At 50.5% G+C, this 144,179-nt stretch overlaps 2 protein-coding genes across 3 annotated transcripts in view; both read right to left on the bottom strand.

Moving 5' to 3' along the window:
- The window catches only part of LOC119963246 (caspase-6-like), a 40,948-nt gene extending 29,827 nt beyond the window's left edge, over positions 1-11,121 (bottom strand). The window contains exon 1 of the mRNA XM_038792054.1: positions 10,993-11,121. Within this exon, the coding sequence (XP_038647982.1) occupies positions 10,993-11,014 (22 nt within the window). The 5' untranslated portion in view covers positions 11,015-11,121. The remainder of the gene's footprint in view (positions 1-10,992) is intronic.
- Positions 11,122-51,668: 40,547 nt separating this feature from the next.
- Positions 51,669-143,977, bottom strand: cfi (complement factor I). 2 transcript variants are annotated; one of them, XM_038792049.1, is made up of 15 exons: positions 143,823-143,977; positions 136,675-136,722; positions 121,058-121,111; positions 117,614-117,667; positions 95,031-95,301; positions 89,056-89,212; positions 88,736-88,932; positions 86,408-86,524; positions 84,816-84,923; positions 82,699-82,722; positions 77,414-77,532; positions 69,880-69,983; positions 59,240-59,523; positions 55,464-55,562; positions 51,669-52,133 (listed from the first exon to the last, which is right to left on the bottom strand). In XM_038792049.1, the coding sequence occupies exons 1-15, from the start codon at positions 143,895-143,897 to the stop codon at positions 51,916-51,918; spliced, it is 1,929 nt and encodes a 642-aa protein (XP_038647977.1). In that variant the 5' UTR covers positions 143,898-143,977; the 3' UTR covers positions 51,669-51,915. The 2 variants fall into 2 exon arrangements, with proteins under 2 accessions (XP_038647977.1, XP_038647978.1); XM_038792050.1 differs by lacking the exon at positions 136,675-136,722 and having other exon boundaries at positions 143,823-143,954.
- Positions 143,978-144,179: the final 202 nt, after the last annotated feature.

The raw sequence follows: 144,179 nt of genomic DNA, 5'->3' as shown, positions 1-144,179 counted from the left end.
TCGAGGGAGACAAAACTAGAGGCCATCAATACTAGATACTCACCAAGTCTCCTGAGACAGCGCCTTCCAAACCCAACACTACTTATCATCTAGAAGGACAAAAGCAGCAGACCTATGGGAACATCACCATCTGGGAGTTTCCCTCCAGGTCACATACCATCCTGTCTTGGAAATATACCTACACCACAGGGACTGCAGCAGTTCATGAAGATAGCTCACCACCAACCTTTCAAGGGCAATTAGGGTTGGGCAATAAACGTTGGCCAAACCAGTGACACACACATCCCATGAATTAATTTTTTTTTTAAAACAGGGAATTGGGCAAAATCCTCTACTCCTGGTGAGAACGTGGAAGTCAATGCTAAAGGGAGTAGTTGAAGTGAATAATATAGAGATATTTAAGGGAAGGCTAGAGGAGCAAATGGGGGACATGGAATAAGGGGTTAGATGAGGAAAGATGGGAGGAGGCTTCAGTAAAGCACGAACATCAGCACAGGCTGATGAAAAGGAATGACCTGTTTCTGTGACATACGTGCTAGGTAAAGACTTCTCAAAGACGAGGACGAAGAACAATGTTAGCTTAGATGATATGCTAACAGCATTGACTTTTCCCTCAGAGATGGATATAGAGTCCAATAAGAATAACAGAGAAATAAAAGTTTGCCAATTTTTTTTATCTGCAACTCCCAAGTTGAACTAAATCATCTAAAATGAATGAACAGAATTAAAATGATTCAACCACAATGTAGTCACGTTGTGCTTAAGGAAGTAAATGCAACACTAGTTAAACCTGTTTAGTCCAGTCCAAGGTTATTAAATACTGTGCAGTATAAATTTAATGTATTCTTCACTAGTTTTTTTACATTACTCCTACACAGTCAAAGAACGTACAACTGGTATCTTTACGTTAAAACTGAACAGATTAGCTTCAGAATTTCAATTTAAAAGGTCTGTAGCCTTCTAAATTACATGCCTCTACCAGCGATTTCCAGATCCCTACAACCCTCTGGGTGAAAAGATCCAGCCTCAACTCCCCTCTAAATTCTTCCAAATCTATGCAGTATTTATTGATCTCTGCCAAGGAAAATAGATCCATAATTTTATACATCTTAATTAAATCTCCCCTCAACCTCCTCTGTTCCAAAGAAAACTCCCAGCCGATCCAATCTTTCCACATAGATACAATTCCCATTTTCTCAGAAACAATCTCATAAAATCCTTTGCACAGTGTTGCAATCGCATTCCTTCCTGTAATGCGGTGACTCTTAGCCGTGGTCCAATTTGGGGTTTATACAGATCCAGTTCAACTCCCTGCTCTTACAATTTTATGGCTCTGCTGATAAAGGAAAATATATTGTATGCCATCTCATCTACCTTATTGACCTGTCCTACAACCTTCAGCATTTGTGGACAAAAACTCTTATTGGACTTGTGATCCGCTACATGGGCCTATAATTTACTGTTCATTCTCTGCCTTGAAGCACTCAATATGTTACCTGGCATAGAAGGATCATAGAATATAGCATATAAAGAGGCCATCTAGATGAGGTTTTTCTCAAGTTATCATTGCTTCTTGAAGCTGCACCCTTTGGTTTGATCCTTCCATCAATAGGAACAGTTTCTTCCTATCCTGTCCAAACCCCTCATGATTTTGAATACCTCCATAAGTTCTCCTCTCAACCTCCTTTCCTCAAAAGAAAATTAGTCCTAACTTCTCCAATCTATCTACGTAACTGAAGTTTCTCATCCCTAGGACCATTCTTGTGAATCTTTTCTGCTCTTTCTCTATGTCTTCATATTTTTCCTAAAAAAATGTGTCGAGAGCTCGACTCCAGTTGAGGCCAAACCAGTGTTTTATACATATTCAACGCAACGTCCTTGCTTTTGTGCTCTATGGCACTCTCGACAAAACCTAGGCTGCAGTCTGCTTTATTAACCACTCTCTCAACCTGTCCTGCCACCTTCAGTGATTTATGCACATATATGCCCAGGTCCTCTACTCTTGTACCTCCTTTGGAATAGGACCCTTTTGTTTACTTTGTCTCTGTTTTTTCTAATAAAAATGAAATCACTTCACTGCATTAAATTTAATTTGCAACTTGTCTGCCCTTCTTCATTAACCCGTGTCGTTTTGATGTTCTACACCAGGGGTGGGCAAACTACGGCCCGCATGCGGCCCGACAAAGGTTTTTATGCGGCCCGCCAATGAGGTGCCCGGAATCATAACCGGCATTTTTGAAAAGCCGCCGGGGAAAAGCCGCTGAAGTAAATGCGCTTATTGAATAAGCGCATTTACTTCAGCGGCTTTTCCCCAGCGGCTTTCAAAAATGCCGGTTATGATTCCGGGCACCTCATTGGCGGGCCGCATAAAAACGCGCGTAGTGGGGTGGATGAGTGGGGCTGTCTCATTGGTCGGTTTAGTTGGGTGTGCGACCAATAGGAGTCCAGGTTACAAACAATAAGCCTTATTATTGTTTGTAACCTGGACTCCTATTGGTCGCACACCCAACTAAACCGACCAATAAGGCAGCCCCACTCATCCACCCCACTACACGTGTTTTTATCGTTGACTCGGCTAGGCTGTGCTTCTGACAGTGTTAAGGATCAGCACAAGCAACTTGACACCTGATTTCAACAAACTGGTAAATGACTGCAGTCAGATGCATCATTCTCGTTGACATTGTTCTGTTACTTACTGAGTTACTTTGTTTTTCAAATAAATGTGCTTTTTTTTCTTTAAAGACCTTTTATTTTGGCTATTTAAAATATTAATTATTTTACTTAATATACTATGCGGCCCTTTAAAATTGTGAATTTCTGAATGTGGCCCTTGCACGGAAAGGTTTGCCCACCCCTGTTCTACACCGTCCACCTCCTCACAGTTCACAATGCTTACAAGATTTGTATTTTCCACAGATTCTTAAAATTGTACCTCGCGCTTCTCTGGGTTGAATTGCAATTTCCACTTCTCTGCCCACGAGAGAAGACCATTGAAAACCTCGTGCACTGGTCAGGAATTATACTGACGGTGGTAGAACCCTGGCTATCTAAAAGCTCTCGGCATAGTAATACTCCTCATTTCGGTACTGGAGTGGGGAGGGTAACAAAATGAAGGAGGGAACAAGATTTATGTTCTGGGACCTGTTGAGGATATTTCTCCAAACCCTGAAAGACAATGCTGATATTCTATAGTTTATTTGGTGTAAACTCATATTTTGGAGTCCATGCAGACGGGCATCACAGTCGGCTTTTCAATCTAAAAATGAAGAGGTTTTGCCCAATCCTCATTTAAAAGCTATTTATATTTGGTGATGTTTTCTTACAGTTGTAACAATGACAAAACCATCAGCATTCACTATCATTAACCTGTGAAACCGATTAAGTTTGCGCATGTGCAGTAAAAAAGGTAAGATAGCAGAAATTCAGAAGTTGCTGCCTGTGATTCCCTGCCTCCTCCAGAGTGTACTATGGAGGTCCCTGCAGATAGTAATCGGCAACTTTAAAGTTATTGCACGAGTAAGAACTTCCCCATTTACGCTGCATCACCGTTGGAAACCCTGAAAAATTTAATGCTGGAAATACCAAGCAGGTCTGACCGCATTTGTGGAGAAACAGAGTTAATATTTCAGGCCTGTGATTTTACATCAGAACCTGAAAGAGTCTTGCCTTGTTAATGAGGTGTATCCGGGTTTTTAAAACCGCGTAGCAGTTCATATTAACTTCTGTACAGTCGGGCAGCACGGTGGCGCAGTGGGTTAGCCCTGCTGTCTCACGGCGCCGAGGTCCCAGGTTCGATCCCGGCTCTGGGTCACTGTCCATGTGGAGTTTGCACATTCTCCCCGTGTTTGCGTGGGTTTCGCCCCCACAACCCAAAGATGTGCAGGATAGGTGAATTGGCCACACTAAATTGCCCCTTAATTGGAAAAAATGAATTGGGTATTCTAAATTTTTTTTTTTTTTTAATTTCTGTACAGTCTCTGGCTTTTGAAAATTAATATCCGTAATGTTGAACGCTTCAATTATGATTATGCTATTATAGCTGTTTAATAATTTTTTCCACAATTTATGATAGTCTAATATCCAGGTCCCAACCTTGAATCCACTATCAAATTTGGAATAAGTGGTTGTGAGAATTCTTCAATGGGATTGGCTGCATGCCCTGTTTGATGACAACACTGAAGATCCCCTCAACTTGGTGCCAGATTCAAATGATCAGGAAGGAGGACAACCACACTAGAGACTGCCAGATCTTTGCAGGCAAATGTTGTCACCAACTACACAATTTGGTTTATTGAAATGGGTTTTGCCAGTTGCAGCAATTTTAGTTCATTTTCTTTTTGGGGAAAAAAAAAGTACACGGTAAATAGAAGATACAAATCACAATTTATTGGCCATGTGATCATTCGAGTTAGTAAATTTAGAATGGTGTACAGTTTCTAAAGTGGTCTCTTCTTCCACCCCCCCCCCCCCCCCCAATCCCATTTAATTTCAGTGGGGCTTAGGTATAAGTATAAGCTCTCTTAGAAGAACTGAGAAAATGTTACTCTTTTAATACATAATAAGAATAATATTTTATTAGAACATAGAACATAGAACAGTACAGCACAGAACAGGCCCTTCGGCCCTCGATGTTGTGCCGAGCAATGATCACCCTACTCAAACCCACGTATCCACCCTATACCCGTAATCCAACCCCCCCCCCCCCCCCTTTCCTTACTTTTTAGGACACTACGGGCAATTTAGCATGGCCAATCCACCTAACCCGCACATCTTTGGACTGTGGGAGGAAACCGGAGCACCCGGAGGAACCCACGCACACACGGGGAGGACGTGCAGACTCCACACAGACAGTGACCCAGCCGGGAATCGAACCTGGGACCCTGGAGCTGTGAAGCATTTATGCTAACCACCATGCTGCCGTGCTGCCCAATTGTCACTGTGAAAAGTCCCTAGTCGCCACATTCCAGCGCCTATTCGGGTAAACTGGTACGGGAATTGAAACTGCACTGCTGGCCTGGTTCTGCATCACAAACCAGCTATCTAGCCCACTGAGCTAAACCAGCTCCTTTACGCAACATTCTAGTTAATTTTAAATACTTTTGTAGTCAACAGATATTAGTCAACAGATCTTTACTCCAAAAAACAAGATAGGAAAACAACATGATGTTTGGGTTTACAACAGACCACCACTGCCCAAACAGCCCTGCTGTCACAGAGCTACCTTCAACTCTCGTGTCCCAGTTCACATTAACAAATGTGTAGCCTGCCCAAAGATATACTGCAATTGTAATTTCTTGAATGCATTCCAACAGCTTCTCTCCATCCCATCTTACTTTCCCACTCTTTATTTACTTTCTGATATAACCTGGAATTAAATATCCTTACACTTCCTGCTTCAGACTGCACTGCTCTTTAAAAATTCTTCACTTTGGTTAAGGAGATACAGTTGCTTGTCGTGCATAATGGGCAAGCACAAGTCGGCCGTCTGTTCACGACTCACAGCAAAATCTGCATAATGGGCAAGCACAAGTCAGCCGTCTGTTCACGACTCGCAGCAAAATCTGGCCCAACCAATTCTTGCTTCAACAGATAAACGCTTAATGTGTGCACATTTATATATCACAAAGCAGTAACAAATGCAGGGATTCAGACAGCACACCATCTTTCCGTGTTATCTAAAGGCAGTGATGCATCATCTCTCGGAAACACACCCTATCTCCTATTTCAAATGGTGGCTGGATTTGTGGTTCCAATTCAGTTTACAGCAACCCTTGTTTTGCCTGTAGTGATTCCCAAGGCAGACAGTAACAGATGAGGGGCTTACGTAATTCAATCACGTGCTTTGTTCAGACAGCATTGCACTAGGTTGCAAACTGATTTGAGGTAGGGTTTTATTTCATGACATTACGTAAGATGCAATCGCATGGCCTATCCCAGCCAGTGGGGATTCGCAGCACCATCCTACCAAATATTAATTTTTAGATTTTAACCTCTGCTATTGCAGCAATGGGATTATTCAAGGTTTTACTGATGAATGAAATATGGGGACATGCAATTAAGTAATAAAACGCAAACCTCAGCTAACATGAATAAATATTTCAATAGTAAGATTACAATGGACCTTTTGTTTAATAGACTATTTTTTTTGCACTTTGTGCCTAATTGTGCTGCTTTATCACAAGTCAAATTACACTTGTGTCTTATCTTGGCTATACTATAAAATGCATTAATAAATACCATGGGGTCGATAGTCTAAAAATTGCATCTTCCTGACAAACAATTCTTTACAATCTAGACTTTTAAATTTAGTTAATTTGAACGGAAATTCTGAAAAATCTCACGTGGTGTTTAAAATTGTTTAATACAAACAAAATAATTGTTGGTTTCATATGAGCAAAATTGACTGAATTACCAAGAGTGAACTTTCAACTACTGCAGAAATCACTATAAATAGCAAGACTCCTTGCCCAACTTAAAAGAGCTTTCACTGCAGTAAACTTACAGTAAACTAGAATTTAAACACTTTTGGCTTGGTCTTCCCAGAAATAAGCTCTACTAGAATAAGCCATAATTTTGTGAGCTACAGTATATATAGCATGGTAGCCAAGTCCAAAAATATATCCTTAACTAAAAGTCTCAAAAGTGATTGGTAGAGTTAAAGGCAGCAATTCTGTGAGTAATCCCAATTATGTGAGTTCTTACTATTTTGGGGAAGATTACATTATAAAATGTTACATGCTCAAGTTTAAGGTAGACCAAGAGCTAACCTGCATGTCAACCTGCAACTCGCACTCTTTCTTTTCATCAATAGAGTACTGATTGCATTAATAGGTCTTGAGATAAACGGACACAGAGCAACGGACACAGAACAGAGAGAAGTGTAAAATAAAAGCAAATTACTGCTTAAGTGCAAGTTGCTTTTAAATGTCCTTAAAAGCGATTGCTGATTTTATTCTGTTACAATTATCATAAGGCTTACTCGTTGCTTCAATCTCATTTTTGCAAGGAACATATTAATACAGCTGGCAGTAAATATATTTAACAAAAAGTGACCACTTATACTGCAAAACTACAGTGTAGTAAAACTCCATACTAGCATGTAATATGTTAAGTATAGTGATTTAGAAGGTCATGAAAATTGCGGTAAACCGTTCTTCCACATCAAGATCTGTCTCAGTGATTCAGCAAACCCAGTTAAGATCAAAAATAGCTTTATTTCTGCGATAAATAGGTTAGAGATCTGGGGCGGGATTCTCCCCTACCCAGCGGGGCGGGAGGTCCCGGCGTAGCGGAGTGGCGCCAACCACTCCGGCGTCAGGCCTCTCCAAAGGTACGGAATTCTCCGCACCTTTAGGGGCCAAGCCCTCACAATGCTAACCACTGTGCTACCGTGCTGCTTAGAAGCAAGTCATAAGAATAAATTCTGTCTTCAGACATTACTTCAACCACTGTGCCTCAGTTCACATAGGTTGTCACCTCAAAATCTTCACCCAGCTCACACCTATACTGTAATTGTAATTCCATGAATGCATTCCAGCAACTTATCCGTCTTTCCCTTAAAAGCATCTATGCTGGTCATCACATAGCGACTTCTACAACCTTATTACTCACAAGTCATACCTCAGCTCATCTATATTTAAATACAGCGCATCTGGCATTATAAATTGAACAAGATCATCGATCAAAAATGCTCCTTTGGGGCTTTTAAGTGGTTCATGAGATCATAAATTTGGGCAGTGGAAAGATGTGATTGGTTGATTATTGCAAATGCCAAAGCACCTGCATTGTGGAAAAATTGTTCCATAGGCTTTATAGTAACTTCATTTCAGAGAGAAAGTTCGAAGATAAACCAGGTAACATCTGGACCAAACTGATCTTCTAAAGAATGGGCCATCTGCTCTTTGAGACGATAAGCAAGGATTCAAAATTATTTAGTGAATTTTGTTTTGTTGCTTGTATTTAGCCTATAAAGAATCACTTGTATTTTGCATAATGACAATAGATCTGAGAACCTTGCTGATGCTTATATATTCTGGTGTTGCAGATTGCATCCCACCCTAAGGAGGTGAAAATTCAGCACCAAGGGAACAGAGTAATGTAACCAAACATCTTCAATTACAAATTAGATATAAATAAAATGGAGCATTTTGCTTAATTTGAAACACTTCAACAGATTCCTAATCCAAAAAAAGATAGGAAAACAAAATAACATTTAGATTTACAACAGACCATCACTGTCCAAACATTAACCCTGCTCTCATCATCTTGCCTTCAACCACTGTGCCCCAGTTCACATAGATTGTCACCTCATGTCTTCACCCAGCTCACACCTATACTGTAATTGTAATTCCATGAATGTATTCCAGCAATTTATCCATCTTCCCCTTAAAAGCATCTATACTGGTCATCATATAGCGAATTCTGCATCCTTATTACTCATAGGTCTATGCTGTTCATCATAGTGAGTTCTACAACCTCAATATTCAGTCGTACCTCAGCCTATCTCATATTTAATTCACTTTTTTTTGGTCTCTTAGCTCTTCTCTAATCCTTCTTTGCCCACTCAGAGAGAGTCCTTTGTCTTCAGTACGTGGGGTTTAATCTTCAGCTCCTGCAGTAGCACGTAATCAGTAATGAAGTCATTTCAGTGAAACGGTAGTCATTATTTCAAAATAATTATCCAGAACACTGAACATTGAAATTCTGCTAAGTTCCATAACATTTTCATCCAAGCTCTTTCCCGTTCTAAGCCCACATTTCAGAAGCAAACACTTTTCCTTTTCTACCTACTCGAATCTAATTTTTGCACCGTATCTTTTGTATTCAGTTCTGAAAAATGATGATTAAAATTATTCGCTTCATTTTTTGTCCAGAAAGAGTGCACAATCACATGTCTGATTCTTTACCTGTCCTGTGTCAACACCCAATTATTACATGTTTCATAAATGGTGGGAAAAACAACAAAGCAGCCTCAGTTCTTACTTGACAAAGCATCTGACGTAAAAATGTTCATTTTCAAAAAGGTGCAACTAGCAGTTAGGACCTTACTGTGCAAGCTTCAAGCATCCACACTGTTCCTCCATTTCTGATGTGTACACACACTAATCATTCTTTCCTGTTGCATCTCTCACACTTCCCACACCCCAACGTTTTGCTTGTGCTGCAAGTTTCCACTCACTCTGCCCCGAAACTTCCTCTTTGCTTCGACTGCACACTCACCTTCACTCTTTCCCTTTGCTTCTTTCTAACCTGCACTCTTCCCCACTCTGATTTCATTGTACGTGCTCACTTCCCTTTTGTTGCACACAACATTGTCAAACCTCTAAGATCATCCTGGAGTCTTGGACACTTCTACAAACAAACGAGTAGAAAAATCATAGGGGATATTTCTTTTTAAAGTGGGTTTGGCATTATTTTCTATAACACTTTCACCAATATTCACTATATTAATACTGGAGCTGCGAGAAAAGGCTGTTTGTCTAGGCGTGGCAGTTTGCTTTCTTTCACTTCATGTACATCTCGCCTCCAACTCACACAAACCTCAGCTTCCTCAGTCTACTTTTACAACCCGTCTCTGTCCAATTAGCTCTGCTATTCATAGTTTATTTTGTGGTACACACTTGCTCTTACTGCAACTATTTATTCTCCTTTGCTTATGCTGCCGGCTCTCTCTGTTTTGAGAAACAAACACATTACAGCTGGCTAGATTGGATAGCACAACATAGCAAGGATTATTATGCAGCTTGCTGTGGGCATCTCGTAACTGAATGTTTCACTTACATTTTTACACAATAAATCCACAATAAGCCAAATGAAAAATGAAAAATGAAAATCGCTTATTGTCACGAGTAGGCTTCAATGAAGTTACTGTGAAAAGCCCCTAGTCGCCACATTCCGGCGCCTGTCCGGGGAGGCTGGTACGGGAATGCAGAAAATGCAGACTCATCTGCCCCAAAATAATTCTGCTTTTGACAAGAATTCTGTTTTTTAAATGCTCAGTTCTAAATCAATCCAACTCAAAACAGAGATCCTCAATCTGCTGCTGGGGACAAAAGGGAAAGGTCGCCTTTCAGATCTGGACACCCATGTGAAAAGGTCAACTGCAATAGGTTGTCCATTCACTCCAAAGAAGCTGACTGATTGCTGCTGAGTGTTTTCAGAATTTTCTATCCTTTGGTTTCAGATTTCCAGTCGCTGTAGTTTTGTTTTAAGTCAAGATGTGACAAGGCTAGCATTTATTGCCCATTCCCAGTTACACATAGAAATGGTAGTTAGCCAACATCCTGAAATTCTGCAGTCAATAAGGAGAACTGTCAATACTATTAGATAGGGAGGTCCAGGATTGTGACCCAGTGAGGATGAACAAACAACAATATAGGTTCTAATCCAGATAGTGAGTCTTGCACTATCTGGAGGGGCATTTGAAGGGTGATGATTTCCCCATACACTTGCTGTCCTTGACCTTCCAGATGGCGAAGGTCACCTGTATGAGGTGACTGAGAAGTTATATTGAGTTAATGCAGTGCATCCTATGGATAGTTCACACTGCAGAAACACATGCCGAATTTAGTGACTGAATTAGTTGCTTTGCCCTGAATGGTGTCAGTCACCCTTTGTTGTTCTATTGTCAAAGGGACTCCCTCCTCCTCAGGTGTGTTTACCTGGGGAGAGGCACTGAAGCACCGCGATGTGATGCTGACTTACAAACAGTGGCCGCCCTGACACTGCGAGGGGAGCTGGCGACACCGAGCAAATCCATCCGGCCTCCGAACCCCCCTGCCCGACTGAACCCCCCTCCCCGACTGAACCCCCCTCCCCGACTAAACCCCCCTCCCCGACTAAACCCCCCTCCCCGACTAAACCCCCCTCCCCGACTAAACCCCCCTCCCCGACTAAACCCTCCTCCCCGCCCGAACCCCCCGCCCCAAGCCGACCCAGCGGATTACCCCCACACCGGCCGCTTTGCCGGTGTCCCGGGCCCGCTCCCAGTACCTGGCTCGGGATTCGCTGCCATGGTGTCGATGGCGGGCTGCGCTATGCTGGGCTCTCCTCCGCTCGCTCTTTGTTTCTCCTCCAGCAGCCGCTTCCTGGAAACCTGCGATCACCCGCCCCATCCCCTCCTGCTCCGATTGGTCTACCGAGCTGTCACTCAGCCCGGGGGCAGCCAACTGGCTGACAAGTGCATCCAGCAGCTGGCACGCATTGCCCCACCCACGCTGCAAAACCCCCCGCCCACACCCCCAAACTCACACCACCCACACCCCCAAACCCCCCCCACCCATACCCCCAAACGCCCACACCCCCACCCCAAACTCCCCCACCCACACCCCAAACTCCCATACCCCAACCCCCCCCACCCACACCCCAAAACCCCCTATCCAAACCCCCCCCCCACCCAAACCCCACACCCCAAACCCCCCTGACCCCAACCCCCAACCCCCCCCACAGCCCAAACCCCCCCACACCCCAAACCCCTCCACACCCCAAACCCCCCCCACAACCAAACCCCCCACACCACAACCCCCCCACACCCCAAACCCCCCCACACCCCAACCCCCCCCACACACATCTCCACTCCCCCACCAACACCCCAAACTCCCCCACCCACACCCAAACTCCCACCCACACCCCAACTCCCCCACCCACACCCCCAAACCCCCCCACCCACACCCCCAAACTCCCTCACCCACACCCCAAAACCCCCTACCCACCCCCAACCCCCCCCCCCCACCCAAACCCCCCACCCACAACTCCCCCACCCACACCCCCAAACTCCCCCACCCGAAACTCCACCACCCACACCCGAAACTCCCCCACCCACACCCCAAAACCCCCCACCCACACCCCCAAACCCCCCATCCACACCCCAAACCCCCCCACCCACACCCCAAACCCCCCCACCCACACCCCAAACCCCCCCCACCCACACCCCCAAACTCCCACCACCCACACCCCCAAACTCCCACCACCCACACCCCCAAACACCCTCCACCCACACCCCCAAACCCCCTCCACCCACACCCCCAAACTCCCACACCCACAAACTCCCCACCCACAAATCCCCCACCCCCAAACTCCCCCCACCCCCAAACTCCCCCCCATCCCCAAACTCCCCCCCACCCCCAAACTCCCCCCCACCCCCAAACTCCCCCCCACCCCCAAACTCCCCCCCAACACCCCAAAACCCCCCACCCACACCCCAAACTCCCACACCCCCAAACCCCCCACCCCAAACTCCCCCGCTCACACCCATCCACACCCAACCTCCAAACACCCCGCCCCCAAACTCCCCCACCCACACCCCAAAATCCCCACCCACACCCCCAAACCCCCCACCCCAAACACCCCCACCCCAAACTCCCCCACCCAAACACGCACCACAACCCCACCCCCACCCCCCCCCCCCACACCCCAAACCCCCCACACCCCAAACCCCCACACCACAAACCCCCCCCACACCCCAGCTCTCCCCCACACCCCAAACCTCCCCACACTCCATACCCCCTCCACACCACAAATCGCCCCACACCCCAAACTCTCCCACCCACACCCCAAAACCCCCCACCCAAATCCCACCACCCACACCCCCAAACCCCGCCACCCACACCCCCAAACCCCCCCACCCAAACCCCCCCCACCCACACCCCAAACCCCCCCCCACCCATACCCCAAACACCCACACCCCAAACTCCCCCGCTCACACCCCATCCACACCCAACCTCCAAACACCCCCCCCCCAAACTCCCCCACCCACACCCCAAAATCCCCCACCCACACCCCCAAACCCCCCACCCCAAACTCCCCCGCTCACACCCCATCCACACCCAACCTCCAAACACCCCACCCCAAACTCCCCCACCCACACCCCAAAATCCCCACCCACACCCCAAACTCCCCCACCCACACCCCCAAACCCCCCACCCCAAACTCCCCCACCCAAAACACCCCCACACCCCAAACCCCCCCACACCCCAAACCCCACACCACAAACCCCCCCACATCCCGAACCCCCCCAAACCCCAGCCCCCCCCCACACCCCAAACCTCCCCACACTCCATACCCCCTCCACACCACAAATCCCCCCACACCCCAAACCCCCCTCACCCCAAACCCCCCCAAACCCCCCCCACAGCCCAAACCCCCCCCACCCCAAACCCACACCCCAAACCCCCCCCACCACACCCCAACCCCCCACCACACACACCCCCACAACCCCCACCCAGACACCCAAAACCCCCACCCAAACTCCCCCACCCACGTCCCAAACTCCCCCACCCACACCCCAAACTCCCACACCCACACCCCAAACTCCCCCACCCCGAACTCCCACACCCCAAACTCCCCCACCCACATCCCAAACTCCCACACCCTCACCCCAAACTCCCCCACCCACATCTCAAACTTCCACACCTCAAACTCTCACACCCACACCCCAAACTCCCACACCCACACCCCAAACTCCCACACCCACACCCCAAACTCCCACACCCACACCCCAAAACACCCCCAAACTCCCCCACCCATACCCCAAACACCCACACCCCCAAACTCCCCCCTCACACCCCATCCACACCCAACCTCCAAACTCCCCACCCCCAAACTCCCCCACCCACACCCCAAACTCCCCCACCCACACCTCAAACACCCCCCACACCCCCAAACTCCCACACCGCAAACTCCCCCACCCACACCCCCAAACTCCCCCACCCACACCCCAAACCCCCCACCCACACCCCAAACTCCCCCACCCACACCCCAAACTCCCCCACCCACACCAACAAACCCCCCACACCAACAAACTCCCCCACCCACACCCCCAAACTCCCCCACCCACACCCCCAAACTACCCCACCCACACCCCAAACTCCCCCACCCAAACTCTCCACTCACCCCCAAAATCCCCACCCACACCCCAAACTCCCCCACCCACACACACCCCCACCCACACCCCCAAACTCTCCCACCCAAAGTCTCCACTCACCCCCAAAATCCCCCCAAGTTCACCACCCACACCCCAAACTGTCCCACCCACAACCCAAACTCCCCTACTCATCTCCAAACTCCCCCACCCACACCCTATCCTCAAACTTCCCCACCCCCAAACTCCCCCACCCATCCCCAAACTCTCTACCCCAAAACACCCCACCCCCAAACTCCCCGGGCAGGATTTTCCGACCCCCGCCGGGTGGGAGAATCGCCAGGGGTCGGCGTGAATCCCACCCCAGCCGTCCTTCTAATTCTCCCGCCCCCCAAAAAATTGCCCCGGCTTGAGTCGCACCGCCCGCCTCGGAGAATGGTGGGGTCCGGCGCGACTCAATGGGCCCGGGGCTGGCCGAATTCTCCTGCCCGCAATGGGCCGAAGTCCCGCCCGTTCTTTGCCAGTCCCGCTGGCTTAAATTGGAGTAGGTCCCTGACCAGCGGGACCTGGCGGCGCGAGCGGCCTGCAGTGTTCCTGGGGAGTCACGGGGGGATCTGGCCCTGGGAGATGCCCCCACGGTGGCCTGGCCCACGGTCGGGTCCTATCGATCCGCGGGCGGGCATGTGCCGTGGGGGCACTCTATTGTTCCGCACAGGAAGCCGTGGTCCTCCGCCATTCCCGGTGCGGATCCCTCTGCGCATGCACGGGGATGACACTAGCATGCGCTGGCACTCCCACGCCTGCCGGCGGAGGCCCTTCGGTACCGGTTGGCGTGGTGCCAAGCCCCTTTCCTGCTGGCCGGCGGGAAGCCAACCTCTCCCGGGCAGGATTCCGCACCTTTGGGGCAGCCCGACGCCGGAGTGGTTCACGCCACTCCGTGCCGCCGGGACCCCCCGCCCCGCAAGGTAGGGGGGAATCCCGCCCCCCCATCTCCAAACACCCCCTCCCACAGCACACCTCCAACCTCCCCCACCCATCTCCAAAGCCCCCACCCCCAAACACCCTTCAGCCTATCCCCAAACTCCCCCAACCATACCCCATCCCCAAACTCCGCCACCCACACCCCATCCCCAAACTTCCCCACCCACACCCAATCCCCAAACTCCCCCACCCACACCTCATCCCCAAACTCCTCCACCCACATCCCATCCACAAACTTCCTCCATCCACACCCCATCCCCCCCCAACCACACCCCATCCCCAAACTTCCCCACCCACACCCTTATCTCAACCCCAACCTCCCACACCCCTATCTCAACCCCAACCTCCCACACCCCTATCTCAACCCCAACCTCCCCCACCCCAATCAGAGCACCACCCTCCCCCACCCCAATCGCATCCCCAACCACCCCTATCGCAGCCCCAACCTCCCCCACCCCAACCACAACCCCAACCTCCCCCACCCAAATCGCATTCCCAACCTCTCCCACCTCATCTCCAACCTCCCCACCCCCATCATCTCCAACTTCTCCCACCTCATCTCCAACCTCCCCACCCCCATCATCTCCAATCGCCCCACCCCCATCATCTCCAACCTCTCCCACCTCATCGCCAACCCCCCCACCTCATCTCCAACCCCCCCACCTCATCTCCAACCCCCCCACCTCATCTCCAACCCCCCCACCTCATCTCCAAACCCCCCCACCTCATCTCCAAACCCCCCCACCTCATCTCCAAACCCCCCACCTCATCTCCAAACCCCCCACCTCATCTCCAACCCCCCACCTCATCTCCAACCCCCCCACCTCATCGCCAACTTCTCCCACCTCATCTCCAACTTCTCCCACCTCATCTCCAACTTCTCCCACCTCATTTCCAACCCCCCCACCTCATCTCCAACCCCCCCACCTCATCTCCCACCTCATCTCCAAGCCCCCCCACCTCATCTCCCACCTCATCTCCAACCCCCCCATCTCATCTCCAACTTCTTCTATCTCATCTCCAACCTCTCCCACCTCATCGCCAACCCCCCCACCTCATCTCCAACTTCTCCCACCTCATCGCCAACCCCCCCACCTCATCCCCAACCTCCCCCACCTCATCCCCAACCTCCCCCACCTCATCCCCAACCTCCCCCACCTCATCCCCAACCTCCCCCACCTCATCCCCAACCTCCCCCACCCATATCACATCTCCAACTTTCCCTAGCTGTGTCAAATCTCCAGCCTCCCCCACCTATATCACATCCCTATCTTCCCCTGGCTCACAAGTAGGCTTACATTTACACTTATATGTCCAAATTCTCTGTGGAGAGAGACCAGGGCTAATGCTTTGAGTTCTGGATGATCAAGATTGACAAACAGTCATCCAGACTCAAAACCTTAGTCCATTCTCTCTCTCCATAGATGCTATCAGATCTGTTGAGATTGTCCAGTATTTTCCATTTTTGGTTTGACCCTAAAACAAACATTACTTAATAGGTAACTGATACCACAGAAAAAATATCCCATTTTAACTTGTTAACAGAAAGGAGAACCCCAAGCTGCATTTAAATATTACATTGAATACTCCATAGACATGTCGTCATAAGTTCAAAGTCCAAATCCTCCTAATATTAGGGGATCCCTTCCTCTTGCTTTCCCATGGTGAATCTGCCAATGTCCCTTTAACAAAGTCCTTGTTCACTCCACTCGTTGCGCATAATTGAATGGACTCCTCATTGTACGGGGTTAGTCTAGTTTTCCCAAGGTTTTTACCTTTTGCCGGTCATTGTTTCCTCGAACATGGATTTTGTCCTCACCAGCCCTTCTCTTGACAATGAACCCAAAACAGACCTTTCCCTCTGCTTGACTGCCAATGATGCCTCGGGAGGGGTTCTCAGCTCTCAGTGGTCCGGTTGATGACTGTTTGACAGGCCGCCTGAGCTCACTCCAGCTATCGCTGGTGGTGGGTCTACTTTGTCCGAATCCTTCAGTCTGACTGGCTGTGTTGAGTGTGCAGCAGCAGAGAGGCTGTCTCCAGGTGTTAAAGCTCACACCTGACTCTGAATATGTAAATTGCAAATTGGTCACATGATCTCATCACAAGGCAGAGCTCGCACCATCCCCCATTTCAGAGTATTCTGTTTTACCTTTGTTGTATCTGTCCAGATACTTTCAACCAGTTTACTTACTCAAAAGTTTTACCTAGGTGTCTTTTAATAGCGAGGAGAACAAAGGACAAACATAAGTTCAGTAATCTTTATTAAACACATAATTAACCCTTAAATTAGTCCAAAATATATAAAACTAGAAACACCCAAGATTCAGTTATACTATCCCCAAGATGACTTGATTGAACTACGAGTCCGATTCTTGAGTCCCTCTGGTCCGTCATCGTGAAGATTAATCTTGCATGATGTTTCTTCCTTCCTCCCTTCTCTGGTCTGATCTGGTTGGTCAAGGTCATTGTGTCTTCCCTCATTGTGTCTTTGCTTCTCTTGTGTCTCGGGTGCGTTTTTATCTCCCTCCCTTCGCGCCCTTTTGCCATTTCCTCTGGCTTTCTGCCAATGATGCCTCGGGAGGGGTTCTCAGCTCTCAGTGGTCCGTTTGATGACTGTTTGACAGGCCGCCTGAGCTCACTCCAGCTATCGCTGGTGGTGTGGGCTGCACATAACAGCAGAAACTCTGGGTGACAGAAAGTCCGGCTCGATCTTGGTTATTGACAATAGACCTTTGCGTATCAACTTGGTCTGTTCGAATACCCATGGTGCTGTATGCTGGAGGGTCTTTGGCTTGATTCAAAGTGCCCAATTCTGTCATTTAAAAACCCAATTTTAATCGGGCCTAAATCTAGGCCTTGCTAGGTTACCACAGTCCCTCCTCTTGATCCAGTGAGTGTCAGCGAACCAGGTCACGAACCCCAACCAAACCATCCTAAGCGAGCACATACACCAATCTTGGGTATTACAATAATTTTCCTCCCCCCTCCCCCCAGTGTACATTACACCAATGATACACTCATTCAAGTAATAAACCAAAGTACATCAGAGAGAATTACACAATCATTAAAATTGAAAGGAATAAAGCATAACTATAATACAAGTAAAGGAACATAAATACGTAACTAGAATACAAGTCCATAGTAGATCCTTTCGCGTCGTCGGGTCCCCGTTTCTGCATCCAGTCATTTTATTAATTCTTTCTTCCATTTGAAGAACTTGACTGTAAAGATGGTTAGGTACACAGCCAGAAAAAGGATGCTTATTATGGTGAGGTATGACAGGAGGCGGACCCATGGGCGAATTCTGAGCCTCAATCCCAAAGGTCTTCCCACCCGACCTTAATCTCACCAATCTTCTCTTTTATTTCCCTCATTTGTTGCACTACTTTGACAAAGGTCTTGTGTGCAGTGCTCAATTGTGTCTGAATTTCTTGGTGTTTCTGGCGTTATCCCGGTGTCAAATGTTTCAAAATACTCTCCCAAACTTTGTAGTAGATTATCAGGGCACCTCTATCCTAATTCCAGCCCTTTCTCCGGACCATGGGCGAGGCAGGCTAGCTCCATACATCCATGGTTAGCATATGCCCAGCAATGGTGAGGGGTGTCCTGAGGGAACAATAATCAGAGCTCCCATTATCCTTCCTGTACACCATTCTTTGGTTGTTGCACCCATAGGTGACACTCTTATTGAGATGTACCCATACGATGCCATCCTCACGCTGGCCTGGATCTGGCGGGGTGAACCACATATATCCGGGGTATCGTAGTTTGACCTGCTGGTCTTCGGTTTGTCTGTGGTTTAGATTTTCTGTGTCCATTTTCAGCAGCACTGAAATATGTAGTGCATTCTGGGGAGGAAATCAAGGCTACATCTGTTATTTTCATCAATATCCAATTCCTTTTGTCCCCAAAGTGTCTTATGACCTCCCCTCCTTTTGTTGAAAGAAAGTGTGATGAATGATTACTGCACCTTTAATGTAATGATACCTTTAAGACCGGGTTTGGAACCCTGGGGGACTCCGCCTCCGGCTCCACTTCCCCAGGGAGCCATATATAAGGTAATGTTCAGTGGGCAGTGAGTGCACTCCTCGGTAGCTGTCTGATTCTCTGCTAATTAAAGCCTTTGTATTACCAATCATCTCTCTCGAGTTGTAATTGAGGGCACCTCAGAAAGAAAACACAACAATCACACCGAAAAGAAAAATAAGAGTTTAAAAATTTGAATATTGTCATCTGGAGGATTGTTTGTCAAACCGTGTTTAAGGGAATAGATTTTCCTGGCGTGGTGTCAATGCCACAAGCAGGATTGTTTTAGAATCCGTGTTACGGGGGTTGAGGGTGAAGGAGTTCCTGGGGCAGGGGTCAGTGCCACCCACAGGAGAATGGGGTGGGGTAGGGTAAAGAGTTGTTGGCAGCTGGAGTTGTGTGGGTTCAGGTGAAGAGGCACCCTTGGAGAGTGCTCCTGATGTGAGTGGGCGCAGAGTTCCACAGCTGGGAGCTGTGCCATGAAGGAAAAGTCACAAATAAATATGTAAATATGTGAAGACACAATTTCAGTAGGAATGGATAACTACGTTCCTTATCCCAAAATCAGACTGCTGTTTATTGGAGGGTTATGACACAGTATAGCGTGGAGTGGGTGGAAACATTTTTGCAATTAGATGAATACGTGGAGTGAGCTCAGAGGAGGGAACCTATGCGGGCAGACTTTGCCTACCAGGTACCCACTGTGCTACCACCTTTGGTGGTGCATGCTGGGTCAAACGGTTTTGGGAGTCCTGATACCAGAGGGTAAGGTTTGCTGGCACCGTATTTTTGGTTGGAGTTTCCTCGGGCAGGATTTTACTCCTGAGGCCCTGTGAATTGGAGCTGGAACTGGGCTTGCATGGATTGGTCCTGGAGGCACAGGGTGGGGGTCTGGAGCCTGGGGTATAGGGTGTGGACCGTGGTTTGGGTCTGGTGGTCAGCCACTTAACATTATTGTTTTCCTAGTAGGCCAGGTACTCTCGAGGTTATGGGATGTGTTGAGAGTGTTGCGGGATCCTCCTGTATCCCATAGGAACTCGATGGGGCGGCCTCCTAGCTTGCCTTGTACCAGGGGCCTACCTACATTGTCCTATTTAGCGTTATACACGCATGTCGGTAAGGCTGGACACCGTCATATGCCCAGTTCAGAGTCTAATTGGGGGAATAAGTTGTAGGGTGTGTCCAGGTCATCTACCGAGGTGATTGTAGCCTGTCTGGCAGGTCCTCCCAGTGACCTCGGTTGTCGGGAAACCGTTGGTAAGGGTGGGGATGTTGCTGAGGTGCCATACATTCCCTGGAACAATGGCCGATCTGGTCGCTGTTGTAACACTGGGCTTGTGGGAGTGGGGGTGTCATGTTTCGGCTTGGTATTGTTCCACTGGTGGGGGGGGGGGTGCCTGGGGTTGGTTCTGTGTTCCCGTTGTCTGATATTGGGGGCGGGGAGGTAACGGGGGTCTGCTCGGGGCTGGGGTCCTGGATCCGGCACCTCATTGCACCATACTGGGCTGGGATTTGAGCTGATGGGTTCATTTTGCCTGGTTTGGTGGGCTTGGGCGTTCACCCGTTTAACATCGCGTTCCTAAACATGGGTCATTTTCCGGATGGCCCAGGCTTCATTATGAGTATCATCTTTGGGATCGGAATTATCATACGCTTTCCGGCTGTCATCGGTGGTGTGGGTTATTAGGGTGCGGATCCATGTGGATCGGTGATGTGGGCCTAATTGCTCTCTGTTTAACCACCTGAATACTCCAATGAATTGGTTCCAGAGCCGGCCAGCGTATACCGTCGGATGTCCCCCTCGTTTCTGCTGGTAGTTATTTAACCGGGTCGTCCCTGTTATACCCTATAGCGGTCAGAACGGCTGCCTTTAATTCGGGCGGGGTTCCCCAGATACATTTTGGGGCTCAGGTAGAGCAGAATGGATTGCGGGGGCTTAAACATAATAAAATAAACATTACTTCCTCCGCTTGATCCAGGCCATTTAAGATGTGGTACTAGGTGATGCTTTCAATGAGAGCGTTTGGGTCCCCGGACGGTTCGAACACCACGATTGCTTTTGTGATGTCGATGAGTTGGGTCATGGTGTAGAGTGTCACGTAGATAACATTGGGATTCAGTCCGTCCTGTCTGTGATGGTGACCGGATTGATGGAGAGGGGGATGGGGTGGTGTTATCGGTTCCGGTGTTTCGAATGGGAGTGGGGTTCCCAGTCTGTAACGGGGCTGGCCATTGTATAGGCACAGACATCCTCCTCAAATTCATTCCACCCCACCTCTGGATCACTGCCCCGGGCTGTGCATTAAAAGCACACATTACTCCTCTTTTAATACAGTCAGAAGTCTTACAACACCAGGTTAAAGTCCAACATGTTCGTTTCAAACACTAGCTCTTTTAATAGTTAATTGGGATTTTAATTTTTCTATCTCATGCAGGTATTTGGTGTGGCTTGTTGGGTCGGCACTATGCCTGATGTAGGACTCTCACTGCCGCTTGCAGGTCACTACATTCTCCCGTAACTTCTTCTAATTGTTCCAGCACAGTGTCCCTCTCAGGGATTGCTCATTGAGCTTTTTGATAAGCCCTGTGATTGAAACTGGCTCATATAGATTACATTCCTACTGTTCCTTCCCTCTATGTCCTGGATGCGTGCATTAGCACCCTCCAGATCATGTTTCGCTAATGTCATCTGAGCTTTGACCTGCATTAGCTCCTTCTCTCTTACTTGGAGCTGCTCTAAACAACTGACTGTCACAATTGCTTTACTTAGTTTGGGGACCCGTTTACTCAATTCTTTATGGGCATGCCTCCAACAATCCACTCCTTCGGATCCCTGACCCCATTTTGAGGTGTCGCCCCACTGTACCCATCTGGGTTTTTAAAAATTAAAATAAGTGGCGGCAGGGCCGGTTTTAAGCCTATTTGACCAATTTCATCAAATTGGGCCCCGCACCTTAAGGGGGCCCCGCGCCAGCGGCGACAGAGTTACCGTTTGAAGCCTTTTCTGTATTCTAAGAGGAACTATAGGGTAGTTTTTACTTTTGGGGAACGCACCGCATTACCGTCGACAAATCCTTCAGCCCTGCGCCGCCAAACCCTTCCGCCCGGGTAAGTAAGTTTCAAAATTTTAGTATATCAAGCATTTAATGTTTTTTTTTGGTTAAAGACGAGCATACTACACGAAATATAAACATACATAAATTTTTACTTTTGTAGAGTAGGGGCCCCGCCATCACTTTTCTAATTGGGCCCGCAATTCCTAGCACCGGCCCTGAGTGGCGGGGACTTCCTCCCAATTGGCGTGACTGGCCATAACAATTCGTTTAATGTTCCGGGCTTGCAACGAAGGTATGCTTTTCACAGTAACTTCATTGCAGTGTTAATGTAAGCCGATGTGACAATAATAAAGATTATTACTATGGGAATCAATCGAGATAGGGGTCCGGTTCACACTAAATTCCCTCCCGCAGAGTATTCTCAATTATCTCGGCTATCCTGGCTGAAGACAGTTTGTAAACCTCACGTACTAGGCACGTAGTTTCTGGCCCAATTCCCTGGTTGAAATTTGTACTATTCCATCACTCACTTAAGACCATTATGTGGGGCATTTGCCCTCTTATTCAGACTCAGGCGGAGCATTGGAGAATACGGGGTTCGACTTTGGAGTAACATGGTCGCTTCTTATCGAATCCCATCCTGGGTGCCAAAATGTTGTATCTGTCCAAGTCAGATACCTTCGACCAGTTCATTTACTCAAAGATTTTAACTAGGTGTATTTTAATAGCGAGGAGAACAAAGGACAACAAAGGACAGCAAGTTCAACAATCTTTATTAAACACACAATTAATCTATAAAATAACCCAAGTATATAATACCAATGGGGTGGCATGGCGGCACAGCGGTTAGCACTTCTGCATCACAGCTCCAGGGTCCCAGCTTCAATTCCAGCCTTGGGTGACTGTCTGTGTGGAGTTTGCACTTTCTCCCTGTCTTTGCGTGGGTTTCCTCCGGGTGCTTCAGTTTCCTCCCACAGTCGAAAGGTGGGCAGGCTAAGTGGACTGGCCCTGCTAAATTGCCCCTTAAGTGTTAAAAAGGTTAGGTGGGGTTACGGGGATAGGGTGGAGGTGTGGGCTTAAGTAGGGTGCTCTTTCCAAGGGCCGGTGCAGATTTGATGGGCTGGATGGCCGTTTTCTGCACTGTAAAGTCTAGGATACTATGATTCGGTTATGTTACCTTCCAAGATGGCTTGATTGAACTATGAGTCAGATTCTTGAGTCCCTCTGGTCCGTTGTCTCGAAGGTGAGTATCACACACTGTTTCTTCCTTCCTTCCTTCTTTGGACAAGGCTGTGCTGCTTCCTCGTGAGCCTGACAAATTTTAACTATTTGTTCCAAAGAGAGCCCCAATTCCCTCAACAACTGTTCCCTCAGTTTATTTTCACTCACACCAAATACAATTTGGTCCCGAATCATGGAAGATTCCACCACAGAAAAATTACTCGTTTTAGCTTTTAACTTTAAATCAGTGATGAAATGATCTATGGACCCTTCTGTTTTCTGTAAACGTGATCGAAAAACATAGCGTTCATAAATTTCATTCTTTCTGGGGGTGCAATATTCATCAAATCTTCAAATTACTCCGTTAAAATTTTTACTATCTTCACCGTTTGCAAAGTTAAATATATTAAACACAATAATTGCTTCAGACCCTGGCGCTGTTAGGAGCATCGCTACCTTACGCAAATCTGATTGATCTCCTAAATTTACTGCAGTAAGAAACAGATTATATTGTTGTTTAAACCCACACCAGTTGCTTTCCACGTGACCAAGAAATCTGAGACTAATTGCTGGCTTCAACGACCCAATGTTGTTAATTCTTGCAGTCTGCAAAATCTTTTAATCTCTGTGGACCTCGTGGCAGAATTCACTGATGATGTGATAGCTTTTTATCAGTGTTTAATTCTGTGATGTACTATTTTATGTTCTAATTCCATCCAACCCTAGTACCATGTAATGTTCTTGTCAGGTGGCTTGATTTATATTACAAATACACTTGTAGCTAAAGTTATAAATAATTTATTAACATTAATTGAGGGTCAAATATATACAAAACAACAGATGAATAACAGTATGAACATGCACAAGCAAACTCTCTCCCAGCTCCCTCGTCAGTCTCAGGTCACCTGACTCTAACATTCCCTCATGTTCTAATGAGACTCCTAGTGGTCAGTTAGTGAATTACAACACAACCATGCTATCACTGCACTGTGCATGTGAGAGAAAGAGAGTGTGGAGAGTATGTGCATGTGTGTGTGTGTGTATGTGAGAGCAAGAGAGAGAGAGTATCTGCATGTGTGTGTGAGAGAGTAGAGAGCTTGTGCTTGTGCGTGAGAGAGAATGGATAATGCGTGCATGTGTGTGGGAGAGTGTATGCCTGTGTGTGGGAGAGAGAATGGATAATGTGTGCATGTGTGTGGGAGAGTGGAGAGTGTATGCCTGTGTGTGGGAGAGAGAATGGATAATGTGTGTATGTGTGTGGGAGAGTGAAGAGTGTGTGCCTGTGTGTGGGAGAGACTGGAGCATCTTTGCATGTATGCGAGAGACAGTGGAGAATGTGTGCATGAATGTGAGAGAGAGAGCAAGAGAGTGGAGAATGTGTGCCTGTGCGTGGGGGAGAAAGTGGAGAGTGTGTGTGTGAGAGACTGAGAGAGAGTGTGTGGAGAGTGTGTGCATGGGTGTGAGACAGAGAGAGAGTGGAGAGTGTGTGTGTGAGTGAGAGCGAGAGTGGAAGTATGTGTACGTGTGAGGGAGTGAGTGGAGATGTGTGCCTGTATTTGGAAGACAGAGTAGAGAGCATATGCATGTGTGTGTATGAGAGAGAGAGAGAAAGAGAGAGAGAGTGGAGAGTGTGTGTGCATGTGTGTGTGAGAGAGAGAGAGAGTGGAGAGTTTGTGTGTGTGAGAGAGCAGAGAAAGAGAGTGGAGAGCCTGTGCATGTACGAGAGAGAAAGAGGGAGAGAGTGGAGAGTGTGTGCATATGTGAGAGAGAGAGTGGGAGTGTGTAGGGGAGAGAGTGGAGATGTGTGCATTGTCATAATATACACATCAGTATATAATGGTGCAGACACACACTGATTGACACCCTGTAAGACCAATCAACACACACAACACAGCAGCCAATCACCAGTTAGAGCACACTCACTCTAAAGACAGAGGGCACTAATTTTCCCGCTCATTCGGGGTGCAGCCTCTAAGAAGGACAGACCTCACAGCTTGTAGCACAGATCTTTACATGTGCTGATAGTATAGACTGGTTAGGATAGGCACAGGTCTTCAGTTTAATCTAACATAGTGTCGACCCACAGTGAAAGTATGTTCAACAGTTTCTAGCTTAATAAAATAGTGTTGCACTATTTCAAGTGTTGGTGGAGAGTGTGTGCATGGGTGTGAGATCCGCGGAGAGAGAGAGTGGAGAGTGTGTGTGTGAGAGAGAGCGAGAGTGGGAGTATGTGTACGTGTGAGGGAGTGAGTGGAGATGTGTCCCTGTATTTTGAAGACAGAGTAGAGAGCATATGCGTGTGTGTATGAAAGAGAGAGAAAGAGAGAGAGAGTGGTACTGCTGAGGTAAACGCAGTCAGTGCATGTGTAGGAGAGAGAGTGAAGAGTCAGTGCATGTGTGTGGGAGAGAGAGTGAAGAGTCAGTGCATGTGTGTGGGAGAGAGAGTGAAGAGTCAGTGCATGTGTGTGGGAGTGAGAGTGAAGAGGCAGTGCATGTGTGTGGGAGAGAGAGTGAGAGTCAGTGCATGTGTGTGGGAGAGAGAGTGAAGAGTCAGTGCATGTGTGTGGGAGAGAGTGTGAAGAGTCAGTGCATGTGTGTGGGAGTGACAGTGAAGAGTCAGTGCATGTGTGTGGGAGAGTGGAGTGTGTGCATGTAATAACAATAATAGCTTATTGTCACAAGTAGGCTTCAATGAAGTTACTGTGAAAAGCCCTTAGTTGTCAAATTCTGGTACCTGTTCGGGGCTGCCGGTATGGGCATTGAACCCCCCGCTCCTGGCCTTGTTCTGCATTACAAGCCAGCTGTTTAGCCCACTGTGCTAAATCTGCCCCTTATGTGTGTGAAATACAGTGGAGAGTGTGTACATTAGCATGACTCAGTTCCAGTTTCAGCATGCTCATCCACTGTCACGCCGACACACCAACACACACTCTCACAGTGGCTGAAGGTTAGTGAATGACCACCCTGAGACTGAGTAAGCCAGACAAATATAGTCTAACCCTCTCTCACTCTAATGGTCATCTTGATTTATTATTCACCTTTTTAAACAATCAATTTATTGCCTTATTTTTTCAGCAAGATGTTCCTTTTCATACATCAATTTTGTTTTGAAATTCATGATTGAAATGTTTGCCTCCACACGAAAAGGTTTAACAAGCCTGCTTTTAGACATAACCATCTTTTGAAGTCTAGCAGCCATAACAAAATGCCAATAAGGGGATATGGTCAGCAAGCCAATGTAAATGACAAAAGTCTGAGTGAACTAGTTAACCCTCAGGCTCTCCTACTATACCTAATCCGATTGAAATCTGGCACCAGGCAAAGCCCCGATGCCCAGTCATTGTGGCCCGTATTGTGATCTCTTAAGGAGGACCTGCCTACAATAACCAGAACTGGCATTCCCTGACATCAGCGCTGGAATAGTGAGAGTCTTGGTTTAAAGCATTAGTACCTACGCTGAATTAGGAACCAAAGTAAGTGGATGTGGTAGTCACCACTGTTGTATATATATCGCATATGAGGTGTATTACGGTAAGGCCCCTGTACTACAGGTACGGGGGTAGGATCTACGGCAGGGATCCTGCCTGCTGGCTCCACCCAGTAGGCGGAGTATAAATGTGTGTGCTCACCGAGCTGCAGCTATTTCGGCAGCAGCTGCAGGAGGCTACACATCTCTGCGTAATAAAGCCTCGATTACTCTCTACTCTCGTCTCGTCGTAATTGATAGTCCATCAGTGGGTAATGCTGGATGGATGACAATGAAAGGGAGAAAATGTACTTTACTTGAAGGAGGGAATGCATGACAATGAAAGGGAATGAAAAACGGGAGAATTGACTATGGCAGAGAGGAAGCTGTGCAACAGAGGCCGGGGAAAATTGATGGTTGTGGAGGGCAGTGGGAATGATCCGAGGCTGGGAGAGGAAAGAAGTTGGAAGTGGCACTTTTTGCGGGAGCTAGGACAGAAAGGAGAATGTCAGCATCAGCCAGGGTGGAATAGAGCACCAGCATTTCTAAAGCACCTTTAACATAAAACATCCTAAGGGACTTCACAGAAGGATTGTAAAGAAACGTTGGCACAGAGCCACGTAAGAAGATATTAGCTTGGTCAAAGATATAGGTTTTCAGGTGCATCGTAAATAAGGAAAAGATGGAGGCGGGATTCTTTGTTGGCGGGATCTGGGGATTACCCAAGGGTGTGGGGGTGCCCACAATGGGAAATCTCATTGGCCGGTTGCCTGGACGAAGGATCCCGCTGCTGGCGGGGGGCACGCCATACCTGAAAACGGGTACGGCGGGACGGAGAATTCCGTCCAGGTTGAGAGGTTTAGGAAGGAGATTCTAGAGGTTACGGCTGTAGCAAAGGAAGGCATAATCATCAATGGTGGAGAAATTCAAATTGGGTTGCTGAAGAGGTCACAATTGGAGAAGGGTAGCTATCTCCCAGGGATGTGAGGTGTGGATAGATTACAGAGGTAAGATGGAGCAAGGCCATAGAAGAATTTGAAAACAAGGATAAGAATATTAAAATTGAGGCATCAATCAGGAGTCAATGAAGGTGAATAAACACTGGGGTGATAGGTCAACAGGACTTGGTCCGAGTAAGGACACAGGCAGTAAATTGTGGAGGACCTGCTGTGGGCTCCTCTGCCTCGCCGGCAGCGCACACACATCCGCCCGTTTACCAGCGGCATGGGCTGGCCCACAATGGGAAACCCCGTTGGACGGCTGCAGGAATTCCGCATACGGAGACGATGCGCGCACAGGAAAAGGGGGCTGGTGGGACGGAGAATCCTGCCTCTCAAGTTTCTGAAGGATATAATGTGGGAGGCTGGCCGAGTGTCAAGTCTGGAGGTAATAAAAGCTTGGATTAGGCTTTCGGCAGGAGTTGAGCTGAGTTAAGCGGTGCGGGACTTGGGTGATGTTATGGAATTGTTAGTAGCTAGTCTTACTGATGATGAAGATATGTGCTCAGAAATTTATCTCAGGATAAAATATGACATTTGGTTTGTGAACAGCCCGGTGGAGCCTCAGTTGCCATGGACAGCGATGGATTGGTAACTACGGAACGGAGATCAGAGTGGGGACCAAAGACAATGGGTGGGATTCTGCGGGAATTGGCGGGGTGGACAATCCCGGCGCTGAGGAGTGGCGCGAACCACTCCGGTGTCGGGACGCCCCAAAGGTGCGGAATCCTCCACACCTGCAGGGGCTAGGCCGGCGCCAGAGTGGTTTGCATCGTGCCGGCCGGTGGGGAAGGGGCTTGGCGCCACGCCAACCGCCGCCAAAGGGCCTCCGCTGGCCGGCGCGAGTTGGCGCATCCCAGTGTCATCCCAGTGCACGCGCAGGGGGGTTCATCTCCGCGTCAGCCATGGCGGAGGACCACCGCAGCCGACGCGGATGAATAGAGTGCCCCTACGGCACAGGCCTCCCGCGGATCGGTGGGACCTAATCGCGCTGGCGCTCCTGCGCATGCGCCAACTCGCGGCAGCCGGCGGAGGCCCATTGGTGGTGGTTGGCATAGCGCCAAGCCCCTTCCCCGCCGGCCAGCATGGTGCAAACCACTCCGGCGCCTCCTGGGGTCAGATCCCCCCGCGCCCCCCCGGAGGACCCCGGAGGCCGCCCGCGCAGCCAGGTCCCGCCGGTAAGTACCTACTTTAATTTAGGCTGGCCGGATGGGCCTAAAACTGGCGGCCACTCGGCCCATCGCGGGCCGGAGAATCACCGGGGGAGGCCTCTGTCAGCGGCTGCTGACCAGCGCGGTGCGATTCCCGCACCCGGCGGGGGGTCAGAGAATTCAGCCCAATGGGTTTGGTCTCCCCGCTATATAATTGGGGGAAATTTCTGTTCATCCAGTACTGGATATTGAACAGTCTGATACTTCTACAACAATGGAGGAATTGAGAGATGTGGTAGTGAGGTAGAAATGAGTATCATATCTGTGCAATCATCAGCGAATATCCCTACTTCTGAACCTATGATGAAGATGGTTGAGCCGAGGACACTAACCTGAGGTAGTCCCTGGATTGAGATACTTGTCCTCTAACTTTGCTGGAATGAATTGGATTTGCTCTGCTTTTTGAGCTCAAGACAAACCTGTGCAATTTTCCACACTGTCGTAGATGCTAGTGTTGCAGCTGGAACAGCTTGGCTAGGGGCTGGACTAGTTCTGGAACACAAACTTTCAATATCACTGCCAGAAGTTGTCAGGGCCCATTGCCTTCAGTTGTTTCTTCATAACAAGTGGCTGAAGACTGACATTTCACATGGTGGGGACCTCAGGAGGAGGTCAAGAGCGATCATCCACTTGGAACCTTTGGCTGAAGATGGTTACAAATGTTCCAGCCTTGCCTTTTGTTATAATAATCTTTATTAGTGTCACAAGTAGGCGTACATTAACACTGCAATGAAGTTACTGTGAAAAGCCCTTAGTTGCCACATTCCGGCGCCTGTTCGGGTATACAGAGGGAGAATTCAGAATGTCCAACTCACCTGACAGCACGTCTTTCGGGACTTGTGGGAAGAAACCGGAGGCACCCGGAGTAAATCCACGCAGACACAGGGAAGTACATGCAGACTCCACACAGGCAGTGACATAAGCCGGGAATTGAACCCGGGACCCTGGCGCGGTGAAGCAACAGTACTAACCATTGTGTTACCATGCCGCCCTACCCTAATGTGCTGGGACCCCCATCATCGAGGATGGGTATATTTGGAAGCATTGCCCCCCTATTAGTTGTTTAATTGTCCAACACCATTGATGGCTGGATGTTGCAGGAGTGCAGTTTAGCTGGGATCCCTTAGTTGCGATATTACTTAGCTGCCTGTTGCTTCCAATGTTTGGCTCACAAATGTTGTTGCTTCATCAACTCAATTTTAGAGGGCGCCATGGTGGCGCAGTGGTGAGCACTGCAGCCTCATGGCGCCGAGGACCCGGGTTTGATCCCAGCCCTGGGTCACTGTCCATGTGGAGTTTGCACATACTCCCCGTGCCTGCTAGGTGAATTGGCCACGCTAAATTGCCCCTTAAAAAAATAATCAACTCAACTTTAGGTATACGTGCTGGGGCTGCTGGCATGCTCTTCTCACACTCTTTGTTGAACCAGAGTTGATCCCATGTCTTGACGGTGATTGTGGAGTGACGAATATGCTGGGGACAAAGTCACAGATTGCAGTTGAATATAATGCTGCAGCTAATGATCAATGCTCAGTTTGGAGCTGCTAGATCTGTTCTGAAACTATCCTATTTAGCATGGTGCTTACGCCAGACAACACAATGGAGGATCTCCTCAGTTGTAGATGGGACTACAATAGTTCACCATGTTTTCTCGTTGACCACAAAGCAAGAAGAAGTCCATCCATTCCATGTAAGAATTATTTCAAAGGGCCGCCTAGTCTTTAACCAAATCAGAAAATGACAGCAGCAAACAGAAGAGAAATATAATTGCACAATCACACAAAATACAACTGGATTTCTGGGAGATGTTACATTTCAGATCATTCATTCAAAATCATGGATGGTGATGGTGTGAATAAAGAGATTCTGTCGTGAAAGTGTGTCTGGGTTGTAGATTCAGGTACATTACACATCGTTTCAAGGTGATTAGTGTTTTAAATTGGAGAAAATGCAGCAGAGGCCAGGGAGTGAAGAGCCTATAATACCTAATTTGAAAGAATGGCGATTGGTTGACGTCAGTGAGAGATTACATATATAAAGGTGTTAAAATAAGTGGCAGCGGATAGCACAATTGCTTCACAGTTCCAGGGTCCCAAGTTCGATTCTGGCTTGGGTCACTGTCTGTGCGGAGTCTGCACATCCTCCCCCACGTGTGTGCGTGGGTTTCCTCCGGGTGCTCCGGTTTCCTCCCACAGTCCAAAGATGTGCAGGTTAGGTGGATTGGCCATGATAAATTGCCCATAGTGTCCAAAATTGCCCTTAGTGTTGGGTGGGGTTACTGGATTATGGGGATAGGGTGGAGGTGTTGACCTTGGGTAGGGTGCTCTTTCGAAGAGTCGGTGCAGACTCGATGGGCCGAATGGCCTCCTTCTGCACTGTAAATTCTATGATAGTGGATCCATTGGTTATAATATTCCAAAATTCCCTGGACATGGGATAGGTTCCAGTGGATCGGATAAATGCTAATGTAATGTCCTTATTAGAGTTATAGCGTCATAGATGTTTACAGCATGGAAACAGGCCCTTCGGCCCAACTTGTCCATGGTGGCCAGTTTTTACCACTAAGCTAGTCCCAATTACCCGCATTTGGTCCATATCCTTCTATACCCAGATTTCCCGTATAACTGTCTAAATGCTTTTAAAAAGTGAAAGTTGTACCTGCCTCTACTACTGCCTCTGGCAGCTTGTTCCAGACACTCACCACTCTCTGTCTGAAAGATTTGCCCCTCTGGACCCTTTTGTATCTCTCCCTTCTCATCTTAAACCTATGCCTTCTAGTTTTAGACTCCCCTACCTTTGGGAAAATATGTTGACTATCTAACTTATCTATGCCCCTCATTATTTATAGACCTCTATAAGTTCACTTCTAAGCCTCCTATGCTCCAGGAAAAAAGTCCCAGTCTTTCCAGCCTCTCCTTATAACTCAAACCATCAAGTCCTGGTAGCATCCTAGTAAATCTTTTCTGCACTCTTTCTAGTTTAATAATATCCTTTCTATAATAGGGTGACAAGAACTGTACACAGTATTCCAAGTGTGGCCTTATGAACGTCTTGTACAACTTCAACAAGACGTCCCAACTCCTGTATTCAATGTTCTGACCAATGAAACCAAGCATTCCAAATGCCGCCTTCACCACCCTGTCCACCTGTGACTCCACTTTCAAGGAGCTATGAGCCTGCACCCATAGATCTCTTTGTTCTATAACTCTCCCCAACTCCCTTCCATTAACTGAGTAGGTCCTGCCCTGATTCGATCTGCAAAATGCATCACCTCACATTTATCCAAATTAAACTTCATCTGCCATTCATCAGCCCACTGGCCCAATTGATCAAGATCCCTTTGCAATCCTAGATCACCTTCTTCACTCTCCACTATGCCACCAATCTTGGTGTAATCTGCAAACGTACTAACCATGCCTCCTAAATTCTCATCCAAATCATTAACATAAATAACAGTGGACCCAGCACTGATCCCTGAGGCACACCGCTGGTCATAGGCCTCCAGTTTGAAAAACAACCCTCTAACCACCCTGGATCCCGTGAGATTTAACCTTATGCAACAACTACCATGAGGTACCTTGTCAAAGGCCTTGCTAAAGTCCATGTAGACAACATCGACTGTACTGACCTCATGTACCTTCTTGGTTACCCCTTCAAAAAACCCAATCAAATTCGTGGGACATGATTTTCCACTCACAAAGCCATGCTGACTGACCCCAATCACTCTTTGACTCTCTAAATGCCTGTAGATCCTGGGCGGGATTCTCCATAGCCCAACACCGAAATCAGGATTGGTGATCGGGCAGAAAATGGCTTCCAACGCTGGAATCGAGGCAGGTGGTGGTTAGACAGCGGTTCGCGATGCTCCGCACCCTCTAAATCAGCGTCACCTCGACGTGCGCCACGCGCGTCGGCCTACCCACGATGCTCCGCCCCCGATGGGCTGAGTTTCCGATGGCGGGGGCCATGTGTGGTCCCAACAGTCGGGAACCTGGAATTCAGCTGCGGAGAGTGTCCAGCGCCGCCACACTCGGCCGGGATCCATGCCGCTGGCTGGGGGACTTGTGCGAGGGCTGCGGTGAATGGCCAGGGGCTGGGCTGTGGGGCCGGGGTGGGCGGGTATGCAGTCCAGCACGGCCGACGGGGATATTTCCTGGCATGACTAGTGGGGGCATAGGCGTGCGCGGCTGCAGCTTGTCAGTCCCGCGCATGCGCGGCCCGGGACCCGCCGATTCTCCAGCCGTTCTCCACGCAATCCGTGGGTGCTCCATGTGGCGCCGGAGCTCGTCCCTCACTGGTACCGGAATTGGTGAGGGGTTCGCGCCAATTTCCCCATCGTGTAGCACCACAGACTCTCTGTTGGCGCCAGCACTTAGCCGCAGAAGCAGAGAATCCAGCCCCCTGCCTTTGAGAATACACAGAACATTCAAAAAGGGAAGAGGCAGAATGTAGGAAATGACAGACAAGTTAGTTTAACATACGTTGTTGAAAAATTGTTAGAATTAATTATCAAGGAAGTAATATCAGGCTATTTGGGAAGTCAAATATAATCCATCAGAGTCAGCAAGGTTTTAGGATGGGTAAATCATAGAACATAGAACATAGAACAGTACAGCACAGAACAGGCCCTTCGGCCCTCAATGTTGTGCCGAGCCATGACCACCCCACTCAAACCCACGTATCCACCCTATACCCGTAACCCAACAACCCCCCCCTTAACCTTACTTTTATTAGGACACTACGGGCAATTTATCATGGCCAATCCACCTAACCCGCACATCTTTGGACTGTGGGAGGAAACCGGAGCACCCGGAGGAAACCCACGCACACAGGGGGAGGACGTGCAGACTCCACACAGACAGTGACCCAGCCGGGAATCGAACCTGGGACCCTGGAGCTGTGAAGCATTTATGCTAACCACCATGCTACCCTGCTGCCCCCCAACCCTAACCCTAACCCTAAATCATGTTTGATTAATTTGCTAGAGTTTTTCAAAGATGTAACAAACAAAGTGGATAATAGGGATCCTGTAGATGTAGTAAATCTGGACTTCTGGAAGGTGTTTGATAAGGTGCCGTACAGAAGGTTAATTCACAAGGTTAGATTATATGGGATCTAGTCCCGAAAGTAGTGCTGTTAGATAATTGGACATTCTGAATTCTCCCTCAGTGTACCCGAACAGGCGCCGTAGTGTGATGACTAGGGGGATTATCACAATAACTTCATTGCAGTGTTAATGTAAGTCTACTTGTGACAATATTAAAGATTATTATTAGGGGTAATGTATTAGCTTAGATAGAAGACTGGCTGACGGACAGGAGACAGAGGGCGCGATTCTCCGCTCCCCACACCAGGTGGGAGAATCGCGGGAGGGCCGGGCGACTCAAGACACGCCCCCCTGCCCCCCCGCGATTCTCCCACCTCCCGCTCGTAAGAATCGCCGCACGCCGTTTTTCACGGCAACCGGCGATTCTCCGGCCCGAATGGGCCGAGCGGCCTGCCGTTCCCAACTGGTTCACGATGGCGGCAACCAGACCTGGTCGCTGCCGTCGTGAACCTGGGCGCCAAAGGCCCGTTTGAAGCATGTGGGGGGCGGAGAGGGGAGTGAGCACCACGGCCGTGCTCGGGAGGACTGGCCCGCGATCGGTGCCCACCGATCATCGGGCTACGTCTCAAAGCGACACACTCTTTCCCCTCCGCCGCCCCGCAAGATCAAGCCGTCAAGTCTTGCAGGGCAGCGGAGGGGAAGACGGCAACCGCGCATGCGCATGTTGGAGCCGTCAGCCGTCGTGACCTCACTTAGGCGCCGCTGTTGCGTCATTCTCGCCGCGCCACTTTGACGCAAGCGTCAAGGCCCGGCGGCCGAGAATAACGGAGTGCCGCTCCTAGCCCCCCGGGTGGGGGTGAATAAGGTGAGAGGAGCGGCCTATGAGGCCGTCATGAAACTCGGCCGAGTTCACGACGGCCTTCCCAATTCATCGCGGGAGCGGAGAATTTCGCCCAGAGAGTCAGGATAAATCGGTCTTTTTCTGGATGGCAAGATGTGACTAGTGGGGTGCCACAGGGTTCGGTCCTTGGCCCCCAGCTATTAACAATCTATATAAATGACTTGGACACAGGGTTGGAAGGATCTACAGCCAAATTCGAAGAAGACACAAAAAATAGGTGGGACAGTAAATTGCAAGGAGGAAATAAGAACCTTCCAAATAGATATAGATGGGTTGGGAGAGTGGGCCAAAATGTGGCAGATGGAGTTTACCGTGGATAAGTGTGGGGGTCGTGCATTTTGGTCGGAAAAATGGGAATGCAACTTATTATCTAAATGAGGAGAGACTTTGGGATGCTCCGATACAGAGGGATGTGGGGATCCTCATGGAATGTTGGCATTTATAGCTAAAGGAATAGAATATAAAGGTAAGGAAGTGTTGCAATTATACAGGCATTGGTGAGACTGCATCTGGAGTATTGTGCACAGTTTTGGTCCCCTTATTTGAGGAAAGATGTAGTGGCATTAGAGACAGTTTAAAGGAGGTTCACTGGATTGATTCCAGAGCTGAGGGGTTTGTCGTATGAGGAGAGATTGAACAGTTTAAGCCTATACTCTCTGGAGTTTAGAAGAATGAGGGGAGATCAAGTTGAGGTATACAAGATGATAAAAGGGATGGATAAAGTAGACGTGGAGCAGATGCGTCCTCTTGTGGGGCATTGTAGAACAAGAGGTCATATCTTAGGATAAGGGGTAGCAAATTTAAAATGTTGAGGAGAAACTACTTCTCCCAAAGGGAGTCTGTGGAATTTGCTACCCCAGAGTGCGGTGGATGCTGGGACAGTGATTAAATTTAAGGAGGAGTTAGACAGATTTTTAATTGGTCATGGATTGAAGGGTTACGAAGAACAGGCAGGATGGTGGAGTTAAGGCCAGGATGAGATCAGCTAGGATCGAATGGCGGAACAGACTCGATGGGCCAAATGGCCTAATTCTGCTCCTATATCTTATGAACTTAAATAATGAATTCAATTTGTCTATTTTCACACAAGGCGCAAGTTGGCTCCTTAACCCTTTATCAGTTAGTTTCCTAAATAAAAACAAAGTCCACAATGTTACTAATGTGGTTTCATTTCTGCCTTCTAGCTTTTTAAAAAAGTTTTGAACTGTTAGGGTTTTTCCTTTGGTTTTGCTTTCTGGGTCAAATGTTTCCTCTTTCTGGTTTTTTGGGGCCTTTTACTTTCTGTTTTATGATGTAAGTGGTCAATATGTTGTGTCATTGACAGATTTCTTCACATGATATTCAGTTAATTATTTAAAGGAAAGAGCATGCTCCGCACCGTTCATATCCTTGGAATCTTCACAACCAAGGAAGAGTAGTCACTATTGCAATGTAAAATAGTAACTAATTTGCCATATGCTGCATTCGGCAAAGAAATAAATCGTCTGTTCTTGGGTGCCGCTGTATGAGGGATAGATATTGGCCAGGGCAGCAGCAGAACTCACCTGCTCATCTTTGAATAACGTTAGTTTCATCTTACGCCAGTCAATGCAATCTCTGCCCCGTTCAAGAACTGATCCAGCTCTCTCTCCCTCGGAGTCAAGCAGAGATTCAGCAACTACAACAGTTAGTAATGGGACTTGAGCTGACCCATGTAGAGGGGGGGGGGGGGGGGGTAACGCGCACGTGGAAGCTCTCCGTTAAAAATCACTTTTTGTTAGCGCAATGGACAGTCGAATCAACTTAAAAGTCGAACAACTCTGTAAAGGTTCCCAGAAAGGAGAAAAGCAGCAAGGATTCGGAATGCACTGCCTGGATGTGTGGTGGAGGCAGGTTCAATTGAGGCATTCGAGAGGGGATTAGAAAATTACTAGATTAGAAACAATGTGAAGGTGTAGGGGGAAAAGGCAAGGGAATGGCACTAAGCCACAATGCACATCTGAAGACATGATGGGCCAAATGGCCTCCTTCTGTCTGAGATTCCCACCACCCCTCTCTCAGGTGTCTGATCCCTCTCTCCTAGCCAAAAATTCCAGACTCACCCGAGTCCAACATCCATGCTGCCTTACTCATGAGATTGTTTATAGTTGTATATTGTGAAAGAAAGCAACTGCTTCTTTTAAAACGCTACAAGCTACAAGACTAAACTAGTTCTTAGGACGTAGAACTGAAGGTTTGAAACATCACAGCTGTTTTTCCTCAGGCAATAGGCTTTTGTTTCTTAGAATAGAGTAGAATAGAATACAATAGAATAGAATCGCTAGAGTGCAGAAGGAGGCCATTCGGCCCATTGACTCTCTCAAAGAGTACCCTACCTAGGCCCAGAACCCACACTAGCCCCGTAACCAACATCCCCACCTAATCTTTTTGAGCACTAAGGGGCAATTTAACCTGCACATCTTTGGACTGTGGGAGTAACCCGGAGCACCAGAGGAAACCAACACAGACATGGGGAGAATGTGCAAACTCCACACAGTCACCCAAGGTGGGAATTGAACCTGAGTCCCTGCTGCTGTGAGGCAGCAGTGCTAACCACTGTGCCACCGTGCCGTCCACAATTTGTTAAGTGATAATTACTTGGGGGTTCAAATCCCAGAACTGAGCTCATTCAACCTTGGTGGGCTTCGCTGAATTTGCTCTGCAAATTAAACCACAAAAGTACAACTTTATATGGCTTAAGGGTATCTGGGCTGGGATTCTCCGAGCTTCCGCACTGAAATGGGGCTGGGCGCAGGGGCTGAGAATGGGGCCTCAGACCCGCAATCGGATCCGACGCCAGGACGCGATTCTCCGACGACCGGAGAATTGACGGCAGTCGCGCGCATGGTCGGGGGCCGTTGAAAGAGGCCCCCGCGGCGATTAGTTCCCACCAGCGTATGGTTCCACCTGGCGGGAGCTCAGCGTCGCAGCTGCGGTGGACATCCTGGTGGGGGGGGGGGGGGGCGGAGGGGATCAGTTTCCATGGGTGGCCTCCACGACGGCGATCGGAGGCCACCGATCGGCTCGCAGGCGCAATCTGGGGGGGACTACCTTCTTCCGCGCCGGCCTGCTGTTTGGCTCCGCCATGTTGTGCGCCACCGGCACGGAGGTGGCCCCGCGCGCATGCGCGAACCCACACCCAGCAGTGCAGGGCCGTGAACGGCAGGTGCAGCAGCGTGGAGCACTCTGGCGCCATGCTGGCCCTCTGAGGGCTATGGAATTACTGGGCTAAGAGGCCCATTGATGCCGGCTTGTAAAATGTCAACACTTTAGCCACTTGGCACGGGGGCGGAGAATGGGGCCTCAGACTCGCGATCGGGTCCGGCGCTGGGATGCGATTCTCCTGCGACCGGAGAATCCAGTCACGCGCAGTCGACGTGGCGCCGGTCGGGGGAAGTTGAAAGAGGCCCCCGCAGCAATTCTCCACGGTTGACTGGCCGAGTTCCGGTTCATGTATGATTCCGCTCAGCGGGAGCTCGGCATCACGGCTGCGGTGGCCGCCCTGGTGGGGGGCAGGGGGAAACAGTCTCTGGGGGTTGGGGGGGCCTCAACGACGGCCAGGCCCGCGATCGGGGCCACCAATCGGCAGGCACGCGCGATCTAGGGGGGGCCTAACGTCTTCCGCGCCAGCCCGCTGTGTGGCTCCGTCATGTTGCGAGGCGCCAGCACGGAAGCGGCTACCGCGCACATGCATGGACCTGCTGCCCGCGTAAGGCAGCTGGAGCAGCGCGGAGCACTCCGGCGCCATGGTGGCCCCCTGTGGGCCACGCAATCCGGTGTTTCCACCAGTGTCAACACTTAGACGCAATTTTGGAGAATCCCGTCCATGAACTTTCCTACATCTTTGCTGGATTCTAAAATTCTCCCCCTCTTCTGACCAACCATTAATTTTTGCAGCATTTAAAAAAAAAATTTAGAGGGCCCAATTCTTTTTTTTTCACTTAAGGGGCAATTTAGCGTGGCCAATCAGCCTACCCTGCACATCTTTTGGGTTGTGGGGATGAGACCCACGCAGACACTGGGAGAATGTGCAAACTCCACACGGACAGTGATCCAGGGCCAGGATTGAACCATAACAAGAGTTATGGAAATATCCCCTTAAATGTCTGCCAGTATTTCTCTTCCCTCTTCCTCACAATGTACAAATGATGAATATGGGAACAGAAATTTCAGCAGGAAGATCTAGAGTTGTACTCTGTAAAAGGGAAAGAAAAATAGTACATACAAGATGAGCGTAATAAGGCTGAAGATATATAGATAGAATTTACAGTGCAGAAGGAGGCCATTCGGCCCATCGAGTCTGCACCGGCTCTTGGGAAGAGCACCCTACCCCCTACCCAAGGTCAACACCTCCACCCTATCCCCATAACTCAGTAACCCCACTAAGGGCAATTTAGCATGGCCAATCCACCTAACCTGCACATCTTTGGACTTCTGGGAGGAAACCGTAGCACCCGGAGGAAACCCACGCACACATGGGGAGGATGTGCAGACTCCGCACAGACAGTGACCCAAGCCGGAATCGAACCTGGGACCCTGGAGCTGTGAAGCGATTGTGCTATCCACAATGCTACCGTGTTGTCCCTATATAGGCCTGAATTTTGCCCACCCACCCTGTGGCCTTAATTTGGGGGCGGGGGTGAGCATAAAACCGCATGGATGCCATTCCATCTGGGATTCACCCACCCCGGCTGGAAGCAATTCATGGTGGGGCCGGCAGGACCTTTGGGGAGCGGGGGCTGGAGAAGCCCCCGTTTGGCCCTGGGGGTGGGATGATAAATCATTGGGGAAAATAGGTAAATTTAAAAACCTACATCTTAGGTGAAAAAGGGGCGGCAGGATGAGCCTCCATCAGAAGCAGCCATCCGAGAAGGCTTGGATACCTCTGGACCTGCCTCGCCCGCCTATTCCCAGGGACTCTAAATGCCACCCCTTGTGCCCCCCCCCCCCCCCCCCCACCAAGTGTCCCCTGCCCTCCCCTCGTTGGGACCCCTACCACTTATCTGGTCTCCATGTCCCCACACTTAGTCCCAGGCATGTCATTGCAATGCTTCTACGGCCACTGCAGCGCTGAGCCCCCTTCGCTGAGACCCCTACGCTTATCTAGTCTCCATGTTGTCATAATATCCACTCATGTATATGATGAGACGCAGACAGGCAGTGATTGACACACAGGATGACCAATGAACACACACGACACAGAACAACCAATCACCAGACAGGACACCACCACTATAAAGCCCACAGGGCATGAAAACTCCCTCTCTCTCTCAGGACCCAGATACTGAGTCAGTCAGAATGCACAAGTCAGTGGACATTATTGCCATGTGGTAGCTAGTAGGTCTGGTCGAACCAGTAAGAGGTCGTCAGTAGGATTAGTAGAGTGTCAACCCACAGCTGAACATGTACAGCCGTTCATAGTTTAAATAAAACCGTGTTGGATCATCTCCGGTGTTAGACGTTTGTTTCTAGCTTCCCTGCATCCAGTTGCAGTCAACGTCAAACCAACCCGCCTAACACATCATGGTACCAGAGAGCTATTAATCCTGTCGAACCTACCTCGAGTGAATCTGCAACGACCAGAAAGCGGCCATCCAGCGACATGGAAAACATCCAGCCTCATCCGCAGCTCCGTATCTCCGGCAACCTCGGCGCCAACTGGAAGATCTTCAAGCAAAAGTTCCTCCTGTATATCGAGGCCTCCGACCTCGAGGCAGCATCAGATGCAAGGAAGATTGCGCTATTTCTCTCGCCATCCATATCTACAACTCGCTCACGTTTGCCGATGGCGAAGACAAGACAAAGTTTAAAACAGTCCTGCTGAAATTCGACAGCCACTGCGACATTGAAGTGAATGAGAGCTTTGAACGGTACATCTTACAACAGAGACTTCAGGGTAAAGATGAACCTTTTCAGTCCTTCTTGACCCATCTCCACATCCTGGCGCAGTCATGTAATTATGGCTCAACAGCTGATTCCATGATCCGGGATCAGATAGTTTTCGGGGTCCAGTCCGATTCCCGTCGACAGCAGCTCCTTAAAATAAAACAGCTAACTCTCTCTGTCGCTATTGAGACATGCGTGGTCCATGAGCATGCCAACAATTGTTACTCCCACATCAGGGCGGCGGAAAATGCAAAACTGGCCTCCCACGAGGCAGAATGGGTGCATGCCACTGAAAAAATGCAAGGCCTGAGCATCGAGGAGAGTGGCCGGTTCGAGCACTTTTCCCAGGTCCCAACGCATGCGCGCCACAGCTGGGTGGACGATGAGGCCGTCAACCTGAATGCGCAGGTGCGTAGGTTGGCCGGCTGCACTGCACATGCGTGGTGGTGCATGAAACGCGCTGACGTCAGCGTTATGACGTGTCCAAATTGTGGCTCCGCCCATTTAAAGCGGCAATGTCCAGCCAAAGGACGGCGATGCCGACAGCGTGGGAAGCCTGGCCATTACGCGGCCTGCTGCAGGTCAGCTCCACCGATTATCAGTCAGCGGTCTCAGATACGGCGCAGAAGTATCCGTTTGATACAACAAGACATGCAGGATACTGATCCCGACAGCCCAACGGATCCCGATGCTAATTGCTTCGAATCTCCATATCGGGTGGGCATCATAACCACACGCGAGCTGGTCCCCACTGCACCGGCAACCCGCCTTTCGATCCTCAGTGTGGATCCCGACGATGAGTGGTGTGCTAGCCTCACAGTCAACCAGGCTCGCATCCGATTTAAACTGGACACCGGCGCGTCTGCGAACTTCATATCGCAGTCAGATTGCGACAGCATCCGTGACTAACCAAGCATTCTTCCACCAGCATGCCAACTCCTCGACTACAATGGCAATGCCATAGCTGCCAGTGGATCGTGTCGGCTAGGGGTATCTCACAAGGAATTCAAGGCAACCTTACGATTCGAGATCGTTCGGCCTGACAGGGAGTCCCTGCTCGGTGCTTGCGCCTGCAAGCACCTGAATCTGGTCCAGCGAGTCCACACCATGTCCTCGACACCGGCGACTACCTCAACCGATGAGAATCTCCAGGCCGAGATAGACGACACGCAATACCACAATGTATTTGATGGAATGGGCACGCTCCCACATCGCTACAAAATTCTGCTAAAGCCAAACGCCACCCCAGTGATCCATGCACCACGCCGGGAGCTGGATCCTCTCAAGGATTGCCTAAAAAAGCAGCTGCAAGACCTCCAAGACCAAGGCATCATCTCAAGGGTCACGGAATCAACAGACTGGGCTAGCCCCATGGTATGCGTCAAAAAACCCTCTGGTGAACTCGGCATTTGCATTAATCCCAAAGACCTGAACCGCAATATCATGCGGGAGCACTACCCGATCCCAAATCGTGAAGAGCTGACCAGTGATTTGGCTCATGCCAGATTCTTCACCAAGCTGGACGCCTCCCTGAGATTCTGGCAAATACAGCTGGAAGCGTCCAGTCGGACGCTGTGCACGCTCAACACCCCGTTTGGCCGCCATTGCTACAACCGCATGCCCTTCGGTATCATATCAGCTTCCAAAGTATTTCATCGCATCATGGAGCAAATGATGGAGGGCATTGAGGGGGTGCGAGTATATGTGGACGACGTGATCGTCTGGTCCATAACGCCCGAGGATCACATTGCCCGCCTCCGACAGGTCTTTCAGCGGATTCACGAAAATGGCCTCCAGCTCAACAGGGCCAAATGCTCCTTTGGTCAATCCGCTATCAAGTTCCTGGGTGACCACATTTCACAACACGGGGTGCAACCTGACGCCGACGAGGTGCTGGCGATCAACTCCATGAAGACCCCGGAGGACAAGAAGGCGGTCCTCCACTTCCTCGGGATGGTGAATTTACTTGGGAATTTTCTTGGGAAATTAATTCCCAATTTGGCAGCCCACACCACGGCCCTCCGGCATCTCGTAAAGAAGTCAACAGTGTTCCAGTGGCTGCCCGCACATGAAAAGGATTGGCTCGAGCTAAAGGCGAAGCTCACCACAGCCCCAGTACTGGCGTTCTTTGACCCAACCAGGGACACCAAGATATCTACTGACGCCAGACAGGGTGGCATTGGGGCGGTGCTCCTCCAGCGAGACGACTCTTCGTCCTGGGCTCCAGGGCCATGACGCCGACCGAGCAACGGTATGCCCAGATCGAGAAGGAGTGCTTTGGTCTCCTGACAGGAATAGTCAAGTTTCATGACTACGTATACGGCCTGCCGAAGTTCACGGTGGATACAGGCCTTTAGTCCACATAATCTAGAAGGATCTAAATGGCGTGACGCCTCGGCTACAGCGCATTCTTCTTCATCTCCGCCGTTATGACTTTGAACTCGTCTGCACACTGGGTAAGGAGCTGATCCTCGCAGATGCCGTATCCAGGTCCATCACCACGCCGTGTGAACAGGGTGACTTCATCTGCCACATAGAGGCACAGGTGCAGTTGTGTGCCAGCAACCTACCAGCCACTGATGAACGTGTAGTCCAAATACATGAAGAAACTGCCAAGGATCCTCTACTGCAGCGCGTAATGCAACACCTCGCCCATGGCTGGCAAAAGGGGCAATGTCCCCAGTTCTTTAACGTAAAGGACCAGTTAACGGTCATTGAGGGAGTCCTCCTTAAACTGGATAGGATCGTCATTCCTCAAAGCATGCGAGCTATGGTGCTCGGACAGATCCATGAGGGTCACCTTGGGGTCGAAAAATGTCGACGCAGAGCTCGGGAGGCGGTTTATTGGCCGGGTATCAACCAGGACATTGCTAACATGGTCCTCAACTGCCCGACCTGTCTGAAGTTTCAACCGGCTCAGCCCAAAGAAACACTGCAACAGCAGGAGCTTGTAAGCTCCCCGTGGTCTAAAGTGGGGGTAGACCTCTTTCACGCCAATGGGCGTGATTACATGCTCCTGGTCGACTACTTCTCCAGCTACCCGGAGGTGGTGACATTGTCAGACCTCACGTCTAGGTCCGTCATCAAAGCCTGCAAAGAGGCGCTTGCCAAACACGGGATACCACTCACAGTAATGAGTGACAATGGTCCGTGTTTTTACAGCCAGGGGTGGTCTGATTTTGCACAATCCTACAACTTCAGACACATCACTTCCAGTCCCCATTACCCGTAATCAAACGGGAAGGCCGAAAAAGGGATCCATATCGTCAAGCGGTTGTTGTGCAAGGCTGCAGACTCAGCATCCGATTTCAACTTGGCGCTGCTGGCCTACAGGGCAGCCCCTCTGTCGACTGGTTTGTCTCTGGCGCAGATGCTCATGAACAGCAACCTGAGGATGACTGTTCCAGCCATTCACATTCCAGACCGCGACCACCTCACGGTGCTGCAAAAGGTGCATCGGTCCAGGGACCAGCAGTAGATCGCGTATGATGCTCATGCCATGGATCAGCCTGCGCTGGCTCCCGCAGACGTTGTTCGCGTCCAGTTGCCTGAAGGAGGTTGGTCGGCCCCAGCTGTTGTTATCAGGAAGGCCGCCCCAAGGTCTTTCATTGTCCAATTGGCTGATGGCTCCATTCTCCGGCGCAACAGTAGGGCGCTGTGGGGAGTTCCCTGCCCACCGCCTAACCGCCTTACTCCGCCGGCTAACGTGCCTCCTCCGGATGTTTCCTGCCATGAGGACACCGATCTGCCATCAATCCCACCTGTCCATGACACCGCCGCAATGCCAGCAATCCCACCTGTCCATGACCCCGCCGCAATGCCAGCAATCCCGCCTGTCCATGACCCCGCCGCAATGCCAGCAATCCCGCCGCAATGCCAGCAATCCCGCCGCAATGCCAGCAATCCCGCCTGTCCATGACACCGCCGCAATGCCAGCAATCCCACCTGTCCATGACACCGCCGCAATGCCAGCGATCCCGCCTGTCCATGACACCGCCGCAATGCCAGCGATCCCGCCTGTCCATGACACCGCCGCAATGCCAGCAATCCCGCCTGTCCATGACACCGCCGCAATGCCAGCAATCCCGCCTGTCCATGACCCCGCCGCAATGCCAGCAATCCCACCTGTCCATGACACCGCCGCAATGCCAGCGATCCCGCCTGTCCATGACACCGCCGCAATGCCAGCAATCCCACCTGTCCATGACACCGCCGCAATGCCAGCGATCCCGCCTGTCCATGACACCGCCGCAATGCCAGCAATCCCGCCTGTCCACAACACCGCCGCAATGCCATCAATACCGTCTGTCCATGACACCGCCGCAATGCCAGCAATCCCACCTGTCCATGACACCGCCGCAATGCCAGCAATCCCACCTGTCCATGACACCGCCGCAATGCCAGCAATCCCGCCGCAATGCCAGCAATCCCACCTGTCCATGACCCCGCCGCAATGCCAGCAATCCCGTCTGTCCATGACACCGCCGCAATGCCAGCAATCCCGCCTGTCCATGACCCCGCCGCAATGCCAGCAATCCCGCCTGTCCATGACACCGCCGCAATGCCAGCGATCCCGCCTGTCCACGACACCGCCGCAATGCCAGCAATCCCGCCTGTCCATGACACCGCCGCAATGCCAGCAATCCCGCCTGTCCACGACACCGCCGCAATGCCAGCAATCCCACCTGTCCACGACACCGCCGCAATGCCAGCAATCCCGCCTGTCCATGACACCGCCGCAATGCCAGCAATCCCACCTGTCCATGACCCCGCCGCAATGCCAGCGATCCCGCCTGTCCACGACACCGCCGCAATGCCAGCAATCCCACCTGTCCACGACACCGCCGCAATGCCAGCAATCCCGCCTGTCCATGACCCCGCCGCAATGCCAGCAATCCCACCTGTCCATGACACCGCCACAATGCCAGCAATCCCGCCTGTCCATGACACCGCCGCAATGCCAGCAATCCCGCCTGTCCATGACACCGCCGCAATGCCAGCAATCCCGTCTGTCCATGACACCGCCGCAATGCCAGCAATCCCGTCTGTCCATGACACCGCCGCAATGCCAGCAATCCCGCCTGTCCATGACACCGCCGCAATGCCAGCGATCCCACCTGTCCATGACACCGCCGCAATGCCAGCAATCCCGCCTGTCCATGACACCGCCGCAATGCCAGCAATCCCGCCTGTCCATGACACCGCCGCAATGCCAGCAATCCCACCTGTCCACGACACCGCCGCAATGCCAGCAATCCCGCCGCAATGCCAGCAATCCCGTCTGTCCATGACACCGCCGCAATGCCAGCAATCCCACCTGTCCATGACACCGCCGCAATGCCAGCAATCCCGCCTGTCCATGACCCCGCCGCAATGCCAGCAATCCCACCTGTCCATGACACCGCCGCAATGCCAGCAATCCCACCTGTCCATGACACCGCCGCAATGCCAGCAATCCCACCTGTCCATGACACCGCCGCAATGCCAGCAATCCCGCCTGTCCATGACACCGCCGCAATGCCAGCAATCCCGCCTGTCCAAGACACCGCCGCAATGCCAGCAATCCCGCCTGTCTATGACACCGCCGCAATGCCAGCAATCCCACCTGTCCATGACACCGCCGCAATGCCAGCAATCCCGCCTGTCCATGACCCCGCCGCAATGCCAGCAATCCCACCTGTCCATGACACCGCCGCAATGCCAGCAATCCCGCCGCAATGCCAGCAATCCCGCCTGTCCAAGTGCCGGCGTCTCCTGCTCCACCTCTGTGGCGATCGACCAGAGTTCGGCGCCCACCTCAAAGACTGAATCTATAGACTTTACTTTTGTAAATTTCATTCAGTTTGCTCTGTATCTGCACGATAGACACCTTCCCATGTATATGTTCGTTAACTCACCGTTTTTACATAGTCAGGCATGTATATACTTTCACGTTTCATAACTTATTATTAAAAAAAGGGGTGAGATGTCATAATATCCACTCAAGTATATGATGAGACGCAGACAGGCAGTGATTGATGCATAGGATGACCAATGAACACACAACGCAGAATAACCAATCACCAGACAAGACACCACCACTATAAACCCCACAGGGCATTAAGACTCCCACTCTTTTCGGAACCCAGACACTGAGACAGTCAGAATGCACAAGTCAGTGGGCATTATTGCTATGTGGTAGCTAGCAAGTCTGGTCGAACCAGTAAGAGGTTGTCAGTAGGAGTAGTAGAGTGTCAACCCACAGCTAAACATGTACAGCCGTTCATAGTTTAAATAAAACCGTGTTGGATCATCTCCGGTGTCAGACATTTGTTTCTAGCTTCCCTGCATCCAGTTGCAGTCAACGTCAAACCAACCCGCCTAACACATCACATGTCCACACACTTAGTCCCAGGCATGTCACTGCAGTGCCTCGTCTGGCCACTGCAACGCTGAGCCCCCCTCGCTGGGACCCCTACCCCTTATCTGGTCTCCATGTCCCCACACTTAGTCCCAGGCATGTCACTGCAGTGCCTCTTCCGACCACTGCAGCTCTGAGCCCCCCTCGCTTTGGACCCCTACACTTATCTTGTCTCCATGTCCCCACACTTAGTCCCAGGCATGTCACTGCAGTGCCTCTTCCGACCACTGCAGCTCTGAGCCCCCCTCGCTGGGACCCCTACACTTATCTGGTCTCCATGTCCCCACACTTAGTCCCAGGCATGTCACTGCAGTGCCTCCTCCGGCCACTGCAACGCTGAGCCCCCCTTGCTGGGACCCCTACCACTTATCAGGTCTATATGTCCCCACACTTTGTCCCAGGCATGTAACTGCAGTGCCTCTTCCGACCACTGCAGCTCTGAGCCCCCCTCGCTGGGACCCCTACACTTATCTGGTCTCCATGTCCCCACACTTAGTCCCAGGCATGTCACTGCAGTGCCTCCTCCGGCCACTGCAGCGTTGAGCCCCCCTCGCTGGGACCCCTACCACTTATCTGCTCTCCATGTCCCCGCACTTAGTCCCAGGCATGTCACTGCAGTGCCTCTTCCGGCCACTGCAGCACTGCACCTGGAGAGCTACTGGCCAAACAGATTGATTGGCAGTTCTACCAGGCAGGACTTTCTCCCCAACCTATCTGTGGCCAATCAATGCTCACTGGAGGGGAAAGCACACCTGTTAGAGCTGGGGGTTCCCACCATCCGAAAAGTTAGACCATAATTCCCACGCTATCAGTGAAAATGGAAGCCTGTGATTCAGAACTTACTCATTGTTAATGTGGCTGCAGCAATGTCTGTTATCTCAGATGGAGAGTACAAGAAGTTTCTAAATCAAATTCCTTTATGTAAAATTGGGCTGAAACTGACCAGTTATTCCAATGTTGGGTCAAATTAGTGTTTGGGTGAAATATGATGATACATCTTATTACTTACCATTGGTATTAGCAGAGGGAGAAAATATCCCTGATGGGAAGTATTATGTATTGTGGCAAACTTCTGCCATTGTCAAGAGGCTTCAGACTTTGTTAGGAACAAGAAAATATTTATTAATAAAGAGTAAATTGGTACAGGAGGTTTGCAGCACTAAGCTGCCTTGAGGCACAGCTCCAAGTTTTACATGCTTACCACATGGCTGCTAGATGTATTCTGCCCAAGAGAGGACTCCACCCTTGGGGGTGACCATTCACTCTCCGTCCCCATTGGTCCTTCAAGTCAGGTTGCCCTTCTCGGCTGTGCTGTCTTAAAGAGACAGACACCATAATCACTACATTCCTCCCCCTTTATTTTTTTAAATAAAATCTTCAAAATCAATTTGCTCAAACCCACATTCTAAATAAACATTATCCAGACAAGTTAGACATTCGTAAGTTGATGTAGAGATTGCTCAAATTTGAGATCTTGAGGCTTACATTGGGGCTGATTAAGCACAGGGCTAAATCGCTGGCTTTGAGAGGCGACCAAGGCAAGCCAGCAGCACGGTTCAATTCCCGTATCAGCTTCCCCGAACAGGCACCGGAATGTGGCGACTAGGGGCTTTTCACAGTAACTTCATTTGAAGCCTACTTGTGACAATAAGCGATTTTCATTTCATTTTTTCACATTGAACATAACACATCTACTCTCAGGCTTCAACCATGCAAAGTTCCAAATATAGTCTTGCATGGGACTCCTCCATACAGGTTTGCTGCTTTCTGAGTTTGCTCATCACATCAATCCCTGGGTGAGCTGCTGTGCCGCTTCACACCGAAGATATCTTAGTTCATCATTCAGCAGGTCTCAATTAAGGTGCAGGGAGCCCCGAGGTTTAAACTCACCACCATGGCCCTGTTTCCACATTTATGTCAATGGCCATATTTGAGACAGATGGAGATGCTCTGCCAAACAGGTCATTGGAAGCACTTCAGAGTGCCTGGGTCCCAGTTCAGTTTCTGACTGTTCTGCTGTACTCACACCAAAGCTGACGCTAGAACAGCCACTCATTTTCAAGGCTGGTGAGCAGTCATTCCAAACGACCCAGGGTTGGATGTGGGGAACCATATGGGGGTCCACACTATTTTGACAGAGATTGCATTAGATTGTCTTGGCGTATTCCAACTCTTGTACCAACGTGTATCCAACGTCCATTGCCATGATTGTAGATATTTTAAAGCACCTGGAATGTCCTTTTGGGAACAAAACGTCCATCTGTCCCAAAACATGCCATGACCTTAATAAGCTTGCTGGTGTTCAGTTGCAGCAAAGAATAACTCTCGCACTCAGACTGCCATCTCTTTTTGGACCTATTCCTGGATATTTGGTCACATTGCATACACTGAATCTGTGGATGTTTTATATTAATTTTAAAGTCAGTGCTCTGCTGAGGTGCCAGAGGGTGCCCCATTGAAGGTTGCAATTCCAATACCCGAGTACGATAGCGTTGCAACTGGAACTCAAGGATAGTATAATGCATTGACTGTTATACTGAGAAACTGACACTTATCTGATAGATTCATCATTGCTGGACCTTTCTTTAACCTGGCGCCAGCACCTCTCCGTCACTTGGCTCGTCCAATGGGTATGAATTGCCCTGTTTCTGCTGGCTCATTGAGGCACAATGCTCCAGACACAGTGAGATTCCGTTGTAACTTCACAGGAAAAGAGGCAAGCTGTTTCTCCGGTGCTATGAAGGCAGGGGCAGCAACCAGTCAGCGGAGAATCAGTCAGTAGATAGCTCCAGGGATGAGGCAAGCAGGGTGATACAGGGTGGAAACTGACAGATTAAGTTGGGTGGCAGAATATACATTTTGAACTGTCAGAGAGGCCTTAAGGTGCCAGAATTCTACCCCCCCCCCTCCTCCCCCCCACCACCGCCACCCCCAACCTCTGCTCACCCCCCACCCCAGGACAGGATTCCCACACAGAGATCATAAAATTAGGTGGGATGGCTGGGGGGGGGACCCTGCCATACCCTACCAGCCCATGTTGGTATTTTAACAATAGGGCAGGTGTTCTGTGGCTCATTCGCCCCTGGGCCAATTCAGATGCAAAATGGCCATTCCCTCCTCCCACCCTGAAGGTATTTTACTGGCAGCCTGGGGTGCCCATGCCCATGCCATGCAAATGCTGATAGTCTGGCAGTGGTGCTGGGGCGAACCCCTTCCATTCAGGCACGCTGTGCTTATTTGGCATTAACACTGCTTTGGTGAACATTAAACCAAACATAAAGGGTGGGATTCTCTGATCCTGAGGCTAAGTGTTGACGCCGTCAGAAACACCGTCGCGTTTCTCGACAGCATCAACACGGCCTCAGGATCAGCAATTCTGGCCCCTGCAGGGGGCCAGCTCGGCACTGGAGCGGCCCACGCTACTCCAGCTGCTGATCCCAGCATCAACTGGGCACTGCAGGGTCCGCGCATGCGCAGTGGGGCCGGCGCCAACCCAAGCATGCGCAGTGGGGCCGGCGCCAACACGCACATGCACAGTGGGGCCGGCGCCAACACGCACATGCACAGTGGCTTCCTTCAATGCGCTGGCCCCGACGCAACATGGCGCATGGCTACAGGGGCCGGTGCGGAAGAAAGGAAGCGCCCAGCCAGAGAGGACAGCCTGCCGATCGGTGGGCCCTGATCGCGGGCCAGGCCACATCGGGGGCCCCTCCGGGGTCAGACCCCCCCTTCCCCCTCCCACAGGCCACCCCCTCCGACCCTTCCACGCCGAGTTGCCGCTGGCTGAGAGCAGGTGTGGTCGGCGGCGGCGGGACACGGCTTTTTTACGGCAGCCGCTTGGCCCATCCCAGGTCGAGAATCACCGTGGGGAGGCCGTGTAGAACGGCCCCCGACTTGCACCATGTCAGCCACGCCGGCACCAATGACGGCAATTTTCCGCTCTGTGGAGAATTGCGTGCCGGCGCCGGGGTAGCGTGGCGCGATTCGCCCCGGTCGGGGGGGATTCTCCAGCCCAGCCCCGGACTGAGAGAATCCCACCCCAAAGGTTTCCACCAGAAAAGCAAAATCCACCAAACTTCCATAGACTGAACTCTGCGATCGGCGCGAATCGCGCCACACCACCCTGACCTGGGACGCGATTCTCCGCAGCAGCAGCCGTGGGCCATGGGCCACTCCACCCCCCCCCCCCCCCCCCCGCAGCAATTCTTAGCCAAGGATGGGCCGAATGGCCGTGTCAAAAAACCCGGGTCCCACCAGCGCTGTTCACACCTGCTGTCAGCTGGCGCCATGTTGCGTCGAGTCCTGCACGTTGAAGGAAGCTACTGCGCATGTGCACATTGGCGCTGGTGCCACTGTGCATGCGCGGATCCCGCGGCACCCAGTTGACACTGGGATCAGCAGCTGGAGCGGCATGAACCTCTCTAGTGCCGTGCCGGTCCCCTGGCGGCATTTCCGACGGCGTCAACACTTAGCCTCAGGATCACAGACTCCTACCCTCAGCCTTTTCTTGACCTGGTGACATCTCTCCTTCTCTAGATTTTTAAGTATTTAAAACTTAATGGCGGCAGTTCCTTGTAGAATAATTTACAAAATAATGTGTTGATGTCATAAAGCAAATCTTTATTATTAGTACACAGGGTTATATAGCAACCTCTGCTTAATGCTAATCACTGTAGTTTAGCAGTCTGTCTGATGGGACAGGACCACTGGTTGCAATTGTATTGGTACCTGATTATGTAATTGTGTTATCATTTTTAAAACCTTTCCGATACAAATGTGAGTTATGAAGTATGGATTTTCTGCAACCAGTTTAGGTGTTGGCACAAATGAAGAAGACCTTCAACATTCAGTAGTTGTATTTGCTAATCAGAGCTCTACCAACGTGGCTGCTAATCCATTCAAAGAAATAGGCCACCTTTGTGTACACGCCGGGTAATCCATATTTTCCACAACCTTCACCCCAGCTAACTACACCCCACACATAGCTTTCATCTCTTTCATCAGAACAAACTAATGGGCCTCCAGAATCACCTTTGCAAGCATCGACTGACCCATCCACCTTCCCTGATGAAGAAAAGAAATATGAATATTAGGGAGAAATCTCCAAATTTAGAAGAATCACGGATACAGTTTCAAATTTGCCTTCACGTGGCTGATTTTCTTTGAAACAAATAATAAAAGTAACTTCAATCTGGTTGCTGAAATTCTGAACATCTTTAAACTTTGTTTAATAACTTTAAGTATTCAATGCAGAATTAAACATTACAATTGCTAAGTTAATTTAAACATTCTAAGTTAATTTGGAAAATATTGGCAAAAGTATATGGGCAAGAGAATGCAAATATGTAAGTGGCTCTTTCAGAGAACAAGGGCATGCTCAATCATCTAAATGGCCTCTTCCTGTATTGTATAATTCCATGGTTCTGGAAACCCTGTACACCAGACCTCTGCCATTTGTTAGGGTTTCCCTCTACTTTATCATTGTGCTTATGGCAGAAGATCATGTGGCATTATCGGGTCCATTCGCCAATCAGCCCCCGAAAATTTACACAACACAATTTGGATATATGTTGTTCCCTGATATATCTAATATACATTTCTAAAAGCATTAAGTACTTGCAGAGCTAAATCATTCTCAGCAGACAACCACTGTAATTCCAAGAGGACAAAGGACCATATAGAAACTCCACTGGGACCCAGATATAGCAGTTGCTAACTTTAAATAGGGATTTCTAAGAACAGGGCGGCCCAAGACAATCTCACCCTGGATCTAATTCTAAGATCCTTTCTGAATTCCTCGACCAGAAAAAAATAATTTCACTGTGTTTATCTTACCAGGTATGTACCTCCCAAGCCCTTTCCTTCCACCATTTAAATGGCACAGACCCCATTAATCTAAATAAAAGTACACCATCATGGAATGAATGGAGTTGGGGAAGGGCCTCTTTACAAGTTTTTGCTTCCAGGCAGTGCTGCTCTTTTTTCTGCTATTAACACATTCTGCTATTTTGCTTTCAGTCAGGGCTGACCTTTATTCTGCTATTAACACCTTCTCTAGGCTAAACTTGCCTCTTTAATACTATCATTATCATTACCTTTGTGCTGTGTTTCATGACATTTTAACCTCTCTTGCCCTCTAATCTATCCCTGACATTCCATTGTGCTCCACATAACCCTCTCGCTTTTTCAACAGCATAAAACCCATCACATTTCCACTTCTCTCCAGTTCTGAGGAAGAGTCAATGGACTTGAAATGTTAAATCTGTTTCTCTCTCCACGGACCTAATGGACGCAATTCTCGGCTCTCACGAAAATTCGGAGAATAGCGGGCAGCGTAAATTTTTACGGACACGCTGGTCCGACGCCCTCCCGCTATTCTCCCCCCCCCCCCCCATGACCGCCCCCTGACACGAATCGCTGCTCGCCGTTTTTTTACGGCGAGCAGCTATTCACCCCTGGCCGATGGGCCGATTTCCAAGGCCTTTACGGCCGTTTTTATGAATGTAAAACACACCTGGTCTGACCGTTCGTAAAAACGGCCGTAAAGTCCCGATCTGGGGAACCATGGCACCAATTGGCATGGCAGTACCACGGCCGTGCCAAGGGTGCCATGGGCCCGTGATCGGTGGGCACCAATCGCGGGCAGCGGGTACTTACCCCACGCACTCTTTCTCCCTCCGCTGCCCCACTGGATCCATTCGCGGGGCGGCTGAGGGGCATACCGGCCCGCGCATGCGCAGGTTTCACGCATATGCGTGATGACGTCATCCGCGCATACGCGGGTTGGAGTCGTCCAATCCGCGCATGCGCGGATGACGTCATCTGACGCGTCAGCCGTCGCTAACTCTGGCTAGAGGGCTTAACGAAATTCGTTAAGCCCGCGATGCCAGAGTTCATGGCCGCGCGATACTAGCCCCGACCGGGGAGCTAAATCGGTTCCCAGTCGGGGGGGGGGGGGGCGGAGGCTGGCGTCAAACGCGCCCGTTATTGACGCCAGCTTCCCGAGTTTTCGTAACTCGGGAGAATCGCGCCCAATGTGTTTTTCTAGCATTTTCTATTTTTATTTCAGATCTCCATTTGCATTTAGTTTAATAAAATAAAGTATACAATTAAAAGGGGTGTTGGAGCAGAGAGACCCAGGAGAATATGTGCACAAATAACTGAAGGTAGCAGGACAAGTTGAGAACATGGCTGTAAAAGCATAATGATTCTGGACTTTATAAATAGGGGCATAAAGTACACAAGCTAAGGTGAACCTTTATCAAACACTAGTTTGGCCTCAACCGGAGTATGGTGTATAATACTGGACACTGCACATTAGGAAGGATGTGACGGCATATTAGAAAGCATGCAGAAAATATGTACAAGAGTGGTTTCAGGGTTGAAGGGTTTGAATGATGTGGGTAGATTGGAGAAACTGGTGTAGTTTGCCCCAGCGGAGAGAAGGCTGAGAGGAGATTTGTTCAGACTCATGAGATCTCTGGATAGAATAGATAGTGAGAAACTGTTTCCATTTGTAGAAGGGTCAAGGTCACTGATATAAGGTGAGTGATAAAAGAACCAAAGGTGACATGAGGGAAAACTTTATTTTACACAGCGAGTGGTTAAAATCTGGAGTACACCACCTGGAAGCATGGTGGAGGCAGATCCAATTTTGCCTTTCAAAAGAGAGTTGAATAATTGTTAGGGCTTCAGGGAAAGGTCGGGGAGTGGAGCTGGCTGTGTTACTCTTACAGAGAACCTGCACGGACACTTCAGACTGAATGGTCTCATTCTGTGCTGTAGCCATCCTATGACTGCATGATTTCTATTGTAGTGTTTATAGTAGCCCACTCCAGTGGTGACATCGCTAGGTTGCCCGTGCGGTGGAGGGGGAGAATTGATGCAGAAGGAGCTGGGGAGGGTGGGGGGGGGGGGGGGGGGGGGGAATGGGACATGGTGGCAGTACTTGCCTGAAAAAGAATCAGCCCAGTGACTTTCTGACAGCTGATGACTTTGTGACTTACTGCTGTAAAGAAACAGGCCTTTGAGTAGTGTGGGCTTTACCTTAGCCAGGATGTGGGCCTGATATATAATGCACACCTACTTTGTGTTGGTGTATCATGACTGAGCTGGAGGATGATGGAGGCAGTGGGGATTCCAGAAGGGGATGTCAACCCTTTCACTGATATCATTGCTGAAGAGCGCAGTCGCAAAGAACACCTTTCTTCATTTTCATCAAAATGGCTGGCGTACGTCAATGAGGTGGAGACACAGCAGACCCATATCGCACCCCAGATCTCTTGCCACCTGGCCCAATATTGTCTCAAGATCTCTTATGGAAACTTATAGATTGTTGAAACCTTTATGGTTCTGAGAGCAGGACTGGATTTGTACGACCGAGACCAACCTTACCTGCACACTCCATTCCATCATAAAAAGCAGACTTGTAAATATCTGAACAGTTTTCAAAAATGTCAAGTTCAGCCCAGCGAAGAATGCTGACTTTGTCACCTAGAAATACAATAATACAAGTAAGTGACTACAGCACCTAATAATGTAACACCAGCTATTTAATACCATCATTTGTGCAGCAAGTTGATTAACTATTCTCCCTGCTAGAAATCTGAACATTACCTAGTCCATTTAAAATGGATTCTGTACAAATTTGAAGAAACATGTAATCCATTTAGTTAATTTTATGTGCAATTCAGATTCTTGTGGATGCAGTTAAAATTATTAGCATTTCCCCAGAGAGAAGTAGATCTTTCCCACAATCGTCCAAATGGAAATCCTCCAATCTTAGTCAAGCTATCAGGAGCTATCCTCTATCAAAAGACCAGATACACAATAATACTGGCAGAAGCTTCGGAATAAATCACTTCTTGGTTGTCTTCACCATGGAATTCTCTCCTCAGTCGCTGACCAAGGCTAAGCTAGACATTTTGTAGCCGTGGCATTCTGTTTGAGCCTAAACAGAGATTCTGGACGGGATTCCATGTTGGCTGACGCCGGAATCAAGAAACACAATTGGGCGGAGAATTGGTTTTGACGCCAAATTCATGACGGGCGCCAGTTTCATGTCAAATTGCAATTCTCCGGTACCTTTTTCAGCATCATCAATGTGTTGCACTCGACACGTATGCGGTAAACGTCGTTGGCATATCATTAGCGGATCTGACCCGGTATTCTCCGGGGCCTCTGCGATTCTCCGTCTCCATGGTGAGGGGGGGGGGGGGGGGGGGGGGGGGGATTCCTGTCTCCATATCTTCTTCAATCTCCAACCCAAGATTGCCTGCTTTGCTGGTCCAGAACATTGTCCATCTCCACCCTGCCTCAGTTCCACTGCTATTGAAACCCTTGTTTATGGCTTTGTTACCACCAGATTTGTCTATTCCAATACTCTCCTGGCCACCCATAAACTTCGAAAAAAAAATTAGAGTACACAATTTATTTTCCCCAATTATGGGACAATTTAGCATGGCCAATCCACCTACCCTGCACACCATTGTGTTGTGGGGGTGAGACCTATGGAAGAATGTGCAAACTCACCACAGACAGTGACCTGGGTCGGGATCGAACCCGGATGCTTGGCGGGGTGAGGCCATCCATAGACTTGAGCTCTTTCGAACCTCTGTTGGCTGTATCCTAACATGGACCGAGTATTGTTCGCCCATAACCTCATGTCCGCTAACCTACATTGGCTCCCATTTTATCAATGCTTCAATTTCAATATTATTATCCTTGTTTTTAAATCCTTCCATGGCCATGCTCCTACCTGTCTCTGTAACCTCCTCCTGTGGTATAATCCTCCAAGATCTCTGCCCTCTTCCAATTCTGCTGCACCCCAGCCCAACGTTCTTCTCTTCACCATTGGCAGCTGCGGCTTCACTGCCTCAGCTCCAAACTCTGGAATTCCCTCCTTAAACCAACCCTCGCTACTTCACTTTCCTTTCAGAGGTTTGCTAAAACCTCACGTCTGACCAAGCATTGGGTTACTTATCCTCATATTTCTTTATGTGGCTTGGTGTCAGATGGTGTTTGTTGATCATTCCTGTGAAACACTTTGAGAAGTCTTCCTATGTTGAGGATTTTGCAGACTAAGTGCTCCCGCCAGCAGAGAATCGGAACTGATTCCCATTGGCGCTTGGAGCGAAGCTGGCATGCCATTCAATGGCGCATAGAAAATGTTTTTTTTGCAGGTTTAGGCGTCACGTTGGACGAACCCACTGACAGGTTATGCTCCTCAGGGAGCGGGGCGCTTTTTTTAAAGGGCACCCTGACATCATAATATTGTTACAGTTCCCCCACAATCGCTGGCAAGAGCCCACCCCCACAGTGCTCCCTATTCCTCTCCTTAGCCCCACCCACTCAATCCCCCCCTTAAGCGCCCTCCACAATCCACCCCCTTCCACCCGCCCCTTGGCAGTGGAGACCGAGCACCTTGGACTCCGAAGGGAGGTAAGGGGGTAAGTACCCTCCCTACTCTGGGGTTTTCCTTGATCCGACCCGTCAAGGACTTCTTGTGCCCCCTCCGAGCTCTCCTAAGCCCTTTTTTTTAGCTCATTCCTTGCTACCTTGTAACCCTCAAGCGACCCAACTGAACCTTGTTTTCTCATCCTTACATACTCTTGCTTTTTCCTCTTGACAAGACATTCAACCTCTTTTGTGAACCATGGTTTCCTCACACGGCCATTTCCTCCCTGCCTGACAGGGACATACCTATCAAGGACACGCAGTCTTTGTTCCTTGAACAAGCTCCACTTTTCATTTGTGCCTTTCCCTGACAGTTTCTGTTCCCATCTTATGCTCCCTAATTCTTACCTAATCGCATCATAATTACCCCTCCCCCAATTATAAACCTTGCCCTGCCGTATGGCCCTATCCCTCTCCATTGCAATAGTGAAAGACACCGAATTGTGGTCACTGTCTCCAAAGATCAGGAATTATCCTGTCTGTTTATAACTGTCTGTGTGAAACAGGCTTATCGAGGGTTATTTCTGCATGTGTGTTTAATAATTTTAGAATATGTGTGTCTTTGACAGAGAGATAAGTTTGTTAGGATGGGCGTGAGTCCTTGCAGATGTTACAGTGCATGTGTGTGCTTACTGGTATGTGTTTGTGTATTTATGTGTGTGAGTTTGATCCTGTGTGTTTATGTATGCTAAAATATGTGTGATGGAAAGCATTAAAAAAGGCAAAGGGTAGCAAACAATAAAAGGACACTCAAGGGAGCGGCACAATTAAGGAATATATATATATCTTTTTGTTTTTATAAATTTAGAGTATCCAATTAAATTTTTCCAATTAAGGGGCAATTTAGAAAGGCCAATCCATCTACCCTGCATCTTTGGGTTGTGGGGGTGAAACCCATGCAAACACAGGGAGAATGTGCAAACTCCTCACAGACAGTGACCCAGAGCCAGGATCGAACCTGGGATCAAGGTGCCGTGAGGCAGCAGTGCTGACCACTGTGCCACCCGTGCTGCCCCTGGAATCTATGATTAGCCAAAATTATAAATCCAACTCTGACATTTTTTTTTGTAACTTTTGGAATTTAAATTGTGAGGTACATTTTTCTAGGTTGGCATTAAGTCCTCACAAGTCTCAATTTCTCTTGTTTGTTTGTGGTTTGAGCGGCACCTGAAGTCCACCGAGGCTCACTGGAGTTATGTTTGCCTTAATCCGTGTTTCTCAGGATATAAAGGCTGATTGTTGCAAACCTTGAGGTCATTTAGAAGATAATTGCTGCAAGGGCTTGAAAAGGGAGCAAAAAATAAACCCTGGAAACATGCAAGACAAAAGAGAAACATTAATCGAAAACAGATTTTGCAACTAGAACTTCAAAAATATGAGTGAGTTACTTTTTTCGTCAGGTGGATTAGCCATGCTAAATTGTCTATTAGTGTCCAAAGATATGTAAATTAGGTGGATTGGCCATAATCATTGTGCGGGGTTATTCGGATAGGGTGGGGGAGTGGGCCGAGGTAGTGTGTTCTTTTGAAAGGTCGGTGCAGACTTGATGATTAAATGGCCTCCTTCTGCACTGTAGGAATTCCATGAATTCTATAGAAATATCCTTTCGATCTTAGTTTAAAACAATGATACAGTTACAACGTTTACTTCAAAAGTAAAATCCTCAAAGAAAATGTCAATAGTCTCCATACATTACTCTGTAATAGTATATTTACCTGGTGCTTGACCCCAACCAGATATCACACATTTCTTGAAGGGTCTGAATAGATACTCCGACCAGGGGATGCAGACAGGCTGGACATCTTTACTCAGTGGAATACATTGCCTGTCTTTAAAAACGTGAACCACTTTTATTAAGGCAATGTCATTCTCGTATGTTTTTGGATTGTATTCGGAATGGATAATGATTTTTGCGACTGGTAAAATTTCTTCATTATCTGCAACATCCCTTTTGTTGTGCTTTGCAATTCTCACCACATAGTCAGACAAGTGGTAAGGTCTGAAATAAGGACAAAATAAATCAATAGTAAATCATTTCTGCAATGTCCTGCAAATTTGATCAAATATTACGGTGGTAGTTATGAGAAAGTAAATGATCTGTGGGACAGAGCTTATTTTTAATTGACAAACCTCGGTGTAAAGTATATGGGGAGACATCTGTTCAGGTAGTGAGACTTGCATCTATTTTCTGGGGCGGACACAGCCTCCATTTCTACTTGCAGGCCATGTGACATTCTTCAATAATATTGAGGAGGAATGGTGCAGAGGTCGCAGAGGGTGTAACCTGTGGCAGTGTCTTCCCTTGGACAACTGATATTGGCCTGCATAGCCTTGCTAGAAGTGGCGCAAAGCGAACACATTTCACCCGCATAACCCCATTTTTCCATCACACAGCATGGTTTTCCTTATTCGTTGATGGAACATGGGCATCGCTGGCTGGGTCAGCATTTACCGCCCATCCCCGATTGCCTCTGAACTGAGTGGTTTGCGAGGCCATTTCAAAGTCAACTAAATTGCCGTGGATCTGGAGTCAGATGTAGGTCAGACCGGGTACTTCTGCTATTGCTACTTCACAGCTCCAGGGACCCGGGTTCGATTCCCGGCTTGGGTCACTGTCTGTGCGGAGTCTGCACGTTCTCCCCGTGTCTGCGTGGGTTTCCTCCGGGCGCTCCGGTTTCCTTCCACAAATTTGGAAAGACGTTCTTGTTAGGTGAATTGGACATTCAAAATTCTGCCTCTGTGTACCCAAACAGGCACCGGAGTGTGCCGACTAGTGGCTTTTCACAGTAACTTCACTGCAGTGTTAATGTAAGCCTACTTGTGACACTAATAAAGATGAAGTAAAGAGGGCAGATTTTCTCAGTGAGCCAGATGGATTTTTACAACAATCAACGATGGTTTTGTGGTCATCATTCGATTTTTAATTCCAGATTTTTATTGAATTCAAATTTCACCATCCGCTGTGGTGGAATTCGAGTCTGAATCCCCATTACCATGGGTCGTTGGATTACTAATCCAGTGACAATATCGCTGTGTCACCATCTCTCCTAACTGGCCAGCAGCCGGCCTTCTCCAGAATATATAAATACCTGCATAGAGTACAACATCAAAGAGGTTATCTAGAACTTCTATAAGTCACTAGTTTGGCCTCAGCTATTGTATTGCATCCAGTTCTGGGCATCACAGACAGGATGGATGTGAAGGCATTAGAGAGAGTGCAGAAAAGATTTGTGAAAATGGTTCCAGGATTGAGAGATAGAATAGAAAAGGTGGGACTGTTTTTATTGGAGAAAAGAGGGCTGCGAGGAGATTTGATAGAGGCATTCAAGGCCATGACTGGTCTGGGCAGTGTAGGTAGAGAGAAACTGTTCTCACTTGGGGAATAACTATAGAACTGATGCATGATCAATTGTACAAAGACTCAGACTGGGTACAACTGTGGCTTTATTGCAGTAAGATGTGTGGCCTCCCACAGCAGCTGGCGAAATGGCAGCTGAATGGAGGACATGCATATTTATACTCCTCTTCCTGGGCGGAGCCAGCAGGTAGGGGCTACCGTCGAACCTGTAATACAGGTTCTACCTTACATCACCTAATACAGGTGTAACAGTGGTTTACCACATTCACCCCCTGTTAAAAATGAGTCTGGCGGGGGTGGTGTAGAACTATATACAGTAGTGAAAATTATGTACAGTGTTTTATTAGAAAAGAGAGGGATAAAAAATGTCTTTTGGAAGTCCGGTGCCAGTTAGAGGTTCAACCGGTCTGGTGCCTTGACGTTCCGCTGGGAGCGACGTACCGGTGGCGGCGATGTCGATGCTGGCGATGTCGGTGCCGGCCTGATGTTGGGTGACTCCGGGAGTGCGCCAAAATCCTCTTCATCCTCTGGCGTGGGCAGGGGAAGGAGGGACGGTCCTGGTAGGGTTAATGTTGGAAGGAGAGGATGGCGCCTGGCCGGGGAAGTGTGTATGGGTGGAACCTGCTGATGCCAGGTCCCAGAGGGAGACAGTATCTTGGCGGCCGTCGGGGTACACCACATAGGCATACTGTGGGTTGGCGTGGAGCAAGTGTACCCTGTCCATCAATGGGTCTGCCTTGTGGAGTCGGACATGCCTACGGAGCAGAACCGGTCCTGGAGCTGTGAGACAAGTCGGGAGTGACACCCTGGCACTTCCTGGGGAAGGCAAAAAGACGTTCATGGGGGTGTGTTATTCATAGCGGGGCACAGAAGTGACCGGATGGAGTGTAGTGCATCAGGGAGGGCCTCCTGCCAGCGAGAGGCTGGGAGGTTCCTGGACCGTAGGGCCAGTTGAACGGTCCTCCATATTGTCCCGTTCTCCCTCTCTACTTGCCCGTTTCCCCAGGGGTTGTAGCTGGTCGTCCTGCTGGAGACGATACCCCTGCTGAGCAGGTACTGACGCAGCTCATCACTCATGAATGAGGATCCCCTGTCACTGTGGATGTAGGCAGGGAAACCGAACAGAGCGAAGATTGTGTTGAGCGCCTTGATGACGGTGGCAGATGTCATATCGGGGCGTGGGATGGCGAAGGGGAATCTGGAGTACTCATCGACCACACTGAGAATATACGTGTTTCGGATGGTGGAGGGGAGGGGCCCTTTGTAATTCATGCTAAGGCGTTAAAAGGGGCAGGAGGCCTTCACCAGGGGCGCATGTTCCGGCCGGTAGATGTGCGGCTTGCACTCCGCACAGACCTGGCAGTCCCTGGTGACTGTCCTTACTTCCTCGACGGAGTAGGGCAGATTGCGAGCCTTGACAAGATGGTACAATCGTGTGACCCCCGGTTGACAAAGGCTGTCGTGTAGGGCCCGGAGTCGGTCTACTTGTGCGCTGGCACATGTACCTCGGGATATGGCGTCTGGGGGCTCGTCGAGTTTGCCGGGGCGATACAAAATCTCGTAATTATCGGTAGAGAGCTCGATTCTCCACCGCAAGATTTTATCATTCTTGATCTTGCCCCGCTGTGTGTTGTTGAACATGAAGGCTACCGACCGTTGGCCAGTGAGGAGAGTGAATCTCCTGCTGGCCAGGTAATCCCTCCAATGCCGCACAGCTTCAAAGATAGCTTGGGCCTCCTTTTCGACGGACGAGTGATGAATTTCTGAGGCATGAAGGGTGTGGGAAAAGAATGTCACGGGTCTGCCCGCCTGATTCAGCGTGGCGGCAAGTGCGACGTCTGATGCGTCGCTTTCTACTTGGAAAGGCAGTGGCTCGTCTAACTGTGTGCATCCCGGCCTTGGCTATGTCTGCTCTGATACAGGTGAAGGCCTGTTGCACCTCGGCCGTAAGGGGAAAATGGGTGGACTGAATTAGTGGGCGGGCCTTGTCCGCATAGGTTGGGACCCACTGAGCGTCGTATGGAAGGTACCCCAGGCAGCGTTTGAGGGCTTGGGGCAGTGGACAGGGGGAGCTCCATGAGGGGGCATATGCTGTCGGGATCGATCGGGCCCCAGAACTCCGTTCTGGACCACATAGCCAAGGATGGCTAAGCGGGTCATGCTGAACACACATTTCTCCTTATTGTAGGTGAGGTTGAGGAGAGTGGCAGTGCGGAGGAATTTAGCAAGGTTGGCATAATGGTCCTGCTGATCATGGCCGCAGATGGTGACGTTGTCTAGGTACGGAGAAGTGGCCCGCAAACCGTACCGGTCGACCATTCGGTCCATCTCCCTTTGGAAGACCGAGACCCCGGCTGGGATTCTCCCCTTCCCGGCAGAGCGGGGGGTCCCGGCGTGTTGGAGTGGCTTGAACCACTCCGGCATTGGGCCACCCCAAAGGTGCGGAAGTGGGGCCAAGCCCCGGGCCACTCCGCCAGCTGGCACTAATGGCCTTTGGCACCATGCCAGCCTGGGCCGAAAGGACTTCACCGGCCGGCGTAAGTCCACGCATGCGCCGGAGTGTCAGCGGCTGCTGACGTCATACCGGAGCATGCGCAGGGGAGGGGGTCTCTTGCGTCTCCGCAATGGTGAAGACCCGCCGCCTGGTGGGCCACGATCGCGGGCCAGGCCACTGTGGGGGCACTCCCCCGGGGTCAGATCACCCTGCGCCCCCCCAGGACCCCAGCGCCGCCAATCCCGCCGGCAAGAGAGGTGGTTTAATCCACACCGGCGGGAGAGGCTAGCCAGCGGCGGGACTTCGGCCCATCGCGGGCCGGAGAATTACCGCGGGGGACCCGCCGACCAGCGTGGGGGGGCCCGCCAACTGGCGTGGCGCGATTCCCACCCCCGCCGAATCTCGGGGGGCAGAGAATTCGGGACACGGCGGGGGCGGGCTTGACGCTGGTCTGATTGACCATCTCAGATATGCGTGGGAGGGGATACGCGTCGAGCTGCGTGTACCGATTGATGGTCTGGCTGTAGTCCATGACCATTCTGTACTTCTCCCCAGTTTTAACGACTACCACTTGAACTCTCTAGGGGCTGTTTCTGGCCTCGATGATACCCTGACGAAGCAGCCGCTGGACCTCGGACCTGTTGAAGGGTGCTGTACCGTCTGCTCCTGGTGGCAATGGGTTTGCAATCCGAAGTTAGATTGGCAAAGAGGGAGGGGGGGGTCGACCTTTACGGTCGCGATGCCGCACAGAGTGAGGGGTGGTAGGGGCCCGCCAAATTTGAGGGTGAGGCTCTGGAGGTTGCACTGCAAATCCAGGCCTAGTAATAGTGCAGCGCAGAGATTAGGAAGGACGTAGAGGCGGAAGCTGCTGAATTCTATGCCCTGGACCGTGACAGTGACCGTGCAGAACCCCTGGATCGGAACGGAATGGGATCCGGAAGCCAGGGAGATTCTTTGGCTGGCGGGGTGGACCGCGAGGGAGCAGAGCCTTACCGTATCCGGGTGGATGAAACGTTCGGTGCTCCCGGAGTCTAGCAGGCAAGAGGTCACGTGGCCGTTGATTTTCACTGTAGTCGAAGCGGTGGTCAGGTTGTGTGGTCGAGACTGGTCGAGCGTCATCAACGCCAGCTGCGGTTGATTGTCACTGGTGTCAGAAGACGGAGAGCGTGGGGGGCCCCGGTCGTGGAATGTTGTCGACGTCCACGCCCCGTGGGGAAGACAAGATGGTGGCCACTGAAGATCCTGCGGGGGACAAAATGACGGCGCCCATGGGCCGCATGTTGCTGGAGCTGAACAAGATGGCGGCACCCATGGGCCATACGTGGATTGAGGGGGGGAAGATGGCGGCGCCCACTGGCCGGTTGCGACTCCGGGGGTGAAGATGGCGGCGCCCACTGGCCGCGCGTGGTCCCGGACGAAGATGGCGGCGCCCATTTTGCGTATGTCAGCGGTGAGAGGGCAATTGCGGCGACTGCGCGGGCCTGGCACACTGCGGCGAAGTGGACCTTTTTGCTGCAAGCCTTGCAAATGGCGGTGCAAGGCGGGCAGCGTTGGCGAGGGTGCTTCTGCTGGCCGCAGAAGTAAAATCGGGGACCCCCGGAATGCCCCAGACGTATTGGCTGGGTGAAGCCTCGGCCTGGGCAGCTGTTTGCGGGGTCCATGAGGGCTAGGAGGGGTGGGCCGCGTTGCCGGAGGGATAGGCCTGAGCGTTACGTGAGGTAACCGTCATGGAGAGTGCTAGCTTTTTAGTCTCCGCTAGGTCGAGCGTGGCCCCTTCGAGCAGTCTTTGGCGGATGAGGTCCGACTCAATCCCCATTACAAAAGCATCGCGCATGAGGAGATTAGAATGTTCGGTGGCCGTAATGGCCTGACAGTCACAGTCCCAGATGAGTGGGATTAGGGCCCACCAGAAGTCTTCAATGGACTCACCAGGGAGTTGAGAGCGAGTGGCAAGTATGTGCCTGGCGAAGAGTGAGTTCGCTTTCTGCGCGTCGTTCTCTTTGAGGAGCGCCATGGCATCCGCGTAAGTCGGGGCATCCTGGATCAGCGGAAACACGCTGGAGCTCAATCTTCAGTACAGGATCTGTATCTTCTGAGCCTCCGTCGGTGTGTTGGTCGCGCTGAGTTTATGTAAGCCTCGAAGCAAGCTAGCCAGTGATTAAAGTCTCTTCTGGCGTCGGTCGATTGCGGATCCAGCTGCAGGCAATCTGGTTTGATTCGGAGGTCCATCTTGTAGAAAATCTTACTGCAATAAATTGATGCACGATCAATTGTACAAAGACTAAGTTTGGATACAACTGTGGCTTTATTGCAGTAAGATGTGTGGCCTCTCACAGCAGCTGGCGAAATGGCTGCTGAATAGAGGACACGGATATTTATACTCCTCTTCCTGGGCGGAGCCAGCAGGCAGGGGCTACCGGCGAACCTGTAGTACACGTCCTACCTTACATCACCTAATACAGGTGTAACAGTGGTTTACTTGTGGCAATAAAGATTATTGTATTATTATAGGATACCACACTACTCCATCCAGACTTCAGGGTTGCGAGAATGAAGTTACTGTGAACAGAGGGTCGTTCGTGGTATTTAAAATATGGAAACAGGTATCCAGAGGACGGGGTCGCCAAGGAGAACCCAGGTCACAGAGTGGAATTCGCATCAGGCCACCTCCACCCCTGATGTCACCTGGGGAACCACCTAGATGGAATGTTAGGGACCCTGAGGCCAGAACGTTGGACACCAGTTAAGTTGGCACAGGTGCAGTGCACAGGATAGCATGAGGGGTTGGGCACTAACCTGTAGAAACATGTTCACCTGTCCACAATAAACACCTGTGCACAAGCATTCCAACCTGCCTCTGTGCTCTGTCAGGAGGGTGTGAGCGATGGGCTGGGTTGCCTGCAGGGCCGGGGGTGGATGGGCTGCTGTTGGCAGTGTGTACGGGCCAGGGCCCCCAGGTGAGTCACCGCACACCTTCCCAGAACACTGCCCCGCCTCCCTCACTCCCTCCCCATCCCCAACCCCGGATCCCATCCCCACCTCCGCCACCCAAGGGTTTGATGGGACCGTGTGATTGAATGGCCAGCTCGCATGCAGGGATCACCCAGGTGGACAGTGGAAAGTGCTACCTTGGGCAGGGGTCAGCCACTGTCGAACGATGCGGAGCACCACAGGTCATCGCAGAGCGGGTCATCATCACCTTCCATCCTGCTGATACTGCCACGCCAGGGCCCACACGCCAGAGTGCAGCAGGTAGGAATCACACAGGTGGGTTTAGGTGCAGGAGTGGGGGTGGAAGGTGGTGCAGGGAAGGTGGACATGGGGGGGGGACGGTCGGCCGTGGGAGGGGGTATGGCGGCGGGATGGGATCTTCATGTTGCCATCGGCAGGCCCCCTAGTTGGTGAACCTGGAGGTGATGGGAGTATCCCGTGTACAGCGGCCCTGGCGCACATGTTGTGCAACCTCCTGTGGCTGCCTGGGCTGCATGCCCTGCCCATCCTGGGCCTTCTCCTCAACCTCCTCGTCGGACGAGGCCTGGCATTCATCCTCCTCCTCCAGTACATTGCCCCTCTGCCTGGTGGAGGACTTAGCAGGCCACCACGATGTGGGAGACATTCCCAGCGCTATACTGGAGGGCTCCCCAGAGCAGTCCAGGCACCTGAACCACAATTTCATGACGCCGATGCACCGGTCGATCACGGCCCTGGTTGCAGCATGGGTGCTGTTGTAGCGGATCTCCACATTGTTCTGAGTCCTCCGGATAGGCAACATCAGTCCTGACTACAGCGGATAACCCATGTCGCCCAAAGGTCAACCCCTCACCCGGGGGAGCGCCTCGAATGTGTGGAGAACCGATGAGTGTGCCAGGATGAAGGTGTCATGCACACTGCCTGGGTACACACCAGCTGCATGTTCATGGAGTAGTACCCCTTTCTGTTTGTGAAGACTAGCCCATCATGTGTCGGTCGCTCGTGGGGGGGCCATGCATCCTGTTGATCACCCGCTAGAGCTGGGGCATCCCGGCAATGGCAGTGAATCCCGCTGCCCCGATAACCTGGTGGGCTTGGTCCATATTAAAGCTGATATGTTGTGCCGACCTGGCATATAGGTCCTCCGTTACGGCATGAATACACCTGTCCACGGAGGTCTGTGAGATCCCAGACAGGTCCCCACTCGCCGATTGGAAGGATCCCATGGTGCAAAGGTTCAAGGCGTTGGTCACCTTGACAGCTACCAGGAGTGGGTGCCCTTCCCAATACCCCTGTGGTTTCAGGTGCGCCATGATGTGGCAGATATGCGGTACGGTCTCCCTGCTTAACCAAAGTCTTCAGCAAAATGCCTGGTCTGGCAGGACCTCGAATGATGGGCGCTGCCAGTACACACGAGGCCTAATGCGGTGCCTTCTTCCTACCTCCTCCTCAGCCTGCTGGGCGGCTGACTCTCCATCCTCACTGGCTGGCTCCTGTTCCTCTGGAGCAAGCACACCTGCTGCAGGGCCCTCCCTGAGCAGCTCATTACATCCGCCATGCGGAGGCAAGGCAAATGCCAACCATTCCTGGGTGGATACTTCAATCCATTGTCTGCAGGGGTGAAAAGCAGACACATTTGCATGGTGCGTACCCCCGTGTCCAACCAGGTCAAATGGGCTACACAGTGGCCCCGACCTGCACTGCAGCCCCTGCCCCCGCATGTTCCCCTCCCCCCCTCCCATCCCCACACACCGGCCGTTCCTCCGTCACTCTGCCCTCCGCACTGCACCCCTGGCCCCATCAGTGCCTAACACCGTGGAAGCCTCATGCCCCAGCACCCATCGCTGCTGGCAGGGGGTAGGAGGTGGTGGGGGCGGCTGTGTAGCCGGTGTCGCTCTGTGCAAACATGGGCCATGCTGGGCAATCAGTAAGGTGCTTTGCAGGTTGTGGCAATGGTGGTCCGTGCCTGGACAACCCGGTCCCTGGGGTCACTCCTATCCCATAGCCCATCCCCCCGCTACACCCACCCAGCCCTGGAAGACGCCCCCCCCCCCACTCCACCCCAGCCAGCGGCAGGATGGTCGTGCCTCAAGGAGCATATCCTACCTCCTCTCTCTCCCTCAGCAGCCACGACACCTGATTTCAGATTTTAAATACCACAAACGACCCTCGCCGTTGGTAATTCTTCCTGGTGGGGACGCAGCATCACGGGTGGCCCAGAGAATACCGGGGCTGGTCCGATAATGATATGCTAACAATGTTTACTGTACAATTTGCATGGTATGCCAGCATGCGGCATAGAACGTATTCACGCCGCTGTTGAGGCATCGGAACATGGCATTCCATTGTGTACCTGGCACCGGCCTCAATTTTTGGTTCACGAACAATTCTTCGGCCAATCGTGTTTCGTGATTCTGGCTTCGGTGGAACGGAGAATTCCGCCCAAAGTCATAAGAAGGCCAGTTCTGTTTTGGATTTTATAAATGCAGGTATAGAATGCAAGAACAAAGAAGTATTGATCAATGTCACAAAGGACTGGTGCACCTTCTGAGCAGGTGATAATCCAGTTGACAGTGATGTTGCTCTTTACGACAACAGCAACGAAAGATCTTGGGCGACGTATCGACGGCCTCAGGACATTGGGTTGGATTCTCCGGTCGCCACCTCCGAAATCGCATTCGGTGACCGTCTGGAGAATCCGGGTTCCCGACCAACTCACACTAAAAATATCTCTGACTCGCCCTAGCTAACTCCTGCACTACTCTCCCCCACAAGGCTTAGCATCAATTCCTTATATACGTGTATCTGTAGCTCCCTCTGGTGGCTACTCTAGACATTTCATTAACCCTTGTAGTTCTTATAGTTATGATAACACCATAACCCCCACAACCCAAAGATTAGGGGCCTCACGGTAGCATGGTGGTTAGCATCAATGCTTCACAGCTCCAGGGTCCCAGGTTCGATTCCCGGCTGGGTCACTGTCTGTGTGGAGTCTGCACGTCCTCCCCATGTGTGCGTGGGTTTCCTCCGGGTGCTCTGGTTTCCTCCCACAGTCCAAAGATGTGCGGGTTAGGTGGATTGGCCATGCTAAATTGCCCGTAGTGTAAGGTTAATGGGGGGATTGTTGGGTTACGGGGTTACGGGGTTATGGGTATACGGGTTACGTGGGTTTAAGTGGGGTGATCATTGCTCAGCACAACTTCGAGGGCCGAAGGGCCTGTTCTGTGCTGTACTGTTCTATGTTCTATGTGCAGGGAATGTGGATTGGCCATGCTAAATTGCCCCTGAAAAAAAAACAAGGGAATGCTTAGTTTTGTAATCAGAGAGGCAAATGGTGAAAAAAGCAAGGAAGTAAAGTTGAATTAGTTAGGCCAGAGACGGAATGTTGCATAGTTATGTCACCCTATGATGAGAAATGTATCCAAGGAGCAATGAAAAGGTGCAGTGAAAAAGAATGTTACTGAAAATAACGGATTATTTCATTGAGTACTTTAAGAAGAGTTAGTGACTATCCAGCAAATGCAAAGTCTCACCTTAAACAATGTGCAGCTGTCAAAATCCAGCAGCCACCGATGAAGACTCCTCCACAGTTTAAAGTATCACCCTCATAAACTGCTATTTGCCAAGGAAATTCACCCTATGGAAAAAAAAACTGAACATAATTGTCTTGTATTTTTAATGGCACATCTTTGAGAAGGAAGATATAAAATAGACCCACTATTTTAGATAGTTTTCAAATAGACAGCATCTATACAAAATGGACACTTCTCAAACAAGATTTGATACTTTCCACCTGAAATTCAGTACCCATCTCCCAGTTATGTTAATTTATCTTGGAATCACACCCAAATCACAGTGGGTGATGGGGATAAACCACACCAAAATTATTTTCAAAGAGCATGGATCTGCTGAAAGTGAACACATGGTCATTTTTCTAGGACGGTGCTTCCTCTCAATGGCTCCTGATGTTTCTTTCACATATACCAGTGAGTTCACCGAAATACACCAAAGTGGATGGCTATTTGTGCAAAACATGTCTTGGATTGTTGTGATCGCCATCTTTTAGAGGCTTGTTCTCAGCAGTATTTGCTGCTATACTTGGAGATGGCAGTATCAGGCAAGCGGACTCCAGCCCTCACAATTCCACTAGGCCCTGGATCCGTGCCTTATTGATCAGCTGGAGGCTGGTCGAATGTAGCAATCAGATTCTGGTATCTCAGCAGGATGTATTGCGGCTGGCACAGTCTGGAGGCACTCACCCCCAGATGCAGCCTGTTCTCCCATGGAGATGGAGCTAGCAAATTGTGACCTGTAACAAGGCCAAAGCTTCTTTGTTGTTATAGTCAAGGAGAACACAAGAGTTATAACTGTCAGATGTTAAGGGAGGCACGGTGGCGCAGTAGTTAGCACTGCGCCGCGGACCCAGGTTCAATCCCGTCCTTGGGTCACTGTCTGTGTGGAGTTTGCACATTCTCCCCGTGTCTGCGTGGGTCTTGATGTGTTGGGTATGCTGGGTCTGCGAGGACTGCATTTACCATAGCAGTGAGAGAGATAGGCTTCCAACACTTGGAGAAATGCAACACTATTTTATTGAACTAACTGTTAAACATACTTAGACAGTGGGTTGACACTATGCTGAGTTGACTGGAGACCTGAGGCTAACCTGACCAGACTATCTTACTACCACATGGTGATGTTCGTGTTGTTGCTCACGGGCTCTGACTGTCTCAGAGGCTGGATCCCAAGAGAGTGGGAAAACTAGTGCCCTCTGGCTTTATAGTGGCCGTGTCCTGTCTGGTGATTGGCTGCTGTGTTCTGTGTGTTCATTGGTCATCCTGTGTGTCAATCAATGTGTCTGTGCACCATCATACACTTGTGTGTATATTATGACATCTCCCCCTTTTAAAAAATGTGCGTATGTCAATATATAGTGAGCATGTGAATGTGCCTGACTATGTACAAAGCATGTGAGCGTATTTACATGACTAGAAACCTGACTATATACAAAAAGACTCGATGCAGACTCGATGGGCTGAATGGCCTCCTTCTGCACTGTAAATTCTATGATAATCTATGATTAGCCGTTGTCCTGGGAACAGGCCAGCGGACAAGGGAGTCACCCTGTAGGCTAGCAGTGCGAGGTTAAAATCTGAACCCGAATCAGCTGCTTTACACAGGAGTCGTTTGACAATGTGTACCCCCTTTTCAGCTTTCCCATTTGACTGGGGGTAGTGGGGGCTCGAGGTGACGTGCGTGAAATTGTATCGTCGGGCAAAATCGGTCTACTCCTGACTGAAGAAGCACGGGCCATTATCAGTCATGACCATGAGTGGAATGCCATGACGGGCAAAGGTCTTTTTGCACACCCTGATGACTGTTGCTGATGTAAGGTCATGCAGTCTGACCACCTCGGGGTAGTTAGAGAAATAGACCACGATGAGGACGTAGTCCCGGCCTTTTGCGTGGAAGAGATTAATGCCAACCTTGGTCCATGGGGACGACACCAGTTCATGCGGCTGCAAAGTCTCTTTCGGCTGAGCCGGCTGAAACCGTTGGCACATGGGGCAATTTAGAACAGCGCTGGCGATGTCCTGATTGATGCCAGGCCAGTACACTGCCTCTCGGGCTCGCCGGCGACACTTTTCCATCCCCAGGTGACCCTCGTGGAGCTGGCCAAGGACGAGGTCTCGCATATTTTGTGGTATGACGATCCTGTCCAATTTCATCAGAATGCCATCGACCACTGCCAGATCGTCTTTTATATTGTAAAATTGTGGGCACTGGTCCTTTTGCCACCCGTCTGTGAGATGGCGCATGACCCGTTGGAGTAGAGGATCCTTGGCCGTTTCACGACGAATCTGCACGACCCTTTCATCAGTGGCCGGAAAGTTGGATGCACAGAACTCAACATGGGCATCGATCTGGCAGACGAAGCCCGATGGCTCGCACGGCGTGGTGATGGAGCGAGAGTGCATCGGCCACAATGAAATCCTTGCCCGGGGTGTAGACCAGTTTGAAATCATAGCGTCGGAGTTTGAGGAGGATGCATTGTAGGCGTGGCGTCATTTCATTGAGGTCCTTCTGTATGATGTGAACCAGTGGCCTGTGGTCCGTTTCAACCGTAAATTTGGGGAGTCCATACACGTAATCATGGAATTTGTCAATCCCCGTGAGGAGGCCCAGGCACTCTTTCTCGATTTGAGCATAGCGCTGCTCAGTAGGTGTCATGGCTCTAGATGCATATGCGACTGGGGCCCAGGAGGAGGATTCGTCGCGTTGGAGGAGTACTGCCCCGATGCCAGCCTGGCTTGCGTCAGTGGAGATCTTTGTCTCCTTGGCAGAGTTGGAACGGTGTGATACCACAAGCTGGCATGAGGCACTGGCAGCAATGGCATTGCCATTGTAGTCGAGAAGCTGGCATGACGACGGAAGGATGTTCGGCTTGATGTGGATGTCATCCAGGTCAGACTGCGAAATGAGGTTGGCTGAAGCTGTGTCCAGCCTGAAGCGTATGCAGGATTTGTTTATTTTTTTAACAGACAATTTTATTGAGGTATTTTTGGCATTGTAAACAGTAACAATATGCATTAGTGTGCAGATCCCAATTACTATGCAGGATTTGTTGACCGTGAGGGTGGCACACCACTCGTCGTCTGGATCAATGCTCATCACTGGGAGGGACTTGGCCTTTCTTGAGGAAAGCATCGTATGCTTGGTGATGATGCCCACCTGGAATGGGGATGTGAGATCCTTGGTGTCAGAATCTGGAACCATGTCAGCATCGGAATCTGCAACGGGTTGTTGCACAGACAGGACGTTCCTGCGCTGTTGCTGGGACCGATGTGAGGTGGGCAGTTGAGCAGATCTGCACAGGGCTGCGTAGTGTCTAAGCTTGCCACACTGGAGACAGCGCCGAGATTTTGCGGGACATTGCCGCTTTAAGTGGGAGGAGCCACAGTTGTTGTATGTCATGGCGGCGATGTTAGGACGCTCCGGGCGCACCGCGCATGCGTGGTGCTGTCGAACGATGTGAGAACCTGCGCAGTTCGGTCCTCGGCCTTGCCGTCCCCTCGGTCGTTGCGCGCATGCGCAGGAGCCCGGGAAAAGCGCGCAAAATGCCTGTCCTCATCCAGACTCAGGACCTGGAGCTGTTTTACGGCCTGCACCCGCTCCGCATCGTGGGGGCCTTGCCGCGCCGTCTCTGCCGCCTTAATATGGGAGTACCGGTTAATAGCGTGCTCATGTGGAACGCAGGTCTCGATGGCTATGGCGAGGGTGAGGGTGAGCTGCTTCACTTTAAGGAGCTGCTGGCGAAGGGGGTTGGAGTGGACCCCAAAAACGATCTGGTCGCGGATCATGAAGTTGGAGGTGGAGCCGTAGTTACAGGACTGCACAAAGATACGGAGATGGGTTAAGAAGGATTGAAAAGGTCATCCTTACCCTGAAGCCTCTGTTGGAACACGTAGCGTTCAAAGCTCTCGTTGACTTCGATGTCACAGTGGCTGTCGAACTTCAGCTGGATTGTTTTGAACTTGGACTTGTCCTCACCTTCAGCAAAGGTGAGGTAGTTAAAAATGTGGAAAACGCGGTCCCCGGCTGTAGAGAGGAAGAGAGCAATCTTTCTGGCATCTGATGCAGCTTCGAGGTCAGTGGCTTCAAGATACAGCTGAAACTTCTGCTTGAAAATCTTCCAGTTTGCACCGAGGTTGCCGGCGATGTGGAGCGGCGAGGGAGGGCGGACGCTGTCCATATTATCGGATGGCTGATCGCTGGTCAAAGGCAGACTATCTTAGGGTAGGTCCGTCAAACTGTAACATCATGCACTGGTACCATGATGCGTTGGGTATGCTGGGTCTGCGAGATCTGCGTTTAACATAGCAGTGAGAGAGACAGGCTTCCAACACTTGGAGAAATGCAACTCGATTTTATTGAACTGTTAACATACTTAGACTTTGGGTTGACACTATGCTGAGTTGACTGGAGACCTGAGGCTAACCTGACCAGACTATCTTACTACCACATGGTGGAGGTTCTAGTTGTTGCTCACGGGCTCTGGCTGTCTCAGAGGCTGCATCCCAAGAGAGTGGGAAAACTAGTGCCCTCTGGCTTTATAGTGGCCGTGTCCTGTCTGGTGATTGGCTGCTGTGTTCTGTGTGTTCATTGGTCATCCTGTGTGTCAATCAATGTCTGTCTGTGCACCATCATATACATGTGTGCATATTATGACAGGTCTCACCCCCACAAACTAAAAAGATGTGTAGTCTAGTGGATTAGCCATACTAAATTGCCCCTTAATTGGAAAAAAAGAATTGGGTACTGTAAATTTATATTTTTTTAAAACTGTCAGATGTTGCATTGTTTGGCGTCTGATCTCAGAGTTTGTACATAAGTGAGACATTCCTCAATTAATCTAGGGCATTCCGTAGCTTCAGAAACAGAGTCACCTCTAGACGGAATTCCTCCAGGAACGACCCCATTATCTAATGGCGCTTTGATTTTTTTTTCAGCCCAGCAGGAAGTGCCCTTACGAAGCCGCACTGAGTCGCATTTCTTACACTGAGGAGCTCCGACGACCAGAGCTCGTCAGTGCAGGAAGAGATGTGGACGTCATTTTTAAAGGACCTCCTGAATCCCCGATGTGATCCCCGGACCCCCCCCTAATGCCCAAACTCACCAATAAGGGGGGTCCTCAGGCCCCCTCCCGCACTCCACTTCATACAGGCAGGGCAGCACCGGGCTCAATCCCTGGTGTGAGCAAGATGCCACCCTGGTACCCTGGTAGTGTCATCCTGGCAGTGCCCCTGTCAGCCTGACAGTGGTACCTCGGCACCCGGATGGCACTGGCAGAGTGCCCAGGAGGCACTGCCAAGGTGGCAGTGCTGCGGTGCCCAGGTGCCACCCTACCCAGAGACTGGCCACACGGGGGCCTCCAATTGCCTGGAAGACCCACTCCAACCGTCGTTCTGCTCGGTCCCCGTTTGTGGGGACTGGTGCTAAACAGCACCCAGCTGGGGTGTCCTTCATGAGGCCAATAGATGTCGGGTGGCCATTCGATCCAGCATCAGCACGGTTAAGTGAGTTCTAACTGTGCGAGACTGGGTCCCGTCCATTGTGCGCGGAATTTGGGTTGCCAGATCTGTCGGGAATCTCGGGAGAGATCCCGGGAAAGGCTTCTCCTGGGATCTACCAGCCGCGCCTCATCCTGATTCCAGTAAATAGAGCCCCTCCTTTTCAGGTGAGTACAGATGAGTTCTGGGTATCACTTCTGGAAGGTCATACACTGCTTTCTCCTCATCCTTATTCATAAGTGGATATGGTTATGAGAGCGGCGTTTTCAGAACCCCAAAATGTATCATGGAGTTCAACCAGCCTCTCCCTTTAATGTATTGTTGCTTTTGAAGCACACAGTTTGGTCTCCAGGTGTGGTATTACAATTATGGACACGTGGGTTTTTAAACACTAAACAATGTTTATTCCATGAATTCAACTTAATCTTCTTAAATAAACATTGGATCCCTTAACACCCCTTACTTAAAATAATACAACATTAAATAACTCCTCAAAATGTTCCTTCAAACCTCCAAAAGACTTAACACCTTTAAACAGAAACACATCAGGTTAAAGACATTACTATTATGAATTTAAATCACCCAAATGATTCAGAGATAGTCTTTTCTGGCAGAGATCACCGCAGATCCAGCTTACTGCAAACACAGACACCCCCAAGCTCTTTCCTCAAAACTGGCTTTCTCCTTTCAAAACAGCTCACAGAAAGCCAGCCAGGCACTTTTCAGCTGCTTTCTCAAACTGAAACTAAAAGCAGAAAAAGCAGACGTGATCTCAGCTCAGCTCCCCCCTCTGACATCACTTCAGTAATATGAGCTGCTCCATTTCTTAAAGGTACATTGCTTAAACATCCATTTCTTAAAGGTACTCTCACATGACAATATGGTTACATAATGGTTATGTCACTGGATAAAATAAAAGAAATCTAAAAGCTGGGGTCAGTAAAAGTGGTCATGACGTTGGCAGATTGCCATAAATCACACTCATTGACAAATACTGTTTCGGGAAGAATATCTGCTGGCACTGGCCTGCATGTAACTTCAGTCCAGCACCAATCATTGCCTCTGTAGCTGATCTCCTCTTCAGCGAGCTGACCTCTGTAACTTCCTGCCTGAGTTTCTACGTGCTTGCGCCAGATGATTCACTGCATGAAGACCCATTTTCAAATCAACGTTCAAAAGAATGCGCGCTATTAGTCTTTGAGCCGGGACCTACTAGGGTTGGATCAAGTGACAGTGCAACTTCATGAACGCTGCTCTCCTCCTGAGGTAGAACAGGAGCCTTGATTTTTTTTTCATATGACCTGAAATGGGAATAAGGAATAGGTTTTGGTGTTAACACCCTGCAGAGAGAGCATGGTTTGGTGAAACCACTCACCAGGGCTATGGCTCTCCTTGCCTCTGAGGACCAACACATTTTATCCCTTGATGGAGAAGATGTGCAGATAGACTTGGCCTACCCAGAGGCAGCATTCTAGCAATAGCTGTGTACAAGAAATAAGGGCGTGTGTCAGCGACTATCTTGTGGGATACATAGAGAACGTGCTGTCATAATCATAGTTGATAATGTCATGTAATGTTGGGAGAAGTGGGAAGTAAGGATTGCAATGGGTGTGGTAGTGAGTGTTAAAGTGCAAGGAGAAGGAAGTGGAATGATACGTGATGCAATGATGGTAGGAGAGTGAAGGGAAGCAGGGAGGAGACAATTGTGGAGCTGGAGGAGAAGACCTGAGTAGAGGGTACATTTACGTTGGTAGCTCTGGTGAGATTATTGAATTTTCAACTTTGCAGCCGTGGCCTGGGAACTAGGCCCCAGGCTTTGTCCTTCCCAATGACCTCTTGGTGGTGGAGTTGTTGCCTGGCGGGCTATGAAATTAATATCGGGAGATACGTTACACAGCTGCCAACTCATTATCACTTGATTTACACGATTGGACAAAGTCAACATTTACCACATATCCTTAAAGACCAAGAGAGAGTTAAATGAGTATTATAAACATACCAGTAGAGCATCTATACCACCCAAAAGCCTTTTCGATCTTTTCAAGGTGCTTGTTTTTCTGGTAACATTTGGCTTCCCACAGGATATTTTAGGAAGTGATGACTTGAGCAGGATTCTTTCTAAAGGTAATGTTAAATGCATATTGTCAGCCCTCTAATAAGACTAATACACCAAATTCAAGCCAGGCTATCCAGGCCACTTTTTACAGAACTGGGAGATATGAATTGGAGACAGCTCCTCAAACAAATGGGGATTACTTTGACTTGATGCAATAGGCTATAATTGGCAACCACGAATCAGCACCCATTTTACATCTCCCTTTGTTTCTTATTTTCTTCCTGCTGTGCTGAATTGTACCTAACTAATGGGAGGAAATTTGGTAACTGAAAATGAATTACCTGAACATCAGATTCATCTATCTCCCATTACTAGAAAGTCAAATATGTTCCTTTCCTTTTCAAGTTGCACATTTTCACTGTATATAGTGGAAGGTCCACACAAGCAATCAATGCCAACAACATTTGGCTGACCGGATGGATGGAGGGCTTGCGGCAGCTGTTTGTTAGTGGCCCTCTGCCTCTGTCAACAGGGAACAAAACCATTGTGGGCAGTAGTGTAAACAACCCCAGGCAAGAGCTGGAGAATGTGGATTGCGAGCAGCTGTTTGAAAAAATGAAAATCGCTTATTGTCACGAGTAGGCTTCAATGAAGTTACTGTGAAAAGCCCCTAGTCGCCACATTGCGGTGCCTGTTCGGGGAGGCTGCTACGGGAAGCTGTTTGAAGGTAAATCCACATTTGATACATGTAGGAGTCTTTTAAAGACCAGTTGATTAGAGTGCAGGACTGGCATATCCCTGCAAAAATTAAGGACAGAAATGGCAGGATTAGGGAACCATGGATGACAGGGGAAATTGTAAGACTAGACAAAAAGAAAAAGGAAGCATACATAAGGTCTAGGCAACTAAAAACAGCCAAAGCTTTTGAAGAATATGGGGGAAGTAGGAGCAAATTCAAATGGGCAGATAGGTGGGCTAAAAGAGGCCATTGGCTAGCAGGGTCAAAGAAAATCAAAAGGCCTTTCATACATATATAAGGAGCAAGAGGGTAGCTAGGGAAAGAGTAGGCCCACTGAGTACTTTGCATTGGTATTCACCAAGGATAGGGACATGATGGATGTTGAGGTTAGGGATGGGTGTGTGAACACTCTGGGACAAGTCAGCACAATGAAGGAGGAAGTTTGGGATATCTTAAAATGCATTAAGGCAGACAAGTCCTTGGGCTGGATGGGATTTATCCCAGTTTACTGTGGGAGACAAAAGAAGAAATAGCGGGGGCCTTAACAAGTATCTTTCTATCATCTTTGACCACAAATCAGATTCCAGAGGATTGGAGAATAGCCAATGTTATCCCTTTATTTAAGAAGGGAAGCCGGGATATTCCAGCTAATTATAGGCCAGTGAGCCTGACATCAGTGGTGGGGAAGCTGTTGGAGAAGATACTGAGGGACAGGATTTATTCACATTTGGAAGTGAATGGATTTGTTAGTGATAGGCGACATGGTTTTGTGCGGGGAAGGTCACATCTTCCCAACTTGATGGGAGTTTTTTGAGGAGGTGACAAAATTAATTGATGAGGGAAAGGCTGTGGATGTCGTCTACATAGACTTGAGAAAGGCGTTTGATAAGGTCCCTCATGGCAGACTGATACAAAAGCTAAAGTCCCATGGCATTCGGGGTGTTCTAGCTAGATGGATAAAGAAAGAACTGGCTTGGCAACAAGAGACAGAGAGTAGTAGTGGGAAGGAGTTTTTCAGAATGGAGATCTGTAACTAGTGGTGTTCCAGAGGAATCAGTGCTCGCACACCGTTGCTTGTAATATATAGACAAATGATCTGGAGGAAAATGTGGATGGTCTGATTAACAAGTTTGCAGATGACACAAAGATAGGTGGAGTTGCAGATAGTGAAGGAGACTGTCAGAGAATGCAGCAGAATATAGATAGATTAGAGAGTTAGGCAGAGAAATGGCACATGGAGTTCAAGCCGGACAAATGCGAGGTGGAGGCATTTTGGAAGATCAAATTCAGGTGTGAATTATACAGTAAATGGAAAAACTCTTAGAAGCATTGACATACAGAGGGATCTGGGCGTTCAGGTCCATAGTTCCATGAAAGTGGCAATGCAGGTGAATAAGATGAATAATGGGCAGCAGGGTAGCATGGTGGTTAGCATAAATGCTTCACAGCTCCAGGGTCCCAGGTTCGATTCCCGGCTGGGTCACTGTCTGTGTGGAGTCTGCACGTCCTCCCCGTGTGTGCGTGGGTTTCCTCCGGGTGCTCCGGTTTCCTCCCACAGTCCAAAGATGTGCGGGTTAGGTGGATTGGCCATGCTAAATTGCCCGTAGTGTCCTAATAAAAGTAAGGTTAGGGGGGGGGGGTTGTTGGGTTACGGGTATAGGGTGGATACGTGGGTTTGAGTAGGGTGATCATGGCTCAGCACAACATTGAGGGCCGAAGGACCTGTTCTGTGCTGTACTGTTCTATGTTCTAAGGTGGTCAAGAAAGCATTGGGCATGCTTGCCTTCATCAGCTGGGGCATTGAGCACAAGAGTTGGTAGGTCATGTTACAGATGTATAAACTTTAGTTTGGCCGTATTTGGAATATTGGGTGCAGGTCTGGTTGCCACACTACCAGAAGGACGTGAACATTTTGGAGCGAGTGCAAAGAAGGTTTAGCAGCATGTTGCCTGGTCTGGAGAGTGTTAACTATGAGGCGAGGTTGAATAAACCACAATTGTTTGTGTTGGAAAGATAGGATCTGAGGGGAGGTCTACAAAATTACGAGAGGTGTAGACAGGGTGAATAGTAGGAAGCTTTTTCCCAGGATGGAAGACTCAATTACAAGGGGGCACAGGTTCAAGGTGAGGGGGGGAAGTTTAGGGGAGATGTGCGGGGAAAGTTTTTCGAGCAGAATGTGGTAGGTGCCTGGAATGCCTTGCCAGTGAAGGTGGTGGAGGCAGGCACAATAACAATGTTTAAGATGTATCTTGATAGACACATGAAGGGCGGGGAATGGAGGGATACAGACCGTTTGAGCAATAAGTAGTAGGTCTAAATAACCAACTGGATTGGCGCAGGCTTGGTGGGCCAAAGGACCTGTTCCTGTGCTGTAATATTCTTTGTCTTTGTACATGAACCAATGGTACTGCAGCCCCATAGACACGAGGCTTCGTGGCTCTTCCACTGGAGCAAGGCTGAATATTTGTTCTCCTGACCTCGATCATACAATATATCCCAGCAGAGCTACAGGGGCTTGGTAGGCCACTGCAAGCAGGATCTGTGTTTCACTGCAAAGGAAACCTTCTCAAGGCTTTCAGTAGCACTTTGAAAACAATTTTATCTTTATTTTCGATTCATACAATGACAATTATCTTTTATTTATTCAGCAACCAAGTTGCTGGGTCTCTCGGACAATTAATAGTACATGCCAGAGAAGAAACTGAAGCGGTTTGTTTCTCCCTTAATGGACTCATTCGCAATTTCTCCTCTCCTTTACTAACATGAGAGGGACATGCGCCATCACTATCTGATACCACCCAAAAGTCACCATTCTTCATCTGAAGGTCCAGTGAGTGAGCATCATAAGCTATTTGACAGTGGAGAGCTCAATCTATTCCTCACTTAACATCAAGGGACAAATTTTACAGGGGGGGGGGGGGAGATGGAGATGATTCCTCACCTCCCCACCAGTCAAAGTCAGTCGGGCGATAATACATTGGAAGTGGCCTGAGTGACTTATCGAGTCTTATAAAGAGTCGGACTGATTGCGCTACTCAGGGGTAAGAGGTCCTGCCCTCGAGAACTGCCATCAGCTCTGTAGTCGTAGAGGAAAGTGGTTGCCACTGCTGGGTCTACACACAGTCCCCAGGAAGGAAGAACATGGATACATGGATACTGACTGCACTTTAAAGTAAGCCCAGGCATTTAGGCTGGGGAGGGACTAGACACCGTAGCAAGCTTTATGGGGAGGTGCGGAGTAGGGTTTTAGAGGCTAGAGGGGATGAACAAAGTGGGGGTACCATCTTGGAGGTCCAAAGAGCACAGGGGAGACACCCGTTTCCACCCTCTTAGGAGGTACTCCTTCTTGCCCGCCTTTACCTGTGCAGAGCCCTGCCATACTGCCCGCCTTCCTCCCGCCTGAGCCAAGCCAACATATTATATGGAATGAGGTCCAGAAGTGGCCATTAATTGGCCGCTCCACTTCAAATATGCCAGTGGAGACGGCAAAAAATTCCACCCCAAGGCATATCTGTGCACTTTGTACAGCAATGATCAGCAAGAGTGATGGAGAGTGGGAAGCCTAGCAGGTCTGTGGAGACCAATCGAAGCAATGCATTGTTGTGCTATTTGAGATAAACTGATTGTACAAACCAACAGTCAGCCTGTCTGATGGCCTATCTGGTTTATATCACCCTGCTTTCACCAGACAATGTCCAGTATTAAACACTCTACCCCCGCAGTGGTTTCTAAGGTAGGAGAACATGAAATTGCCTGGACAGGATTCGCTCCGGGATCCCACCGCCCCGACCTCATGACGATTTTATGCAATGGAGGGCAAGGCCTTAAATGCCCTTGCCCCAATTGAGGCCGTTCGGCTTAAGGGTAATTTCACCCAGCCCGACAGCTCTGGAGGGGTAAACTGGAAATTAAGAAAGATTGAGTTCGGGTGGGAAGGTGGGGTTGGGCGTATCCATCAGAGGCCCCCTTCTGATTGGGGGGCACTGACCATCAGTGGCCTCTGGACCTCCCTCTCTCCTCTGTCTATCCCCTGAGACCCTGATTCTGACACTTCCTTGACACTCTGGCTCCCGGGCATTCGGCTCAGTCAGCTCCATGCAGTGTCCCTTTCAGCTACTGCGGTGCTGGAGATCTGATTGACCGGAAGCTCTCCAAGGCAGGATCTCCTCCCAACTGGGGGGGGGGGGGGGGGGGGGGGGGGGGGCACGAAGTCCCACCTCATGCCAATCAATGCTCGTTACAGCATAATATTCCACCAGGACACAAAGAGCAGACTCTTCAGATGGCTGGGGATGTACCTCTGGCATCCCAAAAATTCAGGCCAATGTGTTTTGCTGAGGATATCCTCATAAGAGTTGTGGAAGCAAGTCTTTGACCCTTCTGGTCTTAGCTGTATTAACTGAAATCACATCAGCTGAAAATACAGCTGAACGTTGCCTCAGAAGAAAACACATGCATTCATTGGAAAAGCATGGCTACCACCACATACCTTTATTGTTGGCTGTGCTGCTTCCTTCATAAAAACAAAGACACAAAAAGTGTATTAATCATAATGGCACCCATTTTCACTTAATGTTATTAACACTCCCGGGATTTACAACAACTTCCAACAAGCACATTGACTGCAGTGACAATTCATAAACAGATGGATATGCTGGAATGAAATTGGTTAATTAATATTTTTGCATCCCTCTAATTACATCAATGGTGACTCAAATGTTTGGAATAGCATGAACTATTGTAAACACTTGAAATAGGTAAATTCAACATGTCTAAATGATAACACCAAGCATCAATGTGTTGATGTGTTTATTAAAGTATTTGAAATATGTCATGTTCTGAGTGATTTTTGTGATATTGAGAGATGTGCAGAATGCATAGAAACTCGATGGTCCATTTCAGGAGACGTCTTGAAATATATCTTCGTAATCTCCTTCATCCCAACTATGCGTCCTCTAGTTCTGGCCTCTTGTCCATCCTTGATATCCGCTGTCCCACCTCTCTAACATGCTCTGCTTCACTCTCTTTTCTCCATTCAGATGCTCTTTAGAGCTTGCAAGAACGCCCAAGTGTAGCAAGAGATTTAAATGGTGCCCCAATCTCCAAAGATACCACACAACCCCAATGTACTATGGGAGGATCCCCAGAACCCCACCCCAAACAAGGCACCCCTGGCCCAATCTCCAGCACCCTGGAGGAACTGCCAGGGTGCCAGGCTGGTAGTGCCAAAGTGGCATCTTAAGTGCCAGAGTACCACCCTGCCAAAGGGCATGCACCTGGAGACCCCATGAGTGCTATTCTGTCTGGTCCCCATTGGGACACCAGACACAACAGCACTTACCTGAGGTTTCCAAGGCAAAGGGAATAGATCCCAATGCTCAGGTACCCCAGGAAACTACATATTAAAGTAAGACTAGCTGCATCGCTCTAATAAGCAGATTTACTAAAAAATGATCCCGCCCACAATGGGCAGGATTTGCATGGCAACATGAAGCGTATGGAGCCAGATAGACCCCAGGAGCGGAGTCTCCCAGCTTTAATCGGTCACGCTGCCCCTTGGCGAGCTGTTTTTTCGGCACCGTGTGGGAGTTGGATCATGCCCACAATTACTGGAGCTCGAAGAGGTATCCAAGGGAATTGGGACCTTGTTACATTAAACCTCGTTACTACCAGCAGAGAGTGGGTTGAATAAAGACATGGAGCAAGACATCTCTCCTCAGCCAGGGTAGTTACAATGAAGGGGTATCCCGGCTAGACAGAGACAAATCAAGGGATCAACAATTTTTGGGAAAGGTCCACTGAGGCTGGTCGTAATCAGGAGGTAGTGTGACCATGATTGGTGAGGGCGGTGAATGCTTGGCTGAGTTCCGGAAACCTATGGAGTCCTCAGTTCTGTTGACACAGCTGCTTAGGGGAATGTCTGACAGTTTTAGGAAGCTGTCGTGATATACTCAACCTTTGATGCAGTTTCGGGGTACATGTGTGTTTGCTTACTCAACTTAATTACCATTTAAAGGATTAACTTTAATGGAGAAGTTTCCTTTTGCAGCATCAATGGCAGACCATTGAATGAGAGTTTTATTACAGAATTATGGGTCAAATGCATGCATGTAAAATATTTTCCTTTGTTATTGCACGGTTTCTGAGGATTGTACATAGTGGATACTGGGAGAGTAGCTATGGAGGATACTCAGAAAGCAAGATGGGGATTTGAAAGGGCATGATGAATCTGAGGAGGCATGTAGTTGGCGAGGCAAGAGGCATTTGTGGGCCATGGGTAGCATGGGGTGGGTGAGGAGAGAGGGATGAGGTTTAAGGGACCTTTGAATGATGCTGAGAATAGGGCTGGTGTGCTGGAGGATGAAGGTGGGCCTTCTAACGAGCCAATCTCTCCAATCACACTCCCCCTACACCCTACATCCTGGCTCACAAGCTGCAATGTGTACCTAGACCCCGCGTGAGAAGCAGAAGTCCCACATAAAGTCACGTATGAGTCATGTGTTTGGCATGGAAATCGCAAATCATGTTTTCCTGAACCTACACAGAGATGCGGACATGCACATCGATAGTTATAGGATGCATTAATCTATGAAGATTATTTCTTACCAGTACACTTGCTTTCATCACTTCCAGCCAAGCAGTCATCTTCACCATCACATACAGACAAATCTGGAATACATACATCTGACTTGCAGTGGTGGGACTTCCTGCATTCTGTTTTAACAATAGAAACATTGTAGTTGGTGTCAATGATACTCAGTTACCATTTGAACCTTTTTATTTAACTAAAAGTGCTGCTAAATCAAAATGATCTGCAAAATACCAGTCTCACTCAAACCTCCAGAGGCAACATCAAAGGAGAGAAAAGGCTCTGGATTCTCCGTTTGGGAGAATAAGTCCCCACGCCAGCGTGAAAACGGTTTTACTCCAGCGGCCACGCTATACTTCATGGCGGACTCAGCCTGCGTATACAGATTGCAAAAATAGTACCCTCCCTCGGGCGCTCGCGTGCCCCGGACCCCCCCCCCCCCCCCCCCGACAGTGCCCCTAGCCCCGAATGAAGCCCCCCTCGGCCCAGACTGAGTCCGCAGCCGCCAGACTAAGTTCACGGCGGGTGAGACCACACGTGTCCCACACCATCAGGAACTCGGCAGGTCGGGGACACAGCATCGCGGGGCGGGCCTCAGGCAATGGCCTCAGGCCGTGGATATGTGGTGCAGCGTAGTCCTAGAGTACGCCGCTTTTCAGGGGGCGGAACATCGCAAAAGTGGCGCCGCCCCCGATTTTGTCGTCATCGGGGATTCTCCGCCCCCTCGCCGAACGCGATTTCGGCGTCGGGAGCAGAGAATCCAGCCCAATATCTGACTCTTTTTTAATAAACAATTTTATTGAGGTATTTTTGGCGTATAAAACAATGACATTGTATAGTACTGTACAAAAAGAAAAGCAAATAGCGTATAGTACAAACCATAACTCCATTCTCTCAAGGACCTGCCTAAACCACCTCCTACTCTACTCTACCCTAGACCCCCCCCACTGATGATGATTAATTCTCCTCGAGGAAGTCAATGAGACGAACCCCGATAGTGACTCTCTCAAGGTGAACTTAACTTTCTCTAGACCGAGAAAGCTCGCCATGTCCGATAGCCACACTTCGGTCTTCAGGGACCTTGAGTCCCTCCATGCCAACAGTATTCGTCGCCGGGCTACCAGGGAAGCAAAGGCAAAGACATCGGCCTCCTTCTCCTCCTGGACTCCCGGGTCCTCCCACACCCCAAAGATTGCCACCTCAGGACTCATTACCACCCCAGTTTTCAATACACGGGACATGATGTCCGTGGAGCCCTGCCAATACCCCCCGAGTTTAGGGCACGACCAGAACATGTGGACGTGATTGGCCGGCCCACCGGCACATCTAGCACACTTGACCTCCAGCCCAAAGAATTTACTTATCCTGGCCACCGACATGTGGACCCAGTGCACAACTTTAAACTGGATCAGGCTGAGCCTGGCGCATGTCGCGGTCGTGTTTACTCTGCTCAGGGCTTCTGCCCAAATACCATCCTCTATCTCCCCCCCCCGAGCTCCTCTTCCCACTTAAGCTTCAGGTCCTCGGACTGCGTATCCTCTGCTCCCATTAGTTCTTTGTAAATAGCTGATGGTTCTTTGTAAATACAAGATCTGACCCTTTCATTTACCTTTACAACATAACTCATCACTTAAGTCAGCACAGTCATCGATGCCATTGCAATGACCCTCCAGTGGAATACACTTTCCATTTACACATGTGAATTCATCTTCGGTGCATTCTCTACCTAACAAACAAACAGCAGAAAAAATGGTAAGCAAAACTACAACAGTGTAATCCAACAGCAATACTCAATTGTCACATCGGGCAACTGGATAATAACTATTATCCAGCAATTATCCAGTGGGACTACCCATGCCAGAATGCCTGTGCCAGAGATCAGACCCGGGGTCTTGCCCATAAGGGATGGAGTGAGGGGGGGGGGCTCGAGGACCCCGGAAGAGGTAGGTTGAGTGCAGCTGGTGGGGGCGCAGTGTCGGAGACCCTTGCGCGGTCGCTGAGGAGGGTAGAAAGATCGGGGCTGCCATCCTGCACTGATGGAAATGATATAAATGTGCCCTTGATGGGGCATTCCTCGCCGATGCCAAAGAAATATCAAAGTGCCATTGAATAGTGGGGTCTCTTCGAGAAAAACCCTGCTAAACCCGCCTGAAACTGGATTCTGTTTTCTTTCCGTTGACGGCGCCCAACATTGTTACTAACTGGAATTCTGCGACTGGCCTCACCATCACAGGGTATGAGAGGGCAGAGATCAATGGGACACCCTACAGCTACCCTGTTGGATGGAGTCTGTGTGATGACATAGAAAAATATGGCCAGCCCCACAGTGACACTTAAACAAAAAGAATGACAAGTGAGACTGCGTCCTTTTGGCTACCTAAGATCAAATTGTAGATTGCTGGGTATAACTGCAGTCTCCAGAGTCCAGGCAGTACGTGCGTCATGTTATCAGAGAGTAAAATGAGTCTAAATACACCTGAAAGGGCAGCACGGTGGCCTAGTGGTTAGCACAACCGCCTCACGGCGCTGAGGTCCCAGGTTCGATCCCGGCTCTGGGTCACTGTCCGTGTGGAGTTTGCACATTCTCCCCGTGTCTGCGTGGGTTTCGCCCCCACAACCCAAAAAAAAAATGTGCAGAGTAGGTGGATTGGCCACGCTAAAAAGCCCCTTAATTGGAAAAAATAATTGGGTAATCTAAATTTAAAAAAATAAAAAAAAATAAAAAAATAAATACACCTGATTGTGTCATGTGAGACAGTACCTTTAAGAAATGGATGTTTATTGCTGCAGTGATGTCAGAGAGTGGGTGGAGCTGGGTTGTCTGTCAGCTTTTTACTTTAGTTTTAGGCTGTTTGCTGCAGGGAGTGTTTTAGTTTCATTTTCAGAGTTGGATAGCTGCAGTCACAGCCAGAAGGTGGATTGGAGTCTCTCTCTGTAATCTAAAGACTGCAAATCGATCCCGGTGATTTAAAACTAATAACAGTAGTGACTTTAACCTGATGTGCTTCTGGTAAAAGTTGTTTTCAGATTTATGGATGTTAAAAGAAAACTTAACGGATTACTTAGTGTTGTATTCCTTGGCGGTTCTATTTGAATTAATGGTTGCCAAATGTTGACTGTATGTTTTAAAAAGGTTAACTTGAGTTCGTAGAATAAACATTGTTTTGCTTTAAAAAATACTATTCCATTTCTGCTGTACCACACTTGTAGAGTGAGCCATGTGCTCCCCATACCACAATCTGTTAAAAGTCGTGGGTCAGGTGAACTCCATGATATACTTTGGGGTTCTCTAAAACCTGGCCCATAACGATTGATCCACAGTTATTGGAACTAGAATCAATTGGGTAAAGGAATATCAGGAGGAGCCAATACTAGTGCCACTTCTTTTTCTTATATTCATTTAGAGTACACAATTCTTTTTTTTCCAACTTAGGAGCAATTTAGCGTGGCCAATCCACCTACCCTGCACATCTTTTTGGGTTGTGGGGGTGAGACCCACACAGACAGGGGGAGAATGTGCAAACTCCACACGGACAGTGACTCGGCGCCACCGTGCTGCCCCACCAGTACTGCTTCTACTTGAAGAAACACGTGTTTTATTTCAATTTATTTTGTTTGGGATAATTGCTTGGTCTGGTTACCCTAACTCTCTGAGACGGTTTTCAGTCAGGACGGTTAAACATTTCATAGGGAGGGGGTTACAGAATGGAGGAGGCGGGGATCACACGTCAGTGTCGGAAATCATTTGGTTTTCCCTTTGCTTAAATCAGCAGATGGAGCTTGAGAGAAGCAACAATCTGAATCCAAGTGTGCTCCCTACAGTGCAGCCAAGGGATAATCCACACACCAGCCATATGGAGATACACTACCCACAGTCACCCACCCCCTGTACCTTCTATAAATGAAGCCCAACGTAATGACAGAAAATGTTAAAAACCTGTAGGATAATCATAACATTTAACCGCAGCAAATTTTGCATTTCTGTCCGAGGCGTGTACAATGTCCGCGAGGTGGAAACATTCTGATAGGCTTGTCTCGAACCCTCTGCAGAGCGTGCTATTAGACCAGTTCACAACCATGGTAGCCTTCGGGGGATTTCTGCTCCTTGCAGTATCTAAAATTGTCTCTGCTCCTCTGGGAAAAGAGAATGAGATGGTCAGCAACGGTTCAAATATCTTTTTTTTTAAAATGCAATACTCACTTGCAAGCATTGACTTGAATTGTTTCAAATACAGAACATGAAAGGTAAGTTCTCACAAGCGAAAGTTAAGCTGTCTGCAGACGACATTCGCCTCGTGCATTGTCCACTCTTTCTCATTCACACGTACAGGCAATCCTTGCGATGTTTCATTGAAACTGAACAAAACAAATCCTTGCGATGAGCTCCCAGGTGTCAAAGAAACAGTAGCATTTCCTAAAATTAAGAAAAAAAAGGTAGACTCAATATATATGTTCACAGACACATTTGCATAGGCAGGGATAGTCCAAATCATTGCTGAGATTGATTCAGTGGGTTAGAGAGTGACCTTTTAACTCTGAGGCCTTAACCCAGATTAATGCACATTAGAGTTCTCACTCAGATAGAGCATCGAATGGCTGATGACGGAACCAGAAAGTTTTGCTGTGGTGCAACATTGGTGCTCGTACAATTGAGAAACTCAAATTGTCAGACTGCTTGCCTCAGCTGCAGCAATCTGAAGGTAAATGTCAGAGGTCGGAGCCTGAGGAGGGAAGCAGGAGGTCGGTCAGTTGTGGTGGCTGTGAAGTTTGGGAATCACTTTTGCTTTCCTAGACCTGCAGGAAGGTTTTGTTTACATTTAAACCTTTTTTTTAAATAGTAACTTCATTGAAACATCATTTTAACCTGGCCTTTAGGTGGCCAGGTTAAAATGATAACACAGATCCCGCCTCCATTCTGTGAACACATCTCGAGTTGGCATTCCATATGAGAGAGCCGGGATCTGTGTTAGGCAGCTGTCATCGATAATGGGCCACCTCAATCTTATATCAGATGTTTTCCGGGTCTCCTTGGGCCACAGGATGCCCTCTTGCATCTAGTTGGTGCCAACAATATTGATGCAGCAGAGTCCAATTCCTTACCCTTCCATGCCTAAAATGGGAGACAGTCCATTTCATCGTTTGAAACTGACCCAGGGTAGAACAAAAAAAATTACAGCACAGGAACAGGATCCTCTATCTAAAACTGTCGCCTATTTTCTAAGGATCTGTATCGCTCTGCTCCCCGCCCATTCATGTATCTGTCTAGATACATCTTAAATGATGCTATCGTGCCCGCCTCTACCACCTCCGCGGGCAATGCGTTCCAGGCACCCACCACCCTCTGCGTAAAGAACTTTCCACACACATCTCCCTTAAACTTTTCCCCTCTCGCCTTGAACTCGTGACCCCTAGTAATTGAGTCCCCCACTCTGGGAAAAAGCTTCTTGCTATCCACCCTGTCTATACCTCTCATGATTTTGTAGACCTCAATGAGGTTCCCCCTCAACCTCCATCTTTCTAATGAAAATAATCCTAATCTACTCAACCTTTCTTCATAGCTAGCATCCTCAATACCAGGCAACATCCTGGTGAACCTCCTCTGCATCTTCTCCAAAGCATCCACATCCTTTTGGTAATGTGGCAACCAGAACTATATGCAGTATTCCAAATGTGGCCAAACATGACCTGCCAACTCTTGTACTCAATACCCCTTCCGATGAAGGAAAGCATGCCCTATGCCTTCTTGACCACTCTATCGACCTGCGCAGCCACCTTCAGGGTACAATGGACCTGAACACCCAGATCTCTCTGTACATCAATTTTCCCCAGGGCTTTTTCATTTACTGTATAGTTCACTCTTGAATTGGGTCTTCCAAAATGCATCACCTTGCATTTGCCCGGATTGAACTCCATCTGCTGTTTCTCCGCCCAACTCTCCAATCTATCGATATTCTGCTGTAAATTGACTTCTTGGTTTGTGTTGAACAAATATGTGTTGCTGGGTTGCTGTAGATTGATTGCAGCATCATAGTCCTACAGCACAGAAAAAGGCCCTTTGGCCCATCGCGTCTGTGCTAGCTTTCAAGCACCTATCTATTCAAATCTCCTGATCGCAGCATCAGTGGGCCAGAGAAAGGGAATCAAATCACCCTGGGGTCCCATCCTTCATATTAGTGGCCCCAGTTGAAATGTGCATTCATGTGGGTGACATGGTAGCACAGTGGTTAGCATGTTGCTTCACAGCACCAGGGACCCGGGTTCTATTCCCGGTTTAGGACACTGTGCGAAGTATGCACATTCTCCCCGTTTCTGTGTGGGTTTCCTCCGGGTGCTCTAGTTTCCTCCCACAGTCCAAAGATGTGCAGGTTAGGTGGATTAGCCATGCTAAATCGCCCCTTAGTGTTCAAAAGGTTGAGTGGGGTTCCTGAATTATGGGGATAGGGTGCTTTTTCCCAGAGCCGGTACAGACTTGAATGGCCAAATGGCCTCCTTCTGCACTGTAAATTCTATGATTCTATGATATGCCCATCAGATTAGGCCAGGATCAGATTTTGGCTGTAATTCCCTTAAGCACTGAGCATCTACAACCAGAGACAGACTTTCAGTGAACCACAGAGCACTGAAGTGGAGGGATCCAGCTATTGAGGGAGCCCATGCGGAGTGGTGACTGTTTTGGTGGGAACACTAATCAGAGCCTTGGTAGCTCTCTATCTGGTGATAGACTCAATGAACCTATTAGCAGGCAATACAGAACAACTTTTCATAGAATTCACAGTGCAGAAGGAGGCCATTCGGCCCATCGAGTCTGCATCGGCTCTTGGAAAGAGCACCCTACCCAAGGTCAACACCTCCACCCTATCCCCATAACCCAGTAACCCCACCCAACACTAAGGGCAATTTTGGACACGAAGGGCAATTTATCATGGCCAATCCACCTAACCTGCACATCTTTGGACTGTGGGAGGAAACCGGAGCACCCGGAGGAAACCCACGCACACACGGGGAGGATGTGCAGACTCCGCAGAGACAGTGACCCAAGCCGGAATCAAACCTGGGACCCTGGAGCTGTGAAGCAATTGTGCTATCCACAATGCTACCGTGCTGCCCTTCAGGCTCTGATTGATGGACTTCCTTTTAGAGCGGGCAAGCTGTTTACCAGATGTGGAAAGGTGGTGGAGACTTTGAGCAGTTCCGACACGGATCTCCTGAATTGGTGTGAAGTTTCTGAACTTTCATCGAGTAAAGGTGCAAAGCAGCAACCCGGTTTCTGGCAGGCAGCCTGAGGCAAATGTGAGGCCACTGACCTAACATCGGGATGCGAGACTGGAAAGCCTTCACCGAGGTAAGGCAAGGGTACAGCCAGATGGCGATTGAGGAGAGTAGTGGGGTGACTTGTGACTGCCAGGTGAGGCCTGAGGAGGGCAACTATCCAGAAGGAACAGAGCCCACTGGGCCAGATAGCCGGCAGCAGCCAGCCAGGAGCACACGTGGTTGTCAAGGCTCGAGGCCTGACTATCTGAGAGAGGTGAGCAGAGCAGCAGTTGGGAGGTACGGAGAAGGCCAGGCAAACACCGGTGTCGTGTCTCAGGGAACAGTGGCCAGCAGGAGCGGGTGACTTGACCAGAGGCCAGCCAGACAGTGAGTGAGAGGGCTGGGCAGCAACCAACCAACATATTTTTCTTCTTGTTGTTTTCCCATGTTGAATTTACTGGGCTGGATTCTCCATTCCTGCATCTTAGTGCTGATGCCAACGGAGGAATGTTGGTGTTTCACGACGGAAAAATCGGTGCCACTCCCGCACTGACTCCGGTGAGTGGCTACCACCAGCGCCACATAAAACACCTGTGGAACCTGCACAAAACAGTGGGAGAATTGCCGGGTCCATGCTGGATACACGCAGGGCTGACAAGCTACAGCCGCGTATACGCCTACATCCCCCCACATACACACTGATCGTGCCAGAAAAAATGCCGCCGTTTGGGCTGGACCACGTACCCGACCACCCCGACCCCACTGCCCACCTCCTGGCTACCCACCACTACTCCCACCAGCCCTGGCAGAAGCCCACCCTGGCCAACAGCACATCTCTCTGTGGAGTATGGCGCTGCTGGACACTGTGCGTGTGCCTCCTCTCTGTCTCCGCAGCCGCCACACGAGGCTCACGCCTGCCAAGACCACACGTGGCCCACACCATTGGGAACTCGGCCCATCAGAGGCGGAGCATCGCAGGTGGGCCCGATAATGATATTCAAACGGGGTTACGGCTGCGCATGGTACGCATCTCGATTACACCAATTAGGGGGGCTGGAGCATCACAACCCGGCATCCAACCAGTGCCTGCCAAGATTTCGGCGTCGGGAGCCATTCTCCACCCGATCGCCATTCCCGATTTCGGGTTCGGGCAACGGAGAATCCCGCCCCTTGCCTTTAATGGTGCCTGTCATTGTCTAATGGTGTCTTTTATGAGACCGGGCTTGCCTTTCCACCCACTGGCATCACAGCTTTACCAAAAATTATCGCTGGCTCGACGTCATTAGGGAGGGAGCTTGACGTCATTGGGGGGCCTTGCAAAGAGAGAGTGTGGGGCCCACAAATGTAAGTCCGCCTCTGTCTACAAGTCTGGAAATGTAATTGGGCAAACATTTGGGTGCATAGGATATCAGTGTAGTATGTCTTCTGCCCACCAGATGTCACTGGTGAGGAGCCCAATGAATTTCCATAGTCAAGCTTTCTACCATCTCTGGTTGTAAGCATCTTCGGGTTTTCATCACGTGGCCTCCCAACCCCACCCTCAGGAAAATAAATCTTGTACCTCCAGCTCCAAGGTTTGCACAACTGATAAAGCAATCCCAAAAACTTCAATAAAACTCGCAATTCTTTTAATGTCCCGGCGATTCTTTTTTCTCCTGATGGAATTTTGAGGAAATGAAGCATTGATTCCTTAAGTTTCTGGAAAGAATTCTGGAGAAATTGCACTCCTAATTGACTTTCAATACCTTCCAGTGAGCTTCCCATGAGTTTGGGAAATGTGGACAGGCAGTTCACCAATTGGGAGAGTTTGCGAAGTCCACTCGCTCTCCTGAAAAGCAGAATTTAGTTTGAGGGGGCGGGGGCAGACAACCATAGGGAGTCAGATAGGGGGGGCAGGGAGCAAGCGGGATTATTTTTTGTGGTGAAGGTAACAAACACACTCGTACTTCCCCTGGTCACACAAAGAATTGTTACAGGAGCTAACCAGCGGGAGCTTTGGAGCAGCCTGCAGTGGCTTGGCTTATGAGGCTGTATTTGTGTCCAGACCTATGGCCTTGGGGTCCTTTTGATGATTTTCATGGGCTGCTGAGGAAATAGGCCACCTATTTCAAGGAAGCCAGTAAGTGTCACGCTATACCTTTTATAGTGCTACTTCCTAACCTCATAGAACATACAGTGCAGAAGGGGGCCATTCGACCCATCGGGTCTGCACTGACCCACTTAAGCCCTCACTTTCACCCCGTAACCCAATAACCCCTCCTAACCTTTATGGACACTAAGTGCAATTTAGCATGGCTAATCCATGTAACAAGCACGTCTTTGGACTGTGGGAGGAAACCAGAGCACCCGGAGGAACCCACGCAAACCTTCGACCCTGCCGCTGTGAAGCAACAGTGCTAGCTACTTGTGCTACCGTGCTACCTCCTGAGAACAGGAACCAAAATCAGGTCCAATAAATGAAACGCAATGGGAACGACTGCCGCTCCCCTTCCCCCTGGCCTGAAACAGCCAGAATCTCCCCATTCAAATGGCGATAAGCAGAAAACACATTGGGCGGAATTGACAGGGGAGGAGCCGGAAATGTAGGGCAGCACGGTAGCACAATGGTTAGCATTGTGGCTTCACAGCGTCAGGGTCCCTGGTTCTGTGCGGAGTCTGCACGTTCTCCCTGTGTCTGCGTGGGTTTCCCCCGGGTGCTCCGGTTTCCTCTCACAAGTCCCGAAAGATGTGCTGTTAGGTAATTTGGAATTTCTGAATTCTCCCTCTGTGTACCCGAACAGGCGCCGGAATATGGCGACTAGGGACTTTTCACAGTAACTTCATTGCAGCGTTAATGTAAGCCTACTTGCGACAATAAAGATTATTATTATTATGTGGCGAGCCATTCAAAACTCTATTGACTTCGGTGGGACTGGCCAATCCCGTCGACAGGAGGGACCGTAGAATTCAAGCCTCTGTTCCAATAATATTTACATTCTCACCCAATGAGCACTTCCCATAGTGAGAGAAGTGTTCCAAGTTACGAATACATTCAATACTCTTCAGCTGGCAGTATGACCGATATTGTTTCTTCCTGCTTGAGCAGACTTCATCCCTTATCTTTGGACACTGATACGGCAGCTTGCACTCACACCTGCCATTAATGCACCTTTCCCATGGCTGACAGAAGACTTTCTGGCATGATCTGTGGTTGAACCTCTTCTCTCGGCAGCCTTCAACCAGCCTTTGGAGGTGAGGTCTCGATTTGGAAATCTGTGACATATTGGAGGTACAAATTTAGTATGAATACAGTTTGTTTCAATTGACACCTAAAGGTGCTAACATATTACCCTGTGTTACCTTTACCATCTACATATACTAACTGGCAAACTAGAACTGATTTTCTAATCCCCGGCTGTCAAAAAAGCATTTTTTGGACAGTTTATTTGCATTGTGCTTCTGAACAGAGTCATTTTGAGAACATTCCCACACAGAGAGAAATTCCTGGAACCAGGGGCGAAATTCTCCGACCCCACGCAGGGTCGGAGAATCGGCCGGCAGCGGCGTTAATCCCGCTCCCGCAGGGTTTTTAATTCTCTGACCGGCCAAAAACCGGCGCTGTGCAAATCCCGCCGGCAGCCTCTGAAAACAGCTGCCGATTGTTACCGTCGCCCCCCCCCCCTCTGTACGCCGCTGCCCCCTACCCCAACCACCCCCCCCTCACCACTCCTACCTCCCTCCCCACCACCCCTACCCCACTCCCCACCACCCCTACCCCCCTCCAATGCCGCCCCCCCCCATCTCTCGCAACGCCGCAACCCCCCACCCTCAACGCCGCAACCCCCCCTCATCGCCGCAACCCCCCCCTCTCAACGCCGGGTCCCCCCCCCTCTCAACGCCGGGTCCCCCCCCCTCAACGCCGGTACCCACACCCCGTCCCCCTCCCTCTGAAGGCCGGTACCCACACACCCCCCCCTCTCTCTCCTCCTCCCCCCCTTCCTTCCTCCTCCCCCCCTTCCTCCTCCTCCCCCCCTTCCTTCCTCCTCCCCCCTTCCTTCCTCCCCCCCCTCCTTCCTCCTCCCCCCTTCCTTCCTCCTCCCCCCCTTCCTTCCTCCGTTGGGGGGGGGGTGCGGCGTTAGTGGGGGGGGGGTGCGGCGTTGGAGTGGGGTAGGGGTGGTGAAGGGGGTAGGGGTGGTGAGGGGAGGGGGTTGGGGTAGGGGCAGCGGCGTGCAGAGGGGGGGGCGACGGTGCGTTGGCCCCGGGCATCCGTCGCCCCCCTCCTCTGCACGCCGCTGCCCCTACCCCAACCCCCCCCTCACCACCCCTACCCCCTTCACCACCCCTACCCCCCTCCAACGCCGCCCCCCCCCAACGCCGCCCTCCCTCTCTCAACTCAACACCGCAACCCCCCCTCAACTCAACGCCGCAAACCCCCCCTCAACTCAACGCCGCAAACCCCCCCTCAACTCAACGCCGCAAACCCCCCCCTCAACTCAACGCCGCAAACCCCCCCCTCAACTCAATGCCGCAACCCCCCCCCAACTCAACGCCGCAAACCCCCCCCCGCTCTCAACTCAACGCCGCAAACCCCCCCCCCTCTCAACTCAACGCCGCAAACCCCCCAACGCCGGGTCTGTCTCTCTCCTCCTCCCCTCCTCCCCCCCCTCCCCCCCCCCCCCCAAATGCCGGTCTGTCTCTCTCCTCCCCCCCCCCCCCAAAATGCCGGGTCTGTCTCTCCTCCACCCCCCCCCCCCCCAAATGCCGGGTCTGTCTCTCTCCTCCCCCCCCCCCCCCAAAATGCCGGTCTGTCTCTCTCCTCCTCCCCCCCCCCCCCCAAAATGCCGGTCTGTCTCTCTCCTCCTCCCCCCCTCCCCCCCCTCCCCCCCCTCCCCCCAATGCCGGTCTGTCTCTCTCTCTCCCCCCCCCCCAAACGCCGGGTCAGTCTCTCTCCTCCCCCCCCCCCCCCCACCCCCAAAACGGCGGGTCTCACCACTTCCGCAGCTGGTGGAACTGATGCGTATCGCGTCAGTCAACTGTTGGCCCCTCCGGGAACGGAGAATAGCGGCCTAAAAGAAGGCCCCGACGCCGGAGTCATCTACACCGATTTTTCTCGCCGGAAATCGGCGTTACGACGGTCTGCAGAGAATTTTGCCCCAGCTGTGGAAAGACTCTGTGAGCCTGACGTCGCAACCTTCTCCCATTGCGCCACAATCCCAAGTGCTGTTTTGGACAGTTTATTCAGCATCTAACCAGGGGAGTCCTAGATTTGATACCTGAGTTCGCTGATTGTCCCCAAGACGGGGATTCATTGTGCCCCTATAAATAGGAACAGACTGAAACTGTTTGTTTTTTTTGGGGTGAGGAGGTGCATTTGAGGTTCACCAGATTGATTCCGGGGATGAAAGGGTTAACGTATGAGGAGAGATTAAACGGTTTGGGCTTATACTCACTTGGATTTAGAAGAATGGGAGGGGATCTGATCGAGGTGTATAAAATGCTAAGAGGGATTGATAAAGTAAATGTTCCCCCTTGTGGGGCAATCTGGAACAACAGGTCATAGATATAGGTTGAGAGGCAGTAGATTTAAAACTGAGATGAGGAGGAACTACTTCTCGCAGAGGGTGGTGAACTCGCTGCCCCATAGTGCGGTGGAATATGAGTAATTAAGTGGTTTCCAGAAGGTGACTAATATATTTCTGATTTTAAAAACGGGCTAAAGGGATATGGGGAACAGGTGGGGAGGTGAATTTGAGAGCAGGAAGAGATCAGCCATGATCTGATTGAATGGCGGAGCAGGCTCGAAGGGCTGAATGGCCTACTTCTGCTCCTAATTCCTATGTTCCTCTGTGTCTCTGTACAAAAATGCCTGTAACAGGTTGCAAAGAGTGGTTCCAGTTCTATCCTTCACCACTTGTTTTCTGAAGCAAAACAATCACTGTGCAGTGATATCTTTTGGAAAGTGAAGTATTAGTGCCTGTAGATCGCTCAAAAACAAAGTTAGGCTCAGCAGCAAAAGTCCCACAGTTGAATAATCTACGAGCAGTAACCATCTAGGTTCATGTGGAAAAAAAGCCACTTGGATGAAAGATTGAAAAAGGCTGCTGCTATTACTTCAGCACAAACCTCAAGTACGTTCAGAAACATGGCTAGTAAAAGGCATATCATATTCATAACTTTAAACATGGACAGTGATCGCATGGACGATCACCCGCCATATTCAAATAAGTAATCCATGTTCAATTAGACTTGTTATGGTGCCAATTGGCCCTAATAATTCAGTGGCTAAACGATAAAACGTTTGCCGTTTAACGCACTCTTAGCAGTGTTGGGATTGATCGAGCTGCAAGTCAATTGGATTGGACAGCTGCTCCAGTGGGCAAGACTTCCTTCCCCAGTGAGGGGCAGAAGTCCCAGTTAGCCCTTGTTTAGTTGCCCTGCAGTATGTTGTGGCTATAGCTGGGTCTGCTCCGTACCAATTTTGCTTCATGGGGGGAGGGGGGGGGGGCTAGGGTATGGGGAGAAGGGAGGGGAATGAGCTGTTTCAAACCGAAACTCCCCCCTCCTGCATACTATTCAGGCCAAGAAGTAGAAATGTTTCCCTCTTCACTGGACTCGCAGAGAGATATTAACTGTTATGTATTCTTTTGGTTTGACACTTGTAGAAGTGCACTACCTTTTTTAATTCTATCTTTCTAAAGTGTGCAGTGTGACTGATGTAGCGTTTAGATCTTTTGGGGTGAGTGTGTGAATAAATAATCCTCTTTGTTTAAACCCACAAAGGTCTGCTGCTGTTTCACTTGAACACACACTGTCAGGAGTTTAGAAATAATCTTTTAAAAAATAAACCACATTGGCCATGGACAGAAGGGAATTGGGAGTTTCAGTGTGATTTTGCACCCCACCCTTCCCTTTTATGTCAGAAAGGGCCGACAATATACAAAGATTTACGCTCAGTAATATAATTATACAAATGCTGTTTGGAAATTGAACGTGAAAAACAGAATGAAGTGAGAATTCTGCTAATAACACATTGACAAAGAGGCTCGGTGGATTTCAAGAGTGGTTTGCAATAAACTATTGATTCTGCTAAGTATTTAGATAAGTGTTTAAACATTTATTAAAACCAATTTTTATTGGAGTAGCTCAAAGACCAATGTGACGTGCTTCTCACAGTACCTGAGGTATGACACAGTTTGCAAATTAGTAAAGGTGTGGGCGCACAGAGTGAATAATCAGTACATTTGTCAAAGTTCTCCAAGCAGGTTAACGTAAAAGTGAGATTTCATCCAGACTTTCACTATATTGACATCTGACAACAAGCCCCATGTGCAGCACTTAATATGACATCAATTTTACAGAAACATATATAGGGCAATTGCTGCCAATGATATTTTACAATGTGGCAGCACTTGCCTGAAATGTGGGCTTCGAGATACGAATTAGGACTGTAATGGAATACTCTCCACTTGCTTGGGTGAGAGCAGCTTCAGCAACACTCACAAAGCTCGACACCATTCGGGGCAAAGGAGCCCGCTTGACTGGCACCCCATCAACAAACTTAAACATTCATAAAATCATGCAAAAATTTAATCCCTACAGTGCAGAAGGAGGCCATTCGACCCATCGAGTCTGCACTGACTCTCTGAAAGAGCACCCTACCTAGGCCATATCCCCACAACCCGTCTAACCTGCGCATCTTTGGACACGAAGGGGCAATTTAGCATGGCCAATCACCAAACTGCATATCTTTGCTCCCTCAACCACTGATGCACAGTGACAGCTGTGTGTACCATCTACATGATGCACTGCAGCAACTCACCAAGACTCCTTTGACAGCACCTTCCAAACCCATGGGCCGAGATTCTCCGAAAATGGGGCTATGTCCCCACGCCCCCTCAAAACGTGCGCAAATCACTCCAGACTTTTTTCAAAAAGTCCAGAGTGATTCTCCGGTGTTAAGTGGGCTAGCAGGGCCCCGGCGTGGGTCCCGCAGCTCCTGCTGCCAATATGGGGTCCTGCACTTCCGGCTGTGGGTCCGCACAGGTGAGCGATGGCCGTTTTCACGCCGACCCCCGCGCAACATGGCGGAGCCACACAGCGGGCCGGGGCGGAACCCCCCCCCCCCCCCCCCCCCGGTATCGCGCGCACCTGCCCGCTGATCGGTAGCCCCCGATCGCAGTCCTGGCCATCGTGGAGGCCCCCTCCTGGAGTCTGATCCCCTCGTCCCCCCAACAGGACGGCCCTGCAGCCACAACGCCGAGCTCCCGCTGGGTGAAATCATACGGGAACCACGCCTGTGGAACTCGGCAGGAACTCGGCGGATCAACCACGGAGATCAACCATTCTCCAGTCGCCGGAGAAGCGCGTCCCATTCTCCACCCCCGCGCCGAGCGCGATTGCTGTGCAGGGGCTCGGAGAATCCCGGCCATGATCTTTACCAGCTAGAAGGCTAAGGATCAGGCACTGGGAACACCATCTCCTGCAGCTACACACATCTGGATTTGGAATTATATCGCCAATTCCTTTCTGTCCCTGTATCAAAATTCTGGAACTCTATCCCGAACTGTGGCTATGCCGGTATCTGCTTCTCAAGAAGGCAGCTCACCACCACATTCTCAAAGGCAATGAGGGATGGAGCTTGCTAGGGACACTCAAAATCCGTGAAAGATTAAAAAGAGACACAGTAGTAACTAACTGCATTTTTATCCCTGCAGAGGAGACAGTGCCGGTCAACGTTGGATGAAGCGTCACTTAACCACTGGTGGTGTTGAAGCGATCGGTGATGAAGTTATCTACATACCTCATCCCCTCTCATCCATTTCTCCCTCATTCCTCTGACTCACAAGCGGCAGACGGCGGAAACATGCACCTCTTACTTTCTCCTCTCACTGCATTTTCACAAACTGGAAGCCGCCCAGTCAGTGGAGGAACCTGAAGATCAATCTCAATCGCACAGTTACAGCCACCAACCAAGACAATGATGTACTTTAGAGGATTGATTGAAATGTTACACACAAGTGCACAGGATCCAAGGCAGAGGGGAAGTGCAGGTGCCAGGTTGAGGTCATACACTGGTATCGCTGCAGAACACTCGGATAAGGATTTTGATGGGCAAAAGGAAAAAGCTGATCAGTGCACAAACCCAAATGCTTAGTAAACTGGAAAACCTACCAGAAAATCAGCTCTCAATGACAAATAGCATGGAGGAATCCAGCACCAATATGGTTCAGGCCTTTATGCAGAACCTGGAGCTGCTCCTTTCCAAAATGGCCACCTCCATGAGAATACTTGAGGAATCAGCCACGATGCAGCATCTGATGGTCAATGTCACAACTTCCAATGGAAACTAATCAGCTTCCCTCAAATGTCTGAGTGTTTCTGGAAGCTCAGACAGCTGTCATCATGCCTCCGTGTACCAGTGTTCAAAGGTGTTCAAAAGGCATCATAACGTTCCTGCAATCTGTCCTCCAACAGATTAATAGGATTGTTAAAATGCGGTCCTGGGAAATTGGCAGTGGTTTTCATGAAGTGTCATATGGAAAAACAGAAAGGCACTGGCAGGGAGGAAGCAGTGTGCTGGAGGGCAAGGAGGGGTTAGGGTGCAGGGGTGGGGTCAAACTGTTATTGGGGAGGGGGCAGTCACATGCCAGGGAAAGTCAAATTGAAGGGAATGGGCATTCTAATCACAGGCAGGTTTTCTTTCAGGGACAAGGGTGGGGATTGGGGAAACACTCTTGTTCTATTTGGCCCACAAGCAGTGCAGGGAAAGTACTTACCTGTTTCAGCCAACCATTCCCATGTCTCTTTAGCTGTTGGCTTTCCTTTATATAATCATCCATTTACGGGATGTGGTCATCGTTGGCTTGGCCAGCATTTATTGCCCATCCCTCGTTGCCCTTCAGAAGGTGGTGGTGAGCTGCCTTCTTGAACCGCTGCAGTCCTTGAGGTATAAGTACTGTGCTGTTAGAGAGGGAGTTCCAGGATTTTGTCCCAGCCACAGCGAAGGAACAGCGATGTATTTCCAAGTGAGGGTACTGAGTGACTTGGAGGGGAACCTCCAGGTGATGGGGTTCCCAGGTATCTGCTGCCCTCTGTTTCTAGATGGTAGTGGGAGTAGGTTTGGAAGGTGCTGCCTAAGCAACCTTGGTGAGTTCCTGCAGTGTATCTTGTAGATGGTACACGTGGCTGCCACTGATCGTCGGTGGTGGAGGGTCTGAGTGTTTGTGGAGGCGATGCCAACCAAGCGGGCTGCTTTGCCCTGGATTGTGTCAAGCTTTTTAAAAAAAAATTATTTTATTCCAAACTCAAACCAATCATAGTTAAAGAGAATATCCACACATACCATTAATATATAGTTTGTACAAATATTTTCCCTTTTATACCCGCCCCAATGAAAAACAATTCCTTAAACATGGATAAGAGCGGCTATCATCTTGTTCAGAACCCTTAATCTGACCCCCGTGGGGCAAACGTAATCTTCTCCAGGCTCAGAAATTCCTGTACATCCCCCAACCATGCTGCCAGCCCTGACTGCGCTGCCGATCACCAATTCAGCAGTATCCTCCCCAGGACAATCAAGGAGGTGAAAGTCACCACATCGACAACCCCCCCCCCCCCCCCCCCCTGAAATGGGCCAGTATGAACCATATTCCAGTGGGTCCCTGTGTTTCTTTGGAATCAACGAAATAGAGGCCTCTGCCAAAGTGGCTGCCAGCTCTCCCTCTCAAGTGCCTCATTCACATACTCAGGAGATACAGGGCCAATTCCCCCAAAAACGGTTCATAAAATTTGGCCGGGAAGCCTTCCGGCCCTGGCACCTTCCATGACTACATCGACTCCACCCCCTCAATTATCTCCTTAGTGGCTCCTCCAACGCCTGCTGGCTGTCCTTTCCTGTGAACAGTAACCTGTCCAAGAAACCCCCACATCCAGCTCCTCCACCCGATACAACCCTCTGTAAAAGTCCTCAAAGACTTCTTTGATCTTTTTCGGCTCTGTCTCAAACCCCCCCCACCCCCCCCCCCCCCCCCCCCCCCCCCCACCCCCAACCCTCACCTGAACAACTTCCCGTGCCAACGCTTGCCTCCTCAGCTGGTGTGCCAGCAGCCAAATTGCCTTCTCACCATATATCGTACTGAGACCCCCTGGGTCACTGCCCCACCCCCCTGGGTCTTGCACCTCTCTCAACACTGCAAAGTATCTGATCTTTGACCTGCAAGTGCGTTTCCTGCAGAAAAATGGCATCTGCCATTAAACTCTTTAGGTGCACAAACAGCCTTAACCTTTTAACCGGCTCGTTCAAACCCCGGACATTCCAGGTTGTAATCCTAACCAGGGGCTTTCAACCTTTTCCTCTATTAAGATTCCACATCGTCTCCAACTTCCCTAGACCACCCAATTCTAATTCCCCAACCGACTCGAGTCAACACAAAATGGCTCCCACCTCCAGCTTCTCCCAATTCCAACTTATTAAACAACTGATTACTAACCCAACTCCCGCTCAATCCCCACCCCTCCCTCTCCCTTCCCCCTCTCCCACCTCCCTTTCTCTCTGGGTATCTATTGCAGCCCCCTCACCCACTCTGCTTTCATTTGCCAGCATATCATGGTAGCATGGCGACTCCTACTGGGGGCCCAAACACAGAGCCTGATGCGACCATCAATTCAATCGAGACAGTGCCTGCCTGCGACTGCTCTGCTATGAGAGCCGCCTACAGGGCAGCTGCTCTTTATACCTCCCCTCAAGGGGGCGGAGCCAGGGGCAGAGCCCACAAGGGCACCGACATGATACAATAAGTGTAGTACAGTACAATGGTCCATAGGTGGAGCTCACATGGGCAACAACGTGATACAATATAGTGTAGTGGTGAATGGTTACTGTAATACGTTCACCACATTCACCCCCTGTTTAAAAAATTGAAGTCCGGCGGCGGTGAAGGGCTCACAGGTTTAGTCTGTCCGGCGCCCTGATCGTGCGCTGCGATCGCCAGAGCTCTGGTGTTGCAGCGGGCACGGGTGTCGAACTTGTCGTTATCGGCATGGGTGGTGAATTCGTTGACACGGGCACAGGTATGGACTCCGGGAGCGTGCCTTCAGGAGCTTCATTCCTGTAGGTCGGCGAAGGGGGAGGGAGTATAGGAGGGGATGTGGTGGCCATGTAGGGGTGGGGGAGCTGTTCGGTGTAGGTGGTGTAGGTTGGTGGGGGTAGGTCGGGGTGATGGCCGGGGATCCTGCGGATGCCAGGTCCCAGAGGGAGACCATATCCTGTCAGCCGTCGGGGTACTCTACGTATGCGTACTGGGGGTTGGTGTGAAGGAGCTGGACCCTCTCGACCAGGGGGTCGGACCTATGGCTCCTTACATGTTTGCGGAGTAGTACGGGCCCCGGTGTCTTCAGCCAGGATGGAAGCGAGACCCCGGAGGTGGATTTCCTGGGGAAAACAAATAGGCGGTCATGAGGGGTCTCGTTCGTGGCTGTGCAAAGGAATGACCTAATGGAGTGGAGCATGTCGGGGAGGACCTCCTGCCAGTGGGAAGCTGGGAGGTTCCTAGACCGTAGGGCCAGAAGGATGGCCTTCCATACCGTCGCGTTCTCCCTCTCCACCTGAACGTTTCCCAGGGGGTTGTAACAGGTAGTCCTGCTCGAGGCGATGCCCTTACCGAGCAGGTACTGACACAGATCGTCGCTCATAAACGAGGAGCCCCGGTCACTGTGGATGTAAGTGGGGAAACCGAACAAGGGGAAGATACTATGTAGGGTCTTAATGACGGTGGCCGCGGTCATATCGGATCAGGGGATTGCAAAGGGGAAGCGGGAGAACTCGTCAACGACGTTGAGGAATTACCTGCTGCGGTTGGTAGAGGGGAGGGGCCCTTTGAAGTCGATACTGAGGCGCTCAAAGGGCCGGGATGCCTTCACCAGGTGTGCCTTATCCGGTCGATAGAAGTGCGGCTTACACTCCGCCCAGATTTGGCAGTCCCTGGTCATGGCCCTGACCCCTTCGGTGGAGTAGGGCAGGTTGGGGGCCTTGATGTAGTGGAGAAGCCGGGTGACCCCCGGGTGGCAGAGGTCATCGTGGATGGCCTGGAGTCGGTCATCTTGCGCGCTGGCGCACGTGCCGCGGGACAGGGCATCTGGGGGTTCGTTGAGCTTCCCAGGACGATACACTATATCGGAATTATAGGTGGAGAATTCGATCCTCCACCTCAAGATCTTATCGTTCTTGATCTTGCCCTGCTGTGTGTTGTCGAACATGAAGACTACCGATCGTTGGTCGGTGACGAGAGTAAACCTCCTACCAGAGAGGTAGTGCCTCCAGTGCAGTACAGCTTCCACGATGGCTTGGGCTTCTTTTTCGACTGAACAGTGTCGGATTTCGGAGGTGGTGAGGGTACGGGAGAAAAATGCCCACTGGCCTGCCTGCCTGATTGAGGGTGGCGGCGAGAACGACCTCTGACGCGTCGCTCTCCATCTGGAAGGGGATGGACTCATCCACTGCGTGCATCGCGGCTTTGGCAATATCTGCCTTGATGCAGTTGAAGGCCTGGCGGGCCTCAGCCGCCAGTGGGAAGGTGGTGGCTTTGATCAGTGGCCGGGCTTTGTCCGCATAGTTGGGGACCCACTGGGCATAATATGAAAAGAACCCGAGGCACCTTTTCAGGGCCTTGGGGCAGTGGGGGAGGGGGAGTTGCAAGTGGGGGCGCATACAGTCGGGGTCGGGCCCTGGAACTCCGTTTTCCACGACATAGCCGAGGATGGCTAGTCTGATTGTGCGGAAAATGCATTTCTACTTGTTATAAGTGAGGTTGAGGGCTTTGGCGGTTTGGAGAAACTTCTGGAGGTTGCCGTCGTGGTCCTGCTGGTTGTGGCCGCAGATGGTGATGTTGTCCAGGTACGGAAACGTGGCCCTCAGCCCGTACTGGTCCACCATTCGGTCCATCTTTCTTTGGAAGACCGAGACCCCGTTGGTAACGCCGAATGGGACCTCGGAAGTGGAAGAGGCGGCCGCCTGCCTCAAAGGCCATGTAGCAGCGGTCCTCCAGGTGGATTGGGAGCTGGTGGTATGCGGACTTCAGATCCACCGTGGAGAACACTCGGTAGTGTGCGATCTGATTAACTATATCCGCTATCCGGGGAAGGGGGTACGCATCGAGGTGCGTGTACCAGTTTATGGTTTGGCTGTAATCTACAACCATCCGGTTCTTCTTCCCAGTCCTGACGACCACCACCTGAGCTCTCCAGGGGCTATTACTGGCGTCGATGATTCCTTCCCGCAAGAGTCGCTGGACCTCGGACCTGATAAAAGTCCTGCCTGGATACTGTACCGCCTGCTCCTGGTGGCGACGGGTTTACAGTCGGTGGTGGGATTCGCGAATAGTGGGGGAGGGTTGAGCTTCAGGGTCGCGAGAGGGGGTGAGAGGGGGTAGGGGCCCGCCGAACTTCAGGGTCAGGCTCCTGAGGTTGCACTGGAAGTCCAGTCCCAACAGGAGAGGAGTGCAGAGATCGGGGAGTACATATAGCTTAAAGTTTGCATATTCGACGCCCTGTATTGTGAGGTTTGCAACAGTGTACCCCCAGATCTGCACTGTGTGTGATCCGGAAGCGAGGGAGATTGTTTGAAGTGCGGGGAGATTTGGAACGAACAGAGCCTTACCGTGTCTGGGTGAATGAAGCTCTCCATGCTCCCGGAATCGAATAGGCAAGGCTTTTCATGTCCATTGACCCGGACGATCTTCATGAAGTTTTGGAGGTGCTTCGGGCGTGACTGGTTGAAGTTGACCGCGCCACGTTGCGGGTAGCCGGCGTGGCCAGAGGTGGTGGGGTGGTCCCAAGGTGGCTGGCCCCATCGGTCGCACGTGTCAGGCGGTGTTGCAGATGGCAGCCAAGATGGCGGCCCCCGTTGGTCGCACGTGTCGGGCGGCGAGGAAGATGGCGTCCAAAATAGCGGCCCCCATGAGTCGCACAGGGCTGGCTGCGTGGGAGACGGTGGCCAAGATGGCAGCCCCTGTGAATTGCACGTGTTGTGCGGAGTTGAAGATGGCTTCCCCCATGGACAGCACGAGGCAGATGTCGCATCCAGAGGGGCCGGAGCCGGCAGACACGCAGCTACACTGTGAGGTCTGCGGGCCTGTGAGTCCGAGAGTCGGGCCTGCGATTTGGAGGACTTGGACCTGGCCAAGCAAACTTTGGCAAAGTTTCCTTTCTTGCCGCAGTCGCTGCAGTTTGCGTTGCGAGCCGGGCAGCGATGCCTGGGGTGCTGGTGCTGGCCCAAGAACTAGCAGGGTAGCCCCCTGGGTTGGGCGGGCAGCCACACGGCACAGGCCTGGGGTACTCTCTGGTCGGGGGTCCACGAGGGGATCACGTGATCGGAGTGGAAAGCGTTGAGGCTTTGGAACGCTACTTCTAGGGAGGTGGCTAGTTTTACCGTCTCTTCTAGGTCGAGGGTGCCTTTCTCGAGCAGGCGCTGTCTGGCGTAGTTGGACCGGACTCCAGCCACGTAGGCCTCCCGGACAGCGAGTTCCATATGTTGAGAAGCCGTGACGGCCTGGTATTTGCAGCTTCGCGCGAGGACTTTGAGGTCACGTAGGTACTCCTCCAGCGATTCCCCGGGGTGTTGGCGGCGAGTGGTGAGGAGATGCTGCGCATACACTTCATTCACCAGCCTTACGTTTGGCACTTCAGCATCGCGAGGGTGTCTGCGTATGTGGTCGCTTCCTCGAGCTGTACGGAGATTCGATGGCTCACCCGGGCATGGAGGAGGCTCAGCTTCTGATCGTTGGTGACGGAGGGCGAGGAGGAGGCGGTGAGGTAGGCCTCAAAACATCGGAGCCAGTGTGAAAAAATCCCTTTGGCTGCCGCAGCCTGTGAGTCGAGTTCCAGTCAGTCAGGTTTGAGGGCCGATTCCATTGTGGTGTTGTCGTTGATTAAATTGATGCGACCATCAATTCACACGAGACAGAGTTGAAGTGAACAGAGGCTTTAATCGACTAGAACAGTGCCTGCCTGCGACTGCTCTGCTATGAGAGCCGCCTACAGGGCAGCTGCTCTTATACCTCCCCTCAAGGGGGCGGAGCCAGGGATGGAGCCCACAAGGGCACCAACATGATACGATTGGTGTAGTACAGTACAATGGTCCATAGATGGAGCCCACATGGGCAACAGCGTGATTCAATGTAATACAGTGGTGAATGGTTACTACAATACGTTCACCACAGAGCCTCACCTCCACCATTCCTTCTACTCCACCCACTCCCCTCATCCACCCATCTCGGTCCCCGCGCCCTCGCCTTACAGACAAAAAGTCCCACCATCCCCCAATCTTCAGAAAACTCCCCCCTCCCTTTCCCTCACTAGGTACCGCACGGGCAGGGGAACCCCACCATCCCAACTACAGCAAGACACACAACATCACACTTATGAGAAAAGTCAATAACATATTAATAGTGTAATTTAACAAAACCCTAACAAACCACAAAAGGATACATCCCTAACCCTCCCCCAGCCTATGGTCCCGGAAAAAGTCATTTGCCTCTTCTGATGTATGAAAATAATGCTCCTTCCCCTGGAGGGTCACCCACAGCTCAGCGGGGTACAACACCCTAAACTGAACTTTGTCTTGGCTCTGTTGGAACCTACCCACCTCTTGGCCAGTTCAGCCCTAATGTCCTGGTATACCAGGACCCGATTCTCCTCCCAGCTTGTCTCGAGTCGCCTCGGCCCACCTCAGGAACTTCTCCTTATCCAAGAATTTGTGCATTTGCACAATCACAGCCTGGGTCGGCTACCCCGCCCTCGGCTTCTGTCTCAAGGACCAGTGGGCCTGATCCATTTCAGGGGCCCTCTTGAAGACCTTCTCGTCTACCAGCTTCCTGCACATCTTTGGCACATTGCTGGTGGCACTCGGTGGCACTCGGTCCTCCCACTCTCTCCGGCAGCCCCACAATACACAGGGTCTGCCGCCTTGACCGATTTTCCTGGTCGTTGAACCTCGCCCGCAGCACCTTGGACATCTCCCCCTTAATTGCCATCTCAGTCTCAGAAACGGCCCTAGGGTTGCTGGCGCCCCGGACAAGCTGAACTTCGGCGCCCTTTAGGGGTGGGGGGCTCCGTTCACCGGGGGGGGGGGGGGGGGGGGCGCCGGAGTGACCTGGTACATGATCGGGACCCACCGATCGGCGGGCCGGTCTCTCTGTCGGCAGGCCTCCTTTCTTCCACCGGCAAGCCTGGATCCATCCGCCATGTTTGTGCGGGGCGGCCTGGGGGAGGGCGGCCACCGCGCATGCGCTGGTTGCCACTGGCCCAACTGCGCATGCGCGGGACCCGAGTCTTTTACGCCGTGTCCCTGACGCCGGTCACGCACTCCTTGATGGCGCCCCCTAGCACATGGCGCCCCGGGCGACTGCCCGAGTTGCCAGTACCTTGAGCCGGCCCTGCTCAGCCTCCAACGGGATCATTCAGTCACACTGATCCGATGCTGTCCTCTCCGGCTCCTTGATCATCACCCCCTGCGCCTCCAACCGCTTCTCCACTTGCTCCAGGGGCCCGAGAAGAGAGCCATTGCTCCCTCAAACATCACTGACCATTCCGCCTACATCTCCAAAATGCCCCTTGATGAAACTCTTAAGCTGCTCCATCTGCTAATTGGTTGTTACTAAGCATTACTAAGCATTTGACCCATTCCCCTCCGCCATCTTTCCCACTGCTGCTGTGCCACGTGGGTCTTCAAACTCCTGAGCAAGGGCTCTTACCGACTAAATCGGGTCTGGTAGCCCATCCTCATCCCACACTTGGGGAGAATCTACCCACCCTCTTCTCTTCCCCTCACGCTTTGTCACCAAAAATCACCCATCAAATAGGCCGAAAGTTCCAAAACCTCCACGCAGGAGCCACCCTGTGTGTGACCGATCACAGCATGGCCGCCATCGGAAGTGGTGTTGAGCCTCTTAAGTGGTATTGGAACTGAAGCCATCCAGGCAAGCGGAGAGTAATCCATTACACTCCTGACCTGTACCTTGTAGACGGTGGACAGGCTTTGGGGGTTGGGAGGTGAGTTACTCGCTGTAGGATTCTTCACCTTTGACCTGTTCTGACCTCAGTATTAATATGGCTAGTCCAGTTCAGTTTCTGATCAATGGTAACCCCCTGCATGTTGATTGTGGGGTTTCAGCGATGGTAATGCCATTGAATGTCAAGGGGCGATGGTTAGATCCTCTCTTGTTGAAGGTGGCCATTGCCTGGCACTTGTTTCTTTTAATAAATTTAGAGTACCCAATTCATTTTTCCAATTAAGGAGCAATTTAGCGTGGTCAATCCACCTACCCCGCACATCTTTGGGTTGTGGGGGCAAAACCCACGCAAAGACGGGGAGAATGTGCAAATTCCACACAGACAGTGACCCGGGGCCTGGATTAAACCTGGGACCTCGGCACCGTGAGCCAACAGGCCCGGTACTTGTGTGGCACGAATGTAACTGAAGACCTTCTCGTCTACCAGCTTCCTGAACATCTTCAACACATAGATGGTGGCACTCGATCCTCCACTCCCTCCGGCAGCTCCACAATACGCAGGGTCTGCATAACAGAAACCTGGAACTGAGATAAAGTGTTAGGCATGCAGCCTCACTTTGATATCTCCTGAGAACCGATTAATTATTTCCATACTGTTGTGATGCAATCTCAGCTGTCTGTATACACAGGAAAAGATTACGGGAAAAGTAGTCCACATTCTGGAAAATCTGGCTAATAACAGGTTACATACAACTATCTGGAAAATGATGCATTTAACAGGAATTGAGTTGCACAACAGGCAAGCCGTATAATTTGTTCTTTAAAAAAAACCAACATCAAAGTTCATGAGATTTATTCTGGAGGAGGAGCTGCAATTGTGTAAAAGCAGTTATTATTACCACAGTGTTGTATCTGGAGCTAGCCCTGACTTCTATTGTGAAATGAGTCACGTTAGTTTTTTAAAAATATTTTGTGGGAGGTGAGTGCTGCTGAAAAGGCCAATGTTCCTTGTTCAATCTGATTGCCCTTGCGAAGACTGTGGTGAGTAACCTTCCTGACCATCTCCAGTCCATGTGGTGTAGGGACACCCACAGTGCTGTTAGGATGAGGGGAGGAACAGAGGTTTTCACCTGGCGACAGTGAAGGAACAGGGATATATTTGCACACCAGGATATCTTGTGGCTTGGAGGGGACTTTTAGGTGGTGGTGTTCCCATGATCCAGCTGTCCTTGCCCTGTCAGCTGGTAGAGGTCACAGGTTACGATGGTGCTGTCAAAGAAGGCTTGGTGAGTTGCTTAGTGCATCTTGGGATACGGGGTTTGGGTAGATACATGGGCTTGAGTAGGGTGCTCTTTGTAAGGGCCGGTGCAGACTCGATGGGCCAAATGGCCTCCTTCTGCACTGTAAATTCTATGATCTATGATCTATGGCGTGAATGTTACTTGCCATTCATCAGCCTAAGTCTGAAATTTGTCCAAATCTTGCAGTGTATAGGCACCGGCCACTTCAGTATCTGAGGGGTTATGAATGGTACTGAAAACTGTGCAATCATCAGTGAACACCCCTGTTGTGTTATGCTGCTTCGTGTAGCATAAGCTGCTTCCTTGATCTATGCTTTGACAAAGGAAGCTCCAGATTATGAAATAAATTCAACGTGTTTATTGAACTATTAACACAGTTCTTAAATGAGTTCGACTCTCTGCTAATCTAACTGTAGTAACTCAGTCTATCTTTACCAGCCTGCTCTAAGCCACGTGCTGGATGTGATGCTGCTGATCAATCATGATGTACTCTCGAGATGTCTGTCTGTGGAAAGAGGCAGAGAATGTGTGTCCTGTCCTTTTTTTGGGTTGTGAAGTGCCCCCTTGTGGTAATGCCACCTCTGGGTGCCCTGATTACCCATTGGTTGTGTCCTGTTGTAATGACCCATTGGCTGTATGTCTGCATGTCATGACATCTCTGGTGCTCCCTCTAGTGGTTACTTGGTTGTAGTGTACTTACATTAACCCCTTGTGTGTATATAGTGATGCATATCACCACAACCCCCACTTCTGATATTACAATGGAGGAAGGTCATTGATAAAGGTGACTGGGCCCAGGTCTTGCTATATGCTGGTATGTCTCTAACCAGGGGAGAGTTTTACTCCTGATTCTCACTGACTTCATTTTTCTAGCACATGGTGATGGGACAAAGTTGAATTCCAGAGGTGAAGTGAAAGTAAATGTACTTGACATCAAGGCATGCCAGGAACAGCACCAGACATACCTAAAAATAATACCCCAACCCGGAGAAGCTACAGCACCGGACTACATGCATGCTAAATAGTAAAAACAGCATGTGATGGAGAGAGTAAAGCGATTCCAAAACCAATGGAACAGATCAAATCTTTCAGTCCTGTTAAATCCAGTTGTAAATGGCAGTGGATGATTAAATAACAAATTCAGCTCACCTTTCCATGTCTGGACCAACGTTGAACTGAGGTGGAGCTGAGTACCCCTGATGGAACACAAACTGTGGATCATGGGTCAGGTTATTTATTGCTGAGTAAGTGCCGCTCCATAGCACTTTTGTCACTTTGTTGGTGATCGAGTAGACTGATCGAGTGGTAACTGTCGAATTGGATTTGTCCTGTTTTTTGTGGACAGAATGTACCTGGGCAATTTTTCACATCGCTGGTAGATGTCAGTATTGTAGCTGTACTGGAACAGCTTGGCTAGGTTGTGGCAAGTTCTGAAGCACAGTTCTCCAGTAGTATAGCTGTGATCCTGACAAACTTGGCTCTGCAGTCATTGGGGATGGGGTTCTTTGTGAAGCCTCCTCCCCTGGTTAGTTATTTAATTGTCCACCACCATTCACAACTGGATGTGTCAGGACTGCAGAACTTAGATTTGATCCACTGATTGTGGGATCACTTCACTCTGCTTCCACTGTTTGACATGTAAGTAGACCTGTGTTGTAGCTTCACCATATTAACACTTCTGGTGCTGTGTATTCCAGATCACAACTCGCTATGTAACACCAGTTTTTCACTGGTCACCTCTGGCTCTTTTGCCAATCACTCTAAAGCTGTGTCCTTGGTTGCGAACACTTCTTCCACTGGAAACAGTTTCTCCAGATTTTACTCAAGCAAAAACCCATTATGGTTTGAATGCCTCTACGAAATCTCTTAACCTGCTCATCCTTGTAATGATATATGTATAGGTACGCCAGTGACAGGTCAATTATTACATCTCAGTGTAATTCAAACACTAGAGGGCACCACCAGTTCTTAGTATAAATATCAAACCTCAGGGAATGCTGGGTATTTAGCAAAGGAGGGAGACTGAGAACAGCACGGGGACTAGTTTAGATTAGAGAGAGTTAACACGAGGATATCATTAGTGACTACTAGATTATAGATTATTGCTAGACAGATTCAACATTACTTTGTTACTAGTTGTAGCTCAGCAGCATGTGTGAACTTCATTTAATTAATCGTTATCCAATAAATTAGTTTTGATTCAATCTAATGATTGGTGGTTTCTTTGGCATCAACTCAACAGAACTTTCTGGATCAAAAGGCAAAGAACAACGACATATTACCTCCAAAGGTAATGTAACAATCCTGACTTGGAAATACCCTGTAATTCCTTTCCCAACAGCATCTTGGCCATGACTACACCACATGGACTGCAGCGATTGAAGAAAGTAGCTCATCACCTTCTTTGCAACTGGAACTAAGGATGGGCAACAACTGCTAGCCCAGCCAGCAAAGTTTACATCCCGTGAAATAATGGACTGGATTCCCCAATCCCCAATGCCGAAATCGAATTCGGTGACAGAGCGGAGAATCTCCGAAGACGGCGAAATCGGGGGCAGCGCCGCTTTTGCGATGCTCCGTCCCCTGAAACCGCACACTGTAACCGTGCTCTCCTAAAGTTGGCTGAGGCCCGCGCCCTGATGCTCCATCCCCAACCGTCCGAGTTCCTGGCAGCGTGGGACACATGTGGTCTCACACGTCAGGAACTCAGCGTGGCATTGCAGACTCAGTCCAGCACTGCCACAGTTGTGGAGGGCCAATCCGCGGGTAGGGGGGGCATTAGTCGGGGCTGGGGGCACTGTGGTGGAGCAGTCTGGGGCGCACGAGCCGGCCGAAGGGGGGGACTATTTCCTGGGCCGGGTCCATGGGCTGCATCCGCCATGAAGCACGGCGCGGCCGCTGCAGGTTGCCGCCATGCGCAGGCGTGGCCACAGACCCGCCAATTCTATGGGGCGTATCGCCAGCTAGAGCTGGGAGCTCTATACTGCCATCCTGCTAACCCCCAGCAACACGGGGGATCGGTGGCCTTTTTGCGGCAGTTGTCCTAGATTAACCGCCACCGTTTTCACGTCGGTGTGGGGACTTAGTCTCCCAAATCGGAGAATCCAGCCCAATGTTTTTAAAACCCTGCAGAGTTAGAAATTTGCTATTTGTTGGGAGGTAGGTATTAAATAAGAAAGTGAATTTCTAGGTTGCTCAATGGCATATTATTTTACTTTTAATTTGAACATATATAAAAACTTTTCTCTTTAATTTTGTCCAGTCTATGATGTAAAAATGACACCAATGCATTCTGGGGATTCAAAACTTTCTCATCCATATCCTGATAATTTAATATTTTCTTAATTCCGTGCCTACACCAGGATTTAAATGCTTAACTCCTGGGCTAAGTACAAGAAGGACATTTGTGTTTCTTCCCTTGTCCGAAGAGGTGGCACCTTGGCACAGTGGTTAGCACTGCTGCCTCACAACGCCAGGGACCCGGGTTAGATTGCGCCCTCGGGTGACTGTGTGGAGTTCTCTCTGTGTTGCCGCGGGTTTCCTCCGGGTGCTCCGGCTTCCTCCCACAATCCAAAGATGCGCAGGTTAGGTGGATTGGCCATGCTAAACTGCCCCTTAGTGTCCCAAAGTTTAGGTAGGGTTATGGGGATAGGTGCCTACCTTCTGCACTGTACGGATTCCACGATTCTCCTCCTACAAATCCATTAAAGCCTAATGAAAAGTGTGTGCTGAGCAATGTAATGAGAGCAAAAAATCACGACTGTGCAGTGGCTGAAGATTCGAACCAAAGGAGTCTGGAGTTTTATAAATTCAGCCGTAAACAGTGAAAGCAGTGCAAAAGTAATGCAAAAATAAGGTCAGAAGAAATTGGAGCAGAAGTAAGCCATTCAGACTCTTGAACCTGTTTCCCCAGCCAATCAGATCGTGGTTATACTGATGGACCTTAACTGCTTGTCTCCAATAACGCTTGACTCCCTTGTAGATCAAAAATCTGGATTACTCATTCAGTGAGTGGATATATTCAGTGGCCGAGCCACTCACTGCTCGCTGTGATGATATGCATAAAGCAATGCTGCACATAATGTTATCCACAACCTCTGACCGTTAGGTCGCAGTGTAAACCCACCACATGACCCTGTGGCTGGGAAATTGGTAGATGGGAGTAGGTCGCGTTGGAGGATTGACACATTTTGCAGTAGCTCTGTAATAGTTAATTAGTGTTAGTAGTTTATTATTTTATTTAACCTAGTTATCTTTATCATGCAGTTGTTTCATAATAAATTATTTCAACCAGATGTTCTGTAGTTCATTATTCACTTCAGCCAGTTTACAGAGCATTACACTCGCAGGGAAGAGAATTGCAAACACTAATGACCATCTGTGAGTAGAAACTCCTCCTCATCTCCATCTTAAATGGGAGACCCCTTATTTTGAAACTGGGCCCCCCAATTCCAGATTCCTCCACAGGGGGAAACAACCTCTCAGCATCTACCCTGTCAATCTCTCCCTCATAATTGTATGTATCAGGAAAATCATCTGTCGTATTTCTAAACTCCAATGAGTACAGGCGCAAACTTCTCAATTTTTCCTCATAAGACAACTCCTTCATCCCAGGAATCAGCCTCGTGAACCTTCCCTAAACTGCCTCCTTCGCAAGTATATCCCTCCTGATGTCAGGTGTGCTGTAGAAATGGGTTTACCAATTCCCTATACAGCAAGACTTTCCTATTTTTAGACTTCAGTCCCCTTCCAATAAAGGCCATGTTGGTCTTAATTACTTGAGGGACTTGCTTGCTGACTTGTGATTCATGAGCAAGAACACTCAGATCCCTCTGTACAGCAGCCTTTCTCTATTTAAATCATATATTGCTTTTCTATTCTACCTGGCAAAGTGGACAACTTCATATTTTCCCACATTAAACTCCAATAATGCAGAAACTGTTGCTGTGGAGAATCAGGCGATAGATTCTAACTGCTGCACTCGGCAGCAGGGCCGGCTCAAGGTACCGGCAACTTGGGCAGTCGCCCGGGGCGCCATGTGCTAGGGGGCGCCATGAAGGAGTGCGTGACCGGCGTCAGAGACCCGGCGCCGCCTAAAAGACTCGGGTCCCGCGCATGCGCAGTTGGGCCAATGCCAACCAGCGCATGCGCGGTGGCCGCCCTCTCCCAGGCCGCCCCGCACAAACATGGCGGATGTCCACATGGCCACAGGCATAGAAGCTACAATTTCAGAGGCTTGAATTCGTCCGTGCTCCTTTAGCGAAAAATATTAGACAGGTAATGTTAATATATATCCAGAGCATAGATACAGCAACTAAAATTCATGTACCACTACCAGACAGGTCGCAGCAGCTCAGGATCAATGTCAACCCGACCCGACCCCCCCCCCGACCCGGCCCCCCCCCCCCCCCCCCCCCCCCCCCGACCCCCCCTCCCCCCTGTCACATACATGGAGTGAAGAAGCCGGAAAAGGCATTGGTTTAAGAATACCTACATTCCATTAGGATTTCTAAAGTGGCCCACTTGTGATCTCAGTGCTCTCTCCAAAGAATGTTTAGGTGATGGAAGTCTGAACTGCAGTAATACCAGAGCTGGAGATTAGCTGCCAGGTTCTGATGTGTTGGGCAGGCTGGGTCTTTGTGGATTGCGTTTGATGCAGTGTAGCGAGAGACAGACTTCCAACACTTGACGAGATGCAACACGATTTTATTTAACAGCTAACTATTTACATATCCGACTGTGGGTTGACACTATGTTGACTTGACTGGAGACCGGATGCTAGCCTGACCAGACTTACTGACTACCACATGGTGTTTCCATTGACTATGTTCATGAGCTCTGACTGTCACAGAGGCTGGATCCCGAAAGAGCAGGAAAGCTGGTGCCCTCTGGCTTTATAGTGGTCGTGTCCCGTCTGGTGATTGGCTGCTGTGTTCTGTGTATTTACTGGTCATCCTGTGTGTCAATCACTGCCTGTCTGCACTCCATTATATGCATAGATGTATATTATGACAGGTTCCACAATGCACGTGTGCGGAATACCTGAGTGCAGCATGAAAGAATCAGCTCTGCGACTGTAGAGCAACAGTGTTGTATAATTTGGCATTTTCTGACTTTAGAGGAAGCAGGAGAAGAAAAGTGGAAGGAGCACAGCCCACAGTGATATCAGTAAAACTGAAAGACATGTCAATGTTAAACTTTAAAGCTCCGTTTGTAACAGCCTTTTATCCTTGTACAAAACTGGACAGCAGTAAGCACAGATTTAAAAACATCACTTACTGTTTGAGTACTGTTTGATGTCTCTGTCTCATTGCTCCCTCTCGATGGCAGCACCTGGAGAAGATGGATATAGTTACTGCTGAGGTAAATTTGGGGACATCATTGCTATAACTCGCATTGAAATCGAAACTTTAACAGGAGGAAGTATCTCAGAAAGCACTTCACAAATAGGAAGCAAAAACAGATATCCAGGAAGGGAAGAGTAGTGGGGAGAAACGAGGACATTTTGGACCTTTGCCAGCGTGTGGTTTTCTGTCAACTCCATTACCATCTCCCTGTCCTTTCTCATTTTTCAGTTTCTTTTTGATTAATATTTTAATCTCTGTGTCAGTCGTTACTTGTGGTCAAGCATTCCATGTGCAAAGATTCTTCTCCCACATCTTCAATTATCTCTGCTCTCTTACTCAATTATCAATCATTGGCCATGGGCATTTGAGGCTCTGGAATGTGTGCCACCATCAGGGCCGGATCAGGAATTCCCAGACATTCAGTTCTCCCACCTTATCAACATAGTGATTACTCAATAAACCCACATGTGCGTGATTAAGCATTGGCCATCAGCTGTGTGTGTGTGCTGCCTGTTGTGTTTTGCTTCTTCGTGTAGCATAAGCTGCTTCCTTGATGTACACTGACAAAAGAAGGTTCAGACTTGGAGATAGCTATAACACATTTATTAAACTGTTAACAAATCTCCTACTTGAGTTTGACTCTCCTGCTAATCTTACCATAGTAACTCAGTCTAACTAACCAGTCTACTCTAATCCATGCGGTGAGTGTGGTGCTTCTGATCTGCCCCTGACTCTCTGAGTGTCGCCTGTGGAAAGAGAAAGAGCATGTGTGCCCTGTCCTTTTATATGGGTAACCCCCTGGTAGTAGTGTCACCTCTGGGTGTCTTGACTTCCCATTGGCCATGTCCTATTCTGTGTGTTCATTAGCTGTATGTCTGTGTGTTATGATGTCTCTGGTGCTCCCTCTAGTGTTTACTTAGTCTTAGTGTATTTACATTAACCCCTTGTGTATTTACAGTGATGCATATCACCACACTGCCTGGCCATGCACCATCAAACTCCTACAGTACAGATGGAGGCCATTCAGCCCATTGAGTCTGTACCAACCCTCTGAAACAGACCCCTACAGAGGCCCACCCCCCACTCTATCCCTGTAACATAACCCCACCTAACCTACAAATCCCTGGACACTAAGGGGTAATTTAACATGGCCAATGCACCTAACCTCCGCATCTTTGGACGCTAAGCAGCATTTTAACATGGTCAATCCACCTAACCTGAGCATCTTTGGACACTAAGCAGCATTTTAACATGGCCAATGCACCTAACCTCCGCATCTTTGGACACTAAGCGGCATTTTAACATGGCCAATCCACTTAACCTGTGCATCTTTGGACTGTGGGAGGAAACCGGGGCACCCGGAGGAAACCCACGCACACACGGGGAGAATCTGCAAACACCGCACATAGAATCACCCAAGTTCGGAATCGAATCCGGGTCCCTAGTGCTGCGAAGCAGCAGTTCTAACCATTGTGCCACTGTGTCGCCAACCATGCAAGCCACTACTTGCAGCTCAATGATGGATCGCGGTCTCACACTACCTCTGGCCATCTAGGACTGTGACCTCTCTACAGTTGGAGGGTCTGGAGTGGTTGCACCTCAGCAACCCATTGTGCAGGTGAACTGACTGCAAAGTTAACTCGTAACCTCACGGCATGATAAAGATGTCAAGAGATATGTGTTTATGATACGTGAGTAACGACTGGGGGGACTAGAACATGACCTTCTCTGATCCATCTGCATTGAGGAGCGGTTTGAACAGCCAAATGGTGTTCTCATACTGATTCCCCCCTGTGGATCCACCTTTCTGATTCCTCCTGAAAGAGCTCTCTGCCAGGTCAACCCCACCCCCTCTCTCCAACTCACTTTGGAAGCAGGTTGTGTTGTTCCTTGTGTCTGAATAAAGCTCGTAGTCTTACAGTTGAAGTAGATGCTTTATTTTGAGTTTGTGCTCTCTCCAGCACTTAAACTACGTTACATCTGTGCTGCTTTCTGTGTCCTGTTCCCAGCTACCGTTCCTGTCTATCTCTATTTATACCTCTCCCATGCTCCTTCTAGTACTTGCTCAGTTGTATTGCATCTACATTGACCCCTTGCATATATAACAGATATACAGATCACTACACAGGTGTGAGGTTGACGCGAGTGCATCGCTGAAGACTTTTGCCTGGTAATAGCTTCCAAGCCGTATGCATATGGCCTCTGTGAGGGGACGGAGAAAATGACTTCTTTACAGCTTCTGAACGTTGCAGCAGGATATGCTGTGCAACCTCTGATTCAAAGTGGGCTGTTAGCGGCGTGTGCAGCAGCATGGCTGCCTTGCCATCTGCGGCAATGGTTTTCCATGCCCATCCACCCCAACCCCATAGCCCACCTCCTGGCCACCCTCCGCTACTATTAAACTCCAATAATGCAGAAACTGTTGCTGTGGAGAATCAGGCGATAGATTCTAACTGCTGCACTCGACAGTCCCAGCTTTAAGAATTCAATCGCGTTAATGAACAGCGTGGAGTGTTGGAGGAGCCTGTCACATACATGGAGTACCACAGGAGTGACGAAGCCGGAAAAGGCATCGGTTTAAGAATACCTACATTCCATTAGGATTTCTAAAGTGGCCCACTTGTGATCTCAGTGCTCACTCCAAAGAATGTTTAGCTGATGGAAGTCCGAACTGCAGTAATACCAGAGCTGGAGATTATCTGCCATGTTCTGATGTGTTAGGCAGGCTGGGTCTATGTGGACTGTGTTTGATGCAGTGTAGCGAGAGACAGACTTCCAACACTTGATAAGATGCAACACGATTTTATTTAACAGCTAACTATTTACATATCCGACTGTGGGTTGACACTATGTTGACTTGACTGGAGACCGGATGCTAGCCTGACCAGGCTTACTGACTACCACATGGTGTTTGCATTGACTATGTTCACGAGCTCTGACTGTCCCAGAGGCTGGATCCCGAAAGAGCAGGAAAGCTGGTGCCCTCTGGCTTTATAGTGGTCGTGTCCCGTCTGGTGATTGGCTGCTGTGTTCTGTGTATTTACTGGTCATCCTGTGTGTCAATGACTGCCTATCTGCACTCCATTATATGCATAGATGTATATTATGACAGGTTCCACAATGCACATGTGCGGAATACCTGAGTGCAGCATGAAAGAATCAGCTCTGCGACTGTAGAGCAACAGTGTTGTATAATTTGGCATTTTCTGACTTTAGAGGAAGCAGGAGAAGAAAAGTGGAAGGAGCACAGCCCACAGTGATATCAGTAAAACTGAAAGACACGTCAATGTTAAACTTTAAAGCTCCGTTTGTAACAGCCTTTTATCCTTGTACAAAACTGGACAGCAGTAAGCACAGATTTAAAAACATCACTTACTGTTTGAGTACTGTTTGATGTCTCTGTCTCATTGCTCCCTCTCGATGGCAGCACCTGGAGAAGATGGATATAGTTACTGCTGAGGTAACTTTGGGGACATCATTGCTATAACTCGCATTGAAATGGAAATTTTAACAGGAGGAAGTATCTCAGAAAGCACTTCACAAATAGGAAGCAAAAACAGATATCCAGGAAGGGAAGAGTAGTGGGTAGAAAAGAGGACATTTTGGACCTTTGCCAGCGTGTGGTTTTCTGACAACTCCATTACCATCTCCCTGTCCTTTCTCTTTGCCCATTTATATTTGTCTCCGCAACATTTATTCCGTTTCTTTTTGATTAATATTTTAATCTCTGTGTCAGTCGCTACTTGTGGTCAAGCATTCCATGTGCAAAGATTCTTCTCCCACATCTTCAATTATCTCTGCTCTCTTACTCAATTATCAATCATTGGCCATGGGCATTTGAGGCTCTGGAATGTGTGCCACCATCAGGGCCGGATCAGGAATTCCCAGACATTCAGTTCTCCCACCTTATCAACATAGTGATTACTCAATAAACCCACATGTGCGTGATTAAGCATTGGCCATCAGCTGTGTGTGTGTGCTGCCTGTTGTGTTTTGCTTCTTCGTGTAGCATAAGCTGCTTCCTTGATGTACACTCTGACAAAGGAAGGTTCAGACTTGGAGATAGCTTTAACACATTTATTAAACTGTTAACAATTCTCCTACTTGAGTTCGACTCTCCTGCTAATCTTACCACAGTAACTCAGTCTAACTAACCAGTCTGCTTTTATCCATGCGGTGGGTGTGATGCTTCTGATCGGCCCCTGTCTCTCTGAGTGCCACCTATGGAAAAAGAAAGAGCATGTGTGCCCTGTCCTTTTATATGGGTTGCCCCCTTGTGGTAGTGTCACCTCTGGGTGTCTTGACTGCCCATTGGTCGTGTCCTATTCTATGTGTTCATTAGCTGTATGTCTGCATGTCATGATGTCTCTGGTGCTCCCTCTAGTGTTTACTTAGTCTTAGTGTATTTACATTAACCCCTTGTGTATTTACAGTGATGCACATCACCACACTGCCTGGCCACGCGCCATCAAACTCCTACAGTGCAGAAGGAGGCCATTCAGCCCATTGAGTCTGTACCAACCCTCTGAAACAGACCCCTACATAGGCCCACCCCCCATTCTATCCCTGTAACATAACCCCACCTAACCTGCAAATCCCTGGACACTAAGGGGTAATTTAACATGGCCAATGCACCTAACCTCCGCATCTTTGGACACTAAGTGGCATTTTCACATGGTCAATCCACCTAACCTGTGCATCTTTGGACTGTGGGAGGAAACTGGGGCACCCGGAGGAAACATGTCTCCGAAACTCAATTCATCTACCAATAAAAGCTAACACACCGTACGCCTTCTTAACAACCCTCTCAACCTGGGTGGCAACTTTCAGGGATCTATGGACATGGACACCGAGATCTCTCTGCTCGTCCACACTACCAAGAATCTTACCATTAGCCCAGTACTCTGTCTTCCTGTTATTCCTTCCAAAATGAATCACCTCACACTTTTCTGCATTAAACTCCATTTGCCACCTGTCAGCCCAGCTCTGCAGCTTATCACCTGGGGCGATAGGTGCGGGAAAGTCGATATCTGCCTCCGCACAAAGTCCCTCACTTGCACGTATCGAAACCCATTCTCACCAGGCCGCTCAAACTCCTCCTCCAGCTCTTCCAAGCACAGAAAGCCCCCGCCTATAAACAAATCCCCAAACCGCTCGATCCCCGCCGACTGCCAGCCCTGAAACCCCCCCATCCAGATTCCCCGGAGCAAACCGGTGGTTGCCACATATCAGTGTCCACACCGACGCCGCCTCCAGCCCCATGTGCTTTTGTCACTGTCCCCACACCCTCAGGGCTGCCACCAATACCGAGCTTGTGGATTACCGAGCCGGCGAGAACAGCAGAAGTGCCGTTACCAATGCCCCGAAACCTGTTCCCCTACGTGAGGCCGCCTCCACCCACTCCCACACCAACCCGTCCCTACCACCCATTTCCTGACCATCGCTATATTCGCAGTTCAGTAGTAATTTATGAAGTTCGGTCCCCCACCTCCCCAACCCCACTCCAGCAGCACCTTCTTCACCCACGGGGTTTTACCCGCCCACACAAACCCTGAGATCACCACATTCACTTTCCTGAAAAACGCCTTGGGAATGAAGATTGGGAGACTCTGAAATACAAACAAGAACCTCGGGAGAACCGTCATCTTCACCGTCTGAACCCTCCCCGTCAGTGACATCGGGAGCAAATCTCACTTTCTAAAGTCCTCCCTCATCTGCTCCACCAACTGCGCCAGATTTAACTTATGCGGCTGCACCCATCCCCATGCCACCTGAACCCCCAAATATCGACCCCCTCCCCCAGCCCTAAGACCCCATAATCCCCCCAATACCACCCAATGGGTCTGAAATATTTAGTAACAAATGATCCGCGTAAAGCGAGACCCTGTGCTCCCCCCTTCACTCATTCCCCCCCTCCACCCCCGTACTATCCCCTGCCGGTTCCTCGAGCTCTCAGCACCATCGCCAACAGCTCTATAGCCAGGGCAAAGAGCAGTGGGTAGAATGGTCACCCCTGTCTCATCCCCCCGGTGCAGCCTAAAGTAGTCTGAGTTCACACAGTTCGTCCGCACACTCGCCGCCGGTGCCTGGTACAGCAGCCGGATCCAGTCTGCAACACCCTGCCCCAACCCACACCACCTCAAAACCTCCCATAAATCGTCCCACCCCACCCAATCGAAGGCCTTCTCCGTGTCTATGGCGACCACCACATCCACCTCTCGTCCCTCAGGGGTATCATTATCACATTCAGCAACCTCCTGATATTAGCCGCTAGATGTGGCCCCTTCACAAACCCCATGTGGTCCTCCGCTATCACCCCTGGCCCACTGTCCTCAATTTTCGAGGCCAAGATCTTGGCCAATAACTTGGCATCCACATTTAACAGTGAGATCGACCTATATGACACATACTGCTCCGGATCCTTATCCCGCTTCAAAATCAAGGAGATCGAGGCCTGCAACAGTGTTAGGGGGAGCAACCCTGCTCCCTCACCTCATTAAACGCCCTCACCAACAAGGGCCCCAGGACCCCCAAGAACGTTTTGCAAAACCCCACTGGCTATCCGTCTGGGCCCAGGGCCTTGCCCGACTGCATCACCTCCAGCCCCTCCACCACTTCTATCATCCAATGGGGTCACCCAGCCCCTCCACCAGTTCCTCTTTCACCCTCGGGAACTCCAACCCCTCCAAAAACCGCCTCATCCCCTCTACTTCGGCCGGGGGTTCCGACTCATACAGCCAACTGTAGAAATCCCTAAACACCCCATTCACCCCCACCAGGTCCAAAACCATGTTCCTCGCCCTGTCCTTCACTTTCCCGATCTCCCTCGCTGCCTCCCGCTTCTTCAATCAGCATCCTGCTCGCCTTCTCCCCATATTCATAAACTGCCCCTCCCACCCTCCTCAGCTGCCTGACCCCCTTCCCCCTGGATAACAACCCGAACTCCATCTGCAGCTTCTGCCGCTCCTTCAACAGCTCCATCTCCGGGGCTTCTGAATACCTCCTGTCTACGTGCCGAACCTCCTCCACTAGACTTTCCATCTCCACCTGCTCCGCCTTCTCCCTGAGTCCCCGTATCGAAATAAACTCCCCTCTCACCACTGCCTTCAATGCTTCCCACAACGTGGCCAATGAAACCTCCCCTGTGTCGTTTAGTTCCACGTACCCCCGAGTGGCCTCCCTCACCCTCTCACACACCTCCTCATAGGACAAAAGCCCCACATCCAGCCTCCATTGTGGGTGCTGGCTCCCCTTCCTTACTCATCCGCAAGTCCACAGAATACGGAGGCCCCTGCCATAGCCCCTCCTGGGCCAGTCCATGTCCTGCACCAGCCCATGTCCTGCACCTCCTCAGGCCCGCCCTCGGGCACCCACCGTCATCGATCCTCCCCAAACCACATTTCAGAAACCTGTCCCATGTCAGCGGTACCCACCCCCCCCCCCACAAAATAGTAACCCCGACCTCCATCAACAAACAAACCACCTGCTCGCCCCCCACTGTGCTTCTGTGAACTAGCCCACCCAGGTACCCTGCTAGCCCCCGCTGATACCCCCCCACCCCCTCCCCCCACCGCTCAAACACTATCGCGGTGCAAACTTTACAACACTCACCCAACACAAAGTCACCCACAGGTGCGCCGGGTACAGCATGCCAAGCTTCACCCCCTTCTTAAAGAGGGCAGTCTTCACGTTGTTGAATCCCGCTCTCCTCTTAGCCAATTCCGCACCCAGGTCCTGGTATATATGCAGCTCGTTACCCTCTCAGGTACAGCACCTCGTCTGCCTGGCCCACCTCAGAATTCGCTTCTTGCCCAGGAACCAGTGCAGGCGCACCACCATCTCTCTCGGCAGCTCGTTCCTCTGTGGCTTCCACATCAGCGCCTTGTGTGCCTGGTCCACTTCCAAGGGCCATGCAAATCCCCCCTCTCACAGCAGCCTCTCAGACATTCGAGTAATATACACGCTGGTGTCCGTTCCCTCCCTGCCCTCCAGTAGGCCGACGATCCTCAGATTTTGCCTGCGAGATCAATTCTCCAGGTGCTCCACTTTCTCCTGCAGCTACCCCTTGATCCCGCATCATCCCCATCTCAGCTGACATCGAGGTAAGCTGCTCCTTGTGCTCCCCCACCATCTTCTCCACCTTCTGGACAGCCTGGCTCTGGGCCTCCAACCTCATCTCCAGGCAGTCGATCTCCGCTTTTATCGGGTCCACCACCCTAGCCAGGTCCTCCAGATTCTCCTTCCTCTGCTGGGTAAACATCTCATTAAGGAAGCCCACCAGTTGCTCCGTCGACCATTGAGAGGGTCGGGTTGGTCACTGCCCCTCCCCCATCTTCACCTGTGTCGCAGGAACAACTCCAGCTATCTCCAACTGTTCCCTTCTTTTTCGACCACTTCTGGTCCATGAATCCATCCACCAGTGGGACACTCTCCCCTACCACCCCTCCTGCACCTTTTTTAATCAACAAATCCACCCGTTAGCCGGGGAAAAGGTCTGAAAATTCCACCACGAGTGGGAGCCACCAAATGTGCGACCACTCACACCATGGCTGCCACCGGAAGTCTTGGTTTCACGATTTTTAAAAGCAGAAGTGAACCTTGTCGTCGGGAACTCGGCCCATCAGAAGCGGAGAATCGCGGAGGCCCTGGAGAGTACTTGGGTTGGGCATGCTAATGATATGCAAATGGTGCCTACTATACGTGTGGAGTGAAACGCATTGACGCCATTTTCGAGGTGACAGAGAATCGTGATTTGGCGTCAAATCGGTGCCTGGCGCGATATTCTCCGCCAAATGGCATTTCCCGATTTCGGCGAAGGCTAACGGAGAATCCCGCCCATGCTCTCAGGCTCAATAAAACAAAATGCCAAATTGGGGTGGATACCATCACCTTTTTAGGGGACAGGCTCTCGGCACAAGGTCTGCAGTCGGATGACGCAAAGATAAAGGCCATTTTAACGATGCCACACCCCACAGACAAAAAAGGCATCTTATGCATACTATGGATGATCAACTTTGTGGGCAAGTTTATTCCCAACCTGGCCTCCAAAAGGTCCCAACTCCAAGACTCGACAAAAGAAGACGTGTTTGGAAGGTCTCTCAAACACGAGCAGGAATGGCAAGCATTGCGTATCTCATTCACGACAGCGCCAGTCCTTGCCTTCTTTGACCTGGCGAGAAAGACAAAGATTTCGACTGATGCGTCCCAGGATGTCCTTGGAGCGGTAATACTGCAGCAGGGTGCAGATGACAACTGGCTGCCGGTGGCAGACACGTCGAGAGCAATGTCCGAAACATAGTGCAGGTATGTGCAGATCGAAAAGGATGGGTTAGTCACGGGTTGAGGAAAATTCCATGATTATGTGTACGGTCTGCCGACATTTCTGGTGGAGACTGACCACAGGCCACTTGTTTCCATTGTGCAAAAGAATTTATGTCAAATGTCCCCAAGAATACAACGCCTAATGATGAAGCTCCAGCACTACGACTTTGAACTCATCTATACGCCACGCAAGTACTTTCAGTCACTGACAGGTTTTCTTGAGCCACAGGCAACAAAGAGGTAGGCCTGGTTGATGAGGATGTGCAACTACATGTCAATCTCGTCGCTGCGTCACTTCCAGTCTCTGGTGAGAAGTCGCGCCTAATAAAGGGCAGGAACAGCCAAGGACATGACCCCGCAAAAGTTAATCAAATGTCTCCAAGAAGGATGGCCTGAGTGTTCCTGCTCTGGGTACCACAATGCGCGCTCTGAATTGAGTGAGGTAAATGACAGCACGGGATTGTGATTCCGCATTCCTCGCGGCCGCTCATGCTTAAGAAGCTCCATGAAGGGCACCTGGCCATTGAGAAGGGCAAGCGCAGGGCCAGGGATACAATCTGTTGGCCAGGCATCACCCAAGACATTGCAGTCATGGTCGATCACTGTGACACGGGTCAGAAATTCCACTGCAAGCAAAACAAAGAGCTGATGCATGTGGGTGACCATCATTGTAAATCCGTGGTAGAAGGTGGGCATGGATCTGTTCCACTTTAATGAGAGCTTACCCTGTAGTTATGGACTACTTCTCGAACTACCTGGAGGTTGCACAGTTGGCGAACTTGACTGCTCGGTGTGTCATACAACATGCCAAAACAATTTTTGCCCGGCATGGTATACCAACTATTGTTAGGTTGGACAATGGGCCTTGTTGCAAAAATAATGAATGGTCACTATGATTTTAGGCACATCACCTCTAGTCCCCTATATCCCCAGTCGAATGGGAAGGCAGAAAAGGGTGTGCACATCGTAAAACAGCTGCTAAAGAAGGCCATTGATAGCAAGGAAGACATCTATGTGGCACTTCTAAGGTATCATTCGGCACCACTGGTCAATGGACTGTCACTGGCACATGAATACACAGTTACGGATGACCCTGCCTTCCATGGTCGCTTCCCTTGTAGATTGACAATTGGAGCAGAAATTTCTCTTTCAAAAGAGGAGCCATAAAGAGGTTTATGATGGATCCACATGGAAGCTCCAGCCACTGCATCCAGGTGGTACCGTCAGACTCGAGGATGCCAATGGCAATGGATAGTTAAAACTGACAAAGGTTTTGCAACAGGCAGGTCCATAGTCTTTTATGGTGCTTTCTGAGGATGGTTCAGTCTTGAGAAGGAATCGAAGAGCACTGTTGAAAGTGCAATGGCCTTTCGTGCTGGATCCAGCAGAAGAGCTAGTGTGCAATCCCAAACTTGAAGAGGACACAGACCACACATCAGAGCCAGCGACCAGAGAAGCATCCGCAGCAGTGAATACGGAACGAGCAGGAACACCAACTACAAATGAAGGTGGAACATGATCGCCGACTCAGCCAACACTCAGGAGATCAGCCAGATTATGTCGCAAGCCTGTCAGACTGAACTTGTAATAAAATGTGTACAGTGCATGTTTAAAGTTATCATGCATGTCAGGCCGTTTAAAGACCAGTCACATCTGTAAATATTAATGCCTCCAAATGAAGGGGGATATGGTGATATTCATGCACACGTAAATGTATATAGTATATATCAGTGCACATCGGTACGACCTCTGACCAGCAGGTGGCATCAGACACCTATCACATGACTTGAGATATTCGCCAGTTGGTAGTGGGAAGTAGGAGAGGGTAGTCACATTCAGAGTAGTTCTAGGAGAATTCACTGAATTCATTTAGTGGCCGTTGTCTGTATTATAGTTCCTGTGTTATCTTTGCACGTGCTTGTTAATAAATCATCTTTCTAGTTAAACTACTAGATTCTATGTGTACATCATTACAATGGTTGGCTCACAGAGCAACACAGTGAGCCTAGTTGGAACGGTCAATCGTCCTGGGGGCCCTGCGCAGTGCCATCCTCCAACACACACACACACACCCTACACCACCAACCTCACTGCCCCCACCCCCACCCCCACACAGCACACCCTCTACAACCAGCCCAGCCCATCCCTCACACCCATCTCATAGAGGATTGAGGCAGGCCAGAATGTTGGTGGAAAGGTGTTTATTCGTGACTATGTACAATTGTTGTGCCCTGACCCCAACCTTTAACCTGTGTGCTGTACCCGTGCCAACTTAACTGGTGTCTAACTTCCTTAATTCATGTGCTCTACCCCTCCATCTTGGTGTGACCACAGACAGCACATCAAACGTGGAGGCGCCCTGCCGTGCTTCTCGCCCTGTGACCTGTAGTTCCTTTGGCGGCATTTCTCTGGAGGGCCTGGGCCTGGATTGGCCCGGCCATCTTTCGGGTGGCATAGGTGGCGATGTGCTACCCTGTGCTGTTCGCTGCCCATCAGATCCACCAGTGTCAGGTGGGGGGTGGGGGGATTCAGAAGCATTGAGGGGTATCAGCCCCTCCTCTGTAGGAGGCACTGGCACAGACCCCGTCACTTCCTTCTCCTTCGGAAGGCTTGGTGGCCCCCAGGCTACTCCATGGGTCGAAGGTGAGGCTGGAGTGAGCTCCGGAGGCTCCGCTGTCACCTGGCACTGCCAGTCCTGGAGTCCTGCTCACGTCTCAATTAGGATCTTGATGCCAACAACCATGGAGCACAGAGACTGGGACACGTCCCTCAGCGAGTGTGACATGTCTCCCAGCACCTCGGTCATGCCCCTCAGCACCTCGGTCATGCCCCTCAGCACCTCGGTCATGCCCCTCAGCACCTCGGTCATGCCCCTCAGCACCTCGGTCATGCCTCTCAGCACCTCGGTCATGCCCCTTAGCACCTCGGTCATGCCCCTCAGCACCTCGGTCATGCCTCTCAGCACCTCGGTCATGCCTCTCAGCACCTCGGTCATGCCCCTTAGCACCTCGGTCATGCCCCTTAGCACCTCGGTCATACCCTTCAGCACCTCGGTCATGCCTCTCAGCACCTCGGTCATGCCCCTCAGCACCTCGGTCATGCCCCTTAGCACCTCGGTCATGCCCCTTAGCACCTCGGTCATACCCTTCAGCACCTCGGTCATGCCCCTCAGCACCTCGGTCATGCCCCTTAGCACCTCGGTCATGCCCCTTAGCACCTCGGTCATACCCTTCAGCACCTCGGTCATGCCCCTCAGCACCTCGGTCATGCCCCTCAGCACCTTGGCCAATTCCCTCTGTGACTCCGTCCTGTCCCTCTGTGATTGGCCCAGGTCAGCCAGTTTCTGGCCAATGCTCTCAGCGTCCTCAGCTATGACCCTTCGTGACTGGGCCACACTCTGGAGCACCACAGAAATGTCCATGTGGGCCGGTACATGGCTGCCTATGACTGGGTTTCCCTGTCCTGGGCCTCAGCCATTGACCACACAGTCTGCTCCAGGCTTTGGACACCTTGACCCATGGCTGCGATTTTCTGTCCAAGGCTTCCATAGCAAATGCCACCTGTTCAGTGTTGGCCTGGGTACCACACTTTGTTGGCATGATATCCTGCAGCTGAAGGTGATTGGACTCCTCCAACTGCACAGGAAGGCGCTGGTCAGTTGCTGACATCCCCTCCTGTAGACCCTGGCTCTGCATCTGCATCTTCTTTCCAGAAGCACAAAACCTGTCCAGGGAACAGCTTATTTGTGGGATCGGGCAGCTCTCCAACCAACCGCTCCCTCGGGGGTTCCTACCTCCACCTGATGTGCCACAGTAGGCATGACGTGCGCACCAGATGATAACCCAGGAGCCTCTTTGTTAAAATGCCCCACCGAGGTGATGGTATCTGGGATGGTGGAGGGTGCAGTTGACAGCAGTGATGAAACTGTGTCATCCCCGGACAGGTCCACTGGCGCGTTCTGGGGTCGCGGCCAGGGGCTGGTACCCAGGACGGACCAGAGTCATCAGATAGTGATCCTGCAAGACAACAGGCAAGACACATGGTAAGGTCTCAGAGTCACTTGCTACAGGGACATCTCTATGCATTCGGGTCTCACTTGGTTGAACCATGTCGACTTCTGCCTGGGAGATAGGCCTCTCTCCCACCTCCCTGGCTAACTCCATTGCCCTCTGCTCGGCGACACTTCATATTCTCAGGTCTGGCTCGCCCCCTCCGGTCTTCTCCCGCTCTCGGCAGTTATGGGCCATCTTTTCCTGAGGGACAGAAAATGGGCATTGTGAGACACCTGGATGCAGGTTACACTGGGGGGGTCTGTAGCTGGTTGTCCGTGTGTGCAAGGCACCTGGCCATTGGGAATGGTACAGGTGTTGGGGGGTGGTGAAGGGCGGGATGTCAGGGCATTGCTGGCAGATGGCTTCTGAAGAGGGTGAGGGACGTGGGTGGTGCCAGGGACACAGAGCTGGTCACTCACCCGGGCTGACCTAAGGAGTGTGTGGGGATTGCAGTGCGTATAAGAAGCTCCAGCTTGTCAAACACTCCAGTGCCAAACCTAACCCCACCGAATCTGATGATGGCAGGAATTGGGATTGCCCAAGTTCCACATGAGCAGAGTGTTGGCCTATTAGCAAGTCCGGAATAGCTTCGGAAACTAGCGCTTCCAACGGTTATGGGAAACTTTCCCAATTAAGTCCCAGCATCAACACTTGAGGGGAGATTATCCATTTGAGAGATGGGCGGGATTCCCCGCTTGCTGACGGCGAAATTGCAAAACACGATCGGGTGGAGAAGAACTTCCGACGCCAAATTTGGGGTCGGCGCCGGTTTGAGGCCAAATCGGAATGCTCCGGCACTCCGAAAATTTGTCGCTCGTCGCACGGGGTTAAAGTACAGTAGGCGTATCATTAACGGGCCTGACACCCTATTCTCCGGGTCTTCCGAGATTACCCACCTCCGATGGGCGAGTTCTCGATGGCGTGGTTCACTTATGGTCTCAAACATCAGGAACCTGGTGTCGTAGCTGCTGGGCGAGAGAGAAGAGGAAGGAAATGGCGTAGATTGTCTGCGGGCTGCATGCCTGGACACCCACCATGCTCACCGAGGTGCGGGGGGGGGGGGGGGGGGGGGGGGGGGGGGTTGCTGCCAGGGCCGGGGAGGGAGTGGGGGGGGGAACAGGCCGGAAAGCCGGTATGCCCCCCAATGGACTGTGGCGGTGCCAAGGCACCGACCGCCATTACGGTGGCCATCTTGCTGCGCATCCACTGACCACCCACCTTGGCCCCCAGTTCTACAGTGACACTGGTCGTATGGGTGCGCCCAACTCCGTACTCCACTGCCACAGTGCGCCCCCCCCAAACACCCTGCCCAACCAGCCGCCACACACCGGCAGACCACCCAGGGCCACACCCACGGTGGCCCCAAGTGAGGGCAGCCAAAGGCACCCCTGGCAGCAGAGACGATGTCACCGATAGTGCCGGATACCGATGGCGCAGGGATGCGGGGTTCTTGGAAGGACATGTGTGAGCAGAGCCCGCAGTGTCAACCGGGGCCACCGTGTAGCCCATGGAACCTGGTTGGACACGGGAGTATGCGCCATGCTAAAATGTTGGCCTTCCACCCATGCAGACAATGGCGTTCAACCAGAAATGCTGGCCAACGTGGCGATGGTTGCAGCCCTGCGAGATGCCCTGTGGCCACTTGAGCGGGGGCTGCTCAGAGAGGAGGGGGAAGCTACAGCAGCGGAGCAGGCAGCAGAGGACCAGGCTGCAGAGGACCAGGCAGCAGAGGACCAGGCTGCAGAGGGACGGGCTGCAGAGGGACGGGCTGCAGAGGACCAGGCAGCAGAGGACCAGGCTGCAGAGGACCAGGCTGCAGAGGGAAGGGCTGCAGAGGACCAGGCAGCAGAGGACCAGGCAGCAGAGGACCAGGCAGCAGCGGAGCAGGCAGCAGAGGACCAGGCTGCAGAGGGACGGGCTGCAGAGGACCAGGCTGCAGAGGACCAGGCTGCAGAGGACCAGGCTGCAGAGGGACGGGCTGCAGAGGACCAGGCTGCAGAGGGACGGGCTGCAGAGGACCAGGCAGCAGAGGACTAGGCAGCAGAGGACCAGGCTGCAGAGGGACGGGCTGCAGAGGGACGGGCTGCAGAGGACCAGGCAGCAGAGGACCAGGCTGCAGAGGACCAGGCAGCAGCGGAGCAGGCAGCAGAGGGACGGGCTGCAGAGGGATGGGCTGCAGAGGACCAGGCTGCAGAGGACCAGGCTGCAGAGGACCAGGCAGCAGAGGACCAGGCAGCAGAGGACCAGGCTGCAGAGGGACGGGCTGCAGAGGACCAGGCTGCAGAGGGACGGGCTGCAGAGGACCAGGCTGCAGAGGACCAGGCTGCAGAGGACCAGGCAGCAGAGGACCAGGCAGCAGCGGAGCAGGCAGCAGAGGACCAGGCAGCAGAGGACCAGGCAGCAGAGGACCAGGCTGCAGAGGGACGGGCTGCAGAGGACCAGGCTGCAGAGGACCAGGCTGCAGAGGACCAGGCAGCAGAGGACCAGGCAGCAGAGGACCAGGCAGCAGCGGAGCAGGCAGCAGAGGACCAGGCTGCAGAGGACCAGGCTGCAGAGGACCAGGCAGCAGAGGACCAGGCAGCAGAGGGACGGGCTGCAGAGGGACGGGCTGCAGAGGGATAAGTGACGGCCACACAGGCTGGAGGGCCGGCTGCCCAACACGTCGTGGAGGAGGAGGTGCCAAGGAGGGGCCACATGAGGCCTCATGTGTACCGGCACCGCCAGTTATTCGAGGAACTCCCGGACCGGGCATGCCGTCGGAAACTCCGGCTGAGCAGAGAGACAGTGCGACACATCTGCCAGTTGATGGCATACCTGGCACAGTGGGGGTATAGGGGAGGACACCCGCTCCCAGTGACCGTCAAGGAGACGGTCTCCCTGAACCTCTACACGATGGGGTCCTTCCAGTTGCTGAGTGGGGACCTGTCCAGGATATCACAGACCTCGGCGCAGAGGTGCATCTGCGCCATCACAGAGGCCCTATATGCCCAGGCGATCATTACATCCAGTTCCATGTGAACCGAGCCCACCAGGATGCCTGGGCAGCGGCATTCGCTGCCATCGCCGGGATGTCCCAGGTCCAGGAGATGACAGACAGGATGCATGTTGCCCTATAGGCACCTGCGGATAACAGGCCGCTCCACACTAACCAAAGGGGGTAGCACGGAAGCATAGTGGTTAGCACAATTGCTTCACAGCACCAGGGTCCCAGTGGGTCACTGTCTGTGCGGAGTCTGCACGTTCTTCCCGTGTGTGTGTGGGTTTCCTCCGATGCTCCGGTTTCCTCCCACAGTCCAAAGATGTGCAGGTTAGGTGGATTGGACATGATAAATTGCCCTTAGTGTCCAAAATTGCCCTTAGTGTTGGGTGGGGTTACTGGGTTATGGGGATAGGGTAGAGGTGTTGACCTTGGGTCGGGTGCTCTTTCAAAAAGAGCCGGTGCAGACTCGATGCACCGAATGGCCTCCTTCTGCACTGTAAATTCTTTGAACTACTCAATGAATATCCAGCTAGTCTATGACCATCAGCTGTGCATCGTGCACCTCTGCGCCCGATACCCAGGCAGCGTGCACGATTCCTTCATCCTGGCACACTCGGTGATTCCTGACATGTTCGAGGGGCATCCCCCCACCCTGGCTCCTGGGCGACAGGGGTTACCCGCTGCGGCCGTGGTTGATGACACCTATCCGGAGTCCACAGATGCACAGAGCGACGTGGACACCCGCTACATCGACGCCCGCTAGAGTGATTAGGAGTGTGATGGAGCAGTGCTTAGGCATCCTGAAGATGTACTTCAGGTGGACCATGCCTGGACTGCTCTGGGGGGAGCCTCCAGCATGATGCTGTGAGGGTCGCCCACTGAGTGGTGGCCTGCTGCTTCCTCCACAACATCACGCGGCAGACAGGCGATGCGCTGGAGGAGGAGGATGAGGAGGAAGGGCAGGCCTTGTCTAATGAGGAGGATACAGGGGCGGGGGATGATGAGCAGGACATGGGGCCCATGTAGGCACAGGAGGTGGCACGGCATCATCGCCAGGGCCAATGCCCACGGGACGCTCTGATCGCCTCCAGGTTCACCAACTAGGAGGGAGGGGGTGGAGAGGCGGGGGGGGGGGGGGGGGGGGGGCTGCTGGCCAGGGGCACAGACATCACATCCCAGACCCAGATTCACTCACCTCCCACACTGCCAAACAGCCCGCATGCACGCCCCTCCGCCATACATGCCTGCGGCACTACAAGCTGGGGCCCTGGCTTGGCAGTGACAGCGGGTCCGCTCCATGGGATGGAGGATGATGACAGCCTGCTCTGCAATGAGAAAAAATGTTCCCAATGGTGGGGGTGTCCAGAACTAGGGGTCATAGTTTGAGGAGAAGGGGTAAACATTTTCTTTACCAGAGAGTGGTGAATCTGTGGAATTCACGACCACAGAAAGTAGTCGAGGCCAATGTTGTGTAATTTCAAGAAGGAATTACATATAGCTTTTGGGGCTAAAAGGATTACGGAAATGGGGGGAAGGCGGGGTCAGGGTATTGAACTTGATAATCAGCCATTATTATAATGAAAAGCGTAAAAGGCTTGAAGGGCCGAATGGCCTCCTCCTGTTTCTGTTTTCTATGTATCTCCTTGTTTATTTTCTGCCCCACTTCTTGACTACTGCTCGGGGGTCTGTACATAACTCCCATCGTGGTCTCTACTGCTTTGTGATTCCCTAAGCTCTACCCACACAGATTCAAGACCTTCTGACACGATATCGCTTCTTGCTATCGATTTAATCTAATTTCTTATCAATAAGGCAACTCTTCCCCCTCTGCCCATCTGACTGTCCTTTCAATCGGACACATATCCTTGGATATTTAGATCCCAGCCCTGATCCCCTTGCAGCCACGTCTCTGTGATGCCCACAACATCGTACCCTCACTAAATGTCTCCACTGGAAAGAAGAAGATCGTGTGTGCTGTGTCCTTTTATATGGGTTGGTGTAATGGCCCCCCTGTGGTAGTGTCACCTCTGGGTGTGTCGTGAATGCCCATTGGTCGTGTCCTATCTTACTGACCTATTGGTTGACTGTCTGTGTGTCATGTCTCTGGTGCTCCCTCTAGTGTCTAGCTCGGTCTAGTGTGTTCACATTAACCCCTTGTGTATTGACAGTGATGTATATCACCATACTCACAACATCGTACCAGCCAATTTCAATATGCACTACAAGGACATTTACCTTGTTCTATATACTGCGCGCATTTAGATACAACACCCTCAGACCTGCATTGACCGTCCCCCTTCTCATAATTGTCCCCTTATCTGCTGTCCTGAAGATGCCAGAGCTTGAGATTAGCTGCCACATTACACAATGCACGTGTGCAGAATATGTGAGTGCACCATGAATCAGCTCTTTGATTTCAACACTCTGCGACTGTAGAGCAACAGTGTTGTGTAATTTGGCATTTTCTGACTTTAGAGGAAGCAGGAGAAGAAAAGTGGAAGCAGCACAGCCCACAGTGATATCAGTAAAACTGAAAGACACGTCAATGTTAAACTTTAAAGCTCCATTTGTGACAGCCTTTTATCCTGGTACAAAACTGGACAGCAGTAAGCACAGATTTAAAAACATCACAGTACTTACTGGTATTGTGCTGTTTGATCTTTCATTGCTCCTTCTTGGTGGTGGCACCTGGAGAAGATGGATATAGTTACTGCTGAGGTAACTTTGGGGACATCATTGAACAAAGAACAAAGAAAGTACAGCACAGGAATAGGCCCTTTGGCCCTCCAAGTCTGCCCCGACCATGCTGCCCATTGATGCCTATCAATGACGACGAGACGAGAGTAGAGAGTAATCGAGGCTTTATTACGCAGAAATGGCTGCAGCTCGGAGAGCCCACACATTTATACTCCGCCTACTGGGCGGAGCCAGCAGACAGGGAACTACCCCGTACCTGTAATACAGGAGCCTTCCTGTAATACACCTCATATGCGATATATATACAACAGTGGTAACTACCACATTCACCCCCTGTTAAAAAAAGAGTCCAGCAGGGATGGTGGAAGACTATGTACATGTATATGTTAACAGTTTAGGAAAAGTTTACAAATTCAGACGATCGGGCGTCTTGATCCTCCGTTGCGAGCGCCGTCGTCACGGTGGCGATGCAGGCATTGGTTCTGTCGCTGGTGACTCCGGGAGCGTGTCGACCTTGTCTTCATCCCCGGGTGGGACCAAGGGGAGGATGAATCATCCTAGAGCGGGGGCTGTGGTGAGGTGCACTGGGGGGAGGAAGGGTGACGCCGGGGCAGGGTGGGGGGGGCGGTGTGGGGACCCAGCTGGCGCCAGGTCCCTGAGGGAGACTGTGTCTTGGCGGCTACGTAGGCGTACTGTGGGTTCTCATGGAGTAGCTGTACCCTCTCAACCAACGGGTCCGCCTTGTGGAGCCGCACGTGTTTGCGGAGGAGGACAGGTCCTGGAGCTGCCAGTCATGTTGGGAGCGAAACCCTGGAGGTGGACTTCCTGGGGAAGGCAAAGAGACGTTCATGGGGGGTTTCATTAGTCACAGTGTAAAGGAGCGACCAAATGGAGTGAAGGGCGTCGGGAAGGACCTCCTGCCAGTAGGAGACCGGGAGATTCCTGGACTGTAGGGCCAGCTGGACGGCCTTCCAGACCGTCCCATTCTCCTGCTCCACCTGCCCGTTTCCCCTGGGGTTGTAGCTGGTCGTCCTGCGCGAGGCGATGCCCTTGCTGAGCAGGTACTGACGCAGCTCATCACTCATAAATGAGGATCCCCGGTCGCTGTGAACGTAGGCGGGGAAACCAAACAGAGCGAAGATGGTGTTGAGGGCTTTGATGACGGTGGCAGACGTCATATCGGGGCATGGGACGACGAAGGGGAACCTAGAGTATTCATCAACCACGTTAAAAAAGTATGTGTTTCGGTCGGTGGAGTGGAGGGGCCCTTTGAAATCCACGCTGAGGCGTTCAAAGGGGCGGGAGGCCTTCACCAGGCGCGCATGGTCTGGCCGGTAGAAGTGCGGCTTACACTCCGCGCAGATGTGGCAGTCTCTGGTGATAGCCCTGACTTCCTCGATGGAGTAGGGCAGATTGCGGGCCTTTATGAAGTGAAAGAACCGGGTGACCCTTGGGTGACAGAGAGCGTCGTGTAGTGTCCGGAGTCAGTCCACTTGTGCGCTGGCACATGTACCTCGGGATAGGGCATCGGGGGGCTCGTTGAGCTTATGGGGTGATACAAAATCTCGTAATTGTAGGTGGAGAGCTCGATCCTACACCTCAAGATCTTATCATTTTTGATCTTGCCCCGCTGTGTGTTGTTGAACATGAAAGTAACTGACCGTTGGTCAGTGAGGAGAGTGAATCTCCTGCTGGCCAGGTAATGCCTCCAATGCCGCACAGCTTCAACGATAGCTTGGACCTCCTTCTCGACGGAGGAATGGCGAATTTCAGAGGCATGGAGGGTGCGGGAAAAGAATGCCACGGGCCTGCCTGCCTGGTTGAGGGTGGCGGCTAGAGCGATGTCTGATGCATCGCTCTCGACTTGGAAGGGGAGCGTCTCGTTGACCGCGTGCATCGCGGCCTTGGTGATGTCGGCCTTGATACGGTTGAAGGCCTGGTGAGCCTCTGCCGTCAGTGGGAAAACGGTGGTGTGAATGAGTGGGCGGGCCTTGTCCGCATAGTTAGGGACCCACTGGGCGTAGTACGAGAAGAACCCCAGGCATCGTTTGAGGGCCTTGGGGTAGTGGGGAAGGGGGAATTCCATGAGGGGGCGCATGCAATCGGGTTCGGGCCCTAGAACTCCATTTTGAACCACATAGCCAAGGATAGCTAATTAGTTTGTGCTGAACACATACTTCTCCTTGTTATAGGTTAGGTTGAGTAGTTTGGCGGTGTGGAGGAATTTGGAAAGGTTAGCGTCGTGGTCCTGCTGGTCGTGGCCGCAGATGGTGATGTTATCCAGGTACGGGAAGGTGGCCCGCAGTCCGTACCGGTCAACCATTCGGTCCATCTCCCGTTGGAAGACTGAGACCCCATTAGTGACGCCGAAGGGAACCCTAAGGAAGTGGTAAAGGCGGCCGTCTGCTTCAAACACAGTGTACGGGCGGTCCGCCTTGCGAATGGGGAGCTGGTGGTCGGCAGATTTCAGGTCCACTGTCGAGAAGACCCGGTATTGTGCAATCTGATTGACCATATCAGATATGCGTGGGAGGGGGTACGCGTCGAGCTGCATGTACCGATTGATGGTCTGACTGTAGTCAACGACCATCCTGTTTTTCTCCCCAGTTTTAACGACTACCACTTGGGCTCTGCAGGGGCTGTTGCTGGCCTCAATAATACATTCCCGCAGCAGCCGCTGGACCTCAGACCTGATGAAGGTCCTGTCCTGGGCACTGTACCGTCTGCCCCTGGTGGCGATGGGTTTGCAATCCGGGGTGAGGTTTGCAAACAGAAAACGGGTCGACCTTAAGGGTTGTGAGACCGCAGACAGTAAGGGGTGGTAGGGGCCCGCCAAATTTCAGGGTTAGGCTCTGGAGGTTGCACTGGAAGTCCAGGCCGAGTAGCAAGGCAGCGCAGAGGTTGGGGAGGACGTAGAGCCGGAAGCCGCTGAACTCTACGCCCTGGATGGTGAGGGTGGCGATGCAGTACCCCCGGATCACCACGGAGTGGGATCCAGAGGCCAGGGAGATTCTATGGTTAATGGGGTGTACCGTGAAGGAGCAGCGCCTTTCTGTATTGGGGTGTATGAAGCTCTCAGTGCTCCTGGAGTCCAGAGGGCATGATGTCTTGTGCCCATCGATCTTCACTGTCATCGACACGGAAGGCCCCTGGCTGGTCGGCGGCAGTTGCAGGCGATGAGTGGCCCAATGAGGTGCCCGACGAGCAGGGGTCCTGGGGCGGGGAAGATGGTGGCGCCCACAGGCCGCACGAGGTCTGAGGCGAGGAAGATGGCGGAGCCCACGGGTCACACGTTGGGGGTGCAGAGACAATAGCGGTGATCGAGCGGGCCTGGCACACAGCAGCGAAATGTCCTTTATTCCTGCAGGCCTTGCAGAGCATATTCCGCGCCGGGCAGCGCTGCGATTGCCAGGCCGTTTTGGCCATTGAACATCCTGAACTCCTGATTAGAGACAATTTTGTTAGGGTCGGTCTACATCCACCAGTGCCTCTTAGAAGGGTCTACCCTTGACCTCGCGGCAACCAAGAAACTCGAGATCTCACTCACAGTCGCCTCTCGCAATGTCTCGCCGTATGCCCCTGACTGCACGGGGGTGTGGCGCAGGCTTGGGGTTGGCTGGGGGCGGTCACTGGTGGGGGTCCACGATGGGGTGTTCGCTGGCGGGGTCCATGATGTCCAGGAGGGGGGGGGGCCGTGCGGTCAGGCGCATACGCCGAGACATTGCGACGGGCGACTGTGAGTGAGATCTCGAGTTTCTTGGTTGCCGCGAGGTCAAGGGTAGACCCTTCTAAGAGGCAGTGGTGGATGTAGACCGACCCTATGCCTGTCACAAAATTGTCTCTAATCAGGAGTTCAGGATGTTCAATAGCCGAAACGGCCTGGCAATCGCAGTCCCTCGCCAGGGCGAGCAGGGCACGCCAGAAATCTTCCACAGACTCACTGGGGAGTTGATGCCGCGTGGACAGGAGGTGCCTGGCATAGATCTTGTTGATCTGCTGAATGTAGTTCTCCTTCAGTAGCGCCATGGCCTCAGCGTAGGTTGGTGCCTCCCGGATGAGGGGAAAGATATCGGAGCTCAGCCGTGTATACAGGATCTGGAGCTTCTGTGCCTCTGAGGGTGGTTCTGTCTTAGATCAGATGTAGGCTTCGAAGCAAGCTAGCCAATGGGCGAAGGCCGACTTGGCATTGTCTGCTTGAGGGTGCAGCTGCAGAGATCCATCGCTGTAAAATCTCTGCGTAATAAATTGATGTACTATCAATTACGACGAGACGAGAGTAGAGAGTAATCGAGGCTTTATTACGCAGAGATATATAGCCTCCTGCAGTTGCTGCCGAAATGGCTGCAGCTCGGAGAGCCCACACATTTATACTCGGCCTACTGGGCGGAGTCAGCAGGCAGGGTTCTACCCCGTACCTGTAGTACAGGGGCCTTACCGTAATACACCTCATATACGATATATATACAACAGTGGTGACTACCACACCCATCTAAACTAAAATCTTCTACACTTCCGGGGTCCGTATCCCTCTATTCCCATCCTATTCATGTATTTGTCAAGATGCCCCTTAAACGTCACTATCGTCCCTGCTTCCAGCACCTCCTCTGGCAGCGTGTTCCAGGCACCCACTACCCTCTGTGTAAAAACCTTGCCTCGTACATCTCCTCTAAACCTTGCCCCTCGCACCTTAAATCTATACCCCCTAGTAATTGACTCTTCTACCCTGAGAAAAAGTCTCTGGCTATCCACTCTATCTATGCCCCTCATAATTTTGTAGACCTCTATCAGGTCGCACCTCAACCTCCTTCATAGAATTTACAGTGCAGAAGTAGGCCATTCGGCCCATTGAGTCTGCACCAGCTCTTGGAAAGAGCACCCTACCCAACCCGACACCTCCACCCTATCCCCATAACCCAGTAACCCCACCCAACACTAAGGGCAATTTTGGACACTAAGGGCAATTTAGCATGAGCAATTGATACCAATCAGTCCAGTCGAAACGGTAGTTAACAAGAACTGTGGTTTTAATCAGCTAGAATGTGGCTACCAGTAGCTCCTCCCGCACTGAGAGGCTGTCCCGGATCGATGGGTTATATACCTTCTCAGAGGGGCGGAGCCACAGGCGGAGCCAACAACAACATCAGCACAACAACAGTAACAGTGAGTAAATACAATAATATATACAACAGCCATACGTGGCTCACCACACCAATCCACCTAACCTGCACATCTTTGGACTGTGGGAGGAAACCGGAGCACCCGGAGGAAACCCACGCACACACGGTGAGAACATGCAGACTCCACACAGACAGTGACCCAAGCCAGGAATCGAACCTGGGACCCCGGAGCTGTGAAGCAATTGTGCTAACCACTGTGCTACCGTGCTGAGAACTCACAGTTCCAGCGAGCTACCACTCACATTGAAATCGAAACTTTAACAGGATGTTCAAACACTTCACAAATTGGAGACAATGAAGTAAAAGTCCAGGAAGGAAAGAGGAGTGAACGAGAGATTGGTCAGGCATACTGAAAAAAATACTACATTAGAATCAGAGGAATTTCAGCGCGGAAAGAGGGCATTTTGGACCTCTGCTTGTGCGAGGTTTGCAATTAGAACTGTGGACTCGAAAACAATCTTTGCTTATTTACATTTTTCTTCTCAATAGTTATCCAGTTTCCTTTTAACTAATATTTTAATCTGTGTATCATTAGCCACTTCTGATCAAATTTTTCAGTGTACAGATAGCCTTCTCCCACAACCTCCAACAATCAGAGCCTATGCTGTGTTGTCATTCATTTGTCAATCATTGGAAACAATCTTTCATGATTTACCCACTCGAATGTACCATTTCAATTTTCACTGTTCTTGTGACAGAAAAGCTGGGAATCCATGGAAGCCACTAATTTCAATCTCATAAACGAGCTGGAAGTTGAATGCAGCAGCCTCCCGAAAATTACCCGACTCTCCAGGCGAGCCATTTGGTATTCCTTTTCATAAACTTGAAGCAAGTGCGATGGCGCCTGAGGGGAAATGAGGAAGTGAGCAGCCATTTCAATTTGCTGGCAAGCAGCTCAAAGGCACCGGAGCTGCTGCCCCAGCGCTCGATTGGGTTGCGGGGGTATGGGGTGAGGAACTTTGTGTCTGTGAGGCCTTCAATCCATCTTTAAATATTGTGGAGGTCCATAACCGGGGCAACCACAGCTTCAGTTTGTCTGTCCTACCAGGACAAAGACATGCTGAAGCTTCTCTCCTGAAAGTCAACTTCACCTGCTTTGACTGTGAGCAGCCTCCAGCTTCACAGATAATCCAAATGGGGAATTAGCCTTGTTAGTTGTGGGAGGTCTTTACGCTCCAGAACTCTCAAGTGATTCCTCGAAGGCACAGCCCCTGACCAACCCACCAGTTAACCGATTGAACCGACTCCCTGCACAACTGGCTCCTAAGATCCATTCAGTGCTGAAGAGTCTGGCTTCTCCTCTCCAAACTACAAAACCTGGGAATGCAGGGTCCTGGCAAGAAGGCTGATTCAACATTGCGTCTTCTACTTAAAGGCACATCCCAATTATGAGACCATGGACCAAAATAATAAAATACAATAAAATAAATTGGAACAAAGGAAATAAATAGGAAGGAAATTTTCAAAACAGAACATACAAGAAACCCTGTGGCATAGTTGATTTGAGGATGACACTCTTTGATACTTTATTCTTCAATACAAGCCCAGCCGGATAAGCATAAATAGGCTTGCTGACAGTGAGAGTACTGCCGTTGTCTACATTTAGCCAAGTGTACATAACAGCGGAATTCACTGCTCCCCTCACCTGAGGCCTTTATCTGCAGCTTCATCTCTAACAGTGCAACACTGAGATCAATTGTACCCCCTCCAACTTATTACACCTGCTAACTCAGCAAAGCCCTTGAATAGAACTGGGATCAATGTATCACTCAATCCCACACGGAGCAGCACATCAACTCAGATTCCCCAGGCAGTGCACATTACAGAAAAATCCACCAAGTGTTTGATCATGCAGTTATCGGTGTTATTGTTTCTGAACGCTACTCTCGCTGTGGGATTAATTAAAGCTGTTACCTTTCGTTCATCTGCCACAATCGAGAAGCACATCAAAAACAGCAGAGGCACTGAGAGAATCATGGTAAAACTCATTCTCCTGAATGCTCCTCAATCACTATTGGGAAATAATAGCTCCCACTCTGCCCAGGCATATCAATGTTTGAGGATTAATTTTCAACCAAACATTGCATAAGTCAGTCATCGATTAGATCAGATCCTTATGAGGTGAAACTGTGGCTGACAGCTCCTGTGTTTTGAGCGCTATAAGAGCCATTAGGGGTCCAAACTGGTGTTCACAGCACGCACACCAAATACCATCTGGATGAGCACACCAGAATGCACACATTTAACTTCCAGCAGAGATACAGGGCAGGG

This window comes from Scyliorhinus canicula, chromosome 3 (genome assembly GCF_902713615.1).
Source record: "Scyliorhinus canicula chromosome 3, sScyCan1.1, whole genome shotgun sequence".
NCBI lineage: Eukaryota > Metazoa > Chordata > Chondrichthyes > Carcharhiniformes > Scyliorhinidae > Scyliorhinus > Scyliorhinus canicula.
Note: the sequence above shows the minus strand (reverse complement) of the source record. Positions and strands in the feature narration are given on the sequence as shown.

Excerpts from the sequence above, each read along its gene's own strand:
- cfi (XM_038792049.1), bottom strand. The coding sequence starts at position 143,897 with ATGAGTTTTACCATGATTCTCTCAGTGCCTCTGCTGTTTTTGATGTGC. Across the intron at positions 121,112-136,674 it reads GATCAAACAGCACAATACCA|GTGCTGCCATCGAGAGGGAG; the intron begins GTAAGTACTGTG and ends CATCTTCTCCAG. Across the intron at positions 82,723-84,815 it reads TGATGAAAGCAAGTGTACTG|GAAGCAGCACAGCCAACAAT; the intron begins GTAAGAAATAAT and ends GTTTTTATGAAG.